General features: G+C 35.7%; 4 protein-coding genes and 2 long non-coding RNA genes across 9 annotated transcripts in view; 5 read left to right on the top strand and 1 right to left on the bottom strand.

Moving 5' to 3' along the window:
- Window positions 1–11,164: 11,164 nt before the first annotated feature.
- Window positions 11,165–25,089, top strand: LOC129259325 (extracellular serine proteinase-like). 2 transcript variants are annotated; one of them, XM_064105006.1, is made up of 12 exons: window positions 11,165–11,220; window positions 12,770–12,879; window positions 14,540–14,656; window positions 15,412–15,654; window positions 16,441–16,582; window positions 17,558–17,742; window positions 18,810–18,981; window positions 19,698–19,883; window positions 20,487–20,674; window positions 21,533–21,704; window positions 23,222–23,403; window positions 24,280–25,089. In XM_064105006.1, the coding sequence occupies exons 2-12, from the start codon at window positions 12,772–12,774 to the stop codon at window positions 24,442–24,444; spliced, it is 1,860 nt and encodes a 619-aa protein (XP_063961076.1). In that variant the 5' UTR covers window positions 11,165–11,220; window positions 12,770–12,771; the 3' UTR covers window positions 24,445–25,089. The 2 variants fall into 2 exon arrangements, with proteins under 2 accessions (XP_063961076.1, XP_054753630.2); XM_054897655.2 differs by lacking the exon at window positions 11,165–11,220 and adding an exon at window positions 11,235–11,353.
- A 1,412-nt stretch (window positions 25,090–26,501) lies between these two features.
- Window positions 26,502–39,678, top strand: LOC129257436 (uncharacterized). Its single transcript, XM_054895760.2, has 11 exons — window positions 26,502–26,957; window positions 28,665–28,762; window positions 29,447–30,415; window positions 30,928–31,026; window positions 31,339–31,461; window positions 35,293–35,415; window positions 35,919–36,021; window positions 36,507–36,631; window positions 37,184–37,312; window positions 37,656–37,726; window positions 39,221–39,678. The coding sequence occupies exons 2-11, from the start codon at window positions 28,675–28,677 to the stop codon at window positions 39,233–39,235; spliced, it is 1,845 nt and encodes a 614-aa protein (XP_054751735.2). The 5' UTR covers window positions 26,502–26,957; window positions 28,665–28,674; the 3' UTR covers window positions 39,236–39,678.
- Window positions 39,679–44,540: 4,862 nt separating this feature from the next.
- LOC129257428 (E3 ubiquitin-protein ligase NRDP1-like) lies at window positions 44,541–65,343 on the bottom strand. Of its 2 annotated transcripts, none has more exons than XM_064096060.1 (3): window positions 65,223–65,343; window positions 49,806–49,932; window positions 44,541–48,026 (listed from the first exon to the last, which is right to left on the bottom strand). In XM_064096060.1, the coding sequence occupies exons 2-3, from the start codon at window positions 49,893–49,895 to the stop codon at window positions 47,157–47,159; spliced, it is 960 nt and encodes a 319-aa protein (XP_063952130.1). In that variant the 5' UTR covers window positions 49,896–49,932; window positions 65,223–65,343; the 3' UTR covers window positions 44,541–47,156. The 2 variants fall into 2 exon arrangements, with proteins under 2 accessions (XP_063952130.1, XP_063952132.1); XM_064096062.1 differs by lacking the exon at window positions 65,223–65,343 and adding an exon at window positions 50,746–50,873.
- Window positions 65,344–68,806: 3,463 nt separating this feature from the next.
- Window positions 68,807–75,471, top strand: LOC135155546 (uncharacterized). Its single transcript, XR_010294699.1, has 3 exons — window positions 68,807–68,938; window positions 73,670–73,758; window positions 75,348–75,471. It is a non-coding gene; the product is annotated as an uncharacterized LOC135155546 (long non-coding RNA).
- A 10,495-nt stretch (window positions 75,472–85,966) lies between these two features.
- LOC129257418 (dnaJ homolog subfamily C member 7-like) lies at window positions 85,967–102,042 on the top strand. Its single transcript, XM_054895738.2, has 10 exons — window positions 85,967–86,097; window positions 91,495–91,569; window positions 92,809–92,927; window positions 93,477–93,630; window positions 94,936–95,100; window positions 96,873–96,964; window positions 97,477–97,550; window positions 98,850–98,996; window positions 99,857–100,009; window positions 100,555–102,042. The coding sequence occupies exons 2-10, from the start codon at window positions 91,495–91,497 to the stop codon at window positions 100,683–100,685; spliced, it is 1,110 nt and encodes a 369-aa protein (XP_054751713.2). The 5' UTR covers window positions 85,967–86,097; the 3' UTR covers window positions 100,686–102,042.
- Window positions 102,043–120,441: 18,399 nt separating this feature from the next.
- LOC129265956 (uncharacterized) overlaps window positions 120,442–124,584 on the top strand; it is a 4,261-nt gene continuing 118 nt past the window's right edge. Inside the window, exons 1-5 of one of the 2 annotated variants that reach the window (XR_010292851.1) lie at window positions 120,442–120,591; window positions 121,169–121,342; window positions 122,012–122,129; window positions 122,547–122,661; window positions 124,351–124,584. The exon at window positions 124,351–124,584 is cut by the window's right edge and continues 118 nt beyond it. This is a non-coding gene — a long non-coding RNA (uncharacterized LOC129265956). Of the gene's footprint in view, window positions 120,592–121,168; window positions 121,352–122,011; window positions 122,130–122,546; window positions 122,662–124,350 lie in introns of both variants that reach the window. The other variant, XR_010292850.1, reaches the window with a different exon arrangement.

The following is a 124,584-nucleotide window of genomic DNA, read 5'->3' as shown; positions in this document are numbered from 1 at the left end:
CCATTATATCTAAATAAATCAATATTAGTATTTTTGTGGGGTTTTTAAAACTAAAATTTATTTCTGAAAAGAGATCAGGGATTATTAGCATTATAAAGAGAGGCTTTCTGCACGCCAATATCATTTTTCGCCAGGATCATATCAGGATTTGCATGATGTTGGCACTATTGATATAATGGAGTACGGATTATGATATTACTATAGTGAGCTTAAATATTAACCGGGTATTTGTCCATTAGCGTGACAGCATCAGCCAAAAGATATCTCCTAGAAAGGGGAGGGTGCTGTATCAAGAGGGAAACTTCTGATTTGGGTAATGGAGTCGCACATTATTGAATTGATATCTCAACACTTAGTCACATATGTTTCAGTGACAATCTAAATTAATCATTAGCTTATGGGATAATCGGACCAATTAAATCATCGAAATCATAACAGGTGTCAAGTCTGTCGACCATTCACTGGCGACAAGAATCAACAAAATATAATTGGGTGGCCGAGGTAAAGTCTGCACCAAAGTTGTGTATTTTTATATCAATTTTAATCAAAGCTTTTATATATCTTTAATTTCTTTCACATATTTCCCTCTTTATACCTCCGTTTTTTTAATCTGAAATGAACTGTTTCATTATGGGGGTAAATTATTAAAATATATTGAAATTCCCACAAAATACAACAAATAATGCATTTTGAAAATAAAGACATGTACAACCTATATTATATAGTGAGCTTTGGGGACCGTGACTGAACCCTCCCGAAAAAAAAAATCGCTGAAGCCCCCCCCCCCCATTTTACATCCAGAAAGAAAAAAAAAGATATATGCCTCGGGATAGGCCTACTGTATAATAGGTCCTATGATCGTAAACAAGCAGTATTCCATTCATGTCGCCAAGTATATACTTTAGCTTTTACTATTGAAATTCGAGCATTTTCTCTCTCGGTCGCTACTTGCCAGGTACAATAGTTTCCGTAACTTTTGTAACTTTTTGTATTCATTTATCACATGGAATTGTGAAATTATAGAAGTACAAGTTTTGATAATTGTTCTGAGTAATTAAGGTAGGCCTAAAATAATTAACTTTTGTAACTTTTTGTGTTCATTTATCACATGGAATTGTGAAATTATAGAAGTACAAGTTTTGATAATTGTTCTGAATAATTAAGGTAGGCCTAAAATAAAATATTTGAATATAGCTGTATTAAGTCCTCTTTTTATTCAGAGCAATTGTCAAAAATTGTATTTCTAATGTCACAATTCAATGTGATAAACGAATACCTTTTCTTTGAAGTTACGAAAGTTATGGACAATTTTGTACGTGTCATGAATTAGGTGAAATTATCTTGGTCTGATCAGAATAAGTATTGTATTACACCAAAATCTGCTCCATATTGCATATTATAACGTTGTTTTACGATGACATATACATAGAGCTAATCATACCAAGAGATGAATGTAATTTTAATTCTTTAGATCAGAATTAAAAAAATACTGGTATGGTAGAAAATAAAAATCTACAGGTGTTAGTAAATCGGTTTTATATTGAAGAATTAAATCCAAACAAGAATTGTTGGTAACCCTTATTATATTCTAAACCTTGTTGTGATATTTATAGACCAGATAAAACGTTCCACTAAACTGTGATTAAATTATCAAAAGTTTTTCCGAAGAGTTGGTCCGAATTGTTCGGTTATCTTCTTACTTTATTCAAAATATGACCATGATGACTGCCGCCAAATAAGAAAAATAAATAGACGCTTAAAATAAGAATGCAGAGATTAAAACGATTTCCCAAATTGTGGCACGTTTTCACGAAGAGCAAGTCACCACCCCGACCTGACTCGATTTTCTTGATAATTCTATTTCTTGAGGATTCTCACTGCCCTTTCTTCGAAACTTTTTTTTATTGGCCCCCAATTTTTTTACTTGAATAAAAAAATAGTGATGTAACTATATTAGTTTAATTAACTTTTCTTTGGTTTAGGGGAATTTATGAGAGTACTACAGTATTTGATTTTGTAAAGAATAAATCTGTTTTTTTGTCAGAAAAGCATCCACATCAGACGATTCCAAAATAACACGATATCCCTTCTTTAGTATAGGTCAAGGTACACCTTTGAAATACCAAGGTGTAAGGGATTATCTCCATAGTCATATTTCTCAATACCAAATCAATCAGTTGGTTAATCTCTCAGGCTTCCTTCTCTATACGATTACTGAGGGTTGATGATAGCATTTGTCAGCAGTGATTTAAAACAATAAGGAAGCTGTCTTGCCCCCGCACTTATACAGGCAATATCTCGCATTGCTTTTCTCGGTCAGACCATGGATGAATCCGATATGATCCATGGTCTCGGATGATAGATTACGGCTTCAAAAAAGTATGAAACTCTTAAAAAAGTTCCATATCTTCGTTATGTAGGCCTAAGCGCACATCCTCAAAGATTTATGACATACTTTAGCACAATGTGACAATATGTATGTCTATTAGCTTCAGAATGAGGTCTTTAAGCAATGAAAGTTAACGCAACATAGTCATAATTTTCTCTTTAGCACATTCTTTTTAAAACTTAAAAAATATCATGGTACACTCACTTCTACCTATAAACAATTTATGTTGTATATTTGTTTACCCTTGATTATGTTTTTTATACCATGCACTCTCCCCCCCTAAAGAAAAATGAAAAATAAAATGAGAAATATAAATACAAGAAACATAATCAGAAATTGTAATTTGACATTCTTGATTTGTAATCGAAATCCTCTTATACGTTTACATTTATCTCTAAAAGATGAAAAATTGTCTTTCAATACTAGTACTCGTTCAACCATTTTCGGACATGTTTCACACACAATAATAAAAAAAAGTACTCACTTCTTTACACATTTAAAATATATTTTTTGTCCTTTAAAAATCACAACTTATCTCTTGAAGGTATATATTGCTAACAAATTGAAAATTGAAGTGCCTAATCATGTTGTATGACTTTGCATTTTGAAATAAAGACAGAATTCGGATGAAAATAATTTGGTAATAAAAAAGACTTTAGACCAAAAGGGTGCACAGTTCTTGGAATACTTCTACCATTATAATAGTCAATTAAAAAATATAATTGTTTTCCATTTGTGTAACAAAGCAAGCGATTTCATTCCGTTGCCTTGCTACATTACTGATTCCCTCCTAGCATTCAACCTTTCTAATTTTTTAAACCGTTCATAAAAAAATTGGTCGCAGATCAATTTACATCTAACACATTCGCTTCAGAAATGTAATTAATCCGTACATAATTTTGTATGGCAGACTTCAGTGAGCAGACATTTTCAAAGTTTGTTCTAATTCGTTTATCAGAATCTTAGAAAAGATTTTGAAAAGAACCCAATGAGATTTAAACTTCCTTTAAATGAAGTTTTTAATGTCTGTTTTGATAATGTAAAATTAAAAAAATGATGATAATTTCAAATTGTTTAAAATGTTGAACATTGCGACAAGACTTCCAAAATAACGGAACACATTTTGGGGAGTGCAATTTTTTTAATAATAATAATAATAATATAGGGTATTTATATTGCGCACATATTATTATATCCACCTTGTTAGGTGCTCAAGGCGGTCCTATATTACCCGGCTAAGCTAGGCGTTCATAGCGCACACAGCTTTTTAAGGAATTACTTCCTACCGGTACCCATTTACCTCACCTGGGTTGAGTGCAGCACACTGTGGATTTTACAGAAATTCGGGGGCATACATATTGTCAAATGTTTGAACGAAAGGCGATGTTTGCGTATTCATTTCAATAGTCAGAATATATTGATGTTGAAATTGTAATGAAAAAAAAAATCGCAAGGAAAGATTTATGCCAAATTTTGTCAATATTTGTATCATTAATTCAACTTTGAAAAAGATTGTTGTCTTGATGAACAATCGGTACATTCAAATTGATAAATTGCGATAGTTGTACGTTAAGATTTCAGACGAGTGGATAAACAGTGAGACAAGTGGAAACTTTTGTGTTGCTTTTGCCTTTTTAAAAAAAGATTTGCAGATTTGGATTTTGCTGTCATGTGGGACAACACATTAGATAACAATGATATTTACAGTGTGTAAGAACAAATATTCAAATATTTTCAACCAGTGCAGCTAAATTATGATGACTTTTTTATATACAAAAGTTGGGCTATTATCAATACTTTAAGGCAGTTAAAATAAATGAACATATATATATTCATTTCCATTTTAATCTGCAAATTATGCGCTCATTCTATATGTGTTGTTTTATATTCGGGTGACATTTCTAAAGATAATTGTAGCTTTCATGCTTAAATAATAATCTAATATAGCGTATGAATGATCCAAGTTAATATTTTCACAAATCATATCAGATTATTACTAAATTCTTTCTCAAGATGTTCACTTTGAAAAATTCCTTCTTTAAAAAAATAACCAGGGCTGTTATATGTTTCATTATTAAGTGTCGAATTAAACTTTCACAAATGTAAACTTTCATATTCTTAATGAGAATTCACGTTAAAATGATGTTCATAAATTTATATGGATTGTTGTTTATTTCTTTTATGATATGTTTTAAAAAAAGATACGTGAAAAATAAAGAAGATAATGAAATCAAGTAGGTTAAAAAACACAAATAATATCCGAAACATAGTTAAAAGTAGCCTCTCACACGAGTTTAGGAAGTCTAGGATTGGATTAAAGTGAATTGGTTTATTAAAAACAACATAAATCAGGCAGCTAGCAGGCTGAAAATGTTCAATTTACAAAGCCAACAAAAATCAAAAGAAGTAGTGTAATTAAACAAAGGTAAGACACAGATCACGATAAACTTATTTGAAAAATATATGAACAATAATATTATGCCATCTGTGAATGATAAAATAACAATGAATGTAAAAGTTCCCTATGTTTTATGTACGAATACAGAAGAAAAAAACAAATATTGTACAATATATGATTAATATTGGACGCGAAACTCTTCTCCGCTTTGATAAATATCGACAAAATTCAGTTTTGTGAAGTATGAAACCAAATATATTGCTGTGTATTGGAGACTTGGTAAAATAAATAAATAAATAAATAAAATCAATCGATCGATTGATCAATAAATCAATTAAATGAGATGAATACGTTGCTAGATAAAATGCATGGACATGAAAGTATTTGGAAATAATAAGTTTATCTGTAATATTCTGCTTTTAAACATTTATTACCTTAAAAAGATGTTAATTGTGTTTAGTTCGATGACCATATTGGCTATTTTTCATGAATTTTCCGATACAAAAAACAAATTATGAAAAATAACGTTGAGGGAGAAATTTGTTACTTATGATTAGCCCAGAGTTGGTATAAAATCCTAACTGGGAATGTGAGGGTCTTGTAATATAATCTGATACAAAGATAATGTTTACAATTGATTTCACTTTTATGTACATAGTTTGCTAAATATTTACATTTACGATATAGTTTATTATACAGGAAACAGAGCGAGATCTGATGAATTCAAATGGTAAATGAAAGATGAAAAAAAAATCAACGGAAATTATAGTTTTAGTTTTGAATATACTATGCTGCAATTAATTAAGTACTTTTTAATTTCACTTACCTGGGTTAAAAGGTGGATTCTCTTCCAGTACAGGCATGGTCAAAAAGTCGTCTTAGTCGTAGAGGAAAACAGAAATAATTTTTTGGAGAAATGGTGAATTGCTTGCTATCACTTTCTCTTTCCACTACCGCTGAACTCGAGAGAGAAAGTTCCAACAACCATGAGAATACTTCATTCCCATTGGCTGAAAGGGCACATAAATCACTCTGAAAGTGGGCGGAGTTGGCAAACATTTCACACTTGATTCACCCCTCATCCCGTTTGAACGCACACCTAATACCGTACCCATAACCATCTCTCTTACTCTCTCTCTCTCTCTCTCGCTTCCTCCCCATCTTTCCCCGTCAGGGTTTTGACGGAAGGTGAGTTTTTGACGCTGCTTCTGCTTCCCTGCCTTGATGCACAGCAGAAGTCTCAACCTGGACGGAGTGGATTGCGGTTTGACTTCCTAAAAACATAAATTCATATCCTTCAGCGATGCTTCAAGTCTCTAATTTTCAGGTTTCCTGACAATCAATTCAGAAAGATGATAAGAAATTAAAGAATTGAGGTCTTCATCAAGTTTTAGGAAAGAAATGACGTGAATTGGAATAGAATACATCAATACTTAACCATTTACAAACAACATATTAACCTGTAAGTCGTATGTGCATTTGATTCCCCTTTTAATATTAGTAGATTAATTTGAGAACACGAGGATTTTCAGTAGCTTCAAAACTCATATCAACATAAGTCAGTTTCGTCACTTTCTATGGCACTTTCGCTTACAGTCCCTATCAATAACGTTACATTTTTGGAAAAACTATCGTTTCTAAACATGAAAGAGACATTTTGATATTGATAGATGCTCTAAACTATAAGTCCCCTCTATCAGATGACACACAAATAATGCAAATATACCAAACAGTGACCCATTTTCTTCAGGGTGTCAAAAATGGCTTCCACCATAATGAAGGAAATGTACAAAATGAGAGAAACCAAATGAATCTAGAGCTCGCAATCAAATATCTTTCACTTTTCATTCATTTGTGATTATGTAAAAAAAACTAAGATTCAATTCATTATCACAATCGGCACACAGGAAAAGACATGTAAGAGTTTCATGCACAAACAAAATAATTTTTTTTTGGTGTCATCTTATAAAGGAGACATTACTTTATCAATATAAAAAAGTATCGTATTCAAAAACAGAATTTTACCGCTTTTCCAAAAATGTAATTTTTTTATACGCACTGTAAACCTATCCCATCTGATATCATATATTGCATTTACTTTTGTTTTAAGCTTTGTATTACCACGTTTCTTTTAATCAAATCTGAATTAATCAATTGATGCGAGCGAAAATTTTTGATTTATGAAAATTATGAATACGCAGGATGTGTATCTCGCAAAAACGATTAATGAAAACTTTAATTACGAGAAGCATATTGACTTGAACATTGGACTTTTAAGCCCCATGCATGTGAACAGTTAATTTACTTATCTCGATCAAGGGTCACTGCGAGCGCGTAGCGCGAGTGAAATTTGAATTTTATATAATGACCTGAAATATTTATGTTAGTAACAAAAGATTTCGGGAACTAATATTGAATGGATGAGAAAATTTTCAAAATTTAAAGAAGGAAAAATCTGTTTTGGAGCACTTTGCAGCTTTAGGGGGAAGCTTGTGACAACATCTACTATACATTTTTTATTTTTCAAAATTTCGGCGGGGGGGAGGCAACTCACCGGGGCAACCGCCCCCCGTGCCTCCCCCCTGGTGCTGCCACTGGTCTGGGGCGGAACCACCGGAACCTTGCGATATTTTTAATCATTGCAGTTGGCCACTTTTTTATCAAACCGCGGGTACATACACAACACAAAACTTCAAAGCAGTTGCGGATAATAAACGAAATATTTTGAGGCAGCACAACATAGCAGATGTGGTAAAATTTGTGAAGTCGCCAGCGAGCGAAGCGAACCAGAAAAATTTGGCCTTTTCAAATGATTTTGAAATTAAATTCTTAATTATGTTATAGTATAGCTTTGGAAATTTAGGCAAAGTAATAATTAAGAGGCTTTTTACGGTAAATCTAGCCAGCGTAAAGCTTTACTAAGGTTAGGACATAAGGGTAGCCCTTGGCTAAGGATTTTTGTCCTGATTGCGACCATTACTGAATAACACTGAGAAAGCTTACAATAGACGCCATCAACTTTTGAACCCGTTCTTTATATTTTTCATTTCTCGGCAGCCCGGTCGTGTTTTAAAATATTTTTCTTGTCCCTTTTATTTAGCTTTTGGCTCTTCCTTCATTTCCCGTTTCTGTTTGCCTCTTTCTTCCATTTTCCAGCCATTCTTGCCCGTGCCATTTAGTCATATCTTTTGATTTTATATTTCTCTCTTGCTAATCATACTGATGTATTAATATTTCAGGACATTTTGTACTTCCTCACATGTTCTTCTTTCCTTCTTTTTCCCGCTTTCTTTCCGTTTTCCCTTTTCACTATTCCCTTTCCATTTTTATCCTTCTTTCCTTCTTTCTTGTCCCCCTGCCCCCCGCCTGTTACGCCACTGGTAATCATACATTCACACAATGCAGCAATACGTTCAATGCACCTTTTCTTCTTCTCTTTCTTACCCTTTCCTTCCCAATCTCTTTTTGAAATGTATCACTTGAAAAATCATAATGACGGTCATCCTCCCCACCCCTCTTTGTATTCAGATTTTCCTTATATAAAATCACGTATACATACTACAATTCCTACTTCTACTACCACCACAGACTATACTATACTACAGTACTACTATTACTACTACTACTACTACTACTACTACTACTACTACTACTACTCCTACTCCTACTGCTACTACTGCTACTACTGCTACTACTGCTACTACTGCTACTACTGCTAATACTACTTCTACTACTGCTGCTGATGCTGCTGCTAATACTGCTACTACTACTACTACTACTACTACTACTACTACTACTACTACTACTTCTACTGCTACACTACGACTTCTATTACGAACCACCACAACTACTACTACTTCTTTTACTACTACTACTACTATTACTACTACTACTACTACTACTACTACTACTACTACTACTACTACTACTACTACTACTGCTGCTACTACTATTACTACTACTGCTGCTGCTGCTGCTGCTGCTATACTACTACTACTTCTACTACTACTACTACTACTACTACTACTACTGCTGCTGCTGCTGCTGCTGCTGCTACTACTTCTACTACTACTGATACTACTACTATTACTACTATTACTACTAATACTACTACTACTACTACTACTACTACTTATACCACTACTACCACCATCACCACCATCACCCATACTTCTACTGTATCACATCAGTCATCTTCTTAAAGGACATGTCAAACCCCCCCCCCCCAAAAAAAAAAAAAAAAAAAAAAAAAGTGATTTGAATAAAAGGGGAGAAATCCAACAAGCATAACACTTAAAAATTTCATGAAAATCGGATGGAATATAAGAAAGTTATGACATTTGACAGTTTTGCTTAATTTCACAAAACAGTTATATACCCAGAGTCCTGGTCAGTATGCAAATGCGTGAACTGATGACATCACCCAATCACTATTGCTTTTGTATTTCCTTATATGACTAGGAAATTTTCAAATGTTCTCCTCAATGTCATGTGAAACAAAATTTTATTCCTCCTTGAACCATTGTTTAACATTTTTTGTTCAGTCAAGTTGAATATTATTGTCAAATATGAAAAATTGAAATATTAATAGTTCACACAATAGAACAAAAGAAATAGTAAGTGAGGGACATCATATAGACTCTCATTTGCGTATCATTGAATTATCCATTTAACTGTTTTGTGAAAAATAAGAGAGACTTTTAATATGTAACTTTCTTATTTTACATCTGATTTTGATGAAATTTTCAGCGTTATACTTAATTGATTTTTCTCTTCGATTCAAGTCAACAATTTCATGGGGTGGACTTGACCCCGGGACTTGACCTTTAAGTTAGACTTCTAGTCTTCGACTGAGGAAATTTCATGCACGTCGAACCATTATTTTGTTGACGATTGTGACCGAGTCGTCGCAATCTCCTGCTGCATGCATACAAGAGGGCGCTGTTTCCCCAATCCTTTCAGATAAAACTAGCACAATGTACCTTTACAGATTATGTCCCCATATTAGAAAATTTGGAAAACCTGGCTTAAATCAGTCAAGTATTACAAATAATTATTCGATTACTTTTGAAAGAGAATCTTATTGATCATAGTTATTATAATAATATACAAAAAACAGCCAATTCGTGATACCAATATATAAGGGAAAGGAAACGAGGAAAAGAAAGTTAAAGGAGAATGATATAGACAGATTGTAAAAATGCAAGGAGTATATAAAATGAAACAATAGTGGAATAGATGAGGGGTATAATCATGATAATGGGAAGTTAATTACTGAGGCAAAGACGGAATTCAAATACATTTTATTCAAAAATTGAAGAAAAAAAAGAGAACCTAAAAAAATGCAAGAATTACTACTAATCAGTATTATATTATATTTGTTATAGAGAATGCACTCTTAAAAAGGATTGGTAAAAATCAAAATCCGACGATAAGAAAATAAGAAGATGGAAGATAAAGAACAAAATGTGCATCTACAGTCGAACGCTTAAAGATAATCCTACTTTTCACTGGGAAATAGAAAAAAAACATCACGATGTTAGAATTTTGCTACCTTCTTTATAAATCCCAGCCGCTAACAGATTCTAATATGATTGATTGTCACTATGAGACTTGAAAGTTGGAATATTAATAATCTGTGATCGTTTATATCATTGACTTCCTACCAAAACTTTACCTAACTTACTTCGCTACTTCCTCTGTCAGAAAAGAGCAAAATGAATATGGATTAAAATAAAAACACTAATCATTATGAATTCGCAGTGGGCCTAATATAGGTCATAGAACTGTTGGTAAATTGCCAATTCGTCCACTACCAACTCGTCCACTCACCACTTGGTTACCTTCATTTAGTCTAATGCCATTCCGTCCATCAACATTTCGTCTAACAACCGTTTGGTCCAATAATCACTTCGTCTAATCATCAGTTCGTCTATGACCATTTCGTCTAATAACCAGTTGCTCTAATACCACTTTTTTCATTCATTTCTCCCAATTAACACTTATTCAATTAGACCAAATGGTTTATGGATTAAATGGCTATTGGACCACCTGGTTAATAGATGAAATGACAATTAGACCATGTGGATAGTGGACGAATCGATGGTAGACCAAATGATAGTAGACGAGTTGGTGATTAGACGAATTGGCATTAGTCCAATTGGAAATAAACCGAACTATTATATATACCGTTATCAGTGTGTACATTTACGCATCTGCCTGCATATAACATTAAGGTTAGTATTTGTTGAATACTGGGCCTAATTGTGACCATTAATATACTTTATCTACTAAAGAATCAATTATGATAAATATCAAAACTGTTAATTATATTTGAACAGTTCTGTAATTATGAACTCTGTAATAACGCACAATGCAATTATGAAATTTTTATGGGAAATTGCACACGTGCAATGTTCAAGTATCTGATAACGTGAGTGCAGGAGCTAATTTTTTTACATATACATGTAGACGTACAGAATATAATAGCAATAAATTCACTTTGATATTTAGAATTGGAATAAGATTGTCCGTTTTTCATAACAGACTTACTTCTACAAGAATCGGTAAGTTTTCAATCTATATTCTTGAGCGTTATAACATGATTTTTATAAGGTGTCAAACACAGGATGTAAGGGACAAAAAGAAATTATTCAAAATAATGAAAAATCGGAATAAGAAAAACAATATTAGCCCGGAAAGGGACATAACATTTGTTTTGTTGTCACTAGTCATGCCAGTGGCGTAATGAGGCCATTTTTGAGAAGGCGTTGAGATTTTGATACGGCATACTACTTTGGAAATTTGTAAGCGAGCAAAGTGAGAGAGCCGAAATCAATAATATTTTCAAGAACGAACAACAAATGCAGCTTTTCACTTCTGAAGAAGTACAGAAGACTTCACAGGTGCACCGTTGTCTTTGATGGCGATGCGTGATTCCGCCAGTTTCATGGGAAAACTGAAACTGATTTGTGTTGAAAATACGCGTTGATGATTGGACACTGTCTTTAACAATATAAAAAAATGATTAACTTCCGCAAACGTGCAACATAACAGACAAAAATTGAAGATTAGATTGTTCGAACACATTATCATGAGTTGTGACCAGTAAAGTAATTTCAAACGTTATGTTGCAATATTATTATATTTTCAATAGCCCCTGTCAAAATATCAAATATGGCTTCCAAGGGAATGGAGTGTATTCAGTGACACTCCTGTGAGGCATGGTCTAGAAACACATTCATAGTGTCATTCGATATTACTAGTCAATAAGTTCCATTTCAAGTGATATGATTTTAGTTACCAGTTATTTAAATTCTATCTCACATAAAAATAATTATTAAAAAATATTTGGGTTCTTGTATATATAATATACTCAGAACTATAATCTCCTATTCTTGATTCGGTTTAATCTGTTCATAATTTCATGTCAAGTGTACTAGGCCTATATATTATAATTCAATTAATTGGCAGATAAGTGGCCTTTGCTATTATGAGCGTTTCCACTAAGCTGTATCACTCTTTTCGAGTTGCCGTTGTCAGGTTCATATTAATGAACATTAATAGATCGGGTCTTTTTCTTAACAGTACAAAGGCGCGTTCCTCTTTGCTTATAATTTTGTTATTGTTATCATAATTTTTCATTCTGTGGCTTATGCTTATTTATACCGGGCATGGTGGCTCAGTGGTAGAGCGTCCGCCTCATGAAAGGGAGGTCGTGGGTTCGATCCCTGGCCGAGTCATTCCAAAGACTTATAAAAATGGAACCTTCTGCCTTCTTGCTAGGCGCTCAGCATTTAGATTGGAAAAGGGTAATAATAACATATTATGTTAAGCAGGGCCCGCTGGAAGAGCAGTTTCCTAACTGAAGTGGCTACCCTGGGTAAATAAAACGTTATTATAATTATGTCTCCATTTCAAAAGAACTAATTAAAACTTGGTATAAATGCTATGAAAAAATATCTACACATTTATCGTTACAGACATGAAGGTGTTGGTAGTGGTAGTCCTGGTTTTCCTTGCCTTAGCCTCAGCTGCCAAACTACGGAAGGCTGCAGAACCCATCCCAGGCAGCTACATCATTAAGATGAAGGTAAATAGACCAACCATGCAGTAATGGGCGTTTCTGATTTTTTACCAGGATTTATTTTTAGATTGAAGCTCATCGTCATTGGGTTGTAATTAGAATTAGAACCTTAATAAAATATCTTCACCTGATCACATTTAATGAAAAACAATCATTTCACTAGCATAGCTTCCAGTGGAAAGATAATTAAAGGACAAGTCCACCCCAACAAAAAGTTGATTTGAATAAAAAAAAGAGAAATCGAACAAGCATTACACTGAACATTTCATCAAAATCGGATGTAAAATAAAAAAGTTATATGGCATTTTAAAGTTTCGCTTAATTTCACAAAACAGATATATGCACATTCTGGTCGGTATGCGAATGAAGAGACTGATGGCATCATTCACTCACTATTTCTTTTGTATTTCACTATATGAAATGTGAAATATTCAAATTTTCTCATTGTCAAGTGAAACAATGATTAATTCCTCTCTGAACATGTGGAATTAGCATTGTTTAATACTATAATGGTTCAGACAAATTGGTCTTTATTGTCAAATCTGTAAAAAATGAAATATTGTATAAGCCAAACAATAAAAAAAAAATAGTGAGTCAGTGACATCATGGCTGTCTAATTTGCATGTCACCGAGTTGTGCATCGCTGTTTTGTGAAAAATAAGCGAAGCTATAAAATGTCATAACTTTCTTATTTTACATCCAATTTTATGTCAGCGTTATGCTAGTTTGACTTTTTTCTATTTATTCAAATCATCATCTTCTGGGGTGGACTTGATCTTTAAAGATTGAAGTCACTTTACGGAGGTGCATCTCATTTTTGATTTGTTTGTTTAGAGTCTATAATGAATTTTAGTTGGGGTCTAAACTGGTCCATGGACCTACTTAACAAGACAGTAGGACAATACCCCTAACTCTTAAATGGTCTCTAATGGCCTTTTTATCGGATCATGACTAAATCAAAACGATTTGGAACGGAAAATACTGTTATTTAGCGTTAACCCGTAAATATAGACAATGTTAATAGCGATGCACCCCAAATCTTGAGGATATAATAATAATGATAATAATAATGATTGTTTCAGTATACTATTTCATAGGAAGTCTTTAATCATTGAAGTAGTCAATATCATTCGAAAATCAGGAAAAACGGTAGGGCCTACACTGACGATGTATGATTTATGATGTTTGAACGGTTGGCCAATTAGTGTTGAGATTAATAATCGAGAGGTTAAATTTTGCCACTTCACCAAAAAACGTGATCTAAATGAATAAAGAGAAACAAAAGAGCTTAATCATGATAATGCTGATAATTTCATTTTTATCAGATGAAAGATACAAAAGGTTATGGCATTCTTTAATTTTCGCTTATAAAGATAAGTTATGAAGATAAGTCCGCCTCCGGATCGAGGGTAATGGGTTCCATTCCTGGCCGAGTCGACACCAACGGTTTCAAAGATGGAACCCTCTGGGATAAAATGCAATCGACGCATCAGAACCGAGGCCTGCTGTGAGAACAGTTTATGAAAGCTGATGCGACGGCTATACCCTTAGTAAATAAGATAAGATTATTGCAATCCCCAAGTAACCTTGTCGTTTAGATATAATATGGATTGAATCGTGTGTGTTATTCGCGATTTTTGATTCACATTATGAAATTCATTTACAGGATGGTCATGATGTAGTCTCCATTGCAGCAGGCCTAGGTCACCCGAAAATCTTGCAGGAATACAAAACCGTCTTCAATGGATTTTCTGCAGCTTTGACTGATGACATGCTTCAGGCTGTAAGTATTGAATACTTCGATAGATATGAAGTCAGTGGATAAATGCCGCAATCTTGGTGTCATTTTTTATTCCCAAATGTCAATGTCAAATCAGGTAATTGGTATTTGTAAATCTGTCCGCAGTCAATTGCGTAAAATTGGTTTCATTCGAAAATATTTAACTCGTTCTGCAGCGCGCAACAGAGAAACTTGTGCACATACTCATCTCCTCACGTCTTGATTTCGGTAATAGTCTTAGCTCTAAAATTATCCGACTTCAAAAACTTCAGCATTCAGCAGCTCGCATTGTTTCTTTGTCAAATAAACACCATCACATCACTTCTGTTCTTTAAAACCTCCATTGCCATTGGTTGCCCATAAAGGATCGCATAGTTTTCAAAATTCTACCTATGGTTTATCCAAGGAGCTATAATAGCTCCATGGTTTATCATATCATAAATGGATCAGTTTCCCATTACAACAAGTCTCTTATACACCACTGTCAACACTGCGACCATCCCAATCTAGTCTCTACATATTCCATTTATATTATCTACAAAATCCTGGGGCGATCGAGCCTTTGCTCATGCCGGAGCAGCCCTGTGGAATTCACTACCACAGGAGCTGTAGAATTCAAACTATGCAACACCCTTTAAGGGCAATCTAAAATTGCATTTGTTCAGGGTGATAAGAGAGGGGTATCTTAAACATGTAAAAATGCTTTATCCCCCACCCTCGGGATTTACGCCAGTGCCTCTCTGTAAATTATGATGCAGGCTCTAGAGTCGGATGCTGTGGAATATATTGAAGAAGACGGTGTGGTAAGGACCGATGAGGTTGCGTCCTGGGGGCTTGACCGAGTTGATCAGATGACCCATGAAGGAGATGGCGTCTTTGAACCGATGGGAAATAAAGGAGAAGGGGTTAACATCTACGTTGTCGATACTGGTATCTACATTAGCCACATGGACTTTGATGGGAGGGCGTCTGTCGGAATCGATGTTAGACCTAGTGGAGATGTAAGTTAGCATCTGGCTATTTTGCTTGATTCTGTTTTCGTTTCTCCCCATCTCTTTCTTCATCTCCCTCTCTCTCTCTCTCTCTCTCTCTGTCCATCTCCTTTTCCATCTTCTCCTCTCTCCATAATATAATCATATAGGCATATCTATATTAGTGTAACTATTTTAAGGTGACAAGAAATAATAAATGAAGGAAATATTTCAATAATTTCAAATTTCAAATTTGTGCGATGATGCGAAAGTTCTCTCGTGGGTATATTGCCCTCAATATCAACATGTTATTTACACTCATGTTAAATTGATCCTATCTAAAAAAAAGTGTTCACTTCTTGTTTGTAAACAGTACATACCTTTTAATATAATAATTTGATTATATTTTATTCATATATCCCCTTATAATGTGTTGAAAATGGATATATGAATGCCAAAAGAAATAAGTTAAATGAATTAATGAGAGGCGTGCAATTTTACTATAGAAAAAACGGATATAGCCTAGAAATGACTATTATTAACATCATACTATCACTGAAAAACTAAGTCACCCATCAAACAATAAGTTGTATTCAAAGTAATTGGCTTTCTTTTTTTAGGGTAAAAAAGATCCTAAAAGGAATAGCGTTCATGAAAGAGAAAAAAATTTACTTAATGCAATGAAATCTATACTTCTACTCTATAGCAATCTCTTTATTCTCTTTCGTATTTTATCTTTCATAACCATCTGTTCATTTAAAATGAGAGAATTTATATCTTGACTACGAATCCGTTGCCTATTGCCTCCCAATGCAGGGAATCGATTGTAATGGGCATGGAACACATTGCGCTGGCACGGCAGCAGGAACTACGTTTGGAGTGGCCAAGATGGCAAACTTGTTTGCAGTACGTGTTCTCAATTGTAACGGGTTCGGTAGCATCAGTGACATGGCCGCAGGTATGCCTACATCATTATACATATTCTCTACTTTTCCCGATGATTTGTGATCACCCAAATACTATAAACATAAATATACATGGTGGCTCAGTGGTAGGGTGTCCGCCTCGTGAATGGAAGGTCGAGGGTTCGATCCTCGGCCGAATCATACCAAAGACTTATAAAAATGGGACATTTTGCCTTATGGTGAGCGCTTAGCAAGAAGGCAGTGTCTTCTTGCTAGATTGGAGAAGGGTAATAATAACATTATTATGCTATGAAGGGCCCGCTGGTAGAGTAGTTTCGTAACTGAAGTATATATATATATATATATATATACATGTATAACATGTATATGTATAACTTCACACATTTATATATATATATATATATATACAATCAAAAATGGTAATGGTAGAATGACATAAAAATAAAAATCATAGATTTTTAAAAGGAGCCTATAGCTCACGAAAATCATGAAAATAAAAGGTAAAGTCACACTCTTCGTCAGTGTCCATGGTGTGACAAAAAAGAGAATTCAATTTATAGTCGTAAAAAACACGCCTCTTCATGGGCTTGTGAAACTCACCTATCAAAAAAAATCATTGCAAATGTATGTGTATACATAATGGGGTGTGTGTGTGTGTGATATGTGTGTGGGGGCGGTATATAATGTAGAACAGCTTTTGCGACCCAGAAAGCTACGTGAGTGTCGATTTTCCCCCTAAAGGTTGCTCACGACATTTTTTTGGGGGGCGGGGGGTAGTACGAGAACACGTTATCATGATTACATTCACTTCAAATAAGTAGTAATTGACAATTCAATATGATTTTATTCGAAAAAAAATACTATACATGAAAATAATGAAGAAAAAAAACCCACATAGACCAAAAACGCAGTTTTTGGTCAATGTGTTTTTTTTGTAAAACGCAGTCGACTTTCACTTCACGGACTTCTGAATAATGAACCAATTTTGTCAAATTCTTGTTTTTTAGGTGTTGATTGGGTAGCAGCGAACAGAATTCTTCCTGCGGTTATCACTATGTCATTAGGGTCTGGTGTTAGTGATATCATTGATACTTCTATACGTGGTGTAGTAAATGCTGGTGTCAGTGTGTCCGTGTCTGGTGGTAATGATGACTTCTCATCATGTCAAAAGTCTCCTGCTAGAAACCCTGAGGTAAGTATACTAAATTCATCATGTATCTAAAGAATTGTTTTAAAAATGTGGATATGGATCATATTCAATGATTGGCTAATTTCTACCACGTGAGCACTGTGTTTTCTTTTGTTTATTCCAGCAATCCAGTGGTCGTTGAGACCGCCACCATAAGCCGCTTTTAATCACGGCGGTCTCTTGCGTTAAAAAGGGCCTAGACATAAATAATACATACATTTATTTGGTATTTATTTAGCACTTTCCATTAACATGTTCAAAGCGGGTTACAATAATATGCCAAAAAGTAAGTACTCTTCTCAAAGTGCTTAAAAATGCGAATGGGATATTATTGAGAAAACAAATGTTTTAGCTTATTTTTGAATACTCGTAATTAATAACATTACAACAACATGCAGGTTCTTGTAGTATGCTGATTCCTATGTCAAATCTTTATTAATTAATGTCCATATCATTTATTTTCTGGAAGTTTTGTAATTATTCCCAGATGTTTTTGTACATCCTAAAATAATATTGTTTGAAAGCATATTTTTTAAGAGAAGATCTCAAAGATTGTGAAAATCAAAATAATAATTTCTAGGAGCTCCTTCTCGAAAAGTAAAGTGATTGATTCAAGTCAGTCTCATCTGTGAAAAGCAAGAGATATATAATACACGCACGATTAAGGCACGGTGCTCTTTCAGGACCTATTCTCCTGCATGCACTATTAATTTCACCAATCATAATTATATATATCTGCTCCTTAAAATTGAGATTGGATTGACCTACTCGCAAATCTCCATCGTATGCATCATCATCATGCCAATTTGGTTCAGATTCCCGCCGTGGACGGGGAGGAGAAGGGGGGGGGGGTGTCCTATTTGGCGGATAAGAGCCCACGTTTTTTTTTCTTACGAGGGAGAGTTGTCCTGGTAGGAGTATATATCCTACGACCTTTCTACCAACATCATGGACATGCAGGTCCCGGAGCCCAGCTTGTGGGGAAAATCATGCAAATTAAATCATTAAGGACACTTAAAGATTGAGGGGTGATGATTGCTCCTATTTTTCATTTTCCCGCCATATTTTAGGCAATCACAGTTGGCGCCACCGACTCGTCTGACGTCCGAGCCAGCTTCTCTAACTATGGTTGTTGTGTTGATATCTTTGCACCTGGTGTCGACATCACATCGGCCTGGTATGGCTCGGACGATGCTACGAATACCATCAGCGGTACTTCCATGTCAACGCCCCACGTAGCTGGTCAGTAGTAGCTTCTTCTTCTTTTTTTTTCTTTAGAAAAGATGTTACAACTTTAATAATAATGATAATAGCCAATTTTTATGAAGCGCTTTTCCCAGAATGGCTCAAAGCGCGTTACAGCATATTATTACCCCGGTCATTGGATTCATTTCAATCCCGCACGAAAAGTGCACAATTTCCACTCCCTGGGGAGCATTCCTTGCATTCAGTAGAGAATAATTATTATATTCTTTTCAGGAGAGGTAGGTGGATTATTGCTGCTTGATTGGTGAGGTACACACCTGAAACAGGTAGAGAGGCTAGGAACATTCGGGAATCGATCGTGAAATATCCCTATACATTTCTAATTATGAACACATGTTTTGATCGCACGATTTTCGTACAGAGAACGCACGGATTTTTAAATAGATACAATGTAGTGTAGCGGCCTTGCGATCTCCACGCGAGATTGTTTTTGCCTAGAAGTCCAAATTGTGTATTCCACCGGACACCATTAGTTAAGCTTAAAAACTTTTGACTCTAGCAATCGATGCCCGTATAAGGTCATTAAATCTTACGAAAATTGTAGAGCTAATCAATGTGGAATGAAATCATTGTAGGCCAATATTGACCTATGGACATGCATACTGTGAAACCAAACTATATTCAAGTTAGATTTAATTACCCCATGTTTATTACTGAATGTTTTAGATGTTGTAAATGTTTTAATATGACAGGTGCCGCGGCATTAATTCTAGGAGACGAGACAACACTGACTCCAGCCGAAGTAAAAGGACGTATCCAGACCAAAGCCATTGCTGGCGTCGTTGTGGATGCCAAAGGAGGATCACCCAATCTTATGCTCTACGTTGGAACTTCAGGCTCAGGTGGCGGTTACATACCCGAGCCCTGCTATTTCTATGGTGGGTTTATGTGCATTTCATTTGGATTTGGCGCAGACAAAAGCAGTTTTCCTAACTTTTTTTAGACCTACTTGAAACCGAGTGTGATAAGGTTTGACATGGGTGTGTTTTGTTAATAGTAAAGTGTTTCGAATGTTTGTAAGAGTGTTTTGGTTATTCGAACTTATATGTGGATGTGTGTATGAAATAAATGATAAACATTATTCTACGTAGAACCCAATGGAAGACAAATTTAATCACTAAAGCTTTTATACATTGTAAATAAAATTACTTGATTATTATTATCATTATACTATTATTTTTTGTGATCATCATCACAATCATGAGCGTAATAATCGTCATTAGTATTACTATTATTATTGTTGTTGTTTTTATTATTTTTATTATATTATTATTGCTATTGTTATCATTATTGTTATTATTATTATCATTATCATTATTATTATTATTAGTATCATGATTAGTAGTAGTAGTAGTAGCAGTAGCAGCAGCGGTGGTTGTGGTGGTGGTGGTGGTGGTGGTGGTGGTGGTAGTATGATTATTATTTTTTTAATTCAAAAGTGTTATTGTTGTTATAATATTTTTGTTATCATTATTATACAGAATCATGCGGTGGATATTTCAGTGGTACTTCTGGTTCTTTTGCTAGTCAACATTATCCAGAACACTATGACATCAGTACTACATGTGACTATATTGTTTCAAACCCCCTCAAGAACCATTCTGTCACCGTTGTTATAGATGAATTCGAGCTCGAGGCTAATTCCCTCTGCACTTGGGATTCTCTTAGCGTAAGTGTTTGGTATAATGATCTATATTATAAAAGACACAAAGACACGACATTCAAGACAAAGTGACCACTGTCATTTTGTGGTTTAGCCCTGATTTTTGTTCCTTCGGAACCCAAGAAAATCAGTATCAAATGAGGAGGAGATTGAAATAATATATATGCCATTTATTCAATCTTGATCTATCGATCAATGCTAAAAGAAAATAATTTGCATTATTATTTCATGTTGATTAAACATATATTATTTAGGGATCTGCACCATACTCCTGGGCCAAACTACGAAATATGTGCCTCTTCCACAAATCGCTTCCATCCAATGAAGTTGAAGTAGTGTCGAAATGTCGTGTATGGTGTAGTGTTTTTGACTCCCATCTTGTAGGGTCATTGTGTTCAAATCTTTCAAACCATTGTATTGGCAATGCATAAATTTACACTTTTCTTATCCCCACCTCAAGGGCAAAGGCTGGGGTACACTGTATGCACGTACACCCCTCCGGTGAAGTAGAGTATAGTTCCGACTCTGGCAAGCAAAACGAAATTTGTACCCCTTCTTCCGCTGTCAACAGCTGATCTTCAAAACTTTATTTGCACCTCCCCAAGATGTGCACCCCCATACGACTTAAGTTCCACTTCCCCATGCTCAAACCAGCCTATGCCCTTGCACCTAAATTTGTATCTGTTATCATGCGAAAACCATGTATGCTTATAAAGCTCTTGCGGTATTTCCTGTTCACAAGTAGGCCTATCTGCAAGTTTTGAGAGACGTCGCAATATACAAAAGCGGAATATTGATATTATTAACAATACTAAATAGCAACCACATAATATCTTTGAACCCATTGTTTGTCATCTTATACAGATCTACGATGGTTCAGACTCATCTGCACCGCTGATAGGAGAATACTGTGGTCTGAACAACCCTGGTATCATTACCAGCACAGGAGATACCATGTTCCTAAGAATGAAATCAGACAGTTCTGTAACGAAACAGGGCTTTCACGCTAAGTATACTTCAGGAGGGGAGAGAGGTGGTCAGTATTATCTCTTTGAAAGTAAAATAAAACACTATTCAATTCATAAAGAATGAATTTTTGACTTTATTTGGAGTGACTATGAATATATCCACTTCTGCTGGATTGAACATAAGGATCATTAAAGGAGTTTGAGCGACCCATGAAGTTTAATGAGTTAACAAAATATTATTCAAACTCCAAATTTACGGTGTATGTGAACCACTCTTGCAAACCCCACTTTTAAGAGAGTGAACAATTTCAGATATTCTCTTTTGTTCGATAATAATTGGTATATCCAAATAGTTATTAGAGTGAAAAAATTCCCTCGTTTATTAGTGACCCGGTGGATCGTTCGGTAGGCTTATCTTCCTCTCAACCCTATAACATTAAGAGCGAACTCCCGTGCCCTTCACTCCAATATTATTATAAACTTTTAACACTTGAAAAAAAAAACACTTTCATACGTTTCATTATATTTGATGAAGATTCTTTAAGACATACATAGCAAGTATTTTGGGTAAATTCAAATTGTAAATAGAAAATGAAATAAATGGACTTCAGTTGCATGCATCATTATCATTTTGTAAAATACACATTCACAATTTATTTGAATAATAATTATTGTTCAGGTAAATTGCATTATTTGGGCAATGTTAAGTGGTATGTCGATGAAGTCTTAATTCGTTTTACGGAAATGTTCAAATTAGGGGAATATTTAATTCCTTGTTTTTACATGTCGTTTGAACCTTTATCATCGTCTGTTCATATCATAAACCGGTAACTAATAAAAGTCGATATCAGCAGATACAAAGACGAACATACAATTAATCTAATTGTGTTTTTTTTAACTCCGAAAAGCCAATATGCTCATTGTGCTGCATATATAAATGTTTTAGTGATGTCTCCAATTCAGATCTTTCATCCAAAGGGCATATCCCAATGTATTAATGTCCAAGTACCATCGTAATGATGTCATGACAAATTTTGTATTCAGCTGCCATTGGAAACCGACTTGATCCTCTCTCTCTATATATATACCAACAACTTGTACATGTTATAATATAATTTCTGACAAAATTTCGACCATGGCCATTCTAAAGCTATTCCAAAGCTGTAAAAAGTAATCATTGGGGAGTTTTCGCAGCAGACTGCAGAACGAATTTAAGATTCCACTAAATTTATTAAAATGTCCGTTACATGACAATGAACAGCTGGGAGGTCTTTGTCGAAAATTCGCGAACCGGAACAGAAGTTATATTCTACGTTTCGGAGTTGACGGAAAATGGCAAATATGTCGTCTGTTCAGAGTCAATGACGAAACTGCCGGTTTGATTCACCAATTTTTCGACAAAGACTTATTGGTTGCTCTTTGTTATGAATGGCACTCCATGACATATTTTCTATGTTCTTGAAAGTGTTTTGCGAAACTCCCTTTTTTTTTCAAAGAAAACTTCGCATTTGACCCTCGCGGCAGTCTGTTTCAACATCTGGCCGAGGTCGTATTTCGTACTCTCTCTCTCTCTCTCTCTTTGTAGGATGTGGACACACCTTTACCTCTGATGGTGGATTTATATTCTCACCAAACTATCCTCATGAGTATGGCGACAACCATGACTGTACTTTCATTATAGAAGGAGCTGTTGATAAGATGGTCACCATTACCTTCGATGACTTCGAAGTTGAACAGCATACGGGATGTGACTTTGACTCTTTGAAGGTATCTCTAAATGCATAAGAGCTACTCTGGAGCCCATTTCATAAAGCGTTGCAACTATGCATAACTTTGCCATTATGGCAACTACCATGGAAACCTTAATTCTGATTGGCTTCTGAGCCCTGTTACCATGGTAGTTGCCATGATGGCAAAGTTACAACAATTGTAAGTCCTTTATGAAACGGGCCCCTGGTCCCTACTGAGTGAGATTTTCATCTATTGAGTGTGACATTTTCTCCCTTTTTTGGTGTGGTAACATCTAACATCACCCCAGATGGAGCTTTAATGAACTTTATGAGGATGAAAAGTTGAATTCAAAGGTATTGGTCCTCAGTACACTGAGAGGAGTGTGATAGCTCTTCTGCATTTAGTGAGATATGACAAACACTCTTATTAATGCAAATTGAGATGAGAAATGATGCAGATGAAATGTAGAGTGTATACAAATTTTCATGAAATATTTGTTATATTCGTACGATTTAAAATAAACCCAATACGGCTCTGAAAAGTGACCATGCAGTCAATCATTAGATTTAGATTGAACGAAAAATCCCAGTGGATTTTGAATTCAAAGTTAAAAAGATCTTAATCTAAATTCTGTAAGGTTTAAAGATAAATAGTTCGGATTTGAAATAATTTCAGTTTTCAGATGGTCTTTATTTTACAGCCGCTCTGAATTTGTTTGTATTGATCCTTGAAATTTCGAGCGTAATTTGATTTGAATCCACCATGTTAAGAGGTCTCAACAGCCTATAAAAAGATACAAGATATGGTTACCATAATGCTTAATGTTCAGTTCTTCTGCAACGGTAGCCTGAGACGGCCGAGGCAATAAGTCTGATCACATTTCTATAAAACATTTTTTTTTTGTTATTCCAGATATATGATGGTGATAGCGACCAGGGGACTCCTTTGGTTATTCTATGTGGTCTGGACATACCCGAGCCAGTCAGCTCAACCTTGGGTTCAGGGCTCTTCCTCAAGTTCAAGTCTGATTCCAGTGTCTCTCGCAAGGGTTTCAGTGCTATGTTCCAACTTGAATAAAATCGATACATGTTTACACAATGTTACCCATGCTTCATCTTGGCATTTAAACCATCATGATGCATCCATTCGACTCAAAACCAAACAGATGTTAATGATAGTGAACAAAAAATATAATGATGTATGTGTGATAATGTATTTTCAGAGCTGTGCCTTCCTTTATTTAATACAATCGTACTGAGAGATCCAGATTTGTAGTCAATCCTTCATATTACAATATTGTGTTTTATCCGAATTTGCCCTCTAATTGCACAAATTTCAATCATTTTTATAAGTAAATGTAAAGTTTGGAACACATTATACAAATTTACTTTGACACTGTGATACATAAATGGCGAAGTAAAAATTTCGAGATTTTTCATCAGATCTCTCTTTCTAAGACTATGGCATGTTTTGATGAAAAATAATATATTTTGAATGAACTGATACTGGTGTATCAGTCTGTCATTTCATCTTAAATTTCAATAAACTGAAAATAAATCCATATCAGCCGTGAATAGTGACCAGAAGGACACTGAATTCAACTTAAAAACTTAAAGATTTAGAAATAAATCTTGAGGATAAGTTAAATCCAGAGTTCAACTGACCGTGAACAACGGTTATTCTGGATCGATGTAATTTTGACTATGATATGAATGAAATACAAATAAAATACAAATAAAATATAATAAGGAAAATAAGTTTTGGTGTTCTTTGTGTTGTTTGTACACCGGCTATAAATAATAATATCTTATTCTTCTGTCATCTTAAACTACTGGATATATATTAGTAACATTTTTATTGTTTTCCTCCTATTGTTTACTCCTTTATATGCGAACCATTCTTCAGATTTTTTTCGGCTTTTATAATTATGTTACCCTTTTAATTCCATTTAGGTGTTATAGACCTGCGTATGGGCTTAGGGGGTATGGGCCCCCAAAGTTTCACGACCAAGAAAGAGAGAGAGAAGGGAATGGGTTAAATTTAATATTCTTTTCTAAATATATATTGTTAAAATCTTCCATGCAATCAGCTTTCCATATAAAAATGTAAAATTATTTATCTGTTCGCGACTTTTAGAAATTTATCATTATCAGTATATTCATATTATTCATGGCCACCAAAGAAAAAGTCTAATATATCACTTTGTTTTAAAAACATGTCAAATTTTAGACCGATTTATTGATTTCAAATGACTAATGAACTGAGCATCAAAAAAAAAAGTCATTCAAAATGAAACCACATCAACATTTTGTTGAAAACTGAGATCAATAAGGATTGATATTTGTCACTGTATTTTTATGGTAAAATATAATATACAGACACGACAGAGCTAAGTGTAGCTTGGCCGTGAAATTACCCTTATGATTAAACGGAAATATATATAGATGCCTCTTTCGACATGAATAAAATTGATTTGAGATAATGTTCGTTATTTTTTTTTGCAGAAATATGATTCATGAACTATTTTATATTCCATTTTATTTTGGTGTGTGTGTGTGGGCGGCTGTATGTGCGTGTGTGTGGGGGTGTGTGTGTAGGGGGGTAGCTATTCTTGCACTCCCGAAAGAACACCATCTCCCCTAGTAATGAACTATAATTTTTCATTTTAAGCCATCAATGCTCTTGTCGACAAGCATATAGGCCTAAGATAAGAATATAAACAGCGCTAACAACCACATCGACCGCCCTCACACTTTATTCATTCCACACTTCTTTCTCTTTTGAAAGAACTTAGTTAATCAATGAAATGAATTGATTCACATAACAAGTTCGGTCTTCAATATTAACGATTACCGTCTTGGTTTCCCCTTTATCTACCATGTAAAAAGAATACGGTGCCCGCCACCGCCACTGATTGCAAATCATGTCCCTCCTTATACGGAGCTACCATGGATAAATTTTTATTATCCATAATGCAATCAGGTACAAATGAAAATTCAGTTTGTTAGCACAATATAATTTAGAACCTCTTATGATACACACAAAGATTACACGATACATATCAAGTAAACATGATACAAATAAAACAAAGATAAGTGAAATTAAGATAAAGGCGGGGGTTATACCATTTAGGTATGGTTATTGAAGTCGGATTGAAACAAGAACAAAAGTATTTACGAAGGGGAGTTTTCATTCATCTTTCGTATATATTCAATAAAACTTTTTTTTCTAAACATATGTACAATAAATTAATTTATCGATATGTGTCTATATTTAGTTTTAAGTATAACCATCACTCATGTCAGTATTGGTCTATTTCCTTAAGACACACACACAATAGAAGAACACCAAGAAGGGTAAAGGCAGCACCCCTTGTTGCACATCTGACGTAAACGTTGCCCCCTTTGTCCATGTTGAGCTCTCCATTTTGATAGTTCGTATTGCGGTGGAGGGTGCGGTATTACCCCTCCTCTTACTGAAAGACTCTTTAAAGTTTTAATGTTAATACCAAGATGAGTTTTCCCAGGTGATGTGTATTGCAAGACAGTCCGTGAGAGACAGAATTTGATTATTTGGAATAACATTACTTGGTAAGTAATAATAAGCTGGAACTACTTTGAGGTCAATTCAAGAAATAAAAGTGCATATTGAGTTAAGCAACTAATATTGCCAATCAATCTTTACCATCTTATAATATATTAAGTAAATATACAAGTAAGCATGTTTTACTTCCAATGATAAGGATTTAATACCATCATTGTATGATATTCCAATATCATATTATTATATTGTGTTTTTCCTGTTTTCGGGGGGGGGGTGATATTTATGGTATAATCTGTTGCAGTGTTACCGTTTTTAAATTTGGTTGGTTGGTTTATCTTTATTAAAACCCGGTTGAAACCTTTAAGCAATATTAATCATGGAAAAACAAATTTGTATATGAAGTTGCTTCATCAAAATATCATATCAAATTTAACGTTATATTTTATACACATAGTGGTTATTTTTTGCAATAATGATAATAGCGAGGGATGTATACTATCTTTAAAAGAGGAATTAAAAAGAAATGGCAAGAAATAAGAATCTTATTATAAGATGTACATGAAGGCACGGGGGAGATCAGAAAATTCGATATTCTTTCCGTCATAAATTATCATAAATAAGAGTAAAAGACAAGGTGTTTATAAAAAAAACAGTGAAAACTAAAACAACGTAAAACTGTCTGCGACATCGTCTAATCTATTTCTAAAAACGAGTCCGCTCCAAAATCAATATTCACATCGATTAACTTCTCCACAGGAATTTTCAAAGGGCCATGGATAAGATGTTTTTGGTGTGTTATTGATTGATACGACATTTTTATCTCACAATAAGAACAACACCACAGTGACCACACTGACCATTTACTGTTAGAAACCAAATTCATTTTCTTATATATGATAATGATTACTAAAGATAAATCAACTTCTCGCATTGATTCAACAATTTTCAACTTGCAAGGGATAGTGCACTTTTCGCACTGCATATACTTCGCTTTATCATCCGTACGAAAGGCTGCAATCATCATAAGGTTGATCTATATTATGTCCTTTCTAACAAATTCTCCTGATCATGAATAAAGAGTGATATTGGTACAAAATCTATCACCCTCCTAACATAATATTTCGGGTAAATGGTTCTTAATATTCAATCAAATAAAACACGAAATAGACTCTTAATAACAAAATTAAAAAAAACCGTCATTAAAATATAAAATGCCAATGTGAGGATTAGTCTCTAAGTTATTGCCAAGGCTGATAACTGATTTTAGACTTCAGAAAATGTATTGAACTAGTGATATATGAGTTTTATCATCTATCCTTTTTAAAATGGGGTTCTCTCCTTCAACCAGAACCTTTTATTCCGAAAAAGATAATCGAATTTGATTTTCCCTCTGGTTTCTTGTAATTGTTTCATATCACGCATAACCGGTATTTATCGAGCTTTATTGCTTTTCTGAATCATCCATACACTTTCTTAGTTTTCGAATATCACATGCACTCAATGTATACCCAAAGACGAGAATTATAGAAAATATTTTTGAAAGATTTGACACATTAATATATAGAATCTCGCGTGATTATTTCAAGCCGTTTTAACATTTAATCCTATTTATTGATATCAAGAATTCATTTATTGATATCAAGAAATGAATTATTGATATCAAGAAATTAATTATTGATATCAAGAAATAGGATTAAATGTTAAAACGGCTTACCATACGTGTTGCTCAAGTCCTTTCTATTACCCTTTCCAAGAGTGTCAGTGATGGCTATTCTGCAAGGTCTTGTAGTCATTGGTATCCTTCAGTTGGTTGCCGTGCCAACACTTACCACGCCCCTCCTTCAGGACAAAGGTAAGATATTATAACGACTTATTAAAATCTTAAGTTATCAAAAGGCGCTAAATCAACTATCATTTTGAGGATAACATTCTTCTTGGCCAGAGTTTGTAAAGGCTTTCCCATAAAATTAATCTTTTTCATCATGACATATTGCTCTTCAGTTATACAGGTTTATATTTTCCAACGAACATACAAAATACTCAATTTTCGCCATTAAGGATTTTGTGGCTCTCGGGATTATGATCTTATGAAGAATCTTTTTGTCAAAAACCAAATGGCCTACAGAATATAACATTTAATTTTACTACCGTTTGTTATAATTGCCATTCAGTTCAATTATTATATGGAAAACATGACGATACGCAAAATTGGCTATGGATGACTGATTGAGGATGTTTAGTCTTAGTATATCTCCCAATTCTATATTATTCCTAGGATGGACATTTGGATTATTACTGATTGATTTTACAATATATCAAGGCTCCAAAAACTCAAAGAACGTTTTCATGATAGTGTTTTAAATTTTATCTTAGTATTTGTTTTATATTTTCACAATGATTGTTTTAAATTATCAGCTCTTAGAAAAAAATTACAAGACGATATACAGACACTTAATAAAGGCAATATACGAATTAATTTAGGTGTGAATTGAGGCTTTCCTAAAATTGATTTAAAAAAGTTATTTCCTCGTTATAGATGAATTCGTCGACCAGCTTAAGGCGATGGAAGATCCTTTTGGAAGGGTTCAGATCGATTCGGAAAATGACGTTGATGATCTGATCGAAGACCTGATGGACCTCGGTGGTGACATCCAAACAAATAAGGCTGTCTCATTTGACGGAGTCGACAAGGATGTTGTTGATGCTATAAACCAGTTCAAATATGTCGATGATCTTGGTGACGAACTCCTCGATGAAGTCAATTTGGGAGATCAGCTGATTGACGAAGTGAATTTGGAAGATGAGCTTAAAAACATGAGTGGCACCAACGATGGCTCTACTACAGATGTTGCAAATGATTCAGATGAACCAGTTAATGACTTGATCGATACGAATTTGGGGGATTCAAACAAAACGGTCACACCCAGCATGGCCATAACTACAGGGTCCACTGATGATATAACGATCAATGAGGGCAGTACTTCAAAAACTGCAGATGATGATCTGGTCAATGACCTGATGGATCTTGAAATTGTAGAAGAGGTTGTTTCTCAAGTCGTCACAGAGTTGGTGTTGGAAACAGAACCTGTCGCCGAGGGTACAGTCGCACAGGGGTATGATGACTATGAAACCATCACTGATCTGGTTACAGAAGTTGTCTATGACGTTATTCCCAATGAGGCCATTGTCGATGACGTAGAGCCCTCTCTAGCTTCATCGTTTGTTACCTCCAATGATGATATGCAACCGACATCCACGAGTGCAAATCAAGAAATCCTTTCAGAAGATCAGACTGCAATTCTAAACATACAGGAGCCTGAAAGTACAACCATTGTCACAGAGATCATCACTGATATTCAAACAGCTACCGAGTTCATCGACGATGTGGCTGATGAAGTTGACGTTGAAACTGAAATGACGCGAACGGTTTTTCCCGATGACGAAGAATTAGAAGAGGAACTATGGGATTTGGAAGCTGCTACAGATGAAACGGCAGATGACGATGGTAAGTGTAAAAAATCCTACAAAATCAGAGTCCAGTCCAACTTAAAGTACAGAAAATATTTAAAATAGCGAATTTTCCTTAAGGTCAAAGCTCTGCATAATGTAGGTCGTTCCACATTATTAGGTCATTAACACAGAAGTTTACAATTTCTCCGAGAAGGCTATTAGTCGACTAAGCCTTCGCAGACTAGTTATTCAACAAACTCTGTCTAAAGCAATACATGTAAAAGTTATCTATCTGCATCTTTCTTAGAAATACTTGTGTTAGTCAAACGGATGATGGCGAGTGTAGTTTGGGATTAGATAACCATAAACTGATATTTATTCACAAGATCGGCTATTTCCCCTTCAAACCCCCTATGCTTTATACCTCAGTTGTGTCTTATTATACTTTATTTACGAAATGACATTATGATTGTGTAATTTGTAATAAAGTGGTTTTTTTTTTTATTACATTGGGAATTTAAGAAATGTTAATTTTTTTCATTATTTTTTTACTTTTTGTTTTTACAGCACCCACATTTGTGTTCAGCAGCCCTTACCCAACCATTTTAAGTTCAGATGAGGCAATAGACTTTGGCCCTGATTTAGAGATCACCACTACACAACCAGGTATCATAAAAACACATTATTTTGATTCTGTCCCGAAAAGACAGACTGCAATTGGTCATCTGATTGTTAACGACCCACATTGATACTTCTTATCAGGCAGGAAGAATAACGTTTTCTTAACCCTGGACTATCAACCAATTAATAGGCCCCTGTTTCTAAAGGTACGTTGAATTTCATTTATCGGAATTTGACATTGATGATTTTCCATAGGTGATATGATAACAACTTTTTGTAAGGCAGAGTCCAGGTGTCCTACTTATTCAGGATCATAATTCTTGTGATTTTTTTGTTCTTAATTTGTTCTTTTTATAGGTTTGGACTGTGGCGAGGGCCGTTTTGCATGTGCAGACGGGAGGCAGTGTGTTCTTCAAGATACTGTGTGTGATCTTATGTTGGACTGTGCTGACGGATCAGATGAAAATTCTGGTATCTGCCGTAAGTATCAACAGACCAGAGATCTGTCCAGTTGCGTCATTTTGCCCTCATATGCTCAATACATGTATAATGATCAATATCACATACAACGTTATCCACTAAAAAGGAGAAATGGGTAGCCAAAGCTGCTAATACATGTCATTATTATCACCATCATTATCCCAACAACTAACGTTTAAAATACAATTATCTAGACCTGCAACGTTTTAATCGATTACTATTACTGCCATTGCAAACGAGCTACAAATATATATATATATATATATATATATATACTACATATATATATATATTTCCGCATAGGAGGATGTCATAATATTATCCTATTACCCGATAACCAGATTTTCTATCGTGGTATTTACTGGTGATGACGACGAGGATGGTGGTCTGGTAATAGGAGGGTGACGAAGAGGATGGTGGTGTGGTTATAGGAGGGTAACGATGAGGATGAAGGTTTGATAATAGGAGGGCGACGACGAGGATGATAATGTGGTAATAGAAGGGTGACGACGAGGACGATGTTGTGGTAATAGGAGGGTGACGATGGGGATGGTGGTGTGGTTATAGGAGGGTGACGATGAGGATGAAGGTTTGATAATAGGAGGGCGACGACGAGGATGATAATGTGGTAATAGGAGGGTGACGAGGAGGATAATGGTGTGGTAATAGGAGGGTGACGATGAGGATGATGGTGTGGTAATAGGGGGTGACGATGAGGATGATTATGTGGTAATAGGAGGGTGACGACGAGGATGATGGTGTGGTAATAGGGGGGTGACGATGAGGATGATGGTGTGGTAATAGGGGGTGACGATGAGGATGATTATGTGGTTATAGGAGGGTGACGATGAGGATGGTGGTGTGGTTATAGGAGGGTGATGATGAAGATGGTGGTGTGGTAATATGAGGGTGACGACGAGGATGATAATGTGGTAATAGAAGGGTGATGACGAGGATGGTGGTGTGGTAATAGGAGGGTGACGAGGAGGATAATGGTGTGGTAATAGGAGGGTGATGATGAAAATGATGGTGTGGTAATAGGGGGGGTGACGATGAGGATGATTATGTGGTAATAGGAGGGTGACGACGGGGATGATGGTGTGGTAATAGGGGGTGACGATGAGGATGATGGTGTGGTAATAGGGGGTGACGATGAGGATGATGGTGTGGTAATAGGGGGGTGACGATGAAGATGGTGGTGTGGTAATAGGAGGGTGACGAGGAGGATAATGGTGTGGTAATAGGGGGGTGACGATGAGGATGATGGTGTGGTAATAGGAGGGTGACGAGGAGGATAATGGTGTGGTAATAGGGGGGTGACGATGAGGATGATTATGTGGTAAGAGGAGGGTGACGACGAGGATGATGGTGTGGTAATAGGGGGGTGACGATGAGGATGATGGTGTGGTAATAGGGGGGTGACGATGAGGATGATTATGTGGTAATAGGAGGGTGACGACGAGGATGATGGTGTGGTAATAGGGGGTGACGATGAGGATGATGGTGTGGTAATAGGGGGTGACGATGATGATGGTGGTGTGGTAATAGGAGGGTGACGAGGAGGATAATGGTGTGGTAATAGGGGGGGGGGGGTGACGATGAGGATGATGGTGTGGTAATAGGAGGGTGACGAGGAGGATAATGGTGTGGTAATAGGGGGGTGACGATGAGGATGATTATGTGGTAATAGGAGGGTGATGATGAGGATGATGGTGTGGTAATAGGGGGGTGACGATGAGGATGATTATGTGGTAATAGGAGGGTGATGATGAGGATGATGGTGTGGTAATAGGAGGGTGATGATGAGGATGATGGTGTGGTAATAGAAGGGTGACGATGAGGACGATGGTGTGGTAATAGGAGGGTGACGATGAGGATGGTGGTGTGGTTATAGGAGGGTGACGGTGAGGATGAAGGTTTGATAATAGGAGGGCGACGACGAGGATGATAATGTGGTAATAGAAGGGTGACGACGAGGACGATGTTGTGGTAATAGGAGGGTGACGATGGGGATGGTGGTGTGGTTATAGGAGGGTGACGATGAGGATGAAGGTTTGATAATATGAGGGCGACGACGAGGATGATAATGTGGCAATAGGAGGGTGACGACAAGGACGATGGTGTGGTAATAAGAGGGTGACGATGAGGATGGTGGTGTGGTTATAGGAGGGTGACGATGAGGATGAAGGTTTGATAATAGGAGGGACGACGAAAATGATGATGTGGAAATAGGAGGGTGACGATGAGGATGGTGGTGTGGTAATAGGAGGGTGACGATGAGGATGGTGGTGTGGTTATAGGAGGGTGACGATGAAGATGGTGGTGTGGTAATATGAGGGTGACGACGAGGATGATAATGTGGTAATAGAAGGGTGATGACGAGGATGGTGGTGTGGTAATAGGATGGTGATGAGGAGGATAATGGTGTGGTAATAGGAGGGTGACGACGAAGATGATGGTGTGGTAATAGGGGGGTGACGATGAGGATGATGGTGTGGGAATAGGGGGGGGGGGTGACGATGTGGATGGTGGTGTGGTTATGGGAGGGTGACGATGAGGATGATGGTGTGGTAATAGAAGGGTGACGACGAGGATGATGGTGTGGTAATAGGGGGTGACGATGAGGATGATGGTGTGGTAATAGGGGGGTGACGATGAGGATGATTATGTGGTAATAGGAGGGTGACGACGAGGATGATGGTGTGGTAATAGGAGGGTGACGATGAGGACGGTGGTGTGGTTATAGGAGGGTGACGATGAGGATGAAGGTTTGATAATAGGAGGGTGACGAGGAGGATGATGGTGTGGTAATAAAGGTGACGACGAGGACGATGGTGTGGTAATAGGAAGGTGACGATGAGGATGGTGGTGTGGTTATGGGAGGGTGACGATGAGGATGATGGTTTTTTAATAAGAGGTTGACGAGGAGGATGATGGTGTGGTAATAGGAGGGTGACGATGAGGATGAAGGTTTGATAATAGGAGGACGACGACGAGGATGATGATGTGGTAATAGGTGGGTGATGATGAGGATGGTGGTGTGGTAATAGGAGGGTGATGATGAGGATGGTGATGTGGTAATAGGAGGGTGACGAGGAGGATGATGGTGTGGTAATAGGAGGGTGACGAGGAGAATGATGGTGTGGTAATAGGAGGGTGACGAGGAGGATGATGGTGTGGTAATAGGAGGGTGACGAGGAGGATGATGGTGTGGTAATAGGAGGGTGACGATGAGGATGGTGGTGTGGTAATAGGAGGGAGACGATAAGGATGGTGATGTGGTAATAGGAGGGTTACGAGGAGGATGATGATGTGTTAATAGGAGGGTGACGAGGAGGATGATGGTGTGGTAATAAAGGTGACGACGAGGATGATGATGTGGTAATAGGAGGGTGACGAGGAGGATGATGGTGTGGTAATAGGAGGGTGACGACGAGGATGATGGTGTGTTAATAGGAGGATGACGACGAGGATGATGGTGTGGTAATAGGAGGGAGACGACGAGGATGATGATGTGTTAATAGGAGGGTGACGAGGAGGATGATGATGTGTTAATAGGAGGGTGACGATGAGGATGGTGGTGTGGTAATAGGAGGGTGACGAGGATTATTATTGTGTGATAATAGGAAGGTGACGACGGGGATGATGATGATGTAGTAACAATAAGATAATGAGTAGGTGAATGGTATGATCGTGGGGGGGGGGGGGGGTGACGAGGATGGCGATGGTGTGGCTAATAGGAGGTTGAAGATGATGATGATGACGGCAGTTCTAATAGGATTATGGTGTCCAGGATAATGAAAATCTGATCATTATTTCTTAATTCTTCAGAGCTGGATCGTGAGTGCCCACCTGGATTCACAAAGTGCAACAAGTCACCTCAGTGTATCGATAACAAGGATTGGTGCGATGGTGTTTTCCATTGTTACAATGGCGCTGATGAGAAAAACTGCAGTATGTTAATATTTTCATTTCTTTTTGTTTCAGTAATATGCTATCATTTTTGCCACCGAGATAAATAAAAAAGCTTTTTGTTTGTTATTCGTTTCCTTTATTTCACTTTTAGTCTGTCTCTTACATCTTCCCTCTCCCTTATTCCTTCCATCTTTCCCTTCCTCCATATTTTCCTTTCTCTGCATCCCATCCTCTATCTTTGTCTCACTCTACCGATCTCCCTCCCTCCCACACCCTTTTGCCCTATTTTCTCTTATCAATTTCCATATTATTTCCCAGTCTCTTTATGACGTCCCTATTTACAAACCCCACCACTGAATTTCATCAAAATCCCCGTATCTTTTGCTTGCACACGAAATGTTTTCCCTATTATCCCATTTTAATTTCTTAATTTCATAATTTACTTTCTATTCCACCCGTTTTGATATCTTTCATGTCCGCACGTAACATGATTTTTAAAATAGAAAAACATAATCATATCTTCTTTTTTTATTGTTTATCAGTGTCCTGTATAGGACTTGATGGTGGGGAGAAACGGTTGCTAATTGAGGATTTTTGCGATGGAGTTCAGGACTGTGATGACAACTATGATGAAACATCGGAACGGTTAGCATTGCTCGGTTATTTATTCCAATCTCTTCTTTAAATATACTGCAGATTTTCCTGGGGCCATTTTTGTTTCACATGCAAATTAATTATTTCTTCAATCTCGACAGTAAAAGTCCATGATTCCATACAGCAAACGACAATGCACACCAACATTTTGCCCCCCCCCCCAGAAAAAAAACATAGGATGAAGTATTCAAGCACAATCATATTATGAAAGTCCAATATAATTATAAACAATTTTCAAAGAAAAAAAAACTTGAAGAATATAATGCAGCTAATACTTTAACATCTTGTTATCATATATCTGCTTTAAAACATTGATTATTGAATTGTATCTGAAGTTTGCGTGGGCTCATTTTTACTAGTCTTTGTATCTAAAGAAGCAGAAAAAGTCATTTGTCATATTTGTAGAACATATACAAATAAGGATAATATTAAGAATTATATGATAATGGATTTCACATTATTAAATCACTTTATAGTTGCAATCATCCATGTCCTCTTGGCTCAAGTAAATGTGCTGATGGACTCCAATGTATTACGGACGATTTATTCTGCAACGGATATAAAAATTGCAAGGACGGATCAGATGAATATAAAACATGCGGTAAGATCGACGTTTAACCATATTCAGTAATTCTCGCACTCAATTCGAAAAGGGTCCCCTTTCCGAGAACCTGGCTTTGAACTTCCTTTTGATTATCAGTTGCCATCAATAGCAACTGAAGCAAGATCTCTTGTCCTTTCTAACATTGAAAATATGGTTAGAATACACCACTATTTTATAGGTGTGGATATCAAAAGATTTATATCGGTCTGCAAATTTCGAATATTTGTGGAAAAATTTGTGTTCATTACATCATTACTTGATTTCTTACATTTCGAATCTAATTTAGCGAGGTTGTTCAAATACCTTTAACAAAACTAAATATAACCTTGTTACAATGCTCTAAAGTCAATAAGTCAGTTATTTTAGAAGAAAAAGATATTTTTGTTCGAGGTCATTTTGTGTGGTTTCCATTTTTTCCTAGTTTCATCTAACAGCGAGTCGATGTCTGAAGTGGGATCATGATTTTATTTTTGTTCGCTTTGTGTGTTTTTATATTTCTATACTTCTGAAAACATTTCGCCTGTTTTAAATTGGGCTTTTCCTCTTTAGATCGCACAATGCAAGAATGTGAACGTTTTGGAATGTTCTCATGTGATGGTGTGTGTATCATCAAGTCCGCCCTCTGCGATGGAATGACAGACTGCAAGGATGGCGTTGATGAAAAGGGATGCTCAGACGGTTCGTTCTAACCATTTTCTAAAAATGATTGAATCTAGTTAAATATGATAGATATTACTTGATAGATAAACAGCTTATATTCAGTTTTGTTAGATCTAGAGCCAGATCGGAGCTCACAGATCACAATCCCTTTATTTCAATACTACAGTGCGTCCTAGAAAAAAAACGAAACCGAGAATTGTCGATAACTTAATCACAAATACAAAAAACAAATTACCTATACACCCGACAACTGAATTTTGGGTATCCTTTGTTCAAATTGTGTTTACTCACTATGTGTGAACGAGGAATCGTTTAGATGCTATAGCAACTAACTATTCTACCGTTTTCCCCTTGTTAACAGATATTTTCTCATGCCCTGATAGCTTCTCACGAAGGAAGAAAGATCACTCATGTGTTCACCAGAGTATTTTGGTAAATTTATACTTTCTTATATACTGTGTATATATTTATTTAATATGAGACCTATTCGTTTCATATTGATTTTTTTTAATATTCTTTTAAAAGAAATATTATTCAAAGCAGTGTTCAAGAAATAAAAATGACTGATTAAAATTGTTGATTTCAGAAGAACCAGATTCATTGACGATTAAAAAAGGTAAAGAAAAGCACAGAATTATTTGCTTAAACGGGTGTTTTGTATGGAAGAAAATAAAGCATAATGGCTAAAGTATCGTTTGAAACAAGGAGAAAAGAAAGAGTAATGATAGGCCTATTCACAAAATGATGTAATGGGGAATGGGGTCTCAAAGTGAATGTTCACCCTGACAAAAAGTTTATTGTAAAAATAACAGATAAAATAATAAAAAATATTGCCCAAGGTTTGAGAAAAATCCATCAAAGAATAAAAAAAAAGTTATTAGAATGTCAATTATTTGATTTGTGACGTCATATCAAGCAGCTTTCCTACATATTGTATGGTAAAAAAAATCAATGAAATGTCAATCTCTGCGAAAATTGAACATGGTTTTTACTGTACCTTTATTATATTAATAAAGAAAAGCACCCTAAACAAGTATTTTCCATATTCTGAAAATGCACCCCTTAACAAGTGTTGGCGTGTAAAACCCTACGCTGAACAAGTATCGGAAACAAAACGATACCCTTGGCAAGTATATTCCCTGAATTTGAACCCCTTAACAAGTACAGTCATATTTTTATGTCACAGACGTTGGTCGTCGGTATTATCTTTACCTACATCAATAGTACGGTCCCACCTCCTACACCTCGCGCAAATCGAAATAAACACGTAGTGTTGACTGTTGGGGCAAAAAGTACATCCTTTATAAAAAAAAAATTATCTTTTTTATACCCTCGCAAATTTCACCCTAAACACGTACCTTTCCTAGCGAAATAGATACCCTTTTTTCATTATTTTAGTGTTTTTGACACCCTTATTACGTTACGTACGTAACGTGCCCTATCTTGAAAAAGACATCGTTTTTACGTGTTTTGGGGGTCGCGCATGGTATCCACTCGTCAATGTATGTGCCCCCGGGTTTCACACCCATTTCTAAAAAGAAAACAAAATAAGTCATCATGAATCATTAAAAAAATGAAATTTATGCATTTTATATTACATAATGGGCAGCTACTCGTTTATGACGCCACAAATCCAAAACTTCAAATTTTAATAACTTTCTTAATCTTTAATGGATTTTCTTCAAAACTTCACCAATATTTTTTTATAATCTCTTTTTATTTTTATAACAAACTTTCTTCAGGGTAAACTTCCTTTTTAAACATAACTAGCAATTTTTCAAATTAAAATAAAACAACTGAATTATTTATTTTTATTTTGTATTCATTCATTATTTTACTATTAGTTTTTCATTGTTTTCAATTTTCAAAAAATTTAAAAGTTAATAATTCTGAGCTATTCTCACTGTTTTTTTTTTTTTTCCTCAGACGAGAGACCCGTGAGTCAGGAGAGCAAAGATGGATTAAATATTGCTTAAGAGGAATAGGAGTATACGTACATGGATCGTAAATGGCCGATTGTACCAAAAAGTATAACATTTAGTGACTTGTAAAATTCGTTTTATCCGAAAAATGACTTCTATTCATAAATTTTAAGACAATTATTTCGTATGAAAATATTACATCACTAAATTATTAAAATGCTAACTATTAAAAAAATATAGAGAATATAAGCAAATTCTTAAACATGTTGTATGAAAATTGCAGGGCTTCCCTAATATCATTATGAAAAGCCATGAGGTACCCGGTATGACACCCAAGAATACAAAGAACATTATTATTTATGATGAGAACGGTTTGTCCAAAATGCAGGACCCAAGATTTCAAAATGGGGGGGGGGGGGGGGGACGCGACGATTTTTTTGGCAAGCCCCCACCCCCCTTTCAGATAAAAAACGGGGTTAATATTTTTAAAATATTCTTATTTCCTTTTCCCCAAAATCAATTGATGAGAAAATAATAATATTTTTTATTTTATTTTTTTATTTGTCTTCTTTACCCAGGGTAGCCTGTTCAGTGGTTTAGACACTGTTGTCAACCAGGGCCCTGCACAATACATATATACATAAAACAATCAAAAGAACACATTTTATACAACACATTAAAAGTCGACATTGTTACACTGTAATACGGAGAGAGAAAAATGAATTGAGTTCTTGAGAAAGGAAGCAGTATTGGGAATTGAAGGGAAAATAATAATAAATGAAATAATAACAACAACAATAATAATATTATCAATAATGATAAGCAATATTTATAAAGCGCTTAATAAAAATTTTTCTAAGCGCTGCATACTAGAAAATCGAATTCTCTCCCCCAAACTGACCTAGTTTCATCTTCACTTCCAACAGTGATGTTGCACTACATATGAAGTACTATCGTTATACAAATTAGGGTAAAAAAGGGGCCCTTTGGCCCTCCCCTTGGATCTGTGCCTGTTTAAACTGGTATACAGCTTATCTTATTTCACTCTTTGAATCGGTAGTCTAGTCGTGTGATACCTTATTACTAATTTGTTAAAGAAAGAGCCAACAAACATGTAGATTTATAAAAAGAAAAGAATGTTTACACATTAAATGTTGAGATGTTTTCTTTTATGTACGTTTCGTAATTTGAATCAGAAAGACAGAATATAAGAGGAGTGAACGTGAAAAGAGGAAGAGAGAAAATGGAGGTTTGGAGGGGCGATAGGAGAGAAAGAGGAGATTGTAAACCCAATTAAGCCTAGATTAACCGTAACACGTACAATATACTTGGATATTGATAGAATCAATCAAATAAAGAATAAAATATTAATGAAAAAAATCAGTTACATCTATCCGATCCGTGAATATATCATTATCACTAGCATCACGATGATTATAATTCTGATAACAATAAAATCATACTAAAAATGAAGATTAGGAGGGCATTATAATTGTCATTCAAATCCACAAGGGCACAATTATCTTTCGTCACATAGGACCTATCTATTCACCAACATCATAACTGAACATGACAAATATAAAATTTATATTCATCATATGACAGGCACTGTCACATTATGTTACCTTTAAACTATTGTCTCTGTTTAAATAAAAAGGTCAGATGGTGCAAGATGGCGGGAATTCAACTTTGAATGTATTTTTCAACTCGCTAGACCGTCTGCCAATTTCTAGATACATCTTTCAACCAGCTGAAGAACGGATAGACAATTTTAATATTGTCTTTATCAACATCATATCGTTATCACAACGGCTCTCGTATCCACTGACACAATTCACATAATATGCAGTTTATCATCAAAGCTCAAACAACAAACACCAACTACACCAGTGTCTTATCCATCAAAACCATAATGATAAAACATACTAATTAGGGAATGTCAGTGTAAACTTTCTTTATAGATTCATACAATTTTGTGTTTCATAGCTTTAAAAAAAATTAGAACAAGTTTACAAACGACTGATGTTCTTGTACTAAGTGAGTTACCCATATTTTTCCTGGTGTTTAAATAAAGTGTTCGGAGTTCAACCTTAGCTTAAAGGGGAATCCAACCCAAATAAAAACTTGTTTTTATAAGGAAAAGAAAAAATCAGACAAGTTGATAGGTGAAAGTTTGAACAATATCGGACAAACAACAAGAAAGTTAGGAATTTTTAAAAGTTGTAAATATTGGTAATCACTATACCCATGGAGACTTCAAATTGGCCGCATATGGGATGCCATAGATTAGTGATGTAAGGCAAGGACTACTCTTCCATGTACTCCAATACATATTATGGCTAAAATGTCATTTTTCCCAAAAGTTTTATTTCAATATATATTTTTCTTTCAGGAGGACATAAAACAATATACTACCTGGGTTATATTTAGATTACTGCCCCAGGGGAATTGGTACTTAGGAGAAAATCACAAATCCCTGATAATAAAGTACATGGCCTATGGGTAAGTTGTCCTTGCCCCTTGTCATAATTTACTTACCCAGTTGCCAATTTGAAAACTACATAGTATTAGTGATCTCAATTTTAAAGCAGCTTTAACTTTCTTATTGCTTGTCCGATTTCTTTCAAACTTTCACCATTCTGTTAAATTTAATTTTCTCCTTACCAACACAACACTTTATGACTAAGGCTGGATTCCCCTTTAATGGGGATTGATGATTGATTATATCTGATGCTGCAACCAAAACTATGTTCCAGTCATTTTTAAAGTCGTTCATAAACTTGGAATTAGCTTTATGAAACACCCCAAGTCCCAATCATCTCAGAGATATTGATGTCAGAATCTTCAAAACTAAACAACTAATAGTCTCATATATGCAGTATTTAATACGCCAAGAAGTATTTTATTATATAAGTCAATAAGGACATATTACACAGTATATGAACAGTATTCAGTAAATATTTGCACAAAAACAAGTAAATTCCACCAATTAATAACAACTAACCCCGAAACACAGAGAAGCAAAATAACCAATAGATCAAATGACGGTGAAGTATAGTTGCTCATTTACTCATACTGACATTTGCTGACATTTGTATGTCACAAAGTAAAAAAAGATATCATAATTTACAAATTTAGCAACCAAAATATCATCATCTTATGTTATTCTATAAAATGTATTTTTTTACAGTATTGACACTAATTACTGATTTTTCCTCCGTTCTAGAGAAGTAATCATTCTTTTCTTTCTTGTCTGTGAATAAATTGCTTGCTTGAGTTGTAAAGCTCTTAACCAGATGACAATGTTTAATTTTAAGGCCCTGTTACATACAAAAATACCACCAATAAACAGTCAATTGTAATAAACCTGGCATACAATGATTTGATTAAATATTTCATTTAAATTCCATCAAATCATTTATTTGTGTCTTCAATTTTTTGTAACTGTACAAATCTCAACAGGCAACAATAAACTTACTGAGGAAACAACTACTAATTTCTAATGAGAAGTTTTGCTGGTATGTTTGAAGTGGTCTAAAGTGTTCAGGGGCCCATTGCAGAAATAGTTGCAATCAAACAAAATTTAAAAATTCAGAGAAAACTAATAAACATTCAGAAGAGTTGATTCAAAGATTTGATTTTTTTTCAATAGTTGTGTTTAAACACATCTCTTTTTGCAATGGGCATTGAATAAATCAAACTACTAGAATTTGATCAATTTAATTAATGTATTTCAAAGAAGACAAAAAAATAATGTGAAGCTGAATTTGAAGAGGCCTTTAAAACTGGACATAAACATGTGATTCAATTGAACTTTTCAAATTACAAACCATCCTATATACCAATCAACAGATTGTGATGTCATTTCTTGTTTAAAAAAACAAACAAAAAGCATACAATAATTCAAGTAGAAAACTAATAGTATTTGTGTTGTTTCTATCTTCAGTGGCTAATTTGAATGGATAGACATTTTCAACACAAGCAAACAGATGGTACATACATGTACATACATGTAGTCTATAACAGTATAAACAATGGTATCTTGTACGCAGTATGCAGAGAGAGCAAAATTGCTTTCAGCTAAAAGGCATGAGTGATCTGCATAAGTTACAAATTAAGGATAATCGATTGGTTATGTGTTGAATGTTGCTGCTCCTTTGTTTGTGTTCTATATTTATTTGGGTGAAATCCTTTGAGATATCATGTCCTGTTTTGACAAATGATCATGATTAGAAGGAAAACAAAGTTTTTTTTTTTTGTCGGTCACTGTATTCCGACTCCATGTACACACAACTTTCAAGTTAGACATATACATGATATAAGAATTAAGTAAAATCAAAGTATTTATCATCTTAAGGCAAGAAACTATTTGAAATCATATTCAACAGCCAAAATAAAACAGATATTTAAAGAAAGCTTGGTTTAAATCTTAAAACCATCTATAAGATTAAATCAAAGAAATTCTCACATTAAACTATGGTAACAATGAGATAGAACAAAATTTAGTCCACATTTATACATAGACTACAGTACATGTACATGGAGCCTTCTGGCTTCTGCATTTGTTATCACTTCTTATTTCATTACAAACTAAATTTTTGAAACAAGCAGTCAAAACATAAGTGCAATACACATTTACGTTAGACTAAGTTAGACTGTTATGACAGATGCTATAAGAATACAAACAAATATATGCAGGTTCATCAAAAGTTCTTGATTATGCAATCATTTCTAAAAGTTGGCAATGCATGTATGGTTGTAACTGGAGTCCTTATTCTACACCACTGCTTGCAGATAATAGCTTCAATGAAATGGCAAATGCTATTCAGTATTTACACAACAGTCTCCATTATTTTTGTTTTCAAACCTTGAAAGAAATCAAAATAGGAATTCAGTGCCAAAGAAAAGGAATACCACACCATGGGAGTAGTCTCTGTGTACAGAACCTTATTGAAACTTAAATCAATTCCAAGGGTCTAAATATAATAGAGTACAAGAACATACTTGATGCATCATGCCATTGTTTGAAGCAGTTATATTATCTGATCCACAGGTAAAATTAGGCTATGGCTTTCTATTATTATTATTATAATTATTATTATTAATATTATTATTATTACTTTTATTATCATTATTATTATTATCATTATCATTATTATTATTAATTTTATTATTATTATCATTATTATTATTATCATTATTATTACTATTATTATTATTATTATCATTATTATTATCATCATTATTATTATTATTATAATTATTATTATTATTATAATTATTATTATTATTATTGTTATTATTATCAAATCATTATTATTATTACAATTATTCAGACCAATATAAATTAACCAAGAGGATGAAAGTTTAATGCCACAATAGATCCTATTTCTCTGAATAAACTATTGAAAACATGTAATTGTTAACTTTACAAAGTCCGAGCCCATATCTTCCTATGAGTTACATTTGATCAAATACAAATTGAATATAAAATCAATCATGTACTTTTCATTATCAAATGAAGCACTCAAGATCCAAATCTTCATTTGAATGTAATTGCTCACAACTATCTTGACTTGAGAAAAACATTATTTATTTCACAATCATGAATTGTTTTTTGGTAAGCTTTCGCTTGCTAGGCTACAAGCTTCGTCAAACCTGACGAAGACTAGCAAAGTAATACACACCCTACATTTTTTGTTTATTTTAGGTTCGAGAAATGAATGTATGTACCTTTAGAAAGTATTAGTCTATCAAAACCATCCCTTTTGTCTTCACTTGGTTGTACTACAGTACTACAATGAAGTACTGTCTAATATGCAGAGGTATATTACAACACGACCATCCTTGATTTTTTTTCTTTTGAAAATTAAAATTGGGAAAATGAGAACATAGCACTCTAGCGTTATTCAGCTACACACATTAAGCTAACATGTAGGTGATACTTCAAGCCTTTGTCCACAACCCAATGGGCAGGCATTCTGCAAGTATTCAGTTCTCCAAAAAGTTTGAATAATGGTATGCACAAATTATGTTACATTCTCAATAAAACATAAGATTTTGAGTAGAGGAAAAATATATAAATAATCCTGAAAGCCATATCATTACCATACACAGCCAACCAAATTAAAGTTGTGTCACACTGGCATTGGCTCTTTTGTATGAGTTAAGTACTATGATGCTAACTTTGCCATCCACTAAAAACTTTGATGGATTCCTTGAAACTTATTGCCTGCTGTGCCCTGAATGGCTAAGTGACCATAATAGTTCATCTCAGCTCCTGTCCAAATCTCACTTTCTCTACATTGAAAGTTTCATGAATGTTATGTCAAACAAGAGACTATCCCATTGATACAGGAAGGAAGCCATGTTTTGTCACTCTCTTGAATATTGCAACTGGTTTCAGATCCCAGTTTTATCACCTCAGCAGCAATACTGAATTTTACAGTAATCAGTGTTTTCTATATTTTTTTAGGGGGAAAGTTGCACTTTGTCGTCAATTTACAATACATTGAGAGACTTTTCCATTACCAGACCTGTTAAACACAAAGCAATACCTGACGTGCTCAACCGCGTCTGTAAATGAACCCCTTCTGTAGTTCACTTAAGTCCAGACCTTAGTACTATCTAAGATCTTCTAAATATATCAAAATGCTCCACTTGCAACATATCAGAAGAGTATATAACTGAGAGCACTAATTAGAAGCAGTTAAAGATAGAGGAGATTAAAAAAAAAAGACTAAGAGGGGTGTTGCAAATAAATTTATCATTTGAAAACTTTATCAAAATGCAGACTGGCAATCCATCTAATAATTTGCAATTTCAAAACAAAACAAAAATGTTTGTGGCCTAAGATTGACCTGTAAATGATGACAGATTTCATGTAATCTATCCAAAATTTCTAGCAATGTCTGACTCCTAAAGAAAGGCAGAGTCCAGAGATTGATTATGACATAGTTAGAGTTTCATGAAGTGATTTGTCAGTGATTTTCTCTGAAAAATGTTGTTAACTACTAAAATCCTTGTGGCTGAATGGCTGAGAGCAATTTTGTTTGTGAAAACACTCTTCCCTGATCAACCTTCCCATTTACATGTAGAAATGTAAACTTGTTTAGAATTTAAAATATATATATTATCTATCCGGTAACTTAGTCTTTTATAGCATTCAGTAAATGAAAGAAGACTCCAAATTTCAACACCAGAAACTAAAAATGGTGTACATGTATAAAAACCATGTAATACATTATTCCATAAAGTCCATTTAAAGAGTTTACTATAAAGCAAGTACATAGTAACATATAAATCTATACGTCACATTACGGCAAGCCAAATAAACACACTGAAATAGGAATAAATTTGCAACAGCCGCAGGCAAGACACGTATACATAAAGATAATATTCATCCTTTTGTTTATAAAATTAATAGCCAACCATTGCTCCATTTAAGCATTGATTATTGTCCCAATTACTGCTAAGCCTTAAATTCCCTTTATTTATTTAGAAACATATACCCCGGTATGTTTCAAAGGTCAAACAAATACTTAGTCTTTAAATATCAAACTATGAAAAGTATTCTCTCAGCAAGCAACATATCATCTCAAATCTGCTAGAACACAATTCAAATTGCATATAATTAAACTTGTAATTCTCTACCAATAAAGAATGCAACAAAATAACTCCCTCAAGGCAGATGTGTAATATACATGTACAGGAAGCCAAACAGGCTGCATTTTACAACTAAACATTGTGCCAGAAAAAATACTATACTGTCCACAATAAGTTAGAATCCAAGAGACACATATTAAACTCAAATAAAAAATGAGCAGGTACTGCTTCAACTGCTCAAAACCTGAGCTTATACTACCATAAGTCTTCAATTGCAAAGAATGATCAAGTTTCTTTTCTATTGTTTGAGAATATTGCATTCTACTATGAGGATATCATTCTATCCCATGTGCAAAGATCATGACCAAACCAGGGTCCAATGTGAAGTCTTCTCCCATATGAGCATTGTCACATGCCATCACAAGCACTGCCTGCTTACTTGGTATCCTACGACAGACGTATTGTTCATAGGTGTGGCGATTCATCTGACGTGTCTCAAGGGTGCTAAGCCCTGGTGGCCAGTTGCGCTCATGGGCATTCTCCATTAGTTCTGCAACAATATGAGCTGGACAGTGACTTTCAAGGAGGGAACGCTTGATGACTGTCTGAAGAACAACGTCCGGTGTGGAAATCATCCCGCCCCAGCGGGTAACACGAGCAAGGGGCATGGAGTTCACCCATCGCACCACTTCATTGTTCTCAATTTCATCCTCGATCGCACGGACTGAAGGGCTTGTGTTTGGGTTGGAGATCCGTATGGCGCGGATGTACTCTTTCAACATCTGCATCTCGCGACGATGCTCCGACAGTTGGCTTCGGATCTCTGTCAATTCCGTTTCCTGCTCACCAAGCTTGTTGGACTGGTTCTGTACCAGGAGCCTCAACTCCCGGACGCAATTGTGGTCTTTGACCTCATCCTTGGGGATGACCATACCACATCCTTTGTCACACTGTATAGGACGCTTGGGGTTGTGCTCGCATTCCTGAAGGTGCTGCTGCAGGGAATCTAAACGGACAACGGAGGCACAGCCGAAGCCTTCGTTGTCGCAGCGAATCTGGAGGCGGGCAAGGAGGTTGCGCAAGATACGAGGCACAGGTTTGAGCTGCTGAGATGTTATGTGGTTACGGTCTACAGGGCAGGTCTGCTGACGAGATAACCATTCTTGGATGCAGGTAGAACAAAAAGCATGTTCACATTCTGGTGCCTAAAAGAGAATGAAAATTAATGTATGCTGTCAATACTCGACCTCTACATGTATAAGTTCAAAAAGACTATTTAATAAACCAATGGTATATTACACTAAATTATTAATATCATAATCCAGCAAGTATGTAGAATACATTTTATCATTTCGATTATTTTCAAAGAATGTCTCATGGAGTTTACATACTTTATTCTAACAACTTCCCAAGTCATACATTGTGTATGTTAGTAGGACATTAGTGATACTCTTCATGCTGCAATATACATGTGCAGTGAACTGATAGTGACAGGCAAATTGCAATAATAAAATCATCTGAGTTTCAATGATTCGAGTTCAGTTCATAGATAACTATCATACTGTGTAATGATAGCTTATTCAGAAATCTGCCATCAGTTACAGATGGCTAACCAACAACTATGTTGAAAATTTCTAGTCAAATAACGTTTTGTATCAAAGAGGATCATATTCTGAAATCCATGCGGAACAAAGCTCAAACACAAAAATGCATTTTCAGGAGCTATTGCATACTAAGATGATGCACATGCAAAAATCAAGGGACCCAACATACTGTGTATCATTATGGTAATCGGAAAATAAGTTCGTAATAGATTCAATCCCGGGTTTTGAGGAGTTGAGTGTGATAAAATTCATACATGCAGTATACTGTAACTGAAGTGGTTGGTATACATGTAATTCACTTTCTAGAATGCATGCCTGCATGGAGTAGTTCTACATACTCATAATCAAATAAAACTTCCTTGTTTTGCTAGTAATAATATGGCCTTGCCTTGCATGGGAAAAATGACTATTGTCATATTTCATTCAGAGACTTCAAAGTTTTTCTTGTAAACGTGTACAGCATATAGGTCTACCAAATCTTGGGTGCAACATAACTAATCGTTAAAAACATTTTAGGCCAGTTTCATCCACATTTCAATCTCATGACCAGGGATCTATTGCAGAATTGCATTTTACATGTAACACAACTTAAAAAAATCTAATTAAATGCACACAGCTCATTGGTTGAAAAATAAGTTGCATTTGATTTAAACTCTTTCTCCAGCATGACCCCGGACAAACTTTGAACAAACTTCATCTATTTAAAGCCAACCTTGCATCATACGTGTAGGGTAACGTGACATGAGCTTGTTGCCTTGTTTGATATTTACATATTCCATGCCTCACTGCCAATGGTGATATTTCTTTTTCTATATGTGTATCAATGCAAGTCATTTTATTGACTCAATGGTTTACCTTATTTTTATTTGTACTGGATAAACATGTATTTTAAATTTGCCTGATATTGAGATTGAACAACTTTTTAAAAGACTTGCATGCACACGGGCAACACCCAAATATGCGTGCAATTACAGTCGCAAGCCCAGGTCCAAGGCCTCCAACTTTTGTATCAATTCAAAATCTCAAGTCTGCATTAATTTGTTCTAATTTGTATGTAGGCTACATGTACAATGAACATGAACTTTGACTTAAAAACTATCACAATGTAAAATACATTTTGTTATATTATATGAAAATCAGATAAGATGATATACAGTACATCTTTCTGATATCTTTACAAAATAAAATCAAGAAAATATAACTAAAGAACCCAATGGTGAGAGACTATCCTCACATTGACACAGTATCAAAACTTGGTAACATCTGAACTAATCTTCATAGTGAAATGAAATATTACATGGACATCTTGCGATTTATTTCCCCAAGCCAAAAGGAATGACCGAAAAGCAACAAGAGAGATCTTTGAAATAGCCTACATACCTGCTGAGGGTCTTCAAGCACTGCACTACAGATTGGACAGATGAGTTCTTCATCCACCTCACCAACAAATCGGGCCACCTCATACCCCATCTTTATTGAGAACTCCTTTATATTACTCAGTCAAGATCTGCAAGGGGGATAAAACATTGAAGGAGATTGTTTTAAGAATAACAAGATCAAGATGCTTTATAATACTATATGAAGTGGAAACTGATTTATCTACTTGCACACTCCTTAAAGGGATGGTCCGGGCTGAAAATATTTATATCTAAATAAATAGAGTAAAATTCACAGAGCAAAATGCTGAAAAATTCATCAAAATCGGATAACAAATAACAAAATTATTGAATTTTAAAGTTTATCAATATTTAGTGAAAGCAGTTATATGCACATCGTCATGAATACTCATTAGGTGGGCTGATGATGTCATATCCCCACTTTTCTTTTTCTTATATTATTACATGAAATCATACTTGTTTAATTTTTTCATACATGTGTATTCTCCATTATGATGAAATAAGTCGCGGCAATAAATAATTAATGCACTTAATCAGTTGTCAATCCAATTGTTTTAGTTCTTGGTAGAAAATGTTTTGAATAAACCCAATTTCAAATAATAAAATACAAAAGAACAAGTGGGAATATGACATTATCAGCCCAACTAATGAATATTCATGAAGACATGCCTAGAACTGTTTCACCAGAATAATGCATATCTTTAAAATTCAATAACTTTATTTGTTATCCGATTTTGATCAAATTTTCAGCATTTTGCTCCGTGAATTTTACTCTATTTAAATTGAGATTTAATTATCTTCAGCCTGGACCATCCCTTTAAAGTGGTTTCACAATTGGTTGTGTGACCATATGTTACAAAATCTTCTGCACTCAATTACAAACAATCACAACTAGTTGCAAGTGTGTTTTAATGTTCACGTACAGTGTACATTGTATGTAATTGATCATAAAGGCTTTCAGGCGGTATTGGATCATATCCAGTTTATCCATCTTATCCAGTTTCAAAACACTGCTGCTCACATCAGGTAGTTTAAAAGCTTCCAAATTCTAAAAAAGAACATAAAATTTATTATGTAATAAATCAGGTGTGTTGCTACATGAATGTCGGTAGAGCCTTTTGTTGTCATACCATACATTAGTTATTACCACAAGCTACAGAACTAATAATTTCAGTATGTTTCCTCGAGTGTTATATGATGTCTGCATACTGAACAGGGGCCTGTCTTACAAAGAGTTGCAATTGATCCAATCAATCGCAACTATGGAAAGCCAGCAAAGTCATGATTGTTCAAAAAAAAATTCTAGATACGATTGTATATCCATAAATCAATTAATATCTTGACAATTTGGTGTGTTCTCCTTTATTTACAAAGGACATTTTGCAAATTTCCTGTAGAAAAAATTATGACACTGATGGATTTCCATAGAGTTACGAAAATCCAAGTATGTGTGTGAAGCTTCAAGGAAGCTACAGATTTGGTCATATATGAAATTACTATGAAAAGTAACCAAAAATGAAGTGTTGAAACAGAATTGGTCTATAAATAGCTCAACTTTCTGTTCCCTTTAGCATGATATGTTCAGTGGTTTTCAATATTTGTGACATGTGGCTGTAAAACAAATATATAACTGATGTGTCATTGATTTCAGTCACCAATTCCAAGTTTATAAACGAATGACTCATTACAATAGATCACAAGGATAACAAGTTTGTGGTGATTGATAATATTTGGCTTGGTTTGGCAGTTATCTTGGATAGACATGTATGTAATTCATATCAAACTAAATGCACCTCAACAATATTAGGTAAAGTTGAGTTCCTCTGAAATTTGGTTAATCGTATTGATAAAAACCAGAGTCCATACATTCATTCTTATTCCAACCCTTTGGACCCATTATTGGGTCTGCTGAGGAATAAATTATTTTGTTGTGAAGGTTGATCATACTGTGCATCCAATCATTATTTTTTGTAAGAAATTGAGTTGTAAACCAAATTCCATGAAATTAGAGGTCTAGTACTTTTTAGAGACCATAATGTTAAATAGTGGCAAAGATTATTATTATTATTATTATTATTTGTTTGGCGTCACCTGTGCCTGGGAAGCGAAAAGCGAACTGAATCACTATGACCCGCAGGTCTCTCCTCCCGATATAACTGATTGGGGGGAATGCAGGTGGACCACTACACCGGGGTTTCCCCCTACTCTTATACGAATAGTGCAGTTAAATATTGATCTGAACAATGGTTGAAATATCATGGTTTCAATTCGTGCATTTCATAATAAAAACCATGCAGCATTATAAGAGGGTTTTGTGCTGACCAATTTTAATTAAAGACGTGCAAGACCACATGGGCCATGTTTTAGAATTGACAAATTAAATGGAAAAAAATTGAATGATGAATCCCAAACGAAGAGAGAAAAAAAATTAATCTGTAGAGTGTAGAATTATATATGAAAAATGAAGTGGAAACATGTATAGTTCTTAATATTCACTTTGAAAGAGAAACACTATAATACACTCGGCAAAAAAAGTTCTTGGACACTTATAAAAGTTAAAATATTCCATATAGATATTTGATTAAAGGCAAATTATTGTATGTCAACATGACCAGACAATATTCCTCTTCCAGTATGACATGACATTTTCATGTGAACAGTCATGCATGGGTGGTTAAATGCTTTAAACAAAAGCAATGTCAGTTAAAGAAAATTGCAAGAAATGGACCATTCAAATGCTAATGATCATGGCCATCCTGTATGCATACATTCAACATTGTCCAAAGATTTCTGGGTCACCACAATATTCAGCGCTTGGATCCATGGCCCGCTTGTTCACCAGACATGAACCCGATTAAACACTTGTAGGATCAGCTAGGAAAATCAGTCAATCAAAGAATTCAACCAGGAGACACTCTTCAAGATGTCCGGTGTTATCTCCTGGATGAATGGGACAACATCACCTCAGGGCAAATTCGCTGACTTGTGACAAGCATGTGACGTCGATGTGCTGCACTCATTCAGAGCTAGGGTGGACAAACGATATATTGAATTTTCTTTTGCTTATGCCAAGATACTGAAATTTGACATTTTTTTCATCGACTAACTTTGACTTAAAATTCCAATTGAATAGTGATGCATCCAAGGTGGATAACTTTCTCTTCTCTTTTGGAGTGGTATTTGACTTTAAGATTGCTTTTATCGTTTAATGGATATTTATGCCACATAAACTTTCACAACTGAAAGAATGACTGATCGTTTTCTTGCAATTTTCTTTTACTGACATTGCTACATGTATTGTTTAATGCCTGTAACCAGCCATGCACTGACTGATCCATTTCTTGCAATTTTCTTTTACTGACATTGCTATTGTTTAAAGCATTTAACCACCCATGCATGACTGTTCACATGAAAATTTCATGTTATCCTGGAAGAGGAATATTGTCTGGTCATGTTGACATACAATAATTTGCCTTTAATCAAATATCTATATGGAATATTTTAATTTTTATAAGTGTCCAAGAACTTTTTTTGCCGAGTGTATTTGGTGTTGATTACACTTTGGTCTACCAATTTCTCAGAAACTCAGTATGAGTGATGTCACAAATAGATGTGCAACTTCCGCGCATTGATTGTGAATTGGGAGACACAAAACCTTGACATGATTTCCATTAAATTTCGGTACTTCAGCATCTCCGAAATAAGCCATGCAAATTGTGACCATTACTTTTGACATCCACTAAAAAAAAAATTGAAAGTTGAACTCCTTATACATCCCTATACTACATGTACATGTATTGAACAGGAAAAATAAAATTGACAATAATTCTTACCATTACTATTCTTACCATTAATATGAAAAATACATTAGACGCAGTAACCGAATTACTGAAATGTGTGTAATTGTGTACACAGTCACTGACATGCCAAAGTCAAAGTGTTATGAAGAGCAGCCTGAAAATTCCATGCAGAATGGCAGTTGAATCAAAGGAGGTAGCAGATAAAGTGATACCTACATGTACTTGGTCGTACTCACATGCTATGTACATGTAATGGGTGAACTGTAAAACTTGTATAATGAAACTATTTTTAGTGGAAAGTTATAAATAGCACATGCCATGATTGAACTAAATCTAGGCTAAGATCTAGGCCTGAATAATTTAAGCTCCATGTACAAATGAGGATGTTTGGTGATATTAGCACTCCCACTCATGAAAACTTACAAGATGAGTGTAATTAGTACTGCTATTTGGAAAAACAAGGCATAAGCGATATTGGGTCTCACCCACTTGTGAAAATGACCAGAAAATATCGCGATTTGCAAGTACACGCAACAGAAATGTATAAAAAGTTCATTGTGAAATAACTGGAACGGATTAATATTTGTCATATAGTCTTGCATGTAAACTTCAATGTTGACCTCAAAATCACCTTTGACCTTAACATGTAACCTCCGAACACAATCACATGCAGGTCTCCTAATTAAGTAGGCCTACAGCTACAACCCAAGTTTGATTTGAAAGTGACTTATGGTTGTAAAGTTACGTGTCATATGAGAGTCTTGCATATAAACTTTAATGTTGACCTAAAAAATTAACTTTGACCTTACCATGTGAACTCCGACTGCAGCACAACATGCAGGTCTCCTAAGTACATCTACAATGTATAACCCCAGATTGGGTGAAAAGTGACTTACGGTGGTGGAGTTTAAGTCATAAGAGAGTCTTGCACATAAACATGTGTAATAAAGAGTAAAAATCATTTTTCACTAAGCATATCCAGTTTATCCATACATATTAATCCATACGTATTAATTCAATCTCTCATGAATGACAGATTACGAACAACTAGGATATAGAATTCTCATTAGTGATGCAAAATTATACATGCATACTAGCAAATGTTTGTAATTCTTGTATCATGTAATTATATTTTGTTTAAAAAGTTTTTTTGCGATATTTTTGGCTTGTTGCTGCCTTGCTGGGCTAGCCTCATGAGAGTTTTTTTTGACAGTGTGTGCACTCTATCTAAAATCCACAGCATTATTCAAAGTTTGACAATCCACAACACAATATACAAGACACAAAAGAGATGCTAATGAATCACTTTTACACAAGAACATTGTACTAGTTATTACTATCCTCATTTACTCTTGACCGATTATTTTGAGCAATTTCATATTGATTTGAAAACTTAATCCTCGCTTGCTCAATTCATACATGTACATATCTATGTGATAATCTTCATAAAGGTACAGTATTGAAATAAGAAAATCTGATTTTTTTCAAAATGCTGTATTTATGTACGTATCGTAAACCATTTGTATGTGATGGAGAGAGTACTGAGAAATCAAGTTTTCCTTTTTCTGGGATGCTCTGTATTTCCTGTACGTGATCAAAACAGTTTAATGCAAGACTGTACATGTATAAGCTGTTCTTTTCGTGGCGTTTTTATTTTCACGACGTTTTTATTTTCATGGATTTTGCGAATTGCCAATCGGCCGCAAATTTAACAACACGCAAAAATATTGACACAATTAGTAGTCAGTGCCAATATACCCAACAGCAAAGCTTAGCTATTGAAAACATCCTATGTAGTGAAATATTTTATATATGCACCTCTATGTGGACAAAAAATAAGGTTTAGAAAGTACAGTTAGTGATTCAAAAAGTTAGCTAGAATTTCACCTTTTTTATTTTCAAACAAAATCAGAGCCTAAACTATTTTCTAACATAATCTTATCAATATTTATTCACTCACTGTAATATTCCAATGAATTTTCCATGAAATAATTTGATTTTATTGTCATCTGATTGACTCTATACACACGTATTGGCAGCTATTGCATACTCATTAATATTCATATGTCACATGACCAGAGCTTTTAGGGGTGTAAGATTCTGTTCACAAAATTCAACATTTTTGCACCAACTTTTTGAAAAATGAACAAAACACAAATGGCAAAGATTGCTTAACCCTATGGATTACAGATCAAACTGTGACATGAATTTTTAGATCTAAAGGTAAAAAAAGTGAAATTTAAGCCACCTTTTTCCACACTTCGTAACTGTTTTTACAGAGACATATTTATGTACAAAAGACACATCAGCATGGGGACACACACACACACGGACACTGAGGAGTATAGACTTGCACATGATTTGTACTACTTTTGCTTCTTTGAAGTGCTGTGGAAGTGTTTTGTACATCTTCCGATCGCCGAAAAAAGAAGAGGAGGAAGACGATTGAATAAAAAATATTTAAATAAGGGGAAGACTTGGAAACCAAAAGGAATCTTTTATGTCACTATATAAGATTTTCGCTCGTGCTTCACGCTTGCATTGCCTGTTAGGTGATTTACATAACTTGTTCAATATGGAGCTTAAATATCAAGTTTGGAAGTCAATATACAAAACATATTTCACCTCGGAAATCAAACTTTCATTATTTTGTGTGATTAACAAATTGATTTTCATAAAGTGCTCTGTAAAATGTCAGTTTTATGGCCAGAATATTAACATTTTCTGCTCGGCTGCGCGCTCGCAAATTTTGATTTATCAGGTACTTATCATTTTCGTGTATTCCATAAAGTTTTCAAAATATCCCTTTTCAGGCCTGATTGACAAAACATATCAGCTAGCGCTGCACGCTTGCATTTTGATTGGCCAGTATGTATGTGTCAATATTGATTACACAACAAACTACTTAAAATCCCCTTTTCATGACAGTTTATAAAAAATTTCGGCTCGCGTTTTGCACTCGCATTAATTCAGTGCCCTCATTATGCATTAATAAATAAGATATCAATTTAATAATTAAATTGTCCTTTTTGTTTCATCTTGCGCTTAATTAGCAAGAGGAATAGAAAGATAGTCAACATTTTCATATGATGACATGTCCTAAGGATGTCCCGGTCCTATGTCAAAACTCAAAGTAATAATAATGAAAAATATCAGCTCTTTATTATCTGTAAGTGCGATTCATATCCACCTCATAATTTTCATACAAAGTGCTTGAAATAGAGCTGAAATTGACCCTTTTTTAGATCGAAATATCAAATATTTTAAGCTCGCGCTTCTCGCTCACTTTGATTTTCATGATAAAAGATGTATTTAGAATGCCTAGATTCTAGGATTAAATCTGAAACACGCATGCGCATCTGCTCGCGCTTTGTGTTCGCATTATTAATGTAAGAAGATCCCCTATTACTCATCCTTTCATGATTTACAAAACATGAATAAAGTGTCCCGTTTTTAGGTCTAAATCTCAATTTTTTCAGCTCGCATCAATTATTTAGTTATATAGCTATCCTGTTCACGAATACAAATATTGATTAAAATTTTCCATTCTTTATATAGAAATTTAAAAAAATTTCAGCTCGCGCTTTGCGCTTGCATTATTTGATTGTTGAAGTAATTACGTCTCCATGGCTAAGTGCAAGCAGTCCTTAACAGGCAGGGCCTATATAGGGACAGTGATTTTCCGCTTAAAAAAATTGCCTTTTCTGTTTCAGAAAATCTTAAATTCCGTTTCAGCATGTCAGAAAACGGAAATTCTGTTTCCCCATAGACTTTGTGTACAAAAAAATTTGACAATTCAGTTTACCCATTGAATAACAGTATCACAATACTCGCGCTGTTCAAAAATTGTATCTGCCACTGTACCAACAACGAAATAGAATCCGTTCTAATCGGATTTATGCGGGTGCACTAAATATTTTGACGAACACATTTAACATGAATATATCCTCACCTTTCACATTATTTTACGGTCAAATGAAATTTCATCGATAATTTTGGGTTTTTTGGACATCGTTATCAGCAGTCAACGACTTTCGCCTATCCCCCATTTTGGATTTTAAGACCTCGATATCGTGCTGTTACATCTTCGAACGTAGAGGCGCCTGGCCGGCCGGCCGGGTACGGGCGTAGGATACGATCGAGTGTGATGATATCGAGTGCAGTCACGATGTGTGAATTGTCATGATTGTAGCGAAGTGAGATCGTGTTTTCTGGGGTTTTGTGGCCATTTAATATTCATATTTTGTTGAGATTTTGGAGTCATTTCTGTTGCTTTTCTGTGTATTTTAAGGAAAAATATGTTTTCCGTGATTTTCCGTTTGAAATGCCACTTTCCGTTTCAAAAGGCCCTTTCCGTGAATTCCGTCAGTTTTCCGCGATCGCGGAAAATCACTGTCCCTACCTATACCTTTTCGATCAGTTCAAAACGTATATAAATTTTTTGCTCACGCTTTGCGCTTGCGTTATTAATGTAAGAAAGATCCCCAATTACTCATCCTTTTCATGATTTACAAAACATGAATAGAGTGTCTTGTTTTTAGGTCTAAATCTAGAAATTTTCGCATCAATTGTTAAGTTATACACCTATTCCGTTTAAGTAACAAAAAGTGCTTAGAATTTCCATTCTTTAGGTTAAAATGTCAAAAAATTTCAGCTCGAGCCTGGCGCTCGCATTATTTGATTGTTGAAATATGTAACGTCTTTATGGCTAACTGCAAGTAGTAGGTAGGCCTACCTTTTCGATCAGTTCAAAACGTGTATCAAAAATGTCTGCTCGCGCTTCGCATTCGTAGTAATTATTTAGTTGCATACACATCATTTTCAGGATATCAAACATTGCTTAGAATGTTCATATTTTAGGAAAAAATACATAAAATTTCAATAAAAAATTTCGCATTAAAAAATAAGGATTATGATATTATATATTTATGTTGATTTATAAGAATAAAGCTAAGAAGTAACTATTAGGACTACCCCTTCAAAGAAACAAACAAAAATCATGTTCGAGCGGCCGATCGGGGAAAATATGGCTGAAAAATATTCCGGGCCCCTCCTATTGGCTAAGGCTGGATCCGCCCCTGCATTTATAATAAGATTCTGAGCAATTTGATTCCTTGATCAACCTTCTACGACCAATAATAAAGGAATTAGCCTCCATAAAAGTTCACAGAACGCGTGCGTGCTCTAACCATACGCCATGTGCAAAAACATGCTCATACAAAATCTTGTTTCTTTTTGGTTTTCGCCAAGCTAGAAGACGCATATCCTCTGATATGCCTCTTGTTCTTGTAGCTTGGTGAAGATAAAAAAGAAACAAGATGGCGACGTAAACATCGCGGCAAGTATTCCTGTCTTTTCATAATATATTTCTTGTTTTTTTTTAATGAATTCTTGTTTAAAAATGAAATCAATATTGTATAAATGTCGGAAATGAAGTTGTATCCCATTTATAACGCTAGGTCTACATGAATATTAGGACGAGATCTTTAGAACTAGAAATTGGTGATTTTGGGCCAGTATCTTTTTCCTCACACGTATTATTCACGGCCAATTTCAAAACATCGCATGCGATCGCGATCGGTCGCAGGTCAAACCAAACCGATCGCATGCGATGTCTTAAAATCGGCCGTGAATAATACGTGTGAGGAAAAAGATACTGGCCCAAAATCACCAATTTTGAGGATAACCAGAGGATGGAAACGGAGTGAAATACGGGTGTAGAGTAAGATATTATTATTAAGTTATTCATCTTTCTCGTTATATTTTTTTTCTTTAATTTTTACGATAAACATGATTTCCATCCCACCTTTGTGACTCAATATATCCGAACTGGTTCACCGTCTCGAAGTTCGGGTAGGTGGAGTGTAGTGTAGCGGTAGTGAAGTCACTCATGGAAGTGGAGTGGAGCCTGCACGAACTTCGCTCGAGGAGTCGAGGTAGGGTGCCACAAGGCACAAGCTTAATTTTAAAATAGTTAAACTATAGTATAAGGCCCCAACTAAAAAAAGGGTTTAATAATTTAATTCATTTTATTCTTAATATGGCCTTATCGTCATCCAAGTCACTGGGGACAAACTTGAGACACACCTCAAATATCAGCAAACTTTCAATGGAATCCACGGTTGGAAGATTTTCAAAAGAAATCTATTGTTCGCGGTGCGAAACGGTGCGAAGCTTCTCACTGAACGGGGACTTCCTTCCACCACACGTTTTCCCATTGACACAATAACAAATGACTCGGACACTTTTTCAAACGACAATAATAGTCTTTTTCTTTTCTCTCCTGTGGCTGTATATTCTTCCAAGTTGATGAAACAATGATCAAAAACACTAAATAAAACAAAATTAATCACATTAAAAACACTATTTAACTGTCTAATTACTCCTCGTGATCCGAGTCCCCTTCCCGTGTTGAGACTGCCAATTTCCCATAGGAGGGGACTCGGATAACGAGTAATAGTACTCCTCGTTATCCAAGTCCCCTCCTATGAGAAATTGGACAGTCTTAACACGGGAAGGGGACTCGGATCACGAGGAGTAATAAGACAGTTAAATAGTGTTTTTAATGTGATTTTCATTGATTTTAATGATTCTTATTATCGAAAATATTCATTTATCATCTCTAGGAAACTGTCTAAAAGTGGCAGAGTGGTTTTGAAGAGGAGGGAAATGAGGGGTAGATGAATATCAACGGGTTAATTGCCGTTTTGTATTTTTAGGAGAGGGGACTTGGATCACGAGTAATAGTACTCCTCGTTATCCAAGTCCCCTCCTATGAGAAATTGGACAGTCTTAACACGGGAAGGGGACTCGGATCACGAGGAGTAATAAGACAGTTAAATAGTGTTTTTAATGTGATTTTCATTGATTTTAATGATTCTTATTATCGAAAATATTCATTTATCATCTCTAGGAAACTGTCTAAAAGTGGCAGAGTGGTTTTGAAGAGGAGGGAAATGAGGGGTAGATGAATATCAACGGGTTAATTGCCGTTTTGTATTTTTAGGAGAGGGGACTTGGATCACGAGTAATAGTACTCCTCGTTATCAAAGTCCCCTCCTATGAGAAATTGGACAGTCTTAACACGGGAAGGGGACTCGGATCACGAGGAGTAATAAGACAGTTAAATAGTGTTTTTAATGTGATTTTCATTGATTTTAATGATTCTTATTATCGAAAATATTCCTTTATCATCTCTAGGAAACTGTCTAAAAGTGGCAGAGTGGTTTTGAAGAGGAGAGAAATGATCGAGGGGTAGATGAATACCAACGGGGTTAATCATGAATTGCCTTTTTATTTTAGAGGGGGGACTTGGATCACGAGGAGTAATTATGCAGACATTCTTTTTACCTAACGAAATAAAGCAATGGATACTGTTAAGAGGGAGATGCAATTTGATTTATTTAGTAAAAACGTGATAGACGAAATAAAGCAAAATCATAAGAAACATATATATGAAAAGAGATTTATTTAGCATAAAAAGTATGACGAAATAAAGCTATAAGGACTGAAAAAGAAGTAGATGCAATCCTGATTTATTTAGTAAATTAGGAATCAACGAAATAAAGCAATGGAGACTGAAGAGGGATCTAGGGTCTATTGATTTATTTAGTAAAAACGTAGACGAAATAAAGCAAATTTTATATTGTGAGAAACATAAAAAAGATGAATATAATCCTGATTTATTTGTATGAAAAGTACTAGTTTACGGAATAAAGCAATATAGATTGAAAAGAAGTAAATGCAATTCTGATTTATTTAGTAAATAAGGAATCAACGAAATAAAGCAATTGAGACTGAAGAGGATATCTATAGGTAGGGCTTATTGATTTATTTAGTAAAAACGTAGACGAAATAAAGCAAATTTGATATTGTAAGAAACATAAAAAGATGAATATAATCCTGATTTATTTATATGAAAAGTAATAGTTTACGAACTAAAGCAATAGAGAATGATGCAAATTTTGATTTATTACGCCAATAAAGTGGAGACTGAAAAGAGACAAGTAACACACAACTACGAGGTTGGTAGAGACAGGTAGGACATGTTTTACGTTGTGAAAAATTGTCCGTGGATCCGAGTCACCGGGGACTTGGATCACGATAATGCCCTTAATATTATAATAACTAAAAATTTGAACCCGTTTCCCTTGTCAAATGTCATAGATGCTAAACGTTAACGTTAGATCTAGTGTTACCGGTAATTTGAAAAATATAGGCTAGCTCGGCGAGCGAATCTCGAGCTCTGCCGCCGGCCGCACTCCGATTGGAGCTCGGTATTTTATAGATGGCAAATATAGCGATCTTCAACGCTTATATATAAGCGTCGAAATTTGTAGCCATCTCCTTGTATTAGTCTATAATATACGACGTGTCAAATTGTAGCGAACTAGTTCGCTATTTCCAGATCTCCTCTATATATATATATACGAGGGGGAATTGTAGCGAACTAGTTCGCTATTTTCCAGATCTCCTCTATATATATATATATACGAGGGGGAATTGTAGCGAACTAGTTCGCTATTTTCTAGATCTCCTCTATATACAAACGACGGGAAATTGTAGCGAACTAGTTCGCTATTTTTCGGATCTCCTCGATATATATACACGAGGGGGAATTGTAGCGAACTAGTTCGCTATTTTCCAGATCTCCTCTAGATACATACTACGGGATTTGTAGCGAACTAGTTCGCTATTTTTCGGATTTCCTCTATATATATATACGACGGGAAATTGTAGCGAACTAGTTCGCTATTTTCCAGATCTCCTCTATATATATATACGACGGGAAATTGTAGCGAACTAGTTCGCTATTTTTCGGATCTCTTCTTTTGTAGCGAACTAGTTCGCTATTTTTCGGATCTCCTCTATATACGACAGAAAATTGTAGCGAACTAGTTCGCTATTTTTCGGATCTCCTCGATATATACACGAGGGGGAATTGTAGCGAACTAGTTCGCTATTTTCCAGATCTCCTCTAGATACATACTACGGGATTTGTAGCGAACTAGTTCGCTATTTTTCGGATTTCCTCTATATATATATACGACGGGAAATTGTAGCGAACTAGTTCGCTATTTTCCAGATCTCCTCTATATATATATACGACGGGAAATTGTAGCGAACTAGTTCGCTATTTTTCGGATCTCTTCTTTTGTAGCGAACTAGTTCGCTATTTTTCGGATCTCCTCTATATACGACAGAAAATTGTAGCGAACTAGTTCGCTATTTTTCGGATCTCCTCGATATATACACGAGGGGGAATTGTAGCGAACTAGTTCGCTATTTTCCAGATCTCCTCTAGATACATACTACGGGATTTGTTCGCTATTTTTCGGATTTCCTCTCCCTATATATACGACGGGAAATCATAGCGAACTAGTTCGCTATTTTCCAGATCTCCTCTTTATATATATACGACGGGAAATTATAGCGAACTAGTTCGCTATTTTTCGGATCTCTTCTTTTGTAGCGAACTAGTTCGCTATTTTTTGGATCTCCTCTTTATATATTCGTCGGCGGTCATCCGAACCGTCGTATCCACATACGACGGTTGAAAACCCATTTCAGAGAAAATCGACTTCAAAGTTACTATGATTTTCACACTTAGTTCTCCGGGCTTACAACATATTCATTGCTAGAAAAATACATGGTTGGAAAGACCAAGATAATTGCTTGACAATGGTATCCTTATCTTTGCACAAAACCAAGGATTATAGAAAATATCTCAAAAGAACTCCGTGCTTGTAATTTCGGTTTGAGTGGTTTAGATTTCCCCTGTACGAAAACGCCATAGGGAAAACAACAACCCTGACCGCGATTTGAATGCGCGCGGTCAGTCAAAACGTCGTATCGCTTTTCACGTGCAAAGTCAATGCAGCGCAGATGGCCGATACGACAGCTTGGTTGACCGCGCGCACTGAAATCGCGGTCAGTCAAAACGTCGTATCGCTCTGTTACAGTAGACGTTTCCAATGGGATTTGCGCATTTTATTAAAAAATTGTATGTCATCGCCGTGAAAATTCCATCATATCTCACAAACTAAAATAAATTGCTGCCTAGAAATTAATTTATGAATAGAATAGGACTTGTACATTAATTTTCTGCAAATATCTCAAAATCGATTTTTTGACCAAAATTGACTGATACGACGGTTCGGATGAACGCCGACGATATATACGACGGGAAATTATAGCGAACTAGTTCGCTATTTTTCGGATCTCTTCTTTTGTAGCGAACTAGTTCGCTATTTTTTGGATCTCCTCTTTATATATACGACGGAAAATTGTAGCGAACTAGTTTGCTATTTTTCGGATCTCCTCTATAAAATTTTATACACGAGGAGGAATTAGTGAACTAGTTCGCTATTTTTCTAATCTTTATATATACAAGAGACGGAATTGTAGCGAACTAGTTCGCTACAATTCCCCCTCGTGTATATAATTTTATAGAGGAGATCCGAAAAGTAGCGAACTAGTTAGCTACAAATCCCGTCGTATGGATATAGAGGAGATCTGGAAAATAGCGAACTGGTTCGCTACAATTCCCCCTCGTATATATATATAGAGGAGATCTGGAAAATAGCGAACTAGTCTGCTACAATTTGACAATATGGCATCAATATATACAGCCAAAACCTGCAGATTTTCACTTTGAAGCCTTCACAATAATGTAAGCTTTGGAAAAAATGACAACTAGTTCGCTACAATTTCCCCCTCGTGTATATGAAGAGATCAGAAAAATTGCCAACTAGTTCGCTACAGTTTGCCATGTTTATATTTTAGAGAGGAGATGAGAAATGGCGAACTAGTTTGCAACAATTTCCTGTCGTATACATGTAGAGGAGATCCGAAAAATAGCGAACTAGTTTGCTACAATTCCCCCCTGGTGTATATATAGAGGAGATCAAAAAAATAGCGAAGTAGTTCGCTACAATGCCCCCTCGTATATAGTTCGCTACAAATCCCGTAGTATGTATATAGAGGAGATCTGGAAAATAGCGAACTAGTTCGCTACAATTCCCCTTGTGTATATATCGAGGAGATCCGAAAAATAGCGAACTAGTTCGCTACAATTTCCCGTCGTTTGTATATAGAGGAGATCTGGAAAATAGCGAACTAGTTCGCTACAATTCCCCTCGTGTATATATCGAGGAGATCCGAAAAATAGCGAACTAGTTCGCTACAATTTCCCGTCGTTTGTATATAGAGGAGATCTGGAAAATAGCGAACTAGTTCGCTACAATTCCCCCTCGTATATATATATATAGAGGAGATCTGGAAATGGCGAACTAGTTCGCTACAATTTGACACGTCGTATATTATAGACTAATACAAGGAGATGGCTACAAATTTCGACGCTTATATATAAGCGTTGAAGATCGCTATATTTGCCATCTTATTATTTCCCATTGGAGCTCCAGGAGTTACCGTGTGTTTCATAGCACGATCCCAGCCGAGCCTGCGACTCTGCGAGTTAACTTCTTTACCCAAATTCGCCAAAATATAATTTTCGTTATATTTATTTATATATTTCATAATCGATGAAAACATATCATTACTAACACCAGAATAAAATTGAAATTATGAAATTTACCTACACCCAACATCCATTTCTTCGACCACGTCATTTCGTAGAGAATCAGTAAAATAGATGTTTTTACTGGCCAGTGTTTTCAGGAAATGGTTTCGTACATGTAAATCACTGAACTGGAAATACACGTATGGCATATGGGTACTCCCAACGAACGTAGAGGACAGCAACACACGGCAGTGTGTTGGGGGTTTACCCCCCCCCCCCCCCTTTGGAGCCAACTCCTTTTTTGTGCTTTTCAAATTTCTAGCTACCAAAATGACCTTCTTTTGTAGTGAACCCCCCTTTTTTTCAAATTTCTCGGTCAAATTCCCTCTTGGAAAAAAGCTAGATCCGCGCCTGCTTTATTTTCTCCTTCATTCTTGGTCGGGGGGGGGGGGGGGCTTCAGCCCCCCCCCCTCACTTTTTCCCAAAACCGTGTAAAAAAATTAAGAAATTACCATACGATTGTGATTTTTGAATGGTCAGCCCCCCCCCCCCCCACTTTGAAAACCGTTCCGCGGCCCCTGCTTTAGCCCCTGCTTTAGTGATGGACTCTCGAACATGCGCTGGGCAATGTGGGATATTTCCATTTGTACCTTTCTTCTCTCTATGTTTTTTCTTTCCCTTTTTTCTCCTCTTTCCTCCTTTTCTTTCTTTCGCTTTCTTTCTTTCTTTCTTTCTTTCTTTCTTTCCGTTCTTTCTTTCTTTCTTTCTTTCATAGAAGAAAGAAAACTAGCTTAACAGAGAGGTCTATTAACAAACCATTTCAGAAAATGGGACAAATTTATTTTTTAGGGATGCTGGGGCAAAGAAAGTTTCAAGCATACAGTTATTAAAGGGGAATCCAGCCTTGGCCATAAAATGTTGTGTTGGGAAGGAGAAAACTAAACTTAACAGAATAGTGAAAGTTTGAAAGAAATCGGACAAGCAATAAGAAAGTTATAGCTGCTTTAAAATTGAGATCACTAATAGTATGTGCATGTATAGATTTCATATTGGCAACTGAGTAAGTGAATTATGACAAGGGGCAAGGACAACTTTCCCATAGGCCATGTACTTTATTATCAGGGATTTGTGGTTTTCTCCTAAGTACCCATTCCCCTGGGGCAGTAATCTAAATATAACCCAGGTAGTATATTGTTTTATGTCCTCATGAAAGAAAAATATAATTTGAAATAAAACTTTTGGGAAAAATGACATTTTAGCCAGAATATGTATTGAAGTACATGGAAGAGTAGTCCTTGCCTTACATCACTATATATGACATCCCATATGCGGCCAATTTGAAGTCTCCATGAGTATATAGTGATTACCAATATTTACAAATTTTAAAAATTCATAACTTTCTTGTTGTTTGTCCAATATTGTTCAAACTTTCACCTATCAACTTGTCTTTTTCTTATAAAAACAAGTTTTTATTTGGGTTGGATTCCCCTTTAAACACTCTAAATGCGAGGGAGATGGTCTGGTCCCTGTAGTCGCACTCAGTCTTGGAGTGGATCGGGGCAGTCATTTTGTGGTGTGCTTTGAGTCTTTGGGGTGCATTGTGGTTCCTTCTGGAGTGAAAATGTAAAAAAAAAAATATATATATAAAAAATAGATATACGCTGTTCGCTCCAGAGCTATGGCGCGCTCTTGGGATATGGATCCCGCTTCTGGAGTTTCTATTAGTCTTTTATATCTCTCTTTGGGAGGGGTGTGATTGGGGGCCGGAGTGGCTCTTTTGCATTTAGAGTGAAGATTCAGGTGCGCAAGTTAGATCATGCATGGTTGCAGCGGTACAGAATGCAGATTGAAATGAAGGCCTTTTAGCTGGGGTTTAGGGGAGGGAAACAGGCCGCGCTTAGGCTGGGCTTGGATGGGATATGGGGGGGGGGGTGGGATGGGAGGGTGTTTTACTTCTAATACTCATTCAGTTCAATTGCGTCGCTATAAATTCTTTTTTGTTCCGGGTTTTTGTTACATTTGTATTTTTTTTTATTTTTTACAAATTTACTTTGTGATGATTTGAATGTTATATTTTGTATTTTTTTGTACAATTGTTTGTATTATGAATAATTATTTGACTTTGTGAACAGTGTTTTGTTGATATACTAGTATTACTTGTATGATTTTGAACTGAATGATTTTATAAATACTAATACAAAAAAAATGATTGGCCCCTTTTGCTTCTTCTTTTTTTTTTGATAATGAAATTTATCCCTTTTTATCTCTAATGAAATGCCCTATTCTAATACGCCCTTATAATATTGAAATGCCCCATTTATGAGCCATTTGTTCAAAATGTTTAGTCAATGATGTTCTGATGGCTTCCAGTTTCCTTTTGAACAAGTGTTCCTGATACTTTAAAGTGATGAATTTCACATATAATTATCTCGAGGAATACGAGGCTGTTCTTATTCAATACAAAACGCTGCGCAGGAGAAAACGTATATGTGTTCAATAACAGCATCATTGGTAAGAAACAATTACGAAAACAATATTCTCATTTTTATGAAGGAAAAATATTGTGAGAATAATGCCTTAAGTTTCATGAGTCATGTGAGGGGGATAGATAAGTCGTTTCCCCCCCTTTGTTTTAAGATAGTGCCCTGTCCCCCGGCCTCACGGTCGGTGGCCCCTCCCCCTTTCAACTTTGTTCTGCCGCCCCCAACTGAAAAGTGAATTTGTGGGTGTTTTTTGTTTTTTTTTTTTTTTTTTTTTTTTTTGGGGGGGGGGGCATGGGCGGAAATCCCAGGGGGGGACAGGGGGGGGGGCGTGTCCCCCCTACTCAAAATATCAAATGTCCCCCTACTATTTTTGGTCTTTTATGATGGTAAGAAATACATCATTCAAAATCAAAATAAAACATGTATTTTAGGACGAGATGACCTTACTTTTGGGATGATATCCTTTTTTTTTTTTTCTTTTTTTTTGCTTGTCAAATTTATTTTCGTCGAAATTACCTTAAACTTGGGGTGATAACGTTTTTTTTTTTGCTTGTCAAATTTTCCAGCCCCTTGTCCCCCTACCTTTTGGGAGAGATTTCCGCCTCGGGGGGGGGGGGGGGGGTATACTCCCCTTGCTTCCCTAGGATTGACCTCGAATCTCCGTACAATCATTGGTTGTTCCGCTCCGGCTCCCGCTGCATGCATTGTTGGCTATACACTTGATCTGTGATAGAAAATGTCAGAATTTGTTATTTTTTTAAATACTACCAGAATTAACAGACGGTTATTTCCTGTTGAAGTTTGACTGAAAAAATATTATTCAATAGGTATAGAAACAGTTCTGCCAAATTATTTTGTTGAATATTTCTTACAAATGTTAAGACCCCGGGGGAGGGTACTGGGGGGGATGGAAATAAGGCATACGGGGATGTACCGAGAATGGGTCGCCTTTTTTTAGTCCCTAAACATGGGGTACGGTTTTATGCTGGAAAATCCCTAAACATGGCCCTAATTTTTAGATACTGGCCTTAAGCATGGGTCCATATTCTCCTCCAATGTCTTAGGTGCAAATATTCCTGCAAATCCTGGATCAAGGCATTTGGAGGAACTAAAAGGAAGTACTTTGAAATCCCCCTGATTTGAAACTTCGTTAGAATTTTGTTCATTCATTGGTCCTATTGTAGATACCTTATCGAGAATCAATTCCGATATATCTGACGAAAATGGGTGACCCGACTGGAAACGAGACGGATTTTCAAACCACTGATACATCCGAAACGCCTCAAGAAAATGGAATGGAAACTAATCAAGAGTAAGAGTCGTGAAGTAGAATTTGCTTTTATATTATGTAAAACTTTCACAGCAATTGACTGTGTTGTTATTTTAGTTCGCATTTTATGGTTACGGTCTGGTCCCTGTGTCGCGCACTCGGATCGGGCTGCCACATAGAAGTTGAATGTGTGTCATGTGTGTGATTGTCGTTAGGGAGCATGTGCATGTTTCTAGATCTTTCTAGGCCGACGGGATCCGTGAGATCTTGTACCAACTACTGGTATGTTGGACCGATCCGCGGGGGGGGGGGGGGGGGGGGGGGCACTCACATATATAGGTGTTACAACTTACAGGGACGTGTAGACCAAAAGCTTGGGTCTCTGTTATGTTGGTTGTTCCGCTGAACTCTGCGTTGGCTCCACTCACATCACACAGAGACCGAAGTTCTAGCTCGATCTGTACAGCCTACACGTACACTTTCTTCAGGGACAATGGCAATGGCCATATATGTTTATTTATGTATTTAAGTTCGGATAAAACAGCTAACAGGGAAGTGAAGTTGCGCGACAGCCAAAGTAAATCACTGTTTTATCCCCTTTTAAGTTTATTTTCCCCCATTTTGGTGCCTTTCAGGCCAAAACTGAATAATATAATAATCTTCATTTTGGTACATTTCTTTTTATATATTTTTATGAAATAAAGACAAAAATTGATGAGCCCCGTCGGGGGGATTTTTGCATTGTTAACCCCTAATGGTGGCTGCACGATAGAGAGCCGTCTGTGTACGAGGAGAAAAAAAAAATTAAAATGTTTTTGTGCAAAGTCTTAAGCAATATCATAAAGAACAAAACTAAAATAGTTACCACTATTGAATTCATATTTTTTGTGCAATCCAAAGACAAAAAAAGAAGGTTTCAAAATTTTAAAATGTCTGGACACCGGACCCCCCCCCCATTCCTACAATAGGCTTGACTCACTTTGTTACGATGTAGCTACATGTACGATGAGCTACGTTATGAGGTGTCGTTTTGGAGAACAATTTATAGAAGAATTATTAGGTCTATTTAAAGGACAAGTCCACCCCAATAAAATATTGATTTGAATAAAAAGAGAAAAATCGAACAAGCATAACACTGAAAATTTCATCAAAAACGGATGTAAAATAAGAAAGTTACGACATTTTAAAGTTTTGCTTAATTTTACAAAACAGTTATATGCACATCCTGGTGGGTATGCAAATGAGGAGACTGATGATGTCATCCACTCACTATTTCTTTTGTATTTCATTATATGAAATGGGGAATATTCTATTTTTCTCCTCATTGTCAAGTGAAACAAATACAATGATTAATTCCTCTCTGAACATGTGGAATGAGCATTGATTGATACTATATGATTCAGTCAAGTTGGTCCTTATTGTCAAATCTACAATAAATGAAATATTGTATAATTCAAACAATAAACAAAAGAAATAGTGAGTGAGGGACATCATCGACTTTCTCATTTGAGTTGTGCATATCACTGTTTTGTGAAAAATAAGCAAAACTTTAAAGTGTCACAACTTTCTTATTTTCCATCCGATTTTGATGAAATTTTCAGCGATTTGCTAGTTTTATTTTTCTCTATTTATTCAAATCAACATTTCTCTGGGGTGGACTTGACCTTTAACAAATAATTATTTATATGAAATTTACATTTTAGTTGTAGATCTAAATAGAGTCTAATAACTATATTATAATTGTTGGAGGGACATTTTTTTTTTTGGAGGGGGGGTGTCGTCAATTTGCAAGTCACAACTTTTAAGTCACAGGCTCGTCACAAATCAATCTTAAAAGTGAAAAGTATACTCTAGGAAAGATAAAAAGTCACTAGGTCATTTAGACTGTGGGATGGTCGCTAAAATTGTGACTTTCCGTGGGGCAGCAAATGCAACCACGGTTCTTGGACATGATAATATGTAAAATATTATGTGTGAATACACGCAACATGTTGCCATCGCAAAATTTTGCTCCTGAACTCAAAATTAAAATAATAATATGCGAAATCGTACCATTGATTCAACTGGAAATTCCGCCATTCACCCCGTGTGTTAAGGACTTCCGCGAATGCGCGCAAGCGTGTACAATGCATGTAACCTCGTTCGCGTTAATTAATTTTTTTATTCACTGTATAATATAGAAGCTACGATGGCAGATAAGATGTTGTCGTCTTTGTCATGTTTTGACAGCGAAAAGGATGTTTTACCACCAGCAAATATGCTACATGCACGTCTTACCCAAGGAGAGAGGGCCAGTAAATTTCTTTCAAGTAAATAAGAGCTGGAACAAATTTAAGCCTTTGCTGCATTCGCTGGTGTAGACTACCTGGGACTTTGGAATAAAAATAGAAGTTTGCGATCGACTTGCAGCCCGGCCCCGGGAGACCGGCCCAACCAGCATTTCAGCAAGATCCGAATGGATCAAACTAACGTTATAGATGTACATCTTGCCCAGAGCCAGGTTAAACAATGTTCTGCAATTCAATCTCAAACTTCTCTGCTGCACGAACAACCGCGTAGCCAGGATTTCATTTTGGAGGGGGTGGTAAATGCACGCGAAGCGTGCCAACACTTACAGAGCGCGCTCCCTAGGGGTGGGTGCAGGAGTTTCCCCCTCCCGCGCGAAGCTTTCGGTGTTTCATAAATTAAATAAAAGGAGCCGCATCCCTTGTCTCTAGTACCTATATCAGCTCCAATTAATTTGACTATATTGTGATTTTGAACCTTGTTTTCAAAAGTGATTGTAAAACGAACAAAAAAGGGATAAAATGGAGGAAATTAAAATAATATTAACCCCGCGCGAAGCGCGGAAGCTAAAGCGTTTTATTTTTTTTTGCAAAGAAAATGGTCCCGAGAAAAGGTTATTTTGATTACAAACAATTTAGCGACAGTGCATATCTTAACTCGCAAAACAGAGGAGAAGGATATATGCCGGGAGGAAGATATTCCTCCCCGAGCAGAGCAATGAAACTCTGAAATTTCAAAGGGCGGACGTTTCATCAAATGCAGATATCTCTAATACCCCCATCAGCTCTAAATCAATTAATTTTCTAAGATTATTGAACTTCATTACAAGGAAAATAGTGCGCAAAAAGTTGAAACATCTTTGATTATTGAAATTATATAAAACAGGATGATGTATAATTTCTTTCACTTATCCTGATGCGCTTCACTTTGAATGATAAAGAAACTTAAGTGTCATTCAAAATTTCAAACTGAGGGCGCAAAACAGGACAGGAGATGAATGTGCAGGGAAATGACATGAAGTTGAATAAAAAAATATTGTACTTTTTTTTATTTAATACGACGCAAATTTTATACCTTCCCCTTTTTAAATTAGGAACCTGTTTGCCCCCAAATTATGGTTGTTTAGTAATGAGTTGAAAAGCGGGAGAAGTTGCCTATATGGAGGTGACGGTGAAATTGAGATAAAGATTTTACCCGCCTGGAGCCGACCCGACCAGAAGTTGCACGATCAATTTAAAAAAAAAGATAAATTCATATACTTCGGCCTAACCTTACTCTAATTCCATGCCCTAATGTATACATTTGAACTTTAACTGGCAAGAAACACATATAGCTGAGGTGGAAAAACAGGGTTAGAGAAAGGGTGAGGGAAACAAAGGAGAACTGCAATATTGTCATTTAACCGCGCACAGCGCGGAAGCAAAATTCATATATAAATTTAGAGCAAGAGTCACAGAGTTTCTTTTTTGAGAAAAAAAAAAAAGAATAAAAAGAAAAACCCACAAAACTACCTTTCTTCCCTTTCCTCCCTTCGCTTTTCCTTTTCTCCTCTCTTTTTTCCTTCTTTTTTTTTCTTTTTGGGGACGTTTTGGGGGGCCGACTGCCCCCACCGCCCCCCACCCTGGCTACGCACCTGTGCACGAATAGCTTTTTTTATGGCGAAGTCCCAGGTAGTCTACACCAATGAATGCAGCAAAGGCTTAAATACGTTCTAGCTCTTTACTTGAAAGAAATTTACTGGCTCTCTCTCCTTGGGTAAGACGTGCATGTAGCATGTATTTGCTGGTGGTAAATCGTCATTTTCGCTGTCAAAACACGACGAAGACGACGACATCTTATCCCCCATCGTAGATTCTGTATGTAACGTACCGGTATAGCATGTACAGCGAATAAAGAAAAATAAACGCGAACGAGGTTACATGCATTGTACACGCTTGCGCTCGTTCGCGGAAGTCCTTAACACACGGGGTGAATGGCGGAATTTCCAGTCGAATCAATGGTACGATTTTGCATATTATTATTTTGATTTTTAGTTCAGGAGCAAAATTTAGCGATGGCAACATGTTGCATGTATTCATAATATTTTACCTATTATCATGTCCAAGAACCGTGGTTGCTTTTGCTGCCCCACGGAAATGAAAAACTAGAGACATTTTCCTTGTCCATCCCATAGTCTAATTGCATTGTAGCATTAGATTGACAGTGGTTAATCACACATGTAGAGTGGGCCCTATATTTAGATTTTGGATGTATTTGTCGAACTAGTAATATCTGTCATCTCTTTATTAACAGTCCACGCTCCGTAGATTCTATGTTTTTAAAGTATTGTCATTTTTTTTACTTTGTAAGTTTTATGTATGTTATATTTATGCAGTGAAAATAAATGAATTGAATTTGATTGACATGGCCTCACAGATGAAATGTAAAGTAGGCGCTATATCTAGACTTATGATGTGTTTGTTGATTAACAGTTCTTGTGTTTTTCAGTCTTGCAGAGGCCAAAAAGAATGAAGGAAACACTTGGTACAAGAAAAAGGAATACCATCAAGCCATCAAATTTTACTCAGAGGCAATTAGTAAGTATCCTGAAGATAAATGTAGTGTGATACAGAGGACAAGGCTAGACAAGATGATGGTTGGATAGTTGGCTAGTTCATAATACAGGGGGCCGTTTCATAAAGCTGTTCGTAAGTTAAGAGCGACTTTAAGAACGACTGGTGATCCTTTATTGTGGTAAATGGTATATTCATTAGCGATGGTTACGCGCGTAAGAAAGGATCACCAGTCGTTCTTAAAGTCGCTCTTAACTTACGAACAGCTTTATGAAACACCCGCCAGGAATTAATCAGGTGCTAATGACATCTTATCAAGTATCATGTAGATTGTATAGTCTTGTCTGCTATACGATTTTCATTATCTTCAAAATTGTCTTTCATGTCCATTGGATGGGTTTGTACATATATTTATGTTCAGAAGATAAAAAAATTATTGTCTTTTAAATCAAAGACAACTTCCAGAAATACTTCACAAAGAAACAGTCACCATCAAGTTTTGAAATTTTCACAAAAAGTCATAAAGTATCCTGATAATTCAATAATATAATATTCATAATTACGGTAAGCAATATTGGCTCACTTTGTTTTTCTCGCTTGTGTACTATTTTAAATGATATCACTTTTCATCCTTTTTTAAAAAGCAGTAGCTACATCTTGATTCCATGGTATTTGCTCTTGTGACAGTTGCTCTCATGATTTTTTTTAATGATATGAAACTTGAAATTTAACCTTGGCCTTTAGTTTGGGACAATTGTCGCAGGAGTTGTGTCACTCATTATCTACTCACTAATTATTCACTCACATGTTGTGAAAAGACAAAAAAATATACCAAAGATACATGCACCGGAATGGTTAAAGTATTGTAGACCACAAAATAAGGCAATGTACCAAAATTCTCCATCCATTAGCTTTAAATAATTGTAAAGTTATCAGTTGCTTGACCTATTTCGAGGCAATGGTTGTTTTATTTTGAAAGGTAAAACCTTTTTAAACCAAAAGAAAAAAATCCTTGAGTGTACCACACTAGTTTGAAACCCATAAGATGAACTCCTAGTTGTGCGTGGTATAACTCTACTCTATTATAACATAATATGTCAAGCCTGTCTCACACTATGTAATTCACTGTGATCTGAATTTCAAACTAATTGTGATAACATTTGATATGGATATTCCAGCTAATGAAATATTACGGATCAGAGTTCAGAATAGTGGTAGGACTACTGAATCTCCCTGAATGAATAAAAACAAATTCAATTCCAAATCGTAATGACATCATCATTGACTGCGACTTGAAGCCAATTTGAACTTTACTCCGACCATAGGGCTTACCGCAAAGTAAGAATATGATTTTAGTTTTCCTAACAATATGCCAAACTTTAAATGAAATAATTTTACTTCTTGGAACTTTTATATTTAATGCAAAATGTGATTTCTTTAAAAATCAAGTCGCACCGGATATTGTGAGACAGCTTTTAGATAATGTGTAGGGATACTAGTACCAGTTAATTATTCAATTGATGTAATGCGCATGTTAGTGATAAGCTTGATTTTCAGTCACTGTTTACTCTTGGTGAAACAGCTCCCTGGTAATTCATTGTTTTCTCGTCCAGATTTATACCCATCATGTGCAAGCTATTATACAAACCGTGCAGCTGCCTACATGATGCTGGACAAGTATGCAGAAGCTTTACAAGATGCTCAACATGCAACATCTTTAGATGACCAACTAATTAAGGTGAGTGTGCTCAGAAATGATTTAATCCACATTTAACTTTCGTTTTGATATCATGATTTGTTAAATATGACAATGACAAATTTGTTTATTATTGTTATTATCATCATTCATTCATTCATTCATTTCGGTTTATTGTACAAAAACTTCCTTGGTAAAAACAGTCGGGAGACTGATACAATCAAAGATTACAATGTAAACATAAATTTCATAGTTACATAAGTGAAATGAAATAGTCAAATAATGTAAAGTAACAATTAATTAATTGATGTTGGTATATTGCACTTACAAGGAAATTATAGATGAGAGCACGTTACAAAATATATTCCAAAGATATTTATAAATAAAAGCTATAATATGGAAATGATAACTGAAATACATGCACTAAATTCAATAAACAAATCTGTAAGTTGTGAAGAAGGTTGTGATTGGGTTATAAAATTAAATCGCAAAGTGGAAGGTTCACATTGAGAAATAAATATGGAATTATGTTTTTAAAATATAATTTTAAGGCTAATGTAGGACATCTGACATACGGAAAATAAGGCATAGAGCACTGTAAATTGTATTATTATAGATTATATCATTATTATCACTGTATGTCACTACATGTATTATTATGCTATATTATTATAATCCTTACCATTTAACAGTTACCATTTACATAGGGATCAATATCATTATCATAATCATAATCATCAAACACATAAGTCATTATTAGCTAGATAAACTACATAATGTAGTATTATATTGCATGTATATCCAATTGGCCGAGTTAGATGTTATTCAAATTGATGAAAAATGAAACAAAAAGAAACATCTATATTCAATTAAATTCTCAGGAATTTAAGAATTTTATCTTCGTATTTAATTGTGATATTGTTTTACGGTGTTTAATAGCCGTAAGATTTCTTTTTTTATGTAAACTTGTTTATGATTACGGAATTTTTTTTTTTTCTTTAATAGTTAGAAACATCAAGTGATAACTTATCTAGCAATCAAGCATATGAAAGAAATAAAAAAATGAGGGTAAAAACGTTATTATTTCACCAAATACAATTATATATTTTTTTAGAGATAAACAGAGATGGATATTCTTGGCCTACACAACATACTGATTATTAGCATAAAACTACATGTTGGAATTTAGCATTCTAGTTAAGGAGGGAATCGCAGAGTTCTTGTATCGTTGGGTTTTGCAACGTGGCAAGTGGAGTAGATGAGCATTTCTTAATCCTGAACTACGATTAGAGATGCTTTGACGAGTGTCCGGTAGCATGACACGATGGCGATCAGATTTCAGAAGACCACGTCCAAATCGCAGAAGAAGATCATTCCTGCGCTCACACAACATAGGCAACTTAAAAAGATCAAGCCGTTGTGCATATGAGAGGGGAGACGGGTACACAATGAAACAAAGCGCACGTTTTTGGATCCGTTCAATTGCATCACTCTGCTTCTTCGTAATTCCTGAGCCCCAAACAGGGACACCAAACTCTACAAGAGGACGGATGTAAGCTTTGTAGATGGTCACAAGATCATGCTTGTCGATTCCGAATTTCTTTAGAACACACAGAATGTAAAGTCTCCGCGCAGCCCGTGATGTCATCTGTTGGACCTGATCGTCCCATTTAAGATCTGAACGAATCGCTACACCGAGTAGTGTCAGAGAATCAACGTGTTTAAGGTGAACATCTGCGATGGTGATATCCAACATGGGAGGAGGATTCTTCAAGAAAGACACCTGCATAACTTGACATTTTTCAGGCTTTGGCGTGACGTCATTTAAGGCGCACCATTCCCCGAGTTCATCAACGTGATCCTGGATGTTACTTTGCTGATTTGTAGATAATACATCTACCAAACTCATGTCGTCGACATACTTCCATCTATATGGTGTAGATAGGGCAGCATCGTTAACAAGAGCAAGGAAAAGAATCGGTCCCAACTTAGTACCCTGAGGCACTCCGCATGACAGGCTCATCGGATTGGATGTCTGTCCCTGGTGTCGGACCACTTGGTGACGGTCGGACAGAAAACTACAAACAATCGGTATTATTGAAGGATCAACTCCAAGTTGGATCAACTTCTCAATGACCTTCGAATGATTCACAAGGTCAAATGCTTTGGTGAAGTCAATAGTGCAGATGTTGGCATACCATCCACGTTGCTCAAGATTCTTATAGATGACGTCCAGCATAGAGACAAGATAGTGGTTAACAGAACTCCCTCTTATATTGCCAAACTGCGATGAATCAATGTGGGGTTTAAGGTCATTCATTAACCAGTCGGCGAGGAAACTCTCAAAAACTCTAGCAAGAACAGACGTGATAGAGATAGGTCTAAGTTGATCATAACCTGTAACGCGTGTAGACTTGGGGATCGCTGTAACAGATGCACACTTCCACTTCTCCGGAAAATATCCGTTCTTCAGGCATTTATTGAAGATCAAGGAAAGAGGTGTGGCTATTTCCGGCGCAAATTCCTTAAATATGCGAGTAGGGACGTCGTTTGGATGAGGTGCCTTAGAAGAGTTAAGGCTTTTTAAGCGACGTGACACTTCCCTCTCGCGAATAGGGGGCGGAGATGTAGGTGCTGGAAGATATGCCGAAAGAGTTGTCAAGTCCAGTGGTGGTAGTGTGTTGCAGATTGAGGAAAAATGCCGATTTATATCATTCGCTATTTCCCGGTTGGATTTATCTGCTTGACCAATGTTGAAAGAGGGCTTCTTTTTCATTCCCGTTAAGGATCTTACTTGTCTGTGCCAACCAAAAAATTACTTTTTTTCTTTCCAGGGCTCTTTTTGGAAAAACTTAAAAATTTTCCAGGGCTACTTTTTCATTTTCCAGGGCTCTTTTTCCACTTTCCAGGGCTACAATTTCTGAAGCTATTTCGCGGCTTTTTTGCGTTTGTGTGTGTGTGTGTGTGTGTGTGCCACATTGAAGGGATGCTGGTCAGCAGTGCAGGGCTGCTCTGCTGCAGGCTCTGCTTTAACAAGATGTACTGATTTATTCTAATAATTCTAGTGAATTTTGTCTACTACTCTACTGTCTCTTCTTCCAGTATAATTTAACATCAGTTACATTTTCATTATTTACAAACAAAATTGAGGGGGAGATGTGAAAGTATCATTAGTATGACATATTTCCTTGTCTCCCCCTCAATTTCGAGCTAGTTACAATTACGAAATCTATCTATAGAGTAGTCTAACAGAGCTAGCTAAGAGCATGAACACTACAGTATAGTACAGTACGTATATATATACACGGTAGCTAGCATATACGATGTAATCATACGCGTGTACTGTACATGCGATCGCGACGAAGCTTCGAAGCAGCGCGGCGCGAGCTAGCGAGAAGTACGTACCGGTACCATCTCGAATTCATAGGCACATGTACCACATGCACTATTCACGCCCGTAAACAGAGATTCACAGGTAAGTTCTCTTAGCTGACACGATCCTATGATGGACTCGCGTGCGCTGAAATGAGCAATGTTCTTGTGCCACTGTATCTTGTATTTGCTTGTGTGACTCTGCGGGCAGCTCCGCGGTGATTTACGTACATATATACGTGATGTTCGCAACTGCAGTCGGGCAATGAGTTTGGGATTTTGTAGCACAATTGGTGTGCGCGTAGGAAACAGCTCAAGATTGTAATATAAGCGGTCACACGCAAATGCAAACAAGTACACATTTAAATGCAATATAATGTATAATGTATAATTTAAATGCAATCACGTACGTATGCATGAAATGCTACATAGATATACAGTGTTGACGGGGGCGATTATGAGTTTTGCAGTCGCCCTCGTGTGAATGTTTTTAGCCCTTTTCCGGGGCTCTTTTTGGACTTTCCGGGGCGAATTCGCCCGCCGCCCCTGTGTAATTTTTTGGTTGGTCTGTGCCATTTTCCTGGCTCTGAGCTCTTGAGATGTTCAACCTTTCTACGGAAATACTTTGCTTTGGCTCGAGAAATTGCACGTTGAACTCTATTTCGTAGTAGATGATAGCGATCCAAATCTACACTCCTGTGTGCGATTTCACGTTGTTCGATGAGGCTACGGATGCTGCTGTTGAACCATGGTTTGTCTCGAACTCTTCTCCTAATTGATATCTCTGGGAAACAACGCTTATACTGCATCATAAGTGTGCTATGGAGAATCTCCACCATTTCATCAACATTTTCAGCATCGGTGAGCTCAGTCCAGTCAAATTCGGTGATCCACTGTCCAAACATTCGAATAGATGAATCTCGGAAAGGCCTAAGTTTCACCTTGGTAGCCTTCTCAGACTGAATTGCGTCATAAGGACGGACTACGACGACACGATGGTCACTGGACGCAATTGGTGAATGAACAACAGGTTCATTAAAAACGTCTGGAAGATTCGTCAAGACTTTGTCCAAGATGGCATTGCCTCTGGTCGGCAATGTTACCAGCTGAGTCAATAGAGCCTGTTGAACAAGATCTTCAGTTGGCATGTCATTAAAATCACCCAAGATCAGAATCAGGGCATCCTCAGTAGAATTAATCACATCTACTATCTGGATAATGTGATCAATTGTTTCCTGATGATGTGGAGACCTCGGTGGAGCATATACAACGCACACATAAATGCTCTTTCCTAAACGAATTGTGGGAGAGGAAGTTAGTTTAACCCACAAAATTTAAAGATGTTTAGGGACCGAGTCTTCAAACACTTGTCGGCAATTAATGTCATTCCTCGTATATAATAATATTCCTCCCCCAGCTCTATCAACACGATCAGATCGATGAAGAGTAAAGGAGGGCAAATCAAAGCAGGATGACGGTTTATCTGGGGTGAGCCAGGTCTCAGTGACTGCAATCAAACTGACGTCAGAATACTGTGCAAGAATAGTTGCTTGGAAATCATCGAATTTGTTGCATAGTGATCGTGCATTAGTCAAAAATATAGAGGGTAATAATTGGCGATGTGAGCTCTGATAATACTCACTACTGATGTACCTCAAAGTTCTTGGTCGGATAAACAGAGCTGGGTCAAACTGCTTTCGAGGATACGAGTGAACAACTCGTATTGGCCGGTGAACTTTCCTTCCTGCACGACACCCTCGTTTGCGGGCGATTCCAAGAGTCTGTATAGTAGAAAAAACTTCTTGGTCCAAACGAGGTCTCGGTTGAGGCAAAATTCGAAGCTTTAAAAGCTCGTCTCTTGTATAGCAAATTGGACTATTGTCCGGAGGGTGACTATTGTCCATGGCCATGGCATTCGCGGACACAACAATGCCGGCCAGAACGATCAATGTCAAGGGTCCGAACTGACCAAATGCCGGGTTACAAACGTAGTTAGCGTATTGACGTATGTATATCATGTTACTGTACATTCGGGATATACTCACGACACAGCAAGAATGTAATGTCAAAAAATGATGGAGATAAAACCACAAAACACTCACAAAATATGATAGTAAGTATCCATAAAGTCAAATGAACATCAACATATGATCCAAAACTGAAAGTCAAATAAAAATGTTGAAAAATCCAGGTAAAAATATAATGCTGGTAAGAGAGATATAAAACCGGTGCTAGCTGCTTAACAGCGCCCTCACACCATCATTATTGTTATTCTGTTATATGAAAGTTCTCATGTATACTGCAAGTGCCATATGAATTTTGATGAATTTCTGAAATGTGTGAATTTATTTGGTAACATTCATTGTATAACTGCATGTACATGTTTGTAAAGGTCTAGTGCAGGCCTTAACCCTAAGATATGTGATTTTTCTTAGCTTTTTGTATCATTATTGGGGGGAGCAATTAAAACTGGTATTCAATGTAGTTAAAATTCACAGGGAATTTAATTGCCAAGGAACTATATAATGACATTTTATTTAGCCTATTGTTTTTAATCTTGTCACATGGACAACCATGCTGCATCTTACTTTGGCCTCTTTGTCTGTTTACCGTTCTGGAATTTGCCTGAAGACAAGAAAGTATAAGAAATTGTTATTCAGGTGCTATTAAGACTAGGATTGAGCTTTAATCCAGCTGTTTACCCATGTTTGTTATTACCATGACGACTACAGTAGCTTGACCTTGTTGATGTTATAAATAGATAATGTAGCCAGAAATAGATCAATTTTGATTTGGCTGGGACAGCTGAATCCTACATGTAGACTGTAGGATAGTCGCTAAAATTGTGACTTTCCGTGGGGCAGCAAATGCGACCACGGTTCTTGGACATGATAATATGTAAAATATTATGTGGGAATACATGCAACATGTTGCCATCACTGAATTCTGCTCCTGAACTCAAAATTAAAATAATAATATGCGAATTCGTACCACTGATTCGACTGGAAATCCCGCCATTCACCCTGTGTGTTAAGGACTTCCGCGAACGTGCGCAAGCGTGTACAATGCATGTAACCTCATTCGCGGTTATTTATTTTCTATTCGCTGTATAATATAGAAGCTACGATGGCAGATAAGATGTCGTTGTCTTTGTCGTGTTTTGACAGCGAAAATGACGTTATACCACCAGCAAATATGCTACATGCACGTCTTACCCAAGGAGAGAGGGCCAGTAAATTTCTTTCAAGTAAATAAGAGCTGGAACAAATTTAAGCCTTCACTGCATTCGCTGGTGTAGACTACCTGGGACTTCGGAATAAAAATAGCTATTCGTGCAGCAGAGAAGTTTGCAATTGACTTGCAGCCCGGCCCGACCAGCATTGCAGAAAGATCCGAATGGATCAAACTTATGTTATAGATTTTTATTCCTAAGTCCCAGGTAGTCTACACCAGCGAATGCAGCAAAGGCTTAAATTTGTTCCAGCTCTTATTTACTTGAAAGAAATTTACTGGCCCTCTCTCCTTGGATAAGACGTGCATGTAGCATTTATTTGCTGGTGGTAAAACGTCATTTTTGCTGTCAAAACACGATGAAGACGACGACATCTTATCTGCCATCGTAGATTCTATATTATACAGCGAATAAAAAATAAATAACCGTGAATGAGGTTACATGCATTGTACACGCTTGCGCACGTTCGCGGAAGTCCTTAACACACAGGGTGAATGGCGGGATTTCCAGTCGAATCAGTGGTACGAATTCGCATATTATTATTTTAATTTTGAGTTCAGGAGCAGAATTCAGTGATGGCAACATATTGCATGTATTCACACATAATATTTTACATATTATCATGTCCAAGAACCGTGGTTGCATTTGCTGCCCCACGGAAATTAAAAACTAGAGACATTTTCCTTGCCCATTCCACAGTCTAATGCAATACTGTTGTCCATCTCGTTTCTGTACTACAGAAAGAGAAAATTTGAACATGTACATGTACGATGTATGAGGTAATCATAGGGTTAACTGATTCCCTGCATTGCAAATAGAGTCCAGGGGCCCGTAACACAAAACTTAGCAGTGATCGTAGAACATTTTTCTACGATTGATTCCATTGACTACAATGTGCGATCAATCGTAAAGATCAAGCGTATGATCAATCGCTATAAACCTTTGTGTTACCGGAGCCAGGGGAGCGTTTCATCAATATTTTCGATCCGACAAGTTGTCAGATCTGACAACTTTCCTTGAATTTGATTGGCTGAGAAGCACGGTTACTATGGTAACTGTTGGATAAAATAGGACTTGTCAGTCCGATAAGTCCTTTCATATAATGCTCCCCTGGGCCCCGTCTTACAAAGAGTTGCGATTGATCCAATTAACCACAACTGTGGATGGCCAGCAACATCAACATCTAAAATGCAAATTTGTTCAGAATATTTTCTTGATATAATGATGTATATTCATACACTCATTGTTCTCTTGAAGATTCAATGTGATTCTCTTTGTTTACTAAGGAGATTATGCAAACTTCCTGTAGAAACAATTATAAAAAAACAAGAATACAAACAAATGAACAAAATACTGTTTCAATTATTTTTTTTCCTGTCTCTCAATTTCCCATCCTAATTTACATGTGTATTTATGTTCCGAAAAATTGAAAAGGCTTGTTTTTAATGGAAAATATGTTTTTGTTTTCAGTTCCCAAACTAACTGCAAATGTGTCAAGAAAGGATGGCCTCCATCCATAAATATCTTTCTTTTGTATATTGTGCTATCTTTCTTTGTGTTTCCTTTGCTTTCTTGATAAAAGAGAAGGTAATGTTTTTCACTAATTTTTCCCTTGTTTTCAACTCGTAAAATAACTAAAATGCCACCAACAAGTGTGGCTTTGAGATATTATTATTATTATTTTTTTTTTTTTTGGGGGGGGGGTGAACATTGTGTACAGATTTCAGCAATCAGAATATATATGCGGAATTTATACCTTTCTTGATTTTTCTTCACAAATCCATTATGATCAAGAAACAATCTTTAATAATAGAAAGAATTTAAGAAATTATTCATTGTGTGTCAGCAAACTAAGTACATGTACATGCTTGAGTTATCATGTGCCATGACACAAGCACCAAAGGCCCGGGGGGGGGGGGGAATTGACAAAAAACATTTTTAGACCTTAAAACCATTCTACTATGAGATGTAATTTATCTCACCAGAAATTGTATTTTGATTGTTGTTGTGAATAACCCCTGGTCCGTGAAACATCCAAACCTGTATTCTCTCTGATTTATTTATCTGTATTCTGATTTTCTGAACTAGCCTGCATTTTATAGTACCCAAATTGTCTACTGGTCAGTAAACGTTCAGTGATACAAAGGAATAGTCATATACACTGTCTGACTCTGGCACTCTGCCATTATATGCTTGTACAATCCCTTTCACAGTCAAACAATACAACTTTTTAATATTGGTCAACTATACAACTCTCTGACATTTTTACTAGACCTGCTGGATTTTTTTTGGAAAATTCTGCATTAACTTGTGTGGATATCAATTATCATCACAATGAAAGTAATGAAAACCACATGAAAATATCCATGGTCATTAATGAGGAAAATATTAATTTTAGTGCATAGCAAGAGATTCAAGTAGTAGTCGTATTTGAATATGATGACGCTCTTTAATCTCTCCAGATTATACGTTCTAGTCGCTTTCGTAATTGAAGTCTATATGCTGCATTTTTGCCTTTAGATGGCGCTTTTATTAATTGTTGACCTAATCCTGCACACTGAATGCCATCTGATGGCAAAATAGCAAATGATTTGAACTGACTTTAAGGACGTTCCACAGTTATATTTGTGCGCATTATGATCTGCGCATAGTTTACACTCTGCGCGCTGACGTCACAATGGATGAACAGGTATTAATTAGCTGCGGGTATGAGCTGATTTTTCTCATCTTCTGCACTTTAACTGCAGATCCGATGCGTTATTTTATGAAGCTAAAAAATTGAATTATTCCATGGACCATTCAAAAAAATATTCTCTACAATTTCAAAATACTTTACTCTGCAGTGCTGCCAAGAATCACGAATATTAGCCCGAGTTTGAATAAATGGTAGAGTGGTTTTGATTTTTTCTTCACATAGATACTAAGCATTCGGCCCATTTTTGGTGTTTTAAAAAGCACATTTGCTCTAATAAAAATGCTGATAGTTTAAAAACAAGCACATGAACCCCTATTTTTTAATGTTTGTACCTCTTAGGTATACCTTCCTCTACAACTCTGCAAATTTTGGTGAAAATGACATGGATTTTGAATAAAGTGCAGCAATTATTGTACGTTTGTAGTTTGTTACTGAAATTTTACATTTTTCAGATTGGGATTTTGTTATCTTTTACGCCATTTTTAAGAACTGACAGTGCTGTTAAACTTAAAATTGCAAACAAATAGCACTATTAATAGATTCTCCATTCTAACGATACAATTATTAACTCTCTTGCGAAATTTGATGACTTTTTCATGTATTTTGAATGAGTAATGGAGGTTTAAACTCATTGTAGTAATCTTGGGCGGTCTAAAAATGCCAAATTCTTTTGAATGCGCAATTCTTAAGAACATCAATTTGGGTGAACTTTGAAGCTCTATAGCAAAAAATCAAGCACATGGACCTATGTTAATTTTTGCATATTTCGAATATTAAGGTTCTAAAGTATCTATGTGCAAAGTTTGGTGAAAATGACATGGATTTCACTTTAACTGTGGAACGTCCTTAAATAGACACTAGCAATTCAATTGCATTCTTTTCCTCATTTTATTAGCACAATTTTTAGACAAAAAAAAAAAATGTTTGTTTTCATTATTCTCAAATCAGTTTTTATGTAAATGTTGAAGATCTGTGTGATGTGTATCACCATGAAGCTCCATCGTGTATCATAGCTTAACTTCACTGTGCGGAGGAGCTTCTCAGTGACGTGTACAAGTATGTAGTTTGCTACTTTTCTGAGTATATGAATGTGTGTTATGTGTGCAGAGATATTACATGGATTGTTCATAAACGAACACCAAGGTACAGCCCTACTTTTTATCTAGCATCGCTAGTCTTGTCCACAGGCTTCACTACAATGCATTTCCTTTCAGAAACAATGATATATTTCAGATTTTTTTTTTCATTTGGCAGGGACATCTAAGAGAAGCAAAATGTCAGCTTGCCCTAGGATCAGTTGAGGCAGCAATAAGAGCTCTCCAGAGGGTAACTGATATAGAACCTACCAACAAACAAGCTTTGTCAGAGGTGAATGAGTCGGACTTAATAACATTTTTTTTGGCCAAATTATTGTCACAAATATGAGTCCTTAAAAAACTTATAAAACATACACAAAAAATTGAGGAAAAGTGAAAATTTAACCCATTCTCTGCCTATTTCAGTTCTTAAAAATTACAGAAAAAAGAAAATCTCTAAAACCATGAAAATGGCATTTAGACTAGACCCATTCTGGAAAAAGAGGCCTATATAAACTTTAAGAAGCATTTTGGGGTAAAAGTTGGAAACCGGACTATTTCACACAATTCAAATATGCTGAATCTGATTAGATCGGTTCCCAAGCTAATTTCTCATGTTTTGACCACCTAATTTGCATAAACAAAATGGCTGCCAAATTGACAATTCAGAATATTATTTCGACAATGTTCTTTAATTATATTCGCTTTCACAGACATGAATACTGCAAAATCCTGCATACATACGTGTACCTTTCGGGAAAACTTGTTATTTTTGTTTGCTGCTAATTAATTATGCAAATTTATGCATATTTTGGATCATTATGCTATAATTTGATAATTTCAGCTCAAATGTTTATGTTTTTGGTACAAATAGCATTTACATCATTATAAATAATTGTACGGCCCTTAGAATATAATATCACAGTGATTAATAATGTATTTTATTGTTTTTGAATTTCTTTGTATTTTGTACCTTTTGTTTTGTACATGTTTTGTTATGGGATCTGTCAAATTATTGATTATCAATGGCAGAAAATAATTAGCTTCAATGATTTAATTATGTAGTCACTTTTTTATTCGCATATATCCATGGACATAAACAGATGCACCCACTCCCACACCCACATCTGCATACAAAGGAAAACTCCTGCACGGAGGGCCTTCCCATTTAAAAGCACACTGGTGGAAATCCAACGAATTTCATGAACCTATCTGTATTCAAGCGAATGTCACTATTAATTGCTTATATTTTTATTATAAAATGGTATCTTGAATTATGATATCAATCAATTCATTCATATTTACAATTTTAGATGATGAATTATTAAATTTGAATCATAACAGTACTGTAATTCTCAACTCCTAATAGTCAATCAGTTGCATTTAATATCCTTTGGAGTAGTTATGTTCCCGACCAGCAGAATCTGATCACACATACATGTATATATATTTAGTGTGTTTTTCTTCAGCAAAATGAAGTGAAAACCGTCTGCTGAAAATGAGATGTCCTGTGTTTTACTCCATTACGCTCGTCAAATTGTCCCAATATTGAACAAAAATTATCAGAACTTAACCCACATATAATCCATCTAATTTCTCATTTTGCCTATCAATTAGACCGTTTTCCGTGTTTTAAAAGCCAGACTGTGATGTTCTAAAGTTCCACAACGAATAGGTCACTGCATATCCTTTTAATAAAATGTTTTAATCATTGGACTTCATTAACGGATTACATGTGCATCTCCATAATATATCTTTTCCAATGCAGTACTGCACCTGTCCTATCAATGATTGCCGCTTTATCCAACTTACAGGCATCCAGCTTCCCCCAGCTTGATATACACCTTTACCTTCGGGGTGTTGAATTATCAATGTCAGTTATCATCGATTTGGTGTTCCATTGGATGGCTTGATTGATAGGGCAGCCTCATATTATAAAAGTCATCTCTAATTGTTGAAATCAAACCAATTTAGTACAAGTATTTTGCGGAGGCAGTTCGTATCGAAGTCATCGTGTTTGTGTTCTTGAGATATGTCCGATTCTCATGTCACAGATCCATAGAGAAAACCTAAACTTTTGTCTTAAGAGAGAATCTGCTGTCTAACCAGATCTTGTTTCAGGTGTTAAAATGCACGGAGTGCACCTTTTCAATACCGCAGTGAATTGTGTAATGTCTTCTAGGCCATTTATCGAACTTCTAATATTCACACATCTTCATATCTTCATAAGATAGACTATTTCAAATTGATAACAAAGATATCTTTCAGAGGATGGTGGGTTCCTGGCATGTTTGGCGTTCCTGTAGGTGATTATTAATCCACTTATTTTGATCGGTATTAAACCCAACAGCATCCAATGGCTTACCCAGCTCTGATAGGCTGCATGCGAGTCTGAGATATCACCATCAAAGTCTAGGTCGAGACATTTTTCGATTGTAGAGCCAGGATTTCTCTTTCTATGAGGAAAGCAGTTGCCTAAGTTATGTTTGACTTGTCAACCGGTTTTGATACCAGTGAACATGTCATTCTTCTTAGGAGACTGACAGTCTGTTTTGGAATTGATGATTCTGCACTCCAATGGCAGGTTTCCTCTTACCTTGCCAACAGAGCTGTATGAAGCTGTATTCATCACTGGCATGCAGTCTCCTGTGATTACCCTTTGATATGGAGTTCCTTGGGAGTCTGTCCTTGTACCTTGTTCTTCAAACTGTACATCACTCCTCTGGCTCTGTAATGTGGCAACATGGTCTTGGTATACACTTCTATGCTGATGACATCCAGCTGTATACCTCACTTTTGATCCAAAAGGTAAATATGGAGAGGTTCGTGCAGCTGCTGTTGTTGGTGCTGCCATTGAGGATTCGATGTTGGATGAAGGTCAACTTTCATTTCATTTCATTTATTGGTTTTTGCAACATTTTTCATAACAAAATTCTGGACAAGAAAAATACATATCTGAAACTTGACATCAAGATAATGAACAATTGTTTTGTATATAAATCCTCAAACATAGCTTACATAAATGAAAATCATTAAGTGGTATTTTCTGTTACACAATAAATAGGATGGTTGCAAGGGTCGTCACAAAAGCAAAGCTTGAAAACGTAACAACCCTGGAATATGGCCAAAATAATTAATATCTATTGTCATTAAACGTGCAGGAGCTTAACAATAAAAAGCGAAGTATCTTGTTCTGTCATCTCCATATATGCGTAATTATTATGACTACAACTCCAGTCTTAATAGGTGAGGAAGCTATATGTACGCATATGAGAATAAGTCTACTATACTTCCTTTCCAAGGGGGATCCACAATTTACAAGCTTTCCTTTTTAGTGGATCCCCCTCATTTCCATTTATGCTCTATATTATACTGTTTTTTTCTGGGTTTTTTTTACGAAGTAAGAATGCCCTTCTGTAAAATTGTACTTGATTTGTACTACTTTATATTACTTTGAATTATGTTTTGAATGGAAATGAAATAAAGAATTGAATTGAATTGAATATATATCTCCAGTATGCAAGGCTAGATCTCTTGGCGTAGTCTTTGATAGAACAATGAGCATGAAGAAACACACATCACATGTCTGCCAATCTGCATATTACCTGCTCCACAGAATTGCTGAGATCAGATATTGTCTTATATGAGGTGGTGCAGAAAATATCATCCATGACCGGATAACCTCTAGACTGCCACTGGACTTCTGCAACTGTCTCCATGCTGGTTTACCTTCAACATGCATCTCTAGCACTTTTTAACCTTAGGACACACTGTGAAAATTTGTTCTTCATTGGGCAGTGGCTGGGCTGGAAACCTTGTTTTGCCCATGTTTTAACCATGGAGCTAATCTGTGTTTAGCCCCTTGTTTTTATCATTTCCTCTTCTGTATTCAGTATCGTTCGTCAAAGAATCTTCCAAGGCAAGGATTGGATAAAAGCTGTGGTTTTAAGTTATCACTTTGATGGTTGACTCGGGGAAAATGTACCGTTGCCAAATAAATAAATAAATCGGTAATGACCAAAAAAAACTAGTAAGTGATCCAGTAATACAGACCCTTTGCATTTATTACAAATTGTTCTTTGGTTAACTGCCATCATTGCAGTTCTGATGGAGCTGAATCAAAGATATAATTTTGCTACAAGGATAATAACAATGTACTGATACTTATATCCGATTGATAAACTACACTGCGTAAATCATACGTTTAATTGATTATTTGATCTGTTATAAAACATTTTAATATATCTATTTCAAGAAATTTAAGTTCAGCATGATTACAGGTTTTCCAACTTCTAAACTCTTCTTTTCTTACGGGTTCATTGAATGTGGTAATTATCATGATTATAGGATCAGCATCAATGTTTTTATATTGGGCATGTCTACTACATATACCTTGCAAGTATATTACTTTCTATATACAGGTGTGGGTGTGGGAGCATGTGTGTGTATTTGTTCCTGAGTACAATTAACAGTTGTGGCAATTGATATTAGTTTTTTAAAGATCTCATATCAAACATATACAAAGCAAATGGCAGAAAATACAAGAACACAAAAGAAATATCAAAGAACAATAAAATACATATAAAAAATGACTTGAGTATTATATTTAAGGGCCAAACAATTATCATAATGATACGAATGCTGTTTGTACCCAAAATAATAAAAATTTTAGGTGTAATTATCAAATTATAGCATAATATGCATAATTTTGCATAATGAATTAGCCGCAAACATAAATAACCAATTTTCCCAAATGGTACATGTTAAGTATGCAGGATTTTGCAGTATCCATATCGGTGAAAGCGAATATTATAAAAGAATATTGTAGAAATAAGATTATAAATTGTCAATTTGGCAGCCATTTTGTTTATGCAAATTAGGTGGTCAAAACATGAAAAATTGGCTTGGGAACCGGTCTTATCAGATTCAGCACATTCAAATTAGGTGAAATAGACCGGTTCCCAACTTTTACCCCAAAATGCTCCTTAAACTCAAGTTCTCCCCATATTGGTCTTGTCTAATTAATGAAGGGAAAATTCAGTGTAAGTAAAGAACTGATGTTCCAAATTGAAGAATAATGCTGGTCACATAAGGTTTTTAGTTCCAAAATACATTTAAAAGAGTAGATTTGTTCTTTTTGCTTAATGCTTATAATTTCCCAGCACTATTCCTATTTCTACTATAGAATTGACCTTCATTTGATACATTGGGTAGATTTATGTCTCCATTTTTTTCAAGCAAGTCTTTTATTTGATAAAGATAGGAAAGAAATTATGAAATTAAAGAATACATGTAGATGCCAATGGGATTAGCTTGTGTAAGTAGTTAATAGCTTGAACAATTATGATTGCATTGATCCGTTAGTAAAAGCTTCTTTTCTTAGAAGTTTTAGGCAGGCCTATGAAAATAATATCTGATAAGATGCGAAATTTGTTAAGCCACTCCATGTAGAAGACAAATAAAATTAGAAAACCTCTAATATGAGTGCAACTGTGCAAGTATCTAGAATCTTATGTTAGAAAAATATGGTGGCGTGAGAAGTATTTGTTGATACAGCAAAGAGTGTTTAAAAAAAATGATTGAATTATATTCCAGTTCCTTAACTACATGTATTTGTTCATAGGCAGCAGATTAACTAGTAATAAATTAATTTATCTCTTTCATATTTTTCTGTCTTACTCACATGCAGATGAGAGCAGCAAAGACTGTTCAAAGCCATGAAACAGCTAGTTTCAAAGCATTTGACAAGGGAGACTTTAGAAAGGTATCCATGTACATCCACTTCTCTTTCCCACTCCCTCTCCCTACCCCACCTTATTAGTCTCTATGTCTGTCTCTTTCTGTGTGTGTGTTTCTCTTCTTTGCCTTTCTTCTGTCCATTTGTCTGTCTGTCTGTCTCTCATATTCTGTGTTTTGTTAATAAACTTTTGCCAACTGACTTTGATCACCCTTACAGTCATAGTCTTACATATATACATCAGGCATGACAATTCTCCGCGTTTCCGCGGATTTCCGCGTTTTTTGTTTGCTGAATTTCCAAAAAAAAAAAAAAAAAAAAAAAAAAAAAAAAAAAAAAAAAAAAAAAAATCAATTTTTTTTATTTTCATTACAATCATTCAACTCAAACAGGTTTTTGGAGTTGTAAAATTGATAAAACCCAGGAGCTTAAGGGGGCGTTGCCCCCTGGACCCCACCCGTTAGCAGCGAGCGGCAAGCCGCTCGCCCGGTGGGCTTCGCCCACCGTCTTGTCAACGACATTTCCAAAACCCTTTCAGCTTTTTTTTTCATACCCAATTTTCATGCCTGATACATTGATTGATCATGTCAATTAAATTGAGTTTAAGATTTGAATTTGGCATCTAGCATCTTTTATTATTTTCATTCAAATAGCCCTTTGAGCAACTACTTTACTAATTGGATATAGGAAATTTATAGACAAGGATTATATCCTTAAACTTTTAGCCCATTCCATGTTTGAAGAGTTTGATATAAACAAGACCAAAATATGCAGATATTTAATTTTGATCTGGCACCATATCAAAATAACTTTTATGTGAAAATTGTAAATTTATGAAATTTAATAACATTTTTATTTTGTATCCTTCACATCATAAATTATACCTTCGGACACACATTTCTAGTATTAAATGGAATAATGACATGTTATGAGGAGGTTTGCCAAAACAAAAGATACAGGCTTTAAAGTATTGCTAATTTTCACCGAGTGATATGCATAAAATGAGCAGTTTTGAAGGAGCTTGAGGGATGCCTCATGTTCTTTCATTTTTTATTTCATTATGGTTCATGAAAAAATCATTTATTTCAATGTCCTCCAGTAGTGTCAAAATTCGGTTGACATTTTTTTTCCATCTGATTTTATTCATGTTTGATCTATCTCCTTTTATTTGAATCAGTATATCTGGGTGGGCTTAGACTTTGAGTTATGTGTATAACAAAGCAAGTAAACAATCATCATGTGTTATTGTCTGAATTTATTTTACAGGTTGTGTATGACATGGATAGAGCAATAGACCACTCACCTGCATGTGCAAAATTTAAAATAAGAAGAGCAGAAGCACTCCTCAAACTACGCAGATTCTCAGAAGGACAAGAAGCTGTCAAGTTAGTATCATATCTTAACACAGTGGGTGATTCACACAGAGTTATGGGTGACTTTGTCAGTCTTAAATGCCAAGGCGTCATTAATACCTATACAGTTGTGGGCGCCCTCTGCGCATGACCTGGCAAACGTGGTCATTTGCTATATACCTAACACAATTTTGAATTTAAGTGGGATTTGTAATCACACTTCAATCTTTGTGAAACGCATCCCCCCAGAATTTTTTTCCGACTGTTTCTGGGGCTGAGTTTGTTTTTATTTCATTTTTATTGTGGTTTTGTTCATATCCCCCCCTTCTTTTTTTTCTTGGTGGGGGTTAATGTCGATGCAATTAAGCCTGGGAACGAGATTTGTATATTTGCATTATTGAATAGCACACTGTTGATTAGAAATACAAAATTGCTTTCTACATTATTCAAATATTTGGTCCACAGTGAATAAGGGTTGTGATAAACAGACTGGTAAGCTTTCATGAATTTATAGCAAAGACAGATTATTTTTACCAAAATTAATGGCACTCATATGGTTTTTATATTTTTTTTCCTTTATAGTGGTGTACTGTATCAAAATCCCAGGGATGCCGATGCTCTTTATGTACGTGGTTTAGGTCTCTATTATCAAGACAATATAGAGAAGGCTCAGCAACATTTCCAACAGGTTCTCAAATACTCACCAGATCATACCAAAGCAAGATTAGCGTTCAAGGTAAGATTCAGTCTTTGGTACAATTGACCATATTTTGTGATAGTGCAAAGTACAACTGAAGAAAATTTTTTATTATATTCACAAGTTCATATGTCTTTCATTCAATGGCAATTTTTTTGTTGAAAATAATCACTGAATACCTTAACCCTAAAAGGCCTGGGGGGGGGGGGGAATCCGCGCCCCCTCAACATTTTTCACGATTAATCTGCCGCGCAAATTTTTTTGACCGCGCCGCTCGCTGACTTTTTACTTTCAAGTCTCGCGCTACTTTTGAGATCAAATTTGCGATGCCCGGGTACGCGGTTACGAAATTACGCAACATTATGTAAGTGCATGTCAGACCCAAAATTGCTCAAAAACGTTAATTCATGTACAAATCCAATGCAAATTGTGTATTTAGCCATAATTCATAAATGTATCATTATTTCTATTTTTACTGATTAAAATTAATTAATTTTGTATTGTTTATGATCAGAATTAAGTCTGCAACAATTTCCATCAAAAAAACAATAAAAAACAAAAAGTAAATAAACAATCAAATACATAAGAAAAAATTTGCGATACCAAATTTTTTGTGATGTACATTTGATCAGAATCCTACAAAGAGTCTGTGAATAAAAAATTAGCAATTTTGGGTCCATAAGAAGTTAATTAGAGCAAATGTTTTATTTCATGCATAAATTAGCATAATTAATTAATTAAAAAAATCTTTTTTTTTCAGAAAAATTAATCATACAGCCGTGCAGATTTTATCACACACTATCACTGTGCAAATTCTTGCGGCGCTCTTGCGATCGACGGCCGAGATCTCAGGGGGGGCGGAATCCGCCCCCCCCCCCCCCCTCGGCTGTGAGATGGGTCCAAATAACCCGGCTCTTTTAGGGTTAACTTGGCAATTTGATTAAAACCACCAAACTTAAACCACTGATTCAACTTGCAGATATTTTCACTTGTAATGACATTCTCTATCAATCTGAATATTTCTAATATATAAAATAGTAAAAATGGATACAATAATGAAATAAATATGTTGCTGTTGTCAGTTTATCGAATGAAAGCTGATCAATTTTACCTATACTTAATTTACACCTGGGTATAGAGTAGCACGAGTATAGAGTAACTAGGGTAGACGATGTCGTGCCAGAGGTTGTTAGTGCTGCAATGGGATTTGAACCCAACGGCTCTGTGGTGTACAATTTTGGGATTTATCCCGTGATTCACGACACCTCTAATATTGTTATTATATTTAAGTGATCAAAGATATTTTACCTTTTTCTCATTCTCTCCTCTTTTTTTTCTTCTCAGAAATGTAAAGAAATGAAGACAAAGAAAGATGAAGGCAATGCACTATTCAAGTCAGGGAAGTTCCGAGAGGCCTATGATGTTTACACTCAAACACTAACCATCGATCCTCATAATGTCTTCACTAATGCAAAGGTTTACTGCAATAGGGCTGTCGTAGGAGCCAAGGTAAGTGGATCTAGAACATTTTGGTTACAATTCATTGTCCCCACCCTCCCACATTTTGAGAACTATTTAGGAATCAGTGCTAGATCTATCTGATGCAACTCTCCTTTGCAATATTTTGAGTGTAATTGATTTTCTTAATTTTTTTCCTTTATTATTTATTTTCATTATAATAAAAAAAAAATTCTAATGTTGTATTTAGAGGCATATATATATGTATATATATATATTTGGAAAATACCTTTATGACCAAATTCTTATTGCCATTTCATTCTGTGTCAAATCATTCCAAAAATTGTAAAAATTTAAATCGTACCGACTCTAAATTTGCTCATATATGGTACTTATGGTAATTCAAATCACAAAAGTAAAAATTTTCAGTTTTAACGAAGTGCGCCTTACGGTTCTTGCACTATAACATGCTCTGTTTTTGCATTTTTGGTTGAAATGGGTGCGGTCGCTCATTTTCTAATGGCCCTTGCGCGTAAACGGGTTGTCCAAATGTTATGAAAGTGGCTTCATTGGAAAGGAAATGAGATGAACTATCCAAATAACTTTTTACATCAGAACAACTTCGATTACAGTGAACTTTTGAGCTTTACGTTGACCTTGAATTAAACCATGTGTGTTTGATCATTTTTTTGCCAAAACTCAATTCCAATAATATTTAATACCTTTTCAACAAAATATTAAAAAACTGGAAATGTATTATTTCTTGGTTTGTTTCTAGCTGTTCCGAAAGCTGGCATACATGATGATTAAAGGTTTTTTGTCTCACCTGCATAGCAGAGTGAGACTATAGGCGCCGCTTTTCCGACGGCGGCGGCGACGGCGGCGTCAACACCAAATCTTAACCTGAGGTTAAGTTTTTGAAATGACAGCATAACTTAGAAAGTATATGGACCTAGTTCATGAAACTTGGCCATAAGGTTAATCAAGTATTACTGAACATCCTGCCTGAGTTTCATGTCACATGACTAAGGTCAAAGGTCATTTAGGGTCAATGAACTTAGACCATGTTGGGGGAATCAACATCAAAATCTTAACCTAAGGTTAAGTTTTTGAAATGTCATCATAACTTAGAAAATATATGGACCTAGTTCATGAAACTTATACATAAGGTTAATCAAGTATCACTGAACATCCTGCATGAGTTTCACGTCACATGACCAAGGTCAAAGGTCATTTAGGGTCAATGAACTTTGGCCGAATTGGGGGTATCTGTTGAATTACCATCATAACTTTGAAAGTTTATGGATCTGATTCATGAAACTTGGACATAATAGTAATCAAGTATTACTGAACATCCTGTGCAAGTTTCAGGTCACATGATCAAGGTCAAAGGTCATTTAGGGTCAATGAACTTTGGCCAAATTGGGGTATTTGTTGAATTACAGCCATAAATTTGAAAGTGTGTTGGTCTAGTTCATAAAATTTGGACATAATAGTAATCAAGTATCACTGAACATCCTGTGCGAGTTTCAGGTCACATGATCAAGGTCAAAGGTCATGTAAGGTCAAAGAACTTTGGCCACGTTGGGGGTATTTTTTGAATTGCCATCATATCTCTATAAGTGTATTGGTCTAGTTCATAAAACGTGGAAATAAGAGTAACCAAGTATCACTGAACATCTTGTGCGAGTTATAGTAGTTTTCAAAATCAGCACTGCTGCTATATTGAATCGCGTGATGCAGGTGAGACGGCCAGAGGCATTCCACTTGTTTAAAAATATATTGCTGAGAGAAATTAACTCTTTAATATGTTTGGCCCGCAGCTTGGCAGAATAGATGAAGCAGTAGAAGATTGCAATAAAGCTATTGAACTTGATGAAAATTACTTAAAGGCCTTCATGAGGAGAGCAAAATGGTGAGTCAACATAATCATACTGAATATTTTTAACTGATTTACTTTATTTTTGCTAAATATATATTTTTTTAATTTAACTCTGTTAAAGATACTTGGATTTTGATGCAAATGATATGAATATTGTAATTGAGGTTTTTACTTGCAGTACTCATCTCGGCCAATAATATATCAACAGTCTCTAGTCACTGGAAGAAAACAGAGAAGAATACCAAGGTGGAAAATTAGAAAAAAAAGAATGAGAAGGAGTGCCATTAAAGCATTGCATCGGGAAGAGGGGTCAGAATGTATCACTCTTTTCATTTACACACTGCAAACCATTTGTTATCATGAGTGGTATAATAATTACACACATATAACTTTATTTTGAAGGCAGATAGTTCAGTTTGTCAGTTTTATGTAAATGAAACCTTGACCTGTCCAATACTAAAATTCCATTCAAGGATATTTTTATGATGGTTGCAATGGATTTTGCAAGTAATGACACCTGTACTCTCCCATTTTTTTGCCCATAGTTTTATGGATCTAGAAAAATATGAAGAAGCTGTACGGGACTATGAGAAGATATTCAATATGGACAGAACAAAAGGTAGGTGTTATGTTTTAGTGATATTGATTAAGCTGAGGTTGTGTCATGTGAGATATCATCCTTAATGGATGAACAGTGTTCTGTTCATCCAATAAGAATGATATCTCACATGTTGAATGGAAAATATGGAAAACTGATGGTTGTAGATTAAACACTTGAGATTTCTCTGCTTATAGTATATATTCATAGATAACTGTAAATAATTTTTTGAGTAACTATCTGTTCATGTAGGAAACACGTAGGGTGATCTGAGGTGATATTCTTGAAAAGAAAAAAAATCATTCATTCCCCAGAGATTTAATTCTATCAGTGGCACAATACTAACTAGTGCACCAATTGCAGGATTAATCCTACCAATCAGTCATAATTTCTCATAAGACACAGTTGCAGGGTTAGGGTTTTGTGTCCAGAATGATGTGAGGAAAGGGATGAGGATTTAAAGGTCAGTTTAAGTTTTATCTTTAAAGGGGAATCCAGCCTTGGCCATAAAATGTTGTGTTGGGAAGGAGAAAAATAAATTAAACAGAATAGTGAAAGTTTGAAAGAAATCAGTCAAGCAATAAGAAAGTTATAGCTGCTTTGAAATTGAGATCACTAATACTATGTAGATTTCAAATTGGCAACTGGGTAAGTAAATTATGACAAGGGGCAAGGACAACTTTCCCCATAGGCCATGTACTTTATTATCAGGGATTTGTGGTTTCCCAAGTACCCATTCCCCTGGGGCTGTAATCTAAATATAAACCTGGTAGTATATTGTTTTATGTCCTCATGAAAGAAAAATATAATTTGAAATAAAACTTTTGGGAAAAATGACATTTTAGCCATAATATGTATTGGAGTACATGGAAGAGTAGTCCTTGCCTTACATTACTATGACATCCCATATGCGGCCAAATTGAAGTCTCCATTGGTATAGTGATTACCAATATTTACAACTTTTAAAAATTCATAACTTTCTTGTTGTTTGTCCAATATTGTTCAAACTTTTACCTGTCAACTTGTCTGATTTTTCTTTTCTTTATAAAAAGTTTTTATTTGGGTTGGATTCCCCTTTAAATGCAGACTTCCATTTGAGCAATCATTACCAAAGCAAATGTCCTGGAATCTTTTCTACCAGCTACGATAACATAGTTCTATAATAAAACAATGATGATAAAAAATAAACAATGAAATAAACAACCACCAAAAAAAAATATTTCCTATGGCGGCTCATGTTTTGCAACATTGCATTCTATTTCAAAAGTTCCTCAATATCTCCTTCCTTTTTTTTCTCAACTTGTCATTCTTTCATTGTAGAGAACAAACGGTTACTTCAGGATGCTAAATTGGAATTAAAAAAGAGCAAGAGGAAAGACTACTACAAGACTCTAGGATTACAGAAGAACTGTGGAGAAGATGAAATCAAGAAAGCATACAAGAAACACGCCCTTCTTCATCACCCAGGTTAGTATTTAACAAATTTATCTTCAGATTTAATTGGATTCCAACATAAGATATTTAATGCTGTATCACGACAGACATGGATATTAATAAATAAAATAGATAAAAATTAAGAAACAAAGGAATGTACAAAGTGCAGGAAACATCAATGGTAAAGGGATAAGTACCCCTGAAATGTTAAAAACTCACTTTTGTAAATAATCTCCCATGACTCCTGAGAGTCACTTGAGAATCACCCTTGACTCAACCCGAGAGTCACCCAAGAATCATACTTGACTCACCTTTGAGGCCATATCACATTGTCAGTCATCACTGAATCACCACGAGTCATTCTGACTTACTCAAAACACTTTTGGAGCTGTTTACTACCTTAAAATCCTTGAGTCACCTTGATGCCATATCACAGTGTAAGTCAATCTTCAGTAACTCTGATGCACCCAAGATGTGTTGAGAGTGATGTATTGCTCAAGAATCAGTCACCCAAGTCACTTTGACTTGCACAAGTTGCATTGTGATCTGTCTGTATGTTGCTATGTGCCGTCATAAGATATGAATGGAGCTCATTTACTGTCAGAAATCTTTTGTGGTCATTCCTTGGTATCTGTCTTCATTTTTGTTTTACCACAAGCATCTATTTCCTGAATTAAAAAAAAATGTTTATTAACTATCACCAACTATGTGACCAGAACTTCAGATCATAATATTTATATAGTTTTACTATAAGAATGTAAGAATGTGTCATCAACATAAAAAAAAAATACCAAAGGTGAAAATAACTAGATTTTGAAATTCAAGATTATTTTGATAGGTTTAGTTTCTCTTCCATGACACCATGTGTTTGTTTCTTGTACTTGTTACAATAGATCGACATTCAAACAAGACCCCAGAAGAACGCAAGCAAGAGGAACTGAAGTTCAAGGAGGTTAGCGAGGCATACAGCATTCTATCTGACCCGAAGAAGAAGATGAGATATGATAGTGGACAAGATTTAGAAGACATGGATGGATTCTCAGGAGGTAACAATTTACTATGTAGTAAAAGTGGTGGTGGTAGTGGTAGTAGTAGTAGTGATAGAGGTGGTTATGGTGATAGCTGTGGCCATGGCAGCAGCAGCTATTATGATAATAGTAATGGTATTGGTGGTAATGGTAGTTATAGCAGTACTCGTAGGGATGGTGGCAGAAATATATGTTGAAAGGACTGTTTTACTGGGGCTTGAAACTTCGGAATGATGTTAAGCATTTTTCTGACAATTTAGTAATGGTTGTGGTAGAACCTTTATATTCGTTTTGCTGCCACGGATAGTTACCCCCCCCCCCCCTTCCAGGTCTACTTATGTCCCTTTTTATAAAAACTACATATATATATATTATGTGAGCAATATATGACCAATCTTTATATCGTTAACGTCTGAAATCACCTTTTTAATAAGTGCAAGGATTTCAACATGATAAACAGCTCAGTGCTATGTGAAACTCCTTTTCATCTTTAAGCAGAGGTTAAACTGTTTGCCCTAACACCATTCACTTTCTATTTCTGCTTCCTTATTTCTTTGAACCAGCTGGCTTTGATCCTAACCAGATCTTCCAGACATTCTTTGGAGCTCCTGGAGGCTTCTCCTTTGGATCTGGTGGTGGTGGTGGTGGAGGAATGGGCGGGGGATTCCCAGGTGGATTCCACTTCCAGTTCTGAGAAACATACACCCCTCTGTAAGACATCTTCATTTCTATTGATATGATTGGGAAAGTTTCCTGAAGACAAAAGCAACAGGTGAATTCCAGTTCTGATCAACGTACCCCCATCCGAAAGACATCTTCATTTCTAGTGATATGATCGGGAAAGTCCCCTGGAGACGTTGGCAACAAACGGATTCCACTTCTAGTTCTGATCAACGTACACCCATCTGAAAGGCTTCTTCTTTGGTTGTATGATTGGGGAATTAGTATCCCGACCAGTGGAACACAATTGGAACAGCATGGAACACAGCCTGAAAGAACTTGTCCAAGTGCCATTCGCTGTTGTACCTCAAGTAACATGATTTAGGCCACAAATTAGAGAGTAAGAAAGGATGTGGCTTTATTGGTCAAACCAGCTACATGAAGTTAATGACAAAGTGATAAGTTGTTAAATATTTGTAACCTTTTGCAGTTATTTTATTAATACATTTTTATATCTTGAGGCCTGTAGCATAAAAAATGAAATCAATTTATTGGTGTAGCTGCAAATCAATGGCAAACCATGTATAAAAAGTTAAAAATGAATAATTCTATCAATGCAAAGCTAAAAATCCAAGAATGCCATAATTTCTCATCACATTGAAAAGTGGACATATGCTGATTTTGAAAATTGATGTTAACTTAACCCCTACCAGTCCAGGCTTGTTTGGGTGTTAGCTAGCTAGCTGGGGGGGGGGGGGGAGATGATTCAACTCCCCTTCATCGTTTGGCTGCTGATTGCAGCTGAGTGTCGCAAAAATTTGCATGATGGTGGAGGTCAATTTAATCTACAAGGTACAAATCTACAAGGTACAAATTAATTATGCTATTTCATGCATAATTTTTTTGGGGTCTAATTCACTAAATATAGCTTCTAGAATGCAAATTTTCTGTGAAAATATTATTTCACATCCTACCGTCTAACAAGGTTGTGAGAAATGAATATATAAATATATTATTTATTTGACTCTCTTAATTGAATAAGCTGCTAGATTGAAGATGTATCTGGATGTTTAGAGGAAGGTCTTTTATATCACTTTGGGCAAGAAATTTTGGATATGATGCCATCTAAACACTGATGAAAATTGTTAGATAGTGACAGATGGTCTTATTGTGACTGGGCCATATCCTCTGAAACAAATGCTAAGTAGCCATTAGCTTTCTTCTTTGCTACTTCCTAAATATATCAGCTATTTCTAAAAATGTTGTACATGAAGAGAGTTATTATATATTTACACTGAGCTACCAAGACTTTTTATTATTTATCTCATTTAATTCTCTTTTATTCAAGAAAGTGAGGATAGTCTTATTTCTTTGTATTTGTATATTATTGTGGATGTGTAATAAGTGTAATTTGTTTATACAAGACTAACAAATCATCCGTAGACGGAGGCAATGGTTGATTTCAAGTTTGGTGTTGACAGCTGGTGTATGAAGCTGGCAATAGGAATGACATCAGAAAGTGTTTAGCCACCCAAAGCTAAACAGGTGTTTTAGGTGTGACAGCTACCAGTAATTCATATCTTAACACCGATACCAAAATCCAAACTTGAAATTACCCATTGTAGCAAACTCTGATAAGACTCAACCAGTGGAGTGTTAATTAAAAACCATTAGTTGGTCAATGTAATTTTGGTATGACATTGTTTAGGAAAATTCAATATTTTTAATCAGAATAAAAGAACTGGACATATGTTTGATTTATTAACTTTAAGGGGACAATGTGACAATTTTTTTTTATTTGGTCCAGTGTCTCTTGATTGAAATCCTTACATGTCATCCAAAACACATCTAAAAGAGTAAATAACTGTACTTATGTGCCCATTTGTATTTACATAATTATAGTATTCTTTTGTTTAATGTTTAACAATTATTCAAGTGGAAGAAATTGGTTAATCATAATTTATTTGCCGGCCATGTCTATGACTCACAGAACATACAGCAGGCTGCCAACTTCAAAGTCTCGTTTGATTTACAATGCACAAGCAATACCCTGCGCACACATACAAATAGTTACGCTTGCCCCCTGTATACACAAATTGTCTTCATTACAAAGCCTAACAAAACTTTTTACAATAAGATCTTTCAAGAAATTTTTTTTTTTAACTGCTTTCAAATATGTTTTGATAAACTAGGGTGACCTCTACTGCAGTAGGAGACAATGTAATTTATGTAGACAGAAATCTTTTATTTGTATTCCAGTCCAAATTCCTGCAATCGATTAACTGAGAATGCACAAAAGCATACATTATGTTCATTACTTGCTGATTATTGAAGAAAATCAATTATTCATTCCTTTCAATTCTAATAGCTTGAACAGCTTTGTATGTAATGATACAAAGTGATACTCTTCCATACAAGAATAAGGGCATCAAAGTGTGAATAGACTGGAAGTCTAAAAGCAAAGCTTATTCAGAAGTACCTAGGGTAAATTTCAATAGGGTTTTAGTTTATTGTCAGCTACTCCTTATAGAAAGCAAAATTTCAATCCTAAATGGCCAGGCTCACTGATCTTCAAGACACAAGTTCGGAAAAAGCCTTACCAATACACCTATTGAATATCATTCCATTCATCATGATGGGAGTCATAACGTCATAATGAAGTCATTATGTCAGGCAGGGCTCGACACTAGCGCCGGTCCGACGGTCTCAGACCGGTAAAAATCACTGTCGGGCCGGTAGATTTTCAGAAATAGCAAGATTTACTGGTCCGACAAGACCAGTAAGAAAATATCATTGTCGGGCCGGTAATTTTTCCAAAAATAGCAAGATTTATGGGTCCGACATAAACAGTAATAAAAACCATTGTTGGGCCAGTAACTTTTCCAGAAATGGTCAAATTCACTAGTCCAACATAAACATAAAAAATATTCCATGACTCAAATTGCAAACCATTTTCCTCCCGTTAAATTTGGTCATTCACACACAGAATACACACAGAATGAATCGCATGCAATTTTTACTAGGGTAACATACAGTGTACATATGGCTAGCCAGCCACACAGCCCACATGGTGAATTTTCTACTGGCTGCACGAACGAAGCTTGGCAAACCTCTGGCAGAAATCTCTCACAGAACGGTCAAAATTCACATTTCACACTAATGAAAAGCTCTTATAATGTCCATATTTCCAAAACATTGGGGTAACTGTCATTTGTAAGCAGTAAAAGGAGAAATTTTCACTTCTGTTTTAGTTCAAAGAGATCGGGTTTCGAGTGATATCGTCTGAATACATGATAGCCCCACATATGCATTTGTGTGTGTGTTGATACACTTGGTTTCTTTCGTAGCTATATCTTAATTGAGCCAAAAAGAAACTGATAATTTATTTATGATAGTTTTAGCTTTCTTCCTCTGTTTTCTTTCTATCTTTCTTTCCTTCTTTCTTTTCAATCTTTCTTTGTTTCTTCCCTCTCTTCTTTAATTTTTTTTGTTACTGTCTTTCTTTTTTAATTATTCTTTGTCTTTCGTTCTTTCATTCTTTCTGTCCTTTTAACATTTTTCTCTATTTCTTTTTCTCTTTCTTTTTTGATTTCTTTCTTTCTTTTATTCTTGAGTCCATCCATCCTATATTTATCTCTTCTTTCTTTCTTCCTTTCCTTCTTTTTACCCTTTCTTTCCTTCATTCTTTGTTTCTTTCTTCATTCCATCCATCCTTTCTTTACCATTTCTTGTTTTTTATTTCTTCCTTCTTTCAGCCCTTTCTCTCTTTCTTTCATTCATTCCTTCCTTTCTGTTCTTTCTTTTTTCCCTTCATTCCATCTATCCTTTTACCTTTTTTTTTTTTTTTTTACTGCTTGCTTCCTTTCCTTTCTTCTTTCGTTCTTTTTTTCCCTCATTCCTTCCTTTCTTTGTCTTTCGGTCTTTCTTTTTTTTCTTACTTTCATCTATTTTACATTTTCTTTCTTTTTTCTATTGCTTGCTTGCTTCCTTCCTTCTTTCCTTCTATCTATCATTTTACCTTTCTTTATTTCTTCCTTCTTTCAATACTTTCTTTCTTTTTTCCTTCTTTCCATCTCTCCTTTTACCCTTTCTTTCTTTTTTTATTGCTTCTTTCCTTCTTTCTGTCTTTTGTTCTTTCTTTCTATGATGCTTGCTTCATTTCTTTCCTTCTTTCTTTCTTTCCTTCATTCCTTTATTTCTTCTTTTTCTTTTGTTCTTTCTTTCTTATTTTTGTTCTTTCTTTCCTTCCTTCCTTTCCCTCTTCAGTTCTTTCTTTTTTTCCTTCCTTCACATTTATCCTTTCTTTACCCTTTTTCTTTCTTTCTTTCTTTCTATCTTTTTTCCTTCTTTCCATCTTTCCTTATACCCTTTCTTTCTTATTTTATTGCTTCTTTCCTTTTTTCATTACTTTCTGTCTTTTGTTTTTTCTTTCTTTCCTTTTTTTCTTTTGTTCTTTCTTTCTTTTTTCCTTCCTTCACATCTATCCTTTCTTTACCTTTTATTTGTTCTTCCTTCCTTTCTTTTATTATTTCTTCCTTTGTTTCTTTTTGTCTTGCTTTCTTTTTGTCTTTCATTCCTTCATTTTTTTTTTTTTTGGGGGGGGGGTAACAAGAAAGGACAGCAAAATAAACTCATGCCTTTTTTAAATGTTTTCTTTATTTTGGGGACCAGTAGATTTTAGGTTCGGACCAGTAAAAAATTGAAAAACTGGGTATCTACTGGTCCGACATGAATAGGTTGGACCAGTAGAAAAAAAGGGTTAGTGTGGAGCCCACACTGTTTGTATGTGCAGGTATAATCATTTTATTCAAGATCAAAGTGTACTGTAATGTCAGTTTATTTACCTAAATGGGGCTATTTGTTTCACCATAGCTGAATACTATGAAAACGATGTGGCTAAGTTAGTGGCACCATATCTGAACAAGTCATTATTTAGAATTTAGTTATTGATTGCAACAGAGAAGATGCCAATGGTTGGCAATGTACGTCTCCTAAAGTAGACTTGCCTATGTTCAGTCTGTCTTATTGTATAATACCAGTTGGTCTAGATTTTAGATCTAATAAGAGTTACAGCCTCTGTAACACAAAGCGTAGCAGTTTATCATAAAGCTGAATTTAAACTTTTAATTGAATTGCATTGATCATTATTTGCATTCAATGAACCACACAATTCAATTTTATGATCAATTTATTGAGTTCTGTGTTATGGGGTCCTGGTGGGTGTTTCATAAAGCTGTTCGTAAGTTAAGAGCGACATTAATAAGAACGACTGGTGAACCTTTCCTACGTGCTAAATAATCGCCAATGAACATTTAATGGTGAATATCATTTACCACAAGAAAGGATCACCAGTCATTGTTAAAGTCACTCTTAACTTACGAACAGCTTTATGAAACGGCCCCCTGATGTATCTTGTTGGGTATAGGTAGGTTAGTCTGGAAATCCAAGTTTTTACTTAATATTTATATTCTTGAGCAGCTAGATCACATGCTCTTATTACAATTTTGATGTTTTCATATGATATATTTTGTATGCATTCGGGTTTACAAGTTTTACTGTATGTGATTTGATTTTTTAATGTTAATGGACTTGTACTTTGAACTGAGGAGTTGCATTCAAATTCAAGTTTAAGCAATATGCATCTGACTGTTGTAATGTTGACTCCCCCTGTCACGTGATGTCGACCGTATGTATTTCCTCCATAATGCCAACATTCCTTTACACTTTCTTATTACTTTGTTTGTGATGATAGGGAGTGTAGGATTCATTACAAATACATGTACCTTCCATTAAGTGTTTCCAAAAACACTCAACACCAATGGAGTGTGTACCTCATAATGTAAAAAAAGATTAGGATGTCCAACTTTTTCAACCATAGGAAACACCGTTCTTTCTTTTCTTGTCGTTTTTACAAAAGGCTAGATGGTTTTTGTTTCTCTATAATCAAATATAATTGGCATCCATATGTTAAACATTTAAATGGTCCCTCCATACAAGGTACACTTCAGATGCACGAATGTGCTTGCCCTCATCACAAAATCCATGCTGTGTTTGAAAAATGTCTGGAAAACCAAGGATATGGAGTATGGTAGCGATCCTGCATGTATAGATAGAGTGTTCAATTGGGTTGATCAAACTTCTGAATCAACGCGAGATTGTATGATCCCCTGTTTTGCTCTTTTAAAAACTTTTAGAAATGTGTTTACATCTTATGTGACTTCAGCTTTAGAGAGATGATGTCATGTATTGGGTATTTCAAAACTTCTTAAGCTAAACCATGTATTTTTCTAAAAATATATTCAAGCGATTGATGCAGAGAAAGAGAGGGAGAGAGAGAGGGGGGGGGGGGGTGAGAGAGAAATAAAGAGAGAACATAATATATTTTGCTTTGTTCCTAAGTTTTGTATTCAAACATTAGAAAATGAATATTTTTTCATGCTTGGACATCACTTCATATAGTGGGCAAAGTTTAGAATTACTACTGTTTAATTTCATCACTATAGTGGAAATGGTTAATTCTATCCTCTACCATGTGAGTAAAAAAGAACTTTACACTTGACAAATCCCCAATTTAAGGGAAAAAATACGCCATGAACACATCATTATTATGACATCATTGACATCTCAATTCATTCATTGCAGTCATGCCTTACTTTGGCGCAAATAAAAATTTACATCACTGAAAAGAATACCTACTGATTATCCAAGCATGAATACATACCCCATAAACATGGTATCAAATCATTTAGGAGAAGATACTCTTTCTAGCCATATATAATGATTATGCATTCAAGACATTGGTGGCGGTGCAGAGGATTATCTTTTGTGTTTGGGGGACGCAACAATAGATATCTATTGTTGCGTCCCCCCAAACACAAAAGATAATCCTCTGCTCCGCCGCCAATGGTTCAAGACATCTTTTTTCCTTAAATTTGGAATTTGTGAGATAGTCAAGGTTTATTTTTTGGACTTGCACGGTATGTGATGCAGTCTTTAAATGTAAGGCAAGACAAGATGGAATACCAAACCTGGTGGCTACAAACATACAAGCTGTTACCAATGATACTGACATACCTGATTAAAACCAGCTTTCATCCAATATGTCTTGTCTTATCTACATGTTTTACTTTGTTGCACGTTCTTTAAATGATACTTTGTAAATATTATAGTTAACCATTTATTTTATGTAGCAAAATCAACATTTTTATGCCCTTGAATATTTAATTTAAATGCTATGAAGTTGATATTATTTTTCCACATGAAGTTGATTTAAAATTCCCACCTTCTCTTAATAAAGCATTACATCTAAATTCGCTTTTATTCTTTTCCTTCATTTTCCCTTTCTTTCCTTATTTCTTTCATTTATCCCTTCTTCCTTCATTTATCCCTTCTTCCTTCATTCCCTTTTTTCTTTTCTTCCCTCCTTCCTGAATTCCAATATTTTCTCTCTTAGATTCCACCTAGTTTCCCTCCCTACAACCCTTTCATATGTTACCCACCTTCCGTCCTTCCTACAATTATTTCTTCTTTCTTTCCTTCGATCCGGCCTCATTCCTTTCAAATACAAAATGCTTGAATGCCAATCTAGCTGTAAATTTTCTCTGTATGGTTGGTGTTTTCTTGATAGTCAGTACTTGGTGTGCAATGATGCATTTTTATAGTTACTACTATTTTCAGATTTATCAAGAACATAGCTAGATGCTCAACAGTGGTGATGTTATTTTTTTTCCGTTTAAAAAAAAAGTAGATATTGGGGAAACTGAGAAATTATAGTCATGTCGCATTGTGGTAAATCTTCACATTTTGTGTATATTTTGAACCACTGAAGTGTCGCCAGAATGGTATGACAATTGAAAGCATGGTCAATGAATAAAATCGGTATAATAAGCAAAGACTGAATGATATTTGATGAGTTTTTATTAATACCCTTTTTACACACGCTAAAATTTCCTTAACCCCGTACTATAGGTGGGGCTAAATTGCCATTTAGCCCCACCTATAGTACGGGGTTAAGCTTAGCCCACTTTCTTTTTACACAGCATTTTTGCAAAGTGGGCTAACCCCACCTTTAGTACGGGATTATTTGGCCCTGCAAAAAAGCAGGGTTATCCCAGCAATTGCGGTGCTAAGAGCGATAGTACGGGGTTAAGATCGCTAGTGTAAAACGAAAGTGGGCTAAGGCTTAACCCCGTACTATAGGTGGGGCTAAATGGCAATTTAGCCCCACCTATAGTACGGGGTTAAGGAAATTTTAGCTGAACATCAAAGCTGAGCCCGCCCTTTAAAATCTGTATTTCAATGGTCAGACATCATCTATTGGCAGATTTTGATAAACTTGAAGAATGGGCTTTGGAGGAGGTGGAGAAGGAGAAGCAAAGAAGAAGAGGAAGAAGAAGGAGGAGGAAGAAGAAGGAGGAGGAGGAGAAGAAGAGGATGAGAAGAAGGAGAAGAGGAGGAGTAAATCGTATATACCCGTGTGAGTAAAAAAACAAAAATGACACCTCACGAATCCCAAATTTAAGAAAAAAATATGTCATGAACGCGTAATAATTATATACGATTGGAAAGAGTATCTTCTTCAAAATGATTTGATACCATATACATGTGATATGTCTCCACGCTCAGATAATCAGGACTGAGGTATTCTTTACTGTGATGTAAATTTCAATTTGCACCAAAGAAAGGCATGACTGCAATGAATGAACCCAGATGCCAATGATGTCATAATTCTACATGAGTTAGTATAACATATCCCTTTTCAATAAAATTAGCTTGAGAATTAATATTAAAAGTGTTTATTAAATACTTATGTACATTACTGAAAAGGTGTTTTGAAATGGATTTTAATACAATCCTTGTAGGATTATGACATCATTGACATCTGGATTCATTTATGCCTCACCTTGGCGCAAATCAAAATTTGCAACACTGCAAAGAATTCCTCCTGATCACCCAAGCGTTAACACATACCACATAATAAATGTGGTATCAAATTATTAGGGAGATAAATACTCTTTCAGGCCATATCTAACAATTATGTGTTCATGACATATTTTTTCCTTAAATTCGGTCTTTGTGAGGTTTCATTTTTTTTTACTCACACGTTATAAAAAGGTGTTTTACATATCTCTGGTCAGGGGCGGATCCAGGATTTTCCAAAAGGGGGGGGGGGGGCAAATTTTTCGGATACGAAATATCTATTGTTGCGTCCCCCCAAACACAAAAGATAATCCTCTGCTCCGCCGCCAATGGTTCAAGACATCTTTTTTCCTTAAATTTGGAATTTGTGAGATAGTCAAGGTTTATTTTTTGGACTTGCACGGTATGTGATGCAGTCTTTAAATGTAAGGCAAGACAAGATGGAATACCAAACCTGGTGGCTACAAACATACAAGCTGTTACCAATGATACTGACATACCTGATTAAAACCAGCTTTCATCCAATATGTCTTGTCTTATCTACATGTTTTACTTTGTTGCACGTTCTTTAAATGATACTTTGTAAATATTATAGTTAACCATTTATTTTATGTAGCAAAATCAACATTTTTATGCCCTTGAATATTTAATTTAAATGCTATGAAGTTGATATTATTTTTCCACATGAAGTTGATTTAAAATTCCCACCTTCTCTTAATAAAGCATTACATCTAAATTCGCTTTTATTCTTTTCCTTCATTTTCCCTTTCTTTCCTTATTTCTTTCATTTATCCCTTCTTCCTTCATTTATCCCTTCTTCCTTCATTCCCTTTTTTCTTTTCTTCCCTCCTTCCTGAATTCCAATATTTTCTCTCTTAGATTCCACCTAGTTTCCCTCCCTACAACCCTTTCATATGTTACCCACCTTCCGTCCTTCCTACAATTATTTCTTCTTTCTTTCCTTCGATCCGGCCTCATTCCTTTCAAATACAAAATGCTTGAATGCCAATCTAGCTGTAAATTTTCTCTGTATGGTTGGTGTTTTCTTGATAGTCAGTACTTGGTGTGCAATGATGCATTTTTATAGTTACTACTATTTTCAGATTTATCAAGAACATAGCTAGATGCTCAACAGTGGTGATGTTATTTTTTTTCCGTTTAAAAAAAAAGTAGATATTGGGGAAACTGAGAAATTATAGTCATGTCGCATTGTGGTAAATCTTCACATTTTGTGTATATTTTGAACCACTGAAGTGTCGCCAGAATGGTATGACAATTGAAAGCATGGTCAATGAATAAAATCGGTATAATAAGCAAAGACTGAATGATATTTGATGAGTTTTTATTAATACCCTTTTTACACACGCTAAAATTTCCTTAACCCCGTACTATAGGTGGGGCTAAATTGCCATTTAGCCCCACCTATAGTACGGGGTTAAGCTTAGCCCACTTTCTTTTTACACAGCATTTTTGCAAAGTGGGCTAACCCCACCTTTAGTACGGGATTATTTGGCCCTGCAAAAAAGCAGGGTTATCCCAGCAATTGCGGTGCTAAGAGCGATAGTACGGGGTTAAGATCGCTAGTGTAAAACGAAAGTGGGCTAAGGCTTAACCCCGTACTATAGGTGGGGCTAAATGGCAATTTAGCCCCACCTATAGTACGGGGTTAAGGAAATTTTAGCTGAACATCAAAGCTGAGCCCGCCCTTTAAAATCTGTATTTCAATGGTCAGACATCATCTATTGGCAGATTTTGATAAACTTGAAGAATGGGCTTTGGAGGAGGTGGAGAAGGAGAAGCAAAGAAGAAGAGGAAGAAGAAGGAGGAGGAAGAAGAAGGAGGAGGAGGAGAAGAAGAGGATGAGAAGAAGGAGAAGAGGAGGAGTAAATCGTATATACCCGTGTGAGTAAAAAAACAAAAATGACACCTCACGAATCCCAAATTTAAGAAAAAAATATGTCATGAACGCGTAATAATTATATACGATTGGAAATAGTATCTTCTTCAAAATGATTTGATACCATATACATGTGATATGTCTCCACGCTCAGATAATCAGGACTGAGGTATTCTTTACTGTGATGTAAATTTCAATTTGCACCAAAGAAAGGCATGACTGCAATGAATGAACCCAGATGCCAATGATGTCATAATTCTACATGAGTTAGTATAACATATCCCTTTTCAATAAAATTAGTTTGAGAATTAATATTAAAAGTGTTCATTAAATACTTATAATGTACATTACTGAAAAGGTGTTTTGAAATGGATTTTAATACAATCCTTGTAGGATTATGACATCATTGACATCTGGATTCATTTTATGCCTCACTTTGGCGCAAATCAAAATTTGCAACACTGCAAAGAATTCCTCCTGATCACCCAAGCGTTAACACATACCACATAATAAATGTGGTATCAAATTATTAGGGAGATAAATACTCTTTCAGGCCATATCTAACAATTATGTGTTCATGACATATTTTTTCCTTAAATTCGGTCTTTGTGAGGTTTCATTTTTTTTTACTCACACGTTATAAAAAGGTGTTTTACATATCTCTGGTCAGGGGCGGATCCAGGATTTTCCAAAAGGGGGGTGGCAAATTTTTCGGAGGATATTTCGTATCCGAAAAATTTGACAAGGCATTATTACATTATAAATTTTAATTTTTCTTCTAAGGGGGAGGGGGGCGTGCCCCCCCCCTGGATCCGCGCATGTTTCTGGTTTATTGTTTTCCCGCGAGATCTCTGATGCAATCGAAATATCTTCAAATCGGACTCATCTCATGAACGTGCACGCGCTTCTCTTTGTCTGCTGCCCTCAATGGAAAGGTCACCCTCAATTAGTTGAGTGAATGGATAATTCTGAAAAGCCCTCCAAGTTTAAGCGAGCAGTCGCCATTTTGTTACTCCTTGTAGTATTTCCGCCCCCTCTGCCGTGGACCTACTACAACATGCTCCTGCATAGCTTTTAGATAGTTATTCTATCTTTTTTCATTTTATTACATATATATATGTGTGTGATAGGGTGTGTTTGTTAAGGCCTATTATATCAGGGGCGGTGGAAACGGAGGGGGTGCACTTGCCCCCCCCCCCCTCCCCGCAAAAAAAGTAGAAAAATTTTGAAAAAAAAATTCTTAAAAAAAATGAAAAATACCACTTTTTAAAATGAAATTTGTCTTTTTTTTAAATAAGATAATTAAACCCTTTTTATATAGTGACACATTAAAGGTTAGAAAATATTTTTCTTTTAGCTTGCACTTGCGTTGATCCTTTGGTGAGATACGCATCTCATGACTCGTGAATACAACGCGCACTAGCTCTCTAAAGGCGACCGCACACCTTACAATTGGTCTGCGACCCGATTTCAGAATAAAATGTTGTAGAATTTGATGCTAGTATTCAGAATTGGAATATCTTACTGTGTAATGTTCTAAATAATCTTACGCATACCTATGTTCAAATCTGTGACTATGATATCATCCCGGGATATCATCCTTCTTAGAATAAAAGCGAATTTAATATCTAGTCGTAATGACGTCATAGCAGTCGTACGATTGGCTACGATTTGAAACTAATTTGGCCTTTATTCCAAAATAAAGGCTTGCAATCTTTCAAAATGGTTATATCAGTATTCTTTAAATTAATTTTAACCTTAGATAAAATGATATGTTCCATTAACAGTTTCAGAAAATGAGCAAAATGCGATTTGTTCCAAAATCGGATCGCAAGCAGTCGTATGGTGTGCGGTGGCCTTAACACTTTTTCTTCAGACTGTAGGCCCTATTTGTTCCATCAACCGAAAATTAACAAAACATATATAGTTGTTCTAATGAAAACATAACATACTAAAATGCACATAAAACACACACACACCACAAATAAAATTGAATACAGTCATGTTTAATAAAAAAAAAAAAAAAAACCTTCACGCCCACACATCAACCCTCACGCACACACATACGCACATTTTTAGGCAAAGAAGAAACATCTCGTTTGTACAATGAATAGGGCATACCATAGAGTTATACAGATGCATCTAGCCAGCCAAGCTCGACTGCAAACGAGGTCAATCCAGAGATATTAACTCCATGGTACATATCACGTGTTAGACCATATTAGGCTTTGCCCGCCGTGGTCGATTTGAGGAGTGTACATTCGCTAATGATTACACGGCCTCGTCGATCCAATGAATGAATGGAATGGAACAGAATGAAATGGGTCGCAATTTTCAATAAATTACTCGTGCGGGGAGCATGGGTTGAGTTCAGATAGGACTGTGCCGCTAACACTATAGATATTAGTAAACGCATTTGGCCACTCCAGTTCGGTGGTATTTTTGACAGGGCCGCGGAGTCCCACGGAGTCGAGGCTCTGGGGGGGGGGGGGGGGGTACGAAGTTCAGCCCCTCGCCTTTTTTCAGTGAGCGTGTGCAAAAAACATGAAAATTATCATCTACTTGTGATTTTCGCATGTTGCAGCTAGCTCGCCCATGCATTTCCAAACACACATACACTAAACAAAAATTAAAAAAATACAGTAACCAACGCTTCGCGGCCCCTGTTTGATAAAGGGAAAGTAAGATTGCGCCATTTCATTTTTTTAAATACTGCTATATTCTACCTGGCAATTTCGTATTTCGCGTCAATAGGCCTAAATCCGAAAACTACGGAAAAATATACCTGTATGAATAGAAGGTATACCAACATGTCCCCGGGAAGCACAGCTGGGGTACATGACCAGCATTTTTTTCTGATTGGGACCGGGTAATGCCTTGTTGTGGCTTGTCAGATTCTAAGGCTTGTCGGGGTCAGATTCAGGCTCTGCGGCGAATGAGTACCGAGGTTCCGGACAAAAAAGTGGCACGAGCCTCGAATAGTAATTGTATTAAAGGACAAGTCCACCCCAACAAAAAGCTGATTTGAACAGATAGAGAAAAATCAAACAAGCATAACACTGAAAATTACAACAAAATCGGATATAAAATAAGAAAGTTATAACATTTTAAAGTTTCGCTTAATTTCTCAAAACAGTTATATTATGCACATCCTGTTTGGTATGCAAATTAGGGGACCGATGACATCACCCACTCACTATTTCTTTTGTTATTTATTACATGAAATATGAAATATTTTGATTTTCTTCTCATTGTCATGTGAAACAAAGTTTCATTCCTCCCTGAATACGAGGAATTCCATTATTTTAAAATTTTGTGGTTCCAGCAAGGGGTTCCTAATTGTCAAATTCGTAAAAATTGAAATATTGTATAATTCGAACAATAACAAACAAAATAAATAGTGAGTGAGTGACATCATCGACTCTCTCATTTGCATATCACTGAGTTGAGCATAGAACTGTTTTGTGAAAAATAAGCGAAACTTTAAAAATGTCATAACTTTCTTATTTTACATCCGATTTTGATGAAATTTTCAGTCTTATACTTGTTGGATTTTTCTTTTTTTATTCAAATCAACTTTTTTGTTGGGGTGGACTTGTCCTTTAAGGCCTATCTTAGTATAAAGTAATAATTATAATTATTATAAAGGCTATTCGCAGGGGAGAGGGTAGGGGAAAGGGCGGGGATCTGTGTGCACTCGGCTATCTATTTGCTGCAGGTTGAGACGTTACTTGGGTGAAAAAAGTACAAAATTAATAGAATGGTATTCGAGAGAAGCACAAAAGCAATTAATGGGGTATGTTTTTGCACACAGTTTTTTGTTTCTAAACTATACTTGTCAACATGAATTGCAAGAGCGCAAAGCGATCGAGTTGATTCGAAGGGGGTGTTGGCTCATTTTTAAATTGATATTTTGGATCTGACGTATATATAATTCGGCAATTCTGTGAAAACTATCAATTAAAAAGTAGGGTCGCAAAATTTCAGGTGGGGGGCAATTGCCCATCCTCTGTCCTGCGCAAGGTAGGACGGGTCGCGTGTGACAATAATTGGACGACTATCCCATCGTTTCCCTGGGAGGTGAAAAACATCATCACGGTCATGTTTTATCATCCGTCAGAGAACAGACCTAAACGATATCATTTTTTTTAAAGGAATAACATGCGCAAATTCTGTGTATTTTGGGGGAAAGTGCGCTGTCATGATATCAAGATTCACTTGGAGATATCTAGTCTCACTTCAAGACGCTTGATCGCTTTTCAAACTTCCACCTGTGTAGCATGATCGGGCGTGATTCTATGGTTTTTCATCAGTTTTACTTCCATTACAAATTAAAAGATCGAAAATAGCAAATAGACGGAAATGACTGACAAAATATTGCTAATTATTTGTACATGATCACTGATATAAGAAGACGAGTAGAAATGAAAACTGTCTAGAATACAAAGTAAACTAACATAAAACATGAAGTTTTAAAGGGGTGTCTCGGGCTGAAAATATTATATCTAAATAAATAACATTCAATGAAGTAAATGTTGAAAATTTCATCAAAATCAGATAACAAATAACACAGTTGTTAAATCTTAAAGTTTTTACAATATTTCGTGAAAACAGTTGTATGCATGCACATCGTCTTGAATATTCATTAGGTGAACTGATGATCCCCTTCTTATATGTTATTACATGAAATGATAATCATTTCTTATTTTCATATATGTATGTATGATAATGTCCCCCTTAATAGTTGCAGCAGTAAATATGTAATGCATTCTATCAGTTGCCAATCCAATTTTTATCATTCTTGGATGACAAAATTTGAATAAACATAATTTCATATAATAAAATATAAAAGAATTGAGAATATTACATCATCGCCCGGGGGGGGGGGCCACTTCCATTGACGAGTGGATACCATGCGCGACCATGGGGTCTCAAAAAGCACCCTAAACACGTATTTTCCATATTCTGAAAATGCACCCCTTAACAAGTATTGGCTTGCATGTGAAACCCTACCCTTAACAAGTATTTGGAATAAAATGATACTCTTGGCAAGTATTCCGTGAAATGAACCCCTAAACAAGTACAGAAGTATTTTATTGTTATGTCACGGGTCCTTCGGTCGTTGGTTTTACCTTTACACATCATTTGGTTTAGTACAACCCCACCTTACACACCTCGTGCAAATCGGACTCTAAACACGTAGTGTTGGGGCAAATAAAGAATTTAAAGGACATCCTTTATAAAACATTTTAATTTCGTTTTATCATCCCCGCAAATTTGACCCTAAACACGTAACTTTCCTCGCGAAATAGATACCCTTTTTTCATTATTTTTGTGTTTTTGACACCCTTATCACGTTACGTACGTAACGTGCCCTATCTTGAAAAAGACATCCTTTTTACGTGTTTTTTTGGTCGCGCATGGTATCCACTCGTCAATGTAAGTGGCACCCCCCCCCCCCCCGGGCATCATCGATTTGCTTGTTGGATATTCATGAAAGCATGCACAGAGCTGTTTCACCGAAATAATGTAAATCTTGAAAATGTCATAACTTTGTTATTACTTGTCAAATTGATCGTGTTTTGCTTGTCTGACTTTGCTTAATCTGTTCAAATCACATTATTTTCAGCCTGAAGTGCCCTTTAAAAGAAACGAAAGGCCGATTTTAAGGATTTCGAATAGGACTGTATTGATTCCACGATCAGTCTCATGGCAATGGAACCAATCGTTTAAATATATTATATTGAACTTTTGTAAGTTTTTTGTGCACATGTAGGCCTACATGGTTGATTTAGCAGTTTAAGCCACCCCCAGCCGATCAATAATTTCAAGTTATTTCCATGAGTTGTTTTGTACAAGATTGACTTAAAGGATTAATCGTCGCAGGATAATATAATGGAGTATTTACTTTAGACAGCACGAACCCTGGTCTTTTCACTTCTCCCATCAATGAGATGGATCAATAGGGGTCATCAAAAAACCGAGTGACCGAGACAGGTTGGGATTGGGCATGGGGTTTTGATCAAAGGTTTTAATCACAATTCTTGAATTTGAAGAGAGAGAGAGAGAGAGACGAGCCCGGCCAACTCCCTAGATCCCCCAGCCAACGACTATTACTATACCAACTAGTTGAAACCAGTTGAAATTTTAACTGGTTTCAACTGGAGTCAACTGGTACCAGTTGAAACCAATTGGCACAACTGGTAAACTCCCACCATGCCAGTATATTCCAGTTGAAACCCATTGTCTCAACTGGACATGCTGAAAACATACAAGTTTATTCCAGTTGAAACCAATTAACTATACTGGTATAAATTAGTACACCAGTTAATACCAGTTAAAACCAATAGGCCTTTCTGGTTTATCTACCAATAGATTCCAGTTTAAAACCCATTAGCCAAACTGGACCATTTGATGCCAGTTGGAACCCATAGAAACCCAATGGGTGTATATACCAGTTAATGCCACCTTAAACCCATAAACCATACTGGTATATCATTAAACCAATTGATACCAGTTAGAACCAACATGCATTACTGGTATACCTACCAGTTGATTCCAGTTAAAACCCATAAACCAAACTGGATCAGAGTGTTCCAGTTGGAACCCATAGACCTCCCATAACCCCACTTGAAACCCATTAACCATACTGGAATATCAAACCAATGGATACCAGTTAGAACCAATATAGGCATTACTGGCATATCTACCAGCTGATTCCAGTTAAAAGCCATAAACCATACTGGAGCAGATTATACCAGTTGGAACCCATAGACCTCCCATAACCCACTTGAAACCCATTAACCATACTGGAATTTCAAACCAATTGATACCAGTTAAACCAGCATACATTACTGGTATACTACCAGTTGATTCCAGTTAAAACCCATAAACCAAACTGGAACATATTTTACCAGTTGGAACCCATAGACCTCCCATAACCCACTTGAAACCCATTAACCATACTGGAATATCAAACCAATTGATACCAGTTAAAATCAACATACATTACTGGTATACTACCAGTTGATTCCAGTTAAAACCCATAAATCAATTAAACTGGGACATATTTTACCAGTTGGAACCCATAGACCTCCCATAACCCACTTGAAACCCATTTACCATACTGGAATATCAAACCAATTGATACCAGTTAGAACCAATAGGCATTACCAGTATATATCTACCAGCTGATTTCAGTTAAAACCCATAAACCAAACTGGAACAGATTATACCAGTTGGAACCCATAGGCCACCCATAACCCACTTGAAACCCATTAACCATACTGGAATATCAAACCAAATGATACCAGTTAGAACCAATAGGACTTACCAGTTGATTCTAGTAAGAACCCGTATATACATATATAATACATACATATATATATATATATATATATATATATGTATATTAGAGGCATAGTGGTAATGCATTGTACTTATTTCCAACAGAGTTTATATATATATATATATATATATTATATAAGAACTATGTTTTCATACCTTTGTTGTTTTATTTGTCGCTTCTCTTAAACTGACTTTTGAAATATTTTTGTAATTGTTGATATCTGCAGTAATCATTCAAATTTTTTATCCGACAAGTCACTGGCTCAATATAGCTGTAACCCACTTTACATTAATATTTATATTTTTTGTACAGATCATATTACTTCAAAGTCCTCTTATCTTTGTTTTTAATTCCTTTTGAGATAATTCTTTATGATTATCATTCATGAATGTGTTTCCTATAACTATTATTATTGTTACCATCAACAAAGCGTTACTTTTCTTTAAAAAAAGCAAGTATTATTTCATACAATCCACTCTTTAATCTACATGTATTGTTATTCATTCAATATTGGTTAAATATATATTTATGTGAAAATGTTCATTATGTTAAAGGTATATACATTTAGCCTACTCCCAACCTTTGCCCGTTCCTGCTTTTGACATTACTCCCTACTCCCCCCCCTCCCTGTATACTTTTCTTTTTGTATCCCCTTTCCAATATTATACATTAGTATACTTTGTTATTTTTTTGTTGCTTATTTGTTAACTGAAATTTTGCTCTGTACAAATTCATGTAATTCAGCCTTTTACCACAATAAATGCCATGCATTTATCCATCCTATACACAGCTCGATTGAGGATAAGAGGAAAAAAAATATCTACATAATAACTAACTTAATTATTCTTTATGTTAATTTTAATATTTCCACCTTGAAAAGTTTCATTAAAGTATGTGGTTCGATATTACCATATAACTTAAATCGAAACATGTTATTCTTAGTGAAATTTTCTAGTTTACATTAAAAAAATTGTTATCCTAGATATTTGTTGCGAGAAAAAATTTCTTCCTATTTAATCCCTTTTTTCTAATTTAAGTTAAAGAGGACTATTTTACACTATTTTTACAAATCACATAAAAATTAATGTATTTTTCTTTTTTTAACTCACTGATATTTAAAAAATATTTTTGAAGGTGAATAGAATAGCTATTTTTTTCTATTTATAACGCGCATATTTATTGCTAGTTTACAACCTTGCCATGTTAAGCAAGGCTATCTTTATCTTTCAAATAAAAAGAAAATAAATAAAATAGAAATAAAGAACAAATATTAAGCTAATTCATTCTTAAACTTTCAAAGAAAAAAAAAAGCTCCAAAAGCAGAGGCAAAAATCGTCATTTCTTGACTGGTTGCCAACCAAAACCAAACAAGAAGAAATTTGTATGTTAAGAAGTTCGTATTTCTATTTTAAAACTTCTTTCTTGCTTTATAGACCCCCCCCCCCCCTTCGTTATTCCTGACTCAGCAGATCTTCCTTCAATCACCGGGCGCGGGCGGGCCTGCGCATGCGCACTGAGTGCCACTGATCGCTATCGTCCGTATATAATTATGCAAATTAACCAGCGCCGCCGCGCCAAACGCAAACCGCCAATCTAATTTGAATTTGAAAGAGCCATCTTCGCCGCGCCGTTAATTTGCACCGCACTTTTATCGAGTGCTAGTGCGATAAAGAAGGGTAAAGAAGGCCGTTTTACTAATAATTCAACCACTGAAATCACACGGACCAGATTTGGACAATGACTTGAAAGCTAAGACATTCGCAGTAGGCTCTACAGGTAAGTTAACAATTTTCTATGATTTTCTTTTCGTAGTTTGTTAAATGGCGCGGCTCGCAGCTAGCTGCGGGGCTAGCTGTAACGTTAGAGTTCGTCAGGACATCCTGTTGTACTGCCCCTCAGCGCTGCCTGCCGGCCGCGACTAGCCGGGCGTGGATGTGTGGCTGCCATGCCGGTGCAAGTCTGCGCACATACATCATATTGACCTTACGATTTGTGTTAAGATTTAACATGAATTTCTTTTTATTTCACAAAATCTTTCAATTGATATTGTTCCATATATTGTTATAAGTAAATGAGAGAGATATGTGATCGAATGTGAAACTGATTTTCTTGGTCTTGGAAAAAATCTGAGACTCGGCCAGTTATGATTTTCAATTTCAGATTTAACATTATGATAGTGGCCAGCGCCTCGTGTCTGCGCGCCAATCACTTTACAAACGATTTGAGGATTTTGATGAGATTTTGAAATGCCGAAAATCGAAATTCATTATTTTTTCCACCATTTTAAGAGTCTGATTTTTTCATGAACAGGCCTAGGCCTAGCTGTTTATCACTTTTTGACTGTGTATTTCAGGAGAGAGGGAGACCCAAAACCACCTGGAGTCATACTGAGCCTCGAGGAGGAGATGAAGTCAGTGAACATGACCTGGGGTACCGGTAGTTTCCAGAAGAAGGCCCAGCTCAGAACCGCCAGGACTCAGGAGTGGAGATCCGAATACTTCGTTGCTGCCCTCCATATGAGGAGGCTGTAAGTTAGGTAATTCAGATGTCAAGTTTTCTTTTGGGGTCTTTGTGTATCTTCTATTATGAGAATTATGGAAAAGAGATGGTGATTTAATGGTTTTAAAGATGTAAAATATGAAATTCTAGCACTTTTTTTAGGCCTAATATGAGTTCGGACACCCTACTTATAATTTTTTTTTGAGGAGCGCGATATTTTTGTACATGACCCAAGCCTAGTTTCACCACAGATTAATTAATAGCTACACAGCTGTTGCATTTACAATTTTAATAACAATCTACAACAATTGAGCATTTTATAAAATTGAGTGTGTCTAGGAAAGCAAATTCGGAGGCATAAGGAGAGCCATTTATTGAGCTCCATGGAATTATAAACATGAAGGACTGATCTCTGCGACATCGATTTCAGAAGTATTCCCAAGACCAAGTGAACTTACTCATTTTTTAAATAAATATGATGATGTGCTGCATGTTTATCATTATAGTTGAATCATTGATTCACAATCCCATGTATTTTTCTTAATGTGCAAATGGAATTTTACAACACTCTGTAGTAACGCTTGCCCGCCTTAGGTGTAGACATGTATTGCTATTCACTGTAATATAGACGTATTTTTATTCACTGTTCACTGTACTGATTATTTTTCTCTCCATTGTTTTAAAAAAAATTATTCAGATACATCGCATCTACCAGCAAAGAACGTGTGCCAGTACAGGGAAGGAATGTACCTGTCGCACGTGAACTCTTCAGAGGCAGTGAGGACAACAAGATCTGCAAGCAAGTGATCCTTTTTGTAAGAAAATTTCCAATTTGTACATTTCACAATTAATTTTTTTTAAAGCCTTTGTACACATTTAGAGTATCAAGGCTTACAAAATGTAAAAATTTAATGTTTGCCCAAAAATCATTATGGGAAAGGTGGATTTCCGAGGAAAAATCAAATCTATCTTTGTTTACACAGTTGTACGAGCAACCTTATAGGAGGCTTGTCTAGGCTCCGTGATGAAAATACAATATAAAAATTGATTCACAATCCCATGTATTTTTCTTAAAGTGCAAATGGAATTTTACAACACTCTGTAGTAACCCTTGCCCGCCTTAGGTGTAGACATGTATTGCTATTCACTGTAATATATACGTATTTGTTATTCGCTGTTGTTCACTGTACTGATTATTTTTCTCTCCATTGTTTTTGAAAAAAATTCTTCAGATACATCGCATCTACCAGCAAAGAATGTGTGCCAGTAGAGGAAAGGAATGTACCTGTCGCACGTGAACTCTTCAGAGGCAGTGAGGACAAGATCTGCAAGCAAGTGATCCTTTTTGTAAGAAAATTTCCAATTTGTACATTTTACAATTAATTTTTTTTTAAGCCTTTGTACACATTTAGAGTATCAAGGCTTACAAAATGTAAAAATTTAATGTTTGCCCAAAAATCATTATGGGAAAGGTGGATTTCCGAGGGAAATCTATCTTTGTTTACACAGTTGTACGAGCAACCTTATAGGAGGCTTGTCTAGGCTCCGTGATGAAAATACAATGTAAAAATGATAAAATTATCTTCATGGAGTCCTCTAGGCTAGCCAGTGACATGGGCCCATGCCCATCAATTTTAATTCATGCTTTTGCATAACCAAATGGCGTGAATTTGGAACTGGAAGTATAATTTCAGATTGACCTCCGAAATGAAACGTGCACAATTAGTCTGAACTAAAATAACATTTCCTGAATTTTTTCTTAAATCTGGAGGCTGAAGTATTTTTTTATCTTTGAAATTAAATTGGTTCTCGTTGTTTTTTACCTCTGACTTACCAGTATGTGTGGGGGTACCGTAGAAGTAGAATTAAAGGGATGGTCCAGGCTGGAAACATATCTCAATAAATAGAGTAAAATTCACAGAGCAAAATGCTGAAAACTTGATCAAAATTTGATAACTAATTAAGGTTTTGAATTTCAAAGATTTGCATTATTCCGGTGAAATAGTTCTAGGCATGTCTTTATGAATATTCATTAGGTTGGCTGATGTCATATCCCAATTGCCCTTTTGTATTTTATTATATGAGATTAGGTTTATTAAGATATTTTTAACCAAGAACTATTGACAATTGGATTGACAACTGATTAGGTGCATTAGTTATTGATGCAACTTATTTCATTACAATGGAGACGCATCATTTACACATGTATGAAAAAATCAAACATTTATGATTTCATCTAGTAACATAAAAAAAAAGGAAAGTGGAGATGTGACATCAGCCCACCTAATGAATATTCATGACGAAGTGCATACAACTGTTTTCACAAAATATTGATAAACTTTAAAATTCAATAACTTCTTGTTATCCTATTTTGATGAAATTTTCATCATTTTGCTCTGTGAATTTTACTCAAGTATTATTTAGATGTAAATATTTTCGGCCCGGACCATCCCTTTAATCCTCGGATAAAATTTTGTATTTCATTTTTTTTTTTGCTTTGTCTTGCGTTTTTAAACATGTTCTGGGAACTGCTTTTTGAAAGTTGTCAGCATTAACAAGTTGTCTTTTTCCGACAGTTACCATAGTTAACAGTCAGAGGCCAGTGCTTCTCAGCCAATCAAAAGCAATGATTTCACTGAAATAGTCGGCACTGACAATCATGAAATACCCATCAGATGTTAGCAGATAATGTGCAACATAGACTCCTAGATACATATATGCAAACATACATAGTCTAAGTCTTTATTATTAAAATAAATGTATAGGTATAAGGTCGAGGCAATTTCATCTCTGCGATGTCAATTTCAGAAGTATTCCCAAGACCATGTGAACTTACTATACATGTTGTAATAAAAATGATGATGTGCTGTCTATCATTTATAATTGAATCATTGAAATATGGAACTTAGAGAAGTTTCACTATCCCATGTATTTTCTTTATGTGCAGATATAATTTTACACCACTGAAATTTTGTATTACGGTATTCACTGTACTTATTATTTTTCATTCCATTGGTTTTTTTTTCTAATCTTCAGATACATCGCATCTACCAGCAAAGATCAAGTGCCACTACAGGAAAGGAAGGTACCTGTTTCACGTTTCCTCTTCAGAGCCAGTGAGGGCCCCAAGATCTCAATAAATAATAATTAAAAAAAGACTCCTTTATCATTCCTTTAAAAATAGTACATATTATTTATTGGATGTAAATGCTTAGATGCATTATATTCAAATTTTGTCTCCAAGCTAGCATGTAAAAATTGGATTGACTA

The sequence above is a fragment of the Lytechinus pictus genome, chromosome 1 (genome assembly GCF_037042905.1).
Source record: "Lytechinus pictus isolate F3 Inbred chromosome 1, Lp3.0, whole genome shotgun sequence".
NCBI lineage: Eukaryota > Metazoa > Echinodermata > Echinoidea > Temnopleuroida > Toxopneustidae > Lytechinus > Lytechinus pictus.
Note: the sequence above shows the minus strand (reverse complement) of the source record. Positions and strands in the feature narration are given on the sequence as shown.

Bases quoted from the DNA above. Each gene is read 5' to 3' on its own strand.
- LOC129259325 (XM_064105006.1), top strand. From the start codon at position 12,772: ATGAAGGTGTTGGTAGTGGTAGTCCTGGTTTTCCTTGCCTTAGCCTCA. The intron at 20,675-21,532 runs GTAAGTGTTTGG...CATCTTATACAG, and splicing joins GCACTTGGGATTCTCTTAGC to ATCTACGATGGTTCAGACTC. The intron at 21,705-23,221 runs GTCAGTATTATC...CTCTCTTTGTAG, and splicing joins TTCAGGAGGGGAGAGAGGTG to GATGTGGACACACCTTTACC.
- LOC129257428 (XM_064096060.1), bottom strand. From the start codon at position 49,895: ATGGGGTATGAGGTGGCCCGATTTGTTGGTGAGGTGGATGAAGAACTC. The intron at 48,027-49,805 runs GTATGTAGGCTA...ATTCTCTTTTAG, and splicing joins TGCTTGAAGACCCTCAGCAG to GCACCAGAATGTGAACATGC.
- LOC129257436 (XM_054895760.2), top strand. From the start codon at position 28,675: ATGGCTATTCTGCAAGGTCTTGTAGTCATTGGTATCCTTCAGTTGGTT. The intron at 30,416-30,927 runs GTAAGTGTAAAA...TTGTTTTTACAG, and splicing joins TGAAACGGCAGATGACGATG to CACCCACATTTGTGTTCAGC. The intron at 31,027-31,338 runs GTATCATAAAAA...TTCTTTTTATAG, and splicing joins GATCACCACTACACAACCAG to GTTTGGACTGTGGCGAGGGC.
- LOC129257418 (XM_054895738.2), top strand. From the start codon at position 91,495: ATGAGAGCAGCAAAGACTGTTCAAAGCCATGAAACAGCTAGTTTCAAA. The intron at 98,997-99,856 runs GTTAGTATTTAA...TTGTTACAATAG, and splicing joins CGCCCTTCTTCATCACCCAG to ATCGACATTCAAACAAGACC. The intron at 100,010-100,554 runs GTAACAATTTAC...TCTTTGAACCAG, and splicing joins CATGGATGGATTCTCAGGAG to CTGGCTTTGATCCTAACCAG.